Here is a 144179-nt window from a genome sequence, read left to right as displayed (position 1 = left end):
ACTGCGGAAATTTGGAGTGTTGACGGATTAACTTACTTTATCAACGTGAACTGCCTTTGCAAAACAAGTGAATAGCATTATTTTTATTTGTTTATTCAATGTGAAAAGGATGCCAATTTATGGCTTTCTTAGCCTGTTTCCACAGAAACATTATTTCACTATCATTAGGCTACATCATTATTGAAATAAATTTGCGCTATTTATTGTATGACCTTGTTTTGTGGGTTCATGCTGTAGCCTGTTTTAGGTGTTCCACTTCATTTTTTCCGTGTGTCTAGTCTAGACCATATACTGCGGCTAGACTAGACTTACCTATAAACCTAGCTATACCTATTACCTATGATATGACCAAGGCTGTTGAGAGGTTAATTTGGACTATGTACCAACAAGATCCTTGAGCCCCAACTCAAGACATCTCCAGTGGTGTAACCAAGTTTCTCCAATTGTACCCATTTCTCCAATTGTAACACTTTTTACAATATACAGGTATATCGCCTGTCTGAATACTAACAAAAATGCCAGGAAGTTCCTTGGAATTAAATGAAGTATCTAGTAAGTAAAACAAATTAATTGTTGCTTAATGCATGGCTTATGTTGTTTAATGCAATGTAATTCAGGCAAGACGGACTATATAGTCCGTCTTGAATTCAGGTATATAATTGCTGTGTTCACAGTTCTCGACTCTCGGGCAGTGACGTTCGGTGGCTTAAACCGTTGGGAAAGCAACTTGTAAATATGCTGCAGCAAGGTAGTAGGCCTAGGCACGAAGGGCGTAACCGTCGGGCGAAGCCCGAAGGCGTGTTGCCGAAGGCAAAACTTCCAGCGGGGGGTCTGGGGGGCCTCCCCCAGAAATTTTTGAAAAACATTTCCAATTTGGTGCGCTCTGAGAGCATTTTCAAAACAAATCAAACATAAAAATCTGTCAAATTGTGCTTCGCCTATGTCGTGATCATACATCCATTTAATGTTTAGAAGTCATGAACAATCTTAATTTTAACGTTGCAGGACCAAAATCCAGTGTTAAACATGGAATAATAGTTGTCTAAATATTTAATTCGTCATGAATTCATTCTCAGATATTCAGTTAGGCCTACACTACAAAAACTAACACTTAGGTCTAAACATTACAACCGCAAGCAATTTGTACAAAAAGCTGGATAAGTTTGCCTCCTGAGTATAGAAGCTTAACAAACTAAATATTGCAGCCGCACCTGAACGTTCATTGGCGAAGTAACGTTATATCAACGCTGTAAAAAGGGCAAAGGCATGACTATGAAAGTTAGTAGGCTAAAGTACAGTACATGGCGAGGAGACATCAAAAAACAGCAACAATTATTTCGGCATTATGATGCTTGTGCTGTGTACCGTGACGAGCACCATTCTGACGAGTTAGTCTAGCCGCTCTAGCGAATGTATGCATTGACGTCACTGGGAAAGCAAGACTCACCTGGTCTCACCATAACACATCTGATTGGCTAAGCAGCTGGTGACGTTTTGCAAAACGAGTGATGATTGGATAAAACGAAGGCGTTTTTTGACATTTTTGAATCTGGGTAAGCAAGTTTGATAGTTGCTTACCTAGAGCCTCAGTGATTGTTTCTGACAGAAGCGTTTGCGTTAATTGGCATTTATAGGCAAGACATGCGGTTTGGTGAGGATTTAGACTACTCACAAGCGTTACGAGTAATTCTAGTCACGAATACAGTAATTTTCAAGTTAAAATAGACATGATAAAAATAATAAGAAGTTAAACCTAGAATTCAGTCATTATAACCTACTTTGCATAGTTTTCGCTCAGGTAAGCACTGCTTTCCTTGCTTTCCCTCACCGATCGTCACTGCTCTCGGGGTGTGCACTTGAGCAACGCACGTTAAGGATTGTAGGCCATGGCCTGGGTGAATGGTAATTTTATTTTTGTTTGGATGCGAAACGTACATAAAACAAAAACGTACAGTGTGCATCCAATGAGAAAGTGTGAAAGACCGTAGCCCTGAAGGCGTTGGAGGTCGTCGAGTCTGCACTCTCTCATTCAAACAGTTATACGAAAGAAAGCATTGCGTTTTTAAATTGCTAATTGACACAAAAAAGAAGGAAGAAAGAACAGAAAAAAAACTTAAACAAGTATAGACGCAAGAAATACAAAAAATAATAATAATAACAATGGGCATAAAGTCATGTAGTGGATGTCGCTTCTATAGCTGTTGATCGTGACTGCTCTCCATTCAGCGGCATCTGATGGATGGAATAATTTCCCAGCAACAAGACTTCAACAATCAAAAACTTCACTCTGTCAATCTCGGTGACCGGGCCTGAGTCAGTGATTCAAAGCATCTACAAATATGCGAAACTGCCACGATTAAGCTCTGCAAGAAGCTTTCCCAGTCTGAGGATAAAGATTCAATCAATTAAAAAAGGCGTTGCGAGCGAATTCAGCAAGACATGAGGCGGAACAGTGACGATCGGTGAGGGAAAGCAAGGAAAGCAGTGCTTACCTGAGCGAAAACTATGCAAAGTATAATGATTGAATTCTAGGTTTAACTTCTTATTATTTTTATCATGTCTATTTTAACTTGAAAATTACTGTATTCGTGACTAGAATTACTCGTAACGCTAGTGAGTAGTCTAAATCCTCACCAAACCGCATGTCTTGCCTATAAATGCCAATTAACGCAAACGCTTCTGTCAGAAACAATCACTGAGGCTCCAAGGTAAGCAACTATCAAACTTGCTTACCCAAATTCAAAAATGTCAAAAAACGCCTTCGTTTTATCCAATCATCACTCGTTTTGCAAAACGTCACCAGCTGCTTAGCCAATCAGATGTGTTATGGTGAGACCAGGTGAGTCTTGCTTTCCCAGTGACGTCAATGCATACATTTGCTAGAGCGGCTAGACTAACTCGTCAGAATGGTGCTCGTCACGGTACACCGCACAAGCATCATAATGCCGAAATAATTGTTGCTGTTTTTTGATGTCTCCTCGCCATGTACTGTACTTTAGCCTACTAGCTTTCATAGTCATGCCTTTGCCCTTTTTACAGCGTTGATGTAACGTTACTTCGCCAATGAACGTTCAGGTGCGGGTGCAATATTTAGTTTGTTAAGCTTCTATACGCAGGAGGCAAACTTATCCAGCTTTTTGTACAAATTGCTTGCGGTTGTAATGTTTAGACCTAAGTGTTAGTTTTTGTAGTGTAGGCCTAACTGAATATCTCAGAATGAATATTCATGACGAATTAAATATTTAGACAACTATTATTCCATGTCTAACACTGGATTTTGGTCCTGCAACGTTAAAATTAAGATTGTTCATGACTTCTAAACATTAAATGGATGTATGATCACGACAAAGGCGAAGCACAATTTGACAGATTTTTATGTTTGATTTGTTTTGAAAATGCTCTCAGAGCGCACCAAATTGGAAGTGTTTTTCAAAAATTTCTGGGGGAGGCCCCCCAGACCCCCCTCTGGAAGTGTTGCCTTCGGCAACACGCCTTCGGGCTTCGCCCGACGGTTACGCCCTTCGTGCCTAGGCCTACTACCTTGCTGCAGCATATTTACAAGTTGCTTTCCCAACGGTTTAAGCCACCGAACGTCACTGAGGCGGAAATAATGGTTATTATTAAATGGGGCTGTTACAGTGTTGTCAGTAAATACAGAATGGGACTGTTCACCAGACATTGTAATTATAGATTAATTGGGCAATGGAATAGATAGTCGCAAATGACTAACGAAACGTCGGAAATAAAATTCTGGTTATCATTTCAACGTCTTGTGATAGTCTCGTCTGCATTCACCGGAAGAACGCAAGAAATTAGTCTATAATGCTGTCAGTGTTGTCACATACAGTATGCCGACAACACCTCGGGTGACCGGGCCTGTGTCAGTAATTCAAAGCCTTTACATTTATGCGAAACTACCAAGATTAAGCTTTCAAAGAAGCTTCTTTAGTCCAAGGATAAACATTTCTACAATGAATGAGAAATAGTTTTCTTGTACATTATTGGATATTTGGTTTGATATTGCGCTGTGCATACATTGCATGAAGTGTGGAAGAACCATCTGTTTTAGTGGAATAAATTATTTGACTCAGTGTTGTAAAATGAGCACGTTATATTTCTCAGGTTTGGATGCGGTTTGCAAAAGTTTCATCATTAAACTTGTGAGAGGGTAAACATACGAAAGTTGACTGATTATGAAATGTTTTTGCTCTTGTTTGAAACAACCATTTGTTATTGATGTTGCGGTTTGGATTGGAACATGTTTGACTGACTAAAAAACATTTACTTCAACAATAAAAAGCATTTGTTTGTTTAATAAGAATAACCAAATATCATTGCATTGTTAAATCTTAAATTATTTTTAAGCTGTAAGTTCATGTTTTTCAAAAATCAACGGAAAAGGTTTTCAAGTGACTGTGGCTGTAGCAGTCTGGTCACGTGATTGAACAAACACTAACAGTTGACTTCTGGTATACTTCCCATTCCGCAATTTGCTTGATTTGTGGTCCTTACAATACACTAGCAAAATAGTAATTGTTGCATCTTTTATTTCTGATTTCTGAATAGCATTTGAGGATTACGATTTAATTGGTCACTGTTCGCAGTTTTCATGTTGAAGTGATCTTTTTACCACCGCACATTCAGGTGTATTATGCAGTAGGGTACTCGTACGCTTGTTTCAAACGTTTAAATTTAATTTTCAGGCCAGTTGAGTGTGTACATACTTCCTGGTGATACAGCGAAGGAATCCTACAGATTGAGCACGTATGTGAAGTTTCCAAGTAAAGCGCCTGTTGATCCGTGTACACTGGCAAACCATGGCTTCTCATACACAGGCTACAAGGACCGCGTGAAGTGCTTCAGGTAGGTTACATATGAAATGATGGTTGATGTGGTAGCACGACAACAAGGTTTTTCATCTGTGAAAATTCCAACACAATATTGTTTCGTATTTGGTGCAATAACCGCTGGTGAAGACCTGAATTGTAAATAATGTCTGTCGGCAAGTTCATTACGTTGTTTCGTCATGCACCGTGTACTGTGCGGTGTGCGACTGTGCGTGTACTATACAATATGCATATTATGATATTAGGCTATGAGTCAGTGGTGCCGAAGTTAGTTTAGGATTGGGGGGGATAATTCAACAATTTATCAAATTTTAGACGATTTTTGAACATTGGGGGGGATGCAAATTTTTGTACACAATTTTAGTGGTACAGGTATTAAATTTATTAAACAATCACCGGACCTGGGTAAATTAGCTGCTAACAGCATAATATACGGTACAGATAAGAAATCATGGAGATAAAAGTGTTACCAGTGCGCTTGTGAATGCTTGTTTCTTATTCTTGCAGCAGTCAAAGAAAAATTGGTAACTCCAGCAGGATTCGAACTTATGACCTTCCAATAAATACTTAGTTTTTCAAAAAAAACACAGAAGTTATACTTTTCTTCTTGTCCTCTCCTTCACTAGAATCACTACACTTAGTGCACTATAAGACAAAGTCACTAGTCAGGACACTGAAAACAATCGAAACTACAGAAGAACATCTGCAAATTTATGACAAAAATAATAACTTTCAAACACTTAACAAGAACTTGTTACAACCGAACATGTTGTGTCTTACGGTAGTGCACATTGAAAACTCATTAGAAATGTCATTTATGCTGATGTCATTAAGAATATTTTGGTGAATGCTGCAAATAATATTAGCATTCAACCTCTCTTGTCCCAAAGTATTTCTCAGAAAGGTTTTCAATCTATGCAGATTGGAAAATGACCTCTTGCAGCAGCAGAGCTTACCAGGCAAACTAAGAGGATCTTAATCAGCTGGAGTATTTGAGAATGGAGAGGTTTTTCCAACTCGGACAATGCCTGCTAAGCTCTTTTAGATTAGAACAGCAGACACTATAGTTAGGAGCTACGATTAAACGCAGGAGATTAATCCATTGCATACCAACGACACAAGGCCTGCACAGGATATTAAAACAATGAGTCTCCTCATAAGCATTACTGCAGTGCCGTGGCCGGTGGCCTGGTCCAACTCGTCCTTAATACCTTCAATGAAGGTCCTTCATTAGCTAGCGTTAAATCTAAGACAATTTAGACCTGTGATCAAACATCAATAAAAGAAAAACAACAACAATGCAAGATGATTGCACACAACTAAATCGAAGTAGGCTACAACTTTATAGCAAATATTTTTTTCTTAATTATTGGGGGGGATGCTGCCAAAATATTGGAGGGGATATATCCCCCCCATCCCCCCCTACTTCGGCACCACTGCTATGAGTAAAAGTAATGGACGAACTACGGACTGTAGTTTGTAAAAGTAAGTCTACTCTATCCTTTTAAAGAGTGCATGTTTGGCTCTTTATTTCAGTGGATAAACACCCTGCTTGGCGAAAAAAAGGACAAACAACTATGTTAAACTCTTGAGGTATGCGCTTTAGCAAAGCGCTTGAGGGATAACTTAGAGACACATATATTTTTTGATAAATAGTTTACAATTAATCAACAATTCTTCCACTGGTGGAGTGGTGGTAACTTCAAAACTGAGTTTGAGAACAAAAGTTCCCACGCCCATCTAAACGTGGCTTGACATTTTGGTATTTGATTGATTTCAGCTGCGGAGCAGGTAAGCAAGAGTGGTCCACTCTGGACGATCCATGTTCAAGAAAATGGCATTTGCGTTGTTGTGAGCTGGTGCTAGGAACCGACACGAGAAACAAGCGCATTATCGTCAGCCATTCCATAGAATTTGTGGGAACTTTCGGATCATCATCTGAACCAGCCTCTACGTCAACTAGTTTTGTTGCAATCAGCCGAGCTTATCCGACTGCAGGGAGTGACAATGCTCGTTCCAGAACAGTAAGTCATGTTTATTTCCTGCTCGAGTAATGTGAAATGCAAACAGACACATTTTGTCGCATGATTTGACCACGTCATTGGGCAAAAACAATTAGCAAAGATTGCTGATTTTATATTGTTTTGACATTATCAAACGTTGTTCTGCACGTGTGGTGAAATAAAGAATGTATGCCTCTATTAAAATTTGAAAACATAATAAGGCTGTTTGAAGTTATGTCAATTTAACTTATTGTGGAAAAATCTTTAAGCTCAAGAATGAACTTTGAGACGAAGTGAGAAACCCAAAAAAATGTGAAAATTTATATCATAGAGAAATAAAACAAAGTAACTTCAGCGGGTTTAACATGATGTATTACATACACAAATATAACATAATTAAAATTAAACTCAAACGTTTTCAACACGTACATGTGTCCTCATCAGGAATTACATATCTGCAATATACACAAAATGAAAATTGTAAGGTAAATTTGACTTTGATGAAAGGAAAATAACTTTGGTTTTACTTCTTTTCATTGAAGGGGGCGATTGATACTCTGTTTGTTGTCCAGGGGGGCACTATTAAAAAAAAGTTTGGGAAACACTGCGTTACATCATCAAAGGAACTTTTAAAACATGCCCTTTGTGTTACTGCACCACTCAAAAAAAAAGTGTTTCCTGATTGTGCCTTTGGGTTTGAAGATACGAGCATATTAGTACTCATTTTAGCTCTTTACTGCCATTAGTGGCGAAAATACAGTTTGCGTTTTCTTGACATCTACTCAACAAATTTGAACAGCATTTGGCATAGCCCGATGGTAGGGTGTGAGGGTTTTGTTTCCGGCACTGCTTATTGTAATACTGCCTCTAGAGGGCAGTAAAGTATCAATTTAAGTGATTTGATTGTATCATTTTTCCGTAACATAACTAAACTTTCATCAGTTCAAACAACCAACAAAAGATATACAAACACGCTAAACGCTTTTCTCAATCAGACCTTTTGGGACGTTTTTGCATGTTAGGAATCTTCCTTCTTTATTTTTCTACAACCTGGACACAATTTTGAAGATTTTCTTCAGTTTTGGAAGAATGTATGTAAAACAATGGTCACAAGCTTCACCTTTCTCTCAGTCATTGCAAACTTTCAAAGAGTTTATAATCGCTATGCAAACGGCCTTTTTTTTGTTTTCTTCCACTGTAGGCTACTGCAGACTTCATAAAAAAAGCATTGAGGAAATTGCAAAATTTGAAAAAAAAAAAATTATTTGCTATCAAACGTGACAAACAGTGTCAAAGAAAGCCCTTGCATACTTTTGATGTCTAGTAGTTTTGGCTTGCCAAATCCATCACCAAACCTCCTCGTAATTGATTAGTTTTTCAACGGCTAAGTCTAGAGGCAAAACCCTCACCATAACTGGGGGCTATGTCAAATTATGCTCGAATCCGTTGAGTAGTGGTCAAGAAAACGCAAACTACATTTTCGCCACCAATGGCAGTAAAGAGCTAAAATAAGTAATAATATGCCCATATCTGCAGACCCTGAAGCGCAATCTGGACAAACTTTTTTCAAACTGTTTAGAGAACCAAGGAGCATGTTTTTTTAAAAGTTCATTTAATGATATGACGTTAACACAGCGCCCGCTAGTGGCAAAAGAGTTGATTTTTTTACAAAATGTGTCACAAAACTGCCCCTGTGGGGTGGAGCAGACGTTAATGAGATTTTTTCAAACTTCGGATTTATGATCAATATTTTTTAACGCAAAACCCAAAAAGTCAAGGTGTTTTTTTTGAAAAGGTCGGGGCGAGTGCATTGTGCAACACCCTATGGTGGTCGTATTGCTCTTTTATATTTACCGTACATACCAACAACTAGTTGATATATCTCACTGTTTCTGATAGGTCCGAAGTAATACTACAATTCCTAGAAAATTAATCGTATTGTAAAGAAAATCTTTGCATAGGCTTTAAATCTTCTTTTTTTTGGATTATTTTAAGTCATGATATGGACCTCGAACCTAAATTGTCTTAAAACATCTCACAGTGTTCCTCATCATCCGATGAACTAGGAGAACTCATGAACGGTGTATCTTCACCTCGCTCGCTTCCAGGTATGCCCGTTCATGAGAAATGGAGTAAACCTAATTCTCTTCAAGAAATTGTAGTGTGTATGTATAGGCGGTTGACTTATGTCTTTCAAAAGGCGAAGTTTCGTGTATGGGCAAAGTATGCTGCGATTGACCGCGGTACACTTTGACCTACCACCATCGCCTATACCCTTCCAGCTTTTCTTTTTCAAAGACAAAGGTTAATTTTTGACCTTGTAAGATTGGACCAAAAGTGTATGAAACGCTTCTGATCACTTACTTAAAAGACGAAGTAAAAAGGTTTTTGCAAAATGGAGATAAGTCAACAGCAACGGTTGTGCATATTTTTTTGTTGGCCACCATTGACGTCATTAACTTGTTGAGCGACACTTTACGGTGACTTTCATAACGTTCCATTAAGTGTCCGTTGCTGACCTTGTAACGTTTTGATAGCTTATGAGGCAGTCTAACCCAATTCTTCTCTACGTATACATTTGATAACCTCATATTGCTTTTACTATTAATAAAAACAATTAGGATTCAAGTGTTAGAAAAAACCTACATGTTCACTTTGTGAGTGTAAAGCACAGCAGCTCGATTTCTCCTAGTGTTGCCATTTTGCCAGCTTGGATGAAACCGTTCAAGTGTCATTTTGTCCTCAGCTGTCACCAATGCGCCAGATGAAGCGAGACCTCAACAAACTGGTCCTCGGTCGATGATTGATGTTCCTTCGGGCCAACCAAATCATCGATTGGTCAAAGTCAACCCAACCAGGACAAGGAGAGCTCAGGTATTTCTTGTTAATATATTATTACAATACTGTAAAAGTGTTTTTGTAGTTTTATCTGATGCTTTTTTGTGTTTTTCTGCTTTATGTAAATCCGTAAACCATCAAAATCAATTTTGCGTCATTCTTGCTCTGAGGGTTTGAAGACTATGGTTTGCCATATTGTTTCTAGCTAATGTTTTGATAATTGTCGCAGAATTGAATGTGCTAAGTTTTTCGTTGAAAAAAAAAACGAGGTAAAAGAAGAATCTTGGGAGTAAGAATATTTAAGGAAAGACAAGGAAGTGGAGATGATGCGGACATGTAAAGAGGAACGATCGAAACTGCATCATTGAAATTTTGTCCATTAGTTTTGAGAGGAGAAGCCCAAGTCCAGACGATACCGAATAATCGCAAAGTGAATGCGTCAATACGTTTTATGCGTTTGATCGATATTTGCGATTGTTCGAATCAGATTATCTTGTGGATTAGACTAGGAATCTTATGCGATTAACCGGTTTTGTCTCTATAATGACTCAATCAAACAAGATTAATGATATGAGAGTAATTAAAAAGCAAATTGCAGGAGAAAACACTCGTCTGGGGCAATTTTTATGAGGAAAATTAAATGAACATGTCGTTCCTGTCTAGTATTTTGTGTTGTCTGCTGGCATATTTCTGTTTTCCTTTTTCTCTTTTCCTTCACCGTTTCTTCGAGTTAATGCGCTGTAGTAGTTGTAATAAGCCACCAGATCCGCTACTTTATGTAATTCGGAATATTTTTATGTTTCTCTGCATCACACAGGAGCCACCTTTCTATCTTTATTCTCTTCATCACTTTCCTGCCTTCATTTTTTGTATGAGACTTGATTGTTTAGATTTCAAGGCTAATGGAAAGCCAGGTTAGTGTAGCATCGTCCAGTGCTGCTATACCATGCTTTCCATTTGGTGCCTTCTAAATAAGTATTTTTCTGTTATTCCTATCATTTGGCTCCTCAAATATTCCATCGTTTTGAAGTACTGTATAGTATTTCTAAATCGAGGTATGTTTCGGTATTTGCTGGATTGCAATGTTTCATTTACACAATAATTTAACATCGACTCTTCATAAGTTTCAATCAATTTGATTGCAAGTTCATACCTTTTCGAATTCTTCGTTTGCTTAAAATTTGGTTTCACAGATGTTGTATTGTTTACAGCCACCTCCATCAAATGCTTCTCCACTTCCACGGTCAGAGGACACGCTAGGGACGGCACTAGCGGTGCCTTGTTTGAATCCAGCGCATTTGGAGATGAGTGAGTTCTTTCGACGAAGAATGACGTTTAAAAAGGGTACATTTCCAGAATTGGCGGCCTCATTCGACGACATGGCCGAAGCTGGGTTCTTCTATTGCGGTGAGAGAGGCAGCATTGTAACGCAAAAAAAATATGACGAGAAATTTCTAGTTGCTTTTTGCTATATATTTATTTTCTTCTGCAGCTATCAAATACAATTTCAATATGGTTGGTTTTGAATCTTTATCCTCGCACTGACAAAACCTTCATAGGTTATTACTGGTAGTTTCGCATACTTGTAGAGGATCTTGACGCAGGTCGGTTACCGAGATTGGCAGAGTGAAGTTTTCTGATTGTTGAAGTGTTGTTGTGGGGAATTATGCCATTCACTCGGTGCCGCTGAATGAAGAGCAGTCCTGAAATGCGTTGCTCAACCCGTCAACCGTACACCACATGGTGTGTTAGTTTCTATAAGACGGCCCTACATTATGTTTATTTAATTATTGTTACCGCTTATCTTGCCACCCTGACAAGATTTTGACTTGTGCATATTATTTTCTGTAGCAAGAAAGGTTCCATAGTCCATAGGCAAATCCAAGTTTTGCCACACAGGCTGCAGGAGCTTTGTACAGAAAAATTGCTGATAACAGACGAATATCGAATAATATATTATTGTTTAATATTAAAATTTAAATTCATTGGACTAGTGGAGGTAGAGCGGATTATTACTGTTTATGATTCGATTGCTGCAGTGAGTGTTGAAACCACATGAACAAGCGAAACAAACCATATCAATCATATCATATCAAACGCAGTCGCACTGTATTGACTTTGCCAAGCATTTTTTCAATGTTGCATCAAAGGGTCAATAGGAACACTGACGTCAGCTGTTCATAATATAAAACAAAATTATGATTTATCCTTTACAAAATAATTCATTCCGTATCTTTTACCTTTTCTTTGCTTCACACTGTAAAGTTCAAAATGTAATTTGAGAATTACGAAGCCTCCTTGGCGACTTAGGTTTTGAATTACTAACGCAGGCTCTTAACAATGCAAAGGGACTAACTTCTTTATGAAGTTTTTTTGTTGCTTGTCAGCTTTTTCAGTGCTTGGGCTGCAGAAGAGCACCTCATGTGCTAGCCATTGTGTTTTGGCGTAATGTTTACCCATAGTGTGTCAATATTAGTTGCGAGATCGTTTGATTTTTCCCTGCCAGTAGTATTCAAACAGTTGTAAAATTTAGAAATGAATTTTCTAGTTCTTTCTGACAACTATAAAGATTCATTGTTTGCCTATTTATTGTTTGGATTTCGAAAGACTTATCTTCCTGATTAAATTCACAAAGTTACAAGTCAATAAATTAAAAATACAACAAGATTTTCCCAGGACAGGGTTTATACCAATGGACAGGGTTTTTCCACCTACGCATTGAAGTCTTGAGTCTGAGATTTGGCACACCTTTTTGAGCTTTATTGTTATGCAGAAAATTTAGTCTGTTTTAAAAAACGGTATTGTCAGTTTTGCAGTTAGGCTACAAGTTGTTTACAAGTTACAAGCAATGCAGCCTACTAATTTCACTGTCTTGTCTTGCAGAGGAGTAAGCAAATCTCTTTCCCTTTACAGTAATAGTAATACATCGTTATTGTGCAAGTTTAAATTTTAGAATGACGTTATCATGACTTTTATGACGTCACCTTAACGTCATGATTAGAAATAAATTTGAGGTTTCTTTCTGCCTGACTAGATTCATTGAGAAGTTTTAAAATATTTACACTCCTATTCATGCTTATATAATATGTTCATTGATATGATAAAAGGAATTTATTACTTTGAAACCGATTATTAAAAGAACAATTGTGTGTAACAATTTAATGTGAATGTTGATGTTGTTTGCATTTTTTTGCCAAATTGCCAAAGTCAGTTTTGATATTGAAACAAGAAATTTGTAAAACATCATTAACATGTTCATCAGATAAACGTGATCGAAGTGTATTTTTTGCAAAGTTCATCTTGGAAAATAATTGTTCACAAAGATAAGTGTTCCCAAACATGGATGCAATTTTTTTCGCATTATCTCGTAATTTCGGAAATAGGATTGCAGGATGTTCTTTGTAAAACACTTCCGGAGAAGTAACGTGAAACTTCGACTTTAACGTTGTATTATTCTGAAGTTCAATCAGTTCCATCTGCACGCTATTGTCCGCATCGGCTGGATCCACATCAAAAGGTGTTGTCAGTAACGCGAATTCGTGTTTGTGCCTTCGCGTGTCCTGGAACCGGGAAGCAAACTGCTGTTTGATGTCCACAATAACCTCCACATATTTCAACGTACTTGACGGACTGTTGTTACCGTACCAAGATTGGAAAAATGTGCAAAATTAGAATTACGAAGTTGGTGTTCCTAAAGTCGCAGCTTACATTCAAATGCAGCAATAGAATCATAAAGAGAACTTATCACGTGTCCGCGACCTTGTAATCTTAAGTGCTTTTGCTTGGAACTGCTCGCGGGCCGGAACGAAGCGCCTGGCGGGCCGGACCTGGTCCGCGGGCCGTAGGTTGCCGACCCCTGGCTTAACAGGTCAAAAATGGGTGATTTTGGCAAAAATGGAAATGCTTAGGCTTCTTGAGGCATGGTATCCAATTATCTGAGAGAAAAATGTTTTTCATTTTTCGAATTTCTCATGGTCAAAATCATGAGATACAATGCAAGAAGCTAGAAAATTTGAAACTTTTTAACTTGTGAGCAGGTCTACCCCTCCTGGCTATATGCGATGTTAAACTTTACCTTCTTTTACTCATAAAGTTTTGTTTGACTCACAGGTGAAAGTGACCGTGTGAAATGTTGGTATTGTGATGGAGGGCTTCACAAGTGGAAGAAAGATGACGATCCATTTGAGGAACATGCAAAGTGGTATCCTAAGTGAGTATTTATTGAACAAGCAAGAACCTCGTGTTTTCTGTTTTACCAGCTTTGCACTTGTTTAATTTTACATGGCGTTTTTTAACTTATCGTACCAATCAATCATTTCAATCATTTTATTTTTCGTCATTAACGCGTCCGGGACGAAAAATATACTAACTACAAAAATCGATATAAACCTACCAGCACGTTAACGAACGGGAAAAGGTGGCAAAATCTTGAAAGGTGTATAACGTGCCTGAATGAAAAATTATGTAGTAGGCTATATCAGTAGTTAACACGGCCACAAAACCCAAAAAACAAATAGCAAAAAATAAAACAAAAACAAAGAGAAGCACACATGTAGTAATGAATGACAGCCTAATGAAAAGTGTTGTGGATTGAATCTGCCAGTTCCAATATTGATGTGGATGAGCAGTCATAATAACAATAGGATGGAGAAAGAAAACCGGACATAAAAAACATCCTCAGGCAAAAGCCCGTTTCGATGTGGCCTACATCCTATGAACGACAAAGACCTTTGAGTTTGCTGCCTTTAATTGCTGCTTTTAAAGTTTCTTGAAGCAATCCAATTGCGTTTGTGACAATCCTAATTAGTCTTGTTTGTTGTAGAAGATTAACTTTTTTCATGTTTGCAAATTCAAGCACGAAGTCCCATGTACTTTCTGGATGTATAGTGTCACTACAGAATCAAAGTGTTCTGTGCCACTCTTTGCGTTCCTTTTTTAATTTCTTTCCTAAATTTTTACATCTATTGGTTTCGCTTCGGTATATGTAGCTTTGGATTAAGACTACATTCTGATTGAAAGTGAAACTTTTAAATTTTTTGGCTTTAATTATATTCTTAAAGTCTGCAGCGCTTGTGCATTTGATGTCAATTCCTGGATGCTCTTATTGAATTTGCATTTCCAGATGTCCGTACCTGCGTGAGTGCAAGGGAGCCGACTACATCCGGGACGTCCTTGCAAAGTTTCCCCGCTTGAAACGGCCAAACAACGCAAGCTTTACAAACGTTCGCAACCAGCAAAGGATGGATATTGCTCCTTCCGGACATCCGAAGAGGACTGTTCCTGCACCTTCTGAACATCCGAGGATCACTGATGCTGCACCTTCCGAATTTCCGTGGAGGACTGATGCTGCACTTTTCGAACCGAGGACTGATACTGCACCTTTCAGACATCCAAGGAGGACTGACTTTGAAGCTCACTTAAGTTTGGAAACTCAGCGTGCTACCGATGCTGCAACGTCCGGATTTCAAACTTCTTCTTCCTGGAGTGATTCTTCTCACGCTCGAAGAAGAATTAATTCTAGGCAGCGGTAAGATTGTGAATGGAATATTTCTGTTGCATATTTTGGGGTAAACGGAAGAATATTCGTGCTTTAGCCTTATCCAAAGGTTATAATTATATTCTTTGCACCATCTTGTTTATAATGACAGGTGAACCAGCTTATGTATCTCGTTGTCCATCCTCTTACATGACGTTTGGTTAGGTTTTGTTGACCTATTTTAAGTTGCAGACAAAAGTGGAGCTTTACCATAATTTCAAAATTTAAGCTTTTCGCCACTGCATTCTTGCAATGCTTAAAAATGTGTTTTGACAGACGTACAAAGCAGAAGAGCTCATTACCTCCTGCTGCGAATATGAATAATGTGCCGAGCAGCGGAACGGATGATTCGTCATGTTACACTGGAGCCAGTACGTCTACGGGAAGTTCGCAATTTTCTCAAGTTTCAGGTACAAAACTTTCTTGTATTATAAGTGTAAAATACTAAGTATGACCGCATGGTAGCGCCAACGTGCACTGCAAACCGATCATTGAAAGCTGTTGGTCAAAATTTATCCCAATGGTCTCACACCACACACACAGTATTATACACTTCTTAAACAACATCTACGTTAACATTGATTATGTATATCAAAAAAGCTTTAGTTATGTAAGCCGGAGCCTATGTAAGCCAATGGCCCCGTTAGCTCAGTGGTTACGCGCCTGGCTCAAGATCACGCGGTGCTGGTTCGGCTCTCTGGGTGTGCGCTTGAGCAACGCATTTCAGGACTGCTCTCAATTCAGCGGCACCTAGTAAATGGAATAATTCCCCGGCAACAACACTTGAGCAATCGTAAAACTTCACTTTGTCAATTTCGGTAACCGGCCCTGCGTCAAGAGCCTCTACAAGTATGCGAAACTACCAGGAATGAATGACCAATCAAGGCTTTGTCAGTCCGAGGATAAAGATTCAAAATCAACTAATCATGTAGAGTCTTGTAGACCCTATGTAAGTCTAAGCCTACTGTTGGAAATTTTATACAGCATCAAAATTCTTATTTTTAAATTTACGCTTGATACTTTTAAATGGAAACACTTCTGTTGCCTTTCAGTCTTGTGAGTAGCAGAAAAACAGTATTTAATTTTGTTTTTCTAGAGTTTAACTAAACTTTGCTTAGCCTACTTTAAACCGTGATTTAGACAATGGTAGCACAAATTTGATAATAGCTGATTAACTGAGAGAAGTTGCATTTAATAAATAATTCTGTTCACGTCCGGTGAAAAAAATTGCTCGAAAATGCGACTCTACTGTAGTGGGCAGTCTACTCACTTAACTAAAGTTATGGGCCAAACTTTTCTGAAATTGCAGGTTTTCCAATTGTTGTTAACGTGTGTTAAGCTATTTGCAAGGGCGTGTCAACTGCACAATACTGGCGCTGTATCACAAAATTCTAAGGTGGGTCCTAGACTGACTGGCTAATTCGAAAGGGTTTTGATCATGTTGTTGTATTATGTATGTAGTAGCGTGTCTTCATTTTCAAACAGTGCAATGATGTAGCATCTCAGCTGGGTTCCATTGCTTGTAAACACGATCTTATACTTAATAAGTTGCCACTCCCAGAAGTTTTTGTTAAAATAACACTTGCAAGCGTCGTTTGAATGCTTTCCACCACCTGTAGGATGAATTTGTTGAAAAAAAGCGGCTTTAAAATTGTCTGTTTTGTTTATTTTCAGATACCGAAAGTGCTTCGAGTGTTGGGACTTTGAACAACTCACCAAGTGTTATCGAGAAGGGAAGCGAACGCCGCACTCAAGACCCTCCCACTGTGTATCAACTTGAAAATATGGGATTTGACAGAGCCAAGATAGAAGAATCCATCAGGTGATCAGACTATTTCACAATTCTTGATTTCGATCGGCCTAGTAGATGGAATTGCTCACAAACAATAACATTTCAAACAACTTTAAGAAACTTCATTCAGCCAATATCGGTAACCCGCCCTGCGTTATTGGTTCAAAGCCTCTACAAATATGCGAAATTGCCAGGAATAACGTATCTTAGCCTTTGTCAGTCCGTAGATAAAGATTCAACACTACACTAATCAACACAATGGTGTCAGTTAAAAAGTACAACTATGTAACCTTGGCTCTGTTCACCGCGGTGATTACACAGTAATAAGTATATACACACAAAAGTAAATCCCACAAAGTGGGAATTTCAACTCTACCTTTTGCAGTGTATTCGTTTTTCTCAACACATAGCCTACTGTTCACCGAGGAATAAGGGGATTCATATGGCCAAGACCGATTCAAAGGCCAAGACCGTAACTCCTCTTTTGTTAAATACTCAAAGTGATGAAGTTCTGATGGCGCCAGATTTGATTATTCAATTACTCAGAGTGGCTTATAATTGTCCAAATAAAAGAACTGTTGACTTTACGAGTCTGAAGCTGGTGTGAGACTTTGTGTTGATATGTTGGAGCAATTCCAGACATTTTCAGGATCTTGCTCCAACTGTGTTGTGTTTTTCACTGCAATAAACATAGTTAGAAGAGGCGTAGACTTATAATTGTTTGACCGACCTTCGTTTTAACAAGTTTAGTTAAAACATACGGATACAATCGCGTTGTAATCGATTAATTTTTATTCCAGGAAAAAAGGTCGCCAAGCTTCTTTCGAAGAATTGCTAGATTTCTTGCTATTGCAAGATAAAGAAAGGGAAGATGACTCTTTCACTACCCCCCCTGTGAGGTCGGAGAGTACTCCCCCTGCAGATCCCCCACCAGCTTACTCAAACTTTATTCCGATCAGTTATCCCAACCCCACGCAGCCAGAACCAGCCACCATGGGTCTGAGCCAATTACGATCCCAACATCTCACTCTTCCTCAGTACAGTGGACAGCCTCTGGTTGTGCTTTACGACTCTTCTCCATCACGCAAAGATGAAGAACCGAAATGCGACTTCCTTGCGATGAGGAACGCATCGGAAACAACAGCACGCGACGCCATCAATGAATTTTTCCAGGTTAGTTTTTGGGATCACTGCTAAGTATATTTGTTTAAATTCTACCTAGTTTGGTTCCTACTTGTTTGTCTTTATTTCTTGGTAATGCAAGGAAGTTAAATTTAATAATTGAGAAGGTTTTTTACACTTGACGACGGTTTCCTGCTGACCCTGGCTAGCCACCCCCCGCTCTAAGTCAGTCGCCTCTATCAAAGATGATCTTCCACATCGCATCTGTCCCATCGAAGTTTCTGCACTTCTTTCAGCGGTTTATAAGCTCTAAGATATGCACTGCAAATCCTGTGTAAATGCTTTGGTATTTCATGGTCTCCTGCGAAATGAAGGAATTTCGATGAGGCGTGCAGTTCAATGCATGAATACAGTGTCGAAGGATAAATTAATGATTTAACACTTGCTGCCTGGCCAACTGAAATTCGCCGGCCTCGATCCCAGTTTAATAGCTACTGTTTTTCAGCACTGTAACTTGTAGTATGACCTAAGCCAAGTATTCTAAGCTGCATCCTCTTAGCGGTTAAAGAATAAAACGATTTCTTTGTATAATTAACTCTTTAAAGAAACTCCCTACTTATCAATAGGAGAAATATTTGAATAATAAATATTACCAACATTACAAAAAGAGTGCTCAATGCCAAGCATGGCAAACTACAGCAACAATAGTCATACTCATAGGTAGCCATAGGAAATGGGGGTGCAGGGGTGGGCGGTCGCACTCTCGCTACAATTAAAACGTCGCAAATTGGGGGGGGGAATGTCAGTTATTTGGGAAAATTATAAATTGTTGCGTTTTTAAAAGTATATTTGCAAAGACAAAAATTGGCAAAATTTTGTTTGCATCCCCAAAATGTTTTATGCTCCTACAGCTATTGGTATAGTTGCTACTCTCCTAAATAATGTGACAGCCCGTTTCGCTCATGGTGGGTTCCCAAGAAAATTCTGAAAAACATGCTTAAAAAAGTCAGCAATACTTAAAAAACTTGAATAAATGTACATTAGGTCATTTTCTTCATCGTTTTCAAATTCTGCCGATTAATTTTTGCACGTTTTTTTAACTTTCTGAGCCTCTCACCAGGAGTGAAACAGATTAAGGTTTTTGAAAGAGTAGCAGGTATGTTTGCTGAAAACTTTTTCAATTGTTTTTTAGCTTGGTTCCTCCCAAAAGAAGAGTTAGCTGATGACTCAGATCCTCGCTGGACTTTCAATGAACGCCGCATCCCACCGCACAGCACTTGGCAATAAATGACCGTACGAGTTAGCTGGCTAAAGCACTACTGTTATCTAGCTAGCACAAATCGTCATTTTGAAATTAATTTACGTCTGCAGACATTAAATTTATTCAAAAAGATGAGTTTTACTAGATGGTCATTTTTGCATCAGTGTGATGTCATAATGGATTGCATTTGTTCATTGTTCATACTCATTGTTCATACCGATGTGTCCAGTTGGGAGATCTAAGTTGATTACAATGATATGTGCCATTTTACTATACATGTCCATTGTCCATATAACAAAGTCGTAATGTTATTCTTTTATGACATTGAGGAAATTTTTCAAAGGCTTTTACCACATGTTGTGTGTTCATGCAATAGTGAATGCCGTTTTTGGGTCTTCCAGGGTAAAGAAAATACATTTGATTACCTTTGTACAACATGGGTAGACAATGTCAACCGTGTTAATGCTTTTCTGTGTAGTTTTTCCTACGCTTAGCCAAAAGTTGTGAAACCATTAGGCGACATCGTTTGCTTAGGTAGATTTAGTTTCATGAGAATAAATACAAAAAAAGTATATAATTTAAAAAATGTTTAAAAAAAATTATATAAAAATAGTTAAAAATTGTTAAAAAAAAGTAGTATTAAAAACTAAAATAATAAAAAAAAAATATTGAAAAAAATACAAAAAAATCATGTAGCTTTTGCCATTGTGCTGTTATTGCTTTTCTTGCTATTAATCAGGCGTCCAATCAAAACATCCAAGTCAACTCGTCACTATCTCTTAAATGAAAAGTTCAAAACTGCAGTAAAATTCTTCACCACTTAATTGTAAATCCTTTTGTCAACCAATGGTGCCTTGTAAGCTTTTAAAACTATTTCATAACTTTTCTTTGGTAAGAATATAAACATAAAAATATTTTCTACAAGGTAGCTCTTGTGTTGGACAAGGTTTCTCTGAGGAGGTGTCGAAGTGTTTTAAGATTTTAAAAGTTTTAAAACTAGGCTATGCGCTATAAGCTTTTGCTGAAGACATGAAATGGTAACTAATTAAGCAGTCTTGTACATATTGCATTGCTTTCATGAAACGGTTTTACTCGTGCAAAGTTGGGTCTTTTAAAGATTTGAACGAAAAAGGCCTTTGTTTTGAACAAAGCATTTGTTTTTTATTGTTTTTGCCTCTTCATTCAAACAACATATCATTTTGGTATCGTGCTAATTTCATAATGCTAGAACAAATATGCGGCCGGAATGAAATTATTTGCTAACGCATTTTTGTGCTCCGGATGCAATTGAAGCTATTGAAGCTGCTGCAATAGAAGCAATTAATTGTTGATGAGTTACTTTCTGAGGTCTTACAAAAAATGATTCAGCTGCATTACGCAATGGTTGCAGATTGTTTTGATAACTTTTGAACGTTATTCTGGCTGAATGGATTAAGTGTCTATCTCTGAAGAGGTACAGTAGATGTGCGATCGATGCTAGGTAGTGATGGTTATACTAATTACTCTATAAAAATGCCATTGAACCCTCTCTCTGGTTGACACTCAGCACGATGGAATAGGGTTTATGGTGACAAAGTGCTTGGCTGAATTTCTATGCGACTTTGCTGAATGTCTCCAATCGTAAGCGCTGAAAGCAACACATAGCTTGCACCTTCACTATAAGCCACATCATGACCATTGACCATACTAGCAACGTCTGGCAAAAGAGTTATGATCAACGATTAGGTTTTATTTCTTTCAAACAAAAATGAAAATTCGAAATGATGATAGTTTTTGACCAAACGTTTTACTGTAGTTCCCATTTATTGTTCATTAATCAGCATGTTTGACTTTTGATGCTTAGTTTGCTGAACTGCTGTATATGCTCGCTTTTTTACAAAACTTTAATTAGAATTAACAAGAGCTGATTTAAAAATAATTTGCTTGACCGATGCAACCGTATCGCACCGGCTAACTCTGTAGGTTTATAGGTTGATGAAAAAAAAAACAAAAAAAAAACGTAGTTTTATGTTGTAAAGTGTCAAAATATTTGTCTATGTCTGATTGTAAATGGTGTATGTTTTGTATAACTTGTACAACGCTGGGAAGGTGTCGGTAATTTTCACACCGCTTACCATAAATTCAAAATTTCTTTTACACTGGTGTAACTTATTACTAAATTTTCAATACCTAACGTTCTGGAAACCAAGCAGAAACTCCATGTTTGTCGCGTCAAATAATGTCAAAGCCAAATCTTTTATTTCAACTTTTTTCCAGAACTTTAAGTATTGTTTATTCAGACATCAAAATCCGTAATTTTTACATTGATTCAATGTCTGCAGACGTTGAATCAATGTAAAACGATACTAAATATTGATATCATCCAGCTCCAACTTGCAAATCAGTTTTGTTATTTGTATATCGATTCAACGTTTATAGACATTTTTGCAAAAAAAATGACTAATTTGCAGGCTGGATTGTGTATTTACGCTGTTCTCAGTTGATCGGTTATTTTAAAGTGAACACCTCTGCTGGTACTCATGTCTTGACTAAAGCTAATCCTAGACAGCACAATCCGTTAGCTTTACATTGATTAAACGTCTGCAGACGTTAAATGATGGTAAAATCAACGGATTCTTTGTCTGAAAAAACAACCGGGCTTGCAATGAACTGCGGTTTTAATGCCGATATTACTTAATCTTTGTAGGCTAAACGCACAACGAAGCTGCGTATTTTGTAAAATTTGCACCGATTCACACAAGAGCAATGGCAACTTCAAATTTGTGTCAATTTTTTATATTGACGCACGAGAAAAAAGTACCAAGTATTTGTATGCCTACCTGACGGAGGGGAGGCGTGGGTTTGATCAGTTTATTTGCCATCTCCCACCCAGCAAAAAGCAGTTATTTTTTACACTGATTTAATATCTACAGACGTTAAATCAACGACAAAAAGAACTGATTTGTTGATTGATCTTTTGGTTGCAATGTGCATTAATTTGTACATGAAATTACGTAACGAATTCTGACACCACAAAAACATCCCATATTTAGTTTTGAACTTGTTTACGTGCCTTGCACATTTTGATCGCCTTCTCAAAGAAATTATCTTCCACGCCAAATATTTCACCATTTCCACGTTAATGCAACATCCGTTGATGTTTATGAGATGCAAGGTTGTGATTCTGTGCACTAGCATTCAATCCGTTCCAGATTGTCGTTCAGCCGTCAATCCTCTGAACTTTTTAGCCCGTTAGCAAAACTGGTCATTTCTACATTGATTCAACGTCCAGTGACGTTGAAACGACGTAAAAACGGCAGCGTTTGCTGGATCAACAAAGTTATGCATGTTTGTGTTTTAAAATTGCTTGCAAAATAATCAAAATTTGAAAGCATCTGATAGCCGGCCTGATAGCCATCTGATAGCAAATGAAATGACTTATTGTCATCTGACGCAGGCCTACGTTGATTCAATGTAGAGCAGTGGTGTTCAAACTTTTCTGAAGTGCGGCACACCAAAGAATTTTGGCATCCACGGCAGATTGGTTAAATATTAATTTCAATGTTGTTTTTTTTGAAATAGCGCTTTTCACAAAACTTTTGACCGAACTTCTACATTAAACAAACTGTAAATGATAGAAATCAGAATTGAACTAATTACACAGTTTTCAGTTCAATTAAATTACAAATTACACCATCAAAATTTTTGGTTACACATCACTTAGATTGTTGTAAAGTTTTCAAATAATAATTACTTAAAAATTTAATAAATTACGCGTTTCAAGTACAAAATTAACTGTTTCAATAATTATATTCATCGATTGTTTTGGAGTTTGATTTTAACAAAAACAAGTAGAGTTGCGTTTGATAAAGATTAGGTTGCGTTGTAAAATTTTCCTTTTGAACCGCTGCGTGCAGAATACCAAATGTAATTGTAATTTGGATCAAAATTATTCAAAATTACAATTTCACGACTACAAAAAGTCTTAATTACACGAAAACGTGTAATTAATTATATTCAATTACAATTGATCCTACTCTGGTAGAACTTGAATGAGACTATGTGATAGAAGTTACTTAATCTTAGCTTTGTTTTAATCACTGTTGCTAATAAAATAATTTACTTTTACTGCAATGTAAAAAGTGTGCCTGCTTTTGTGCACAAACAGACTTGAATCGGGGGTTGACATCATTTCGGAGGGGTTTGATGATCAAGCGATTTACGCAGTTAATTGTAGGTAACTGTAACACGAAAGCAAACCCTCCTCATCAAACTAATTTGACACTTCGCAACTTTGCGCCATGGTTGCAATATTCCAATCACCAAAGCTTTCGCGACACACTTGTGACCCTCTCGTGTCACACTTGTGACCCTCTCGCGGCACACTTGTGACTCCCTCGCGGCACACTTGTGACTCTCTCGCGGCAAACTTGCGACCATCTCGCGGCACACTTGTAACTCTCTCGTGGCACATATGTGAGTCTCTCGCGACACACTTGTGACTCTCTCGTGTCACACTTGTGACTCTCTCGCGGCACATATGTGACCCTCTCACGGCACACTTGTGACTCTCTCGCGACACACTTGTGACTCTCTCGTGTCACACTTGTGACTCTCTCGCGGCACACTTGCGACGCTCTCACGGCACAGCTTGAAAACACTGACGAAGAAGGCTGATGTGCTGACAGGGGTATTGGAACTAGTCAATTTTACCCAAATCATTACATTAATTCTGAGTGCCGTATATCGCTCAATAACAACATATCAATGTGGAAATTATTTTGCTAAGAGTGGGTAGGATATAGGGTATCCAATGTGTTTTCAAGTGCATTCCACAATAAAACTGTAAAGGTCTAGTTAGCATTCCATAACTGACCAATCTGGAAATTTGCTGAGAGTTGAAAAAAGTGTAACTTTTGCGAAAGCAGTCAGCTTTAAAAAAATGTATATTCCCAGACAGAAAAGTCCGTCATTTTTACATTGATTCAACGTCTGCAGAAAATGACAGATTTTACTGACCGGGTTGGGACACTGTCTGTGCAAACTCTGTGCATTGTGTAGAATTTGAAGTAAGCAACTTTTATAAATACGCTTACTGAACTGTGTGGCGCTGTGCTTGTAGTTTGTAAATATGCTGCCGCTTATTTTTGTACTCTTCAAATGAAATTATGTTGTTTTGTTGTGTTCACCGAATGTTGTGCGTACTGCATATAGAATACCTACTTTATGAGAGATGCTTCCTTGTAACTTAAAAGAAATGCAAAAGGACAAACCAGCAGATCCACAAGTTATGCTGCTTGTTTCGTCCTCAAAGAAAAACGTGATAGACAAACTTTCAAACTGAAAAAAACTATTATGATAAAGAATAAATTTTTATTTTTAATTTTTTTTTCTGTGACGTTGGATATGAGACAACTTACACTTCTTCAACACTTTGCGCAGTTTTTATTTGTTTTCTACATACATCACTATGATTGGCGAAAAGTTGTTTATTTTTACTTTTTATGAAGCATTAGCATGTAGTAGCATTTGTTTTGTAATTGATCTCTCATAAAGTAATATGGATTGCCACAAATAATGGCCTGCGGATTTTGATCTTGTTTGCAGTTTTTCTTACGTTTGTTTGTGTGCCAGTTGCAAGCTATAAGAAGCCCAGTCGGTTCACACCAGTTAACGTTTTAAATGATTTTGGTTATTAGTGTTTTGTATTTTTGTCGAAAATCTGACAGCACAAACGTGGAAGCATAAGAACTCAGCTATCAGATCGTCTGCAGACGTTGAATAAAAGAAAAAAACGACCGGTTTGCTGGCTAGCAAGAAGCTTGCCACTGGCACCGCAAGTTCCCAGACAGAAAAATCCGTCGTTTTTCTGTCTGGATTTATGACATGGCTTACCCATGGACTTCTAAATAGTAGCATCTGGACTGGAAACTAACTGGACAACATGAGGCCAAACAGTTGGTACAACAGTTGGCCAACAGTGGGCCAACAGCCAAGTAACTAACCCTGTTGGCCCACTGTTGGCCAACTGTTGTACCAACTGTTTGGCCTCATGTTGTCCAGTTAGTTTCCAGTCCAGGTGCTACTATTTAGAAGTCCATGGCTTACCTTTAACCTGTACAAAAAATAATACAAATTTGTTTCACCATGTCATTTGCCTCTGCTTGACACAAGTACAATTCTTGCTCGTTTAATTTAAAGGTACAGTAGGTGCAGCTGCCCAGCTTGCAAAAGCTGCTTTTTACATCGTTTCGTCGTCATCAGACGCTGAATTGATGTAAGACAACTTTTCCAGATGGGTATTCTATTAATTAGTTTGTAGTACAAGTGTCCCAGACAGCAAACCAGTCAAATTGTCTGCAGACGTTGAATCAATGCAAAAATGACTGATTTGGTGTTTGGGATAATACTTTTGGAGTAACTTCAACTTTGGTGTCTACTGTAAATATATGAAATTGATGTCGTAGACAATATTTTGCTGCGACTTCTTAATTCTTTGTAAGTAGCTTAATGAAATGTTGTGTTGATTTTGAATACTGGAACACACATTGAATGGTAACATGCACTGACTGAAGAATATGAACCATGAAGAACATTCAAACAAATTTGCAACAATGGTTTCCTTGATCAATGGTTTGCATGATCTATATACCGTAAAAAAATTAATAGCACTAGTTGATTTTAGATGTTAGATATTTCAAGATAATATATTTAGTCATTTTCCTTCTTTTCACACGTTGATTGCCAAAGGTTTTATTATTTTCCCTTGAAGCCAAATTTAAAAAAAAAACGAACATGAACAAATAGTTTTAACCTGATACCTATGTTTCGTTTTATATTTGAGAATTAGAAAAATACGCTCATGGTTGACAATTGTGAACGAAGTCATTTTCTAACAATTGAAAGCATAAGGCGGCTTTTTGTGACATTTCAAATCATTCACCAGATGTCGTTCTGGACAGTAGCACCTGGTCAACATTATGTCAATTTGGCATCGTAAACTAAAGTTTTGTTTTACACACAAATACAGAAACTCAACTGATGGTTGCAGCTTCTGTAGCATGACCTCACACACGACAAGGCCAGACAGCAAGTGAACTATTTTTACATTGATTTAACGTCTACAGACGTTAAAAAAATGGTTAATTTGCTGTCAGGATGGTTTGTGTTACGTACTTTGAGAAGACAACCTGTCAACCTTGAGCTAAAAAATTGGCAGTCAACGTTTGAAATATTGTTTTCGATTGACCTTTACCCTGACCTTTAATCTTTATTGAACTTTACCCTCTAACATTTGTGATTATTTAATGTTTATTTTCTTCACAAGTACGCTAATGATATGGACTTCATACTGTAAGCCTATATGTGCTACCAACTTAAAGGACTTGGTATATCTGGCCTAATTTGCAAATTCTGTCAGTGTGAACTTGAATTTGGGGAAATTTTAATCAAATTTGCGGCCCTTGGTCGTAAGAGTAAATCATGTGTACAATAAAACAATTGAAGCGCTGAATTGAATCAATGCTTGTGGAATGAGCTAGGGTAGGCCCCTTCGGTGGCACGGTTCCGAGTGAGGTATAAAATATGTAAAGTCTGATATCGGTGGCACATTGTGCTGCCTTCCAAATGTCTTTCATTTGGTGTACTGCGTTGGTGATATGACCACTGGATGATTGTATCAGTTCAAGCGCAGCTGGTACGAAGAGTATTTCTACTTCAGTCGACGGATGATCTTTTTTAATACTGTATGCCAAAGAGATTTTCAGCCTGTTGTCCAAAAGAAACGATGATGACTCGCTGAGTATTACAGTTTTTTCAAAAACACTTAGGCAACTCAGCATTCAATTGAATTCACTCAGGATCGAAATCATGGAAGGAATTTCAACAGGCAAGATCCGTATATAGTCAGTTTTTGTCCACAAATTAAAACAACATCTTAGTAAAAACGGATTTGCAGTAGAAAATCTATGTGAGGTTGTTTTGCATAGCCTACTTGCACATTAATCACATGATTTTAGTTTATTTAGCCTACCAGTTCATACATTTCACCATCAATATATCTTATCCATCAGTTCAAGAAATATCAATTTAAATTGGAACCAGCAACTTCGAATAACAATCGTGTTAGGCTACTGTGTGGTGTGCATTCAGACCATAGAAAGAGCTCGCCACCATGTTCTTTTGGGCTACATCGAAACAGACTTCTGCATAAGGATAGATTTCAGTTATCTTTCTCCATCCTTTTATCGTTTTATGACGACTGCGCATAGCCTACATGTAGGCTACACAAACACTTATTTCGATCATGGCCACCTGGAGATGCGGCCTGATTTGTCACATTTTGCAGATTTTGATTACAGCCACTGCTAGTGCTTGACTGACATTTTTTGATATGTTTTTACTTTTTGCGGTTTCCTAATGACATAAAACTTAATTGTTGCCTTGGGGAAGCAGTGGCAAATGAGAAAAAGTAAGTTGAAAAACGCAAAATCAGACTGTTATTGAAAAATTAACAGTCTGACTAAAATTTACAAAATCAAATTTTCTTTGTTTTTCAACATGTGAGGATGTTAAAACCTATTGTGTCATCTGGGAAATAGAATAAAGAAAGCGTAAATATCTAATTTTTAGAAAAATTTATTTAAACTTTTGCCCAAAGTTAGAAAAACCTGGAAATTTCTGCAAAATGTGACAAATCAGGCCGTATCTTGAGGTGGCCATGTTTCGATATGTTTTAAACTATAGCCTGCAAGGTTTTGTAAATTCATCCACGGTGTCCCAGACTTGTTTGGCCTAATAGCAAAAATGTTACGGAATTTATGTGATATTTAAAGATATTGAGAATTTTGTTTGAAGCAAGTAATCAGAATGTTCTATAATTATAATATTGATTATAGTCAATCAGCGACTTTAACATATTATTTATCAATATTGGCCGGCATGCAAAAACAAGAGGCCACATTTGGTTTACTTCGCCTGACGAAACATCATGATAGCCTACCTGCTTGTGCTTCTAACAAAGTTTTTTATAGGGTTGGCCTTATAATTGCCATTGGTGAGGCTGTCAATAAGAGCGTTATGGACAGCAGGTAGGTGTGTAGCATTTTCTTGTCTCATGTCTTGGAGTCGTAATGGTAATAATTTTCTCACCTGCATAAATGTTTCAGATAAAATTACAATATATTTGCTCTAAGCATAGGCCACGTAAAATTGTTAGTGTTTTCATTGACTGGAATATAATTATGAATGTTTAAAAGCATTCTTGGCTAACATAAATTAAGATCAAACCGTTCTGGTCTTGACGTTTGGGTTTGAGCAATCCGCTTTGAGGACTGCTTTCTCTTCAGCGACATTTAGTGGATAAAATACTTTTTTTCAGACAGCATCAAGTGGAAAGTTCACTCTGTCAATCTCGGTGATCGGGCGTGCGTCAACAGTTTAAACTTTAAAGCCTCTATCCATAGTCTACAAGTGGTATGCGAAACTGTCGGGATTAAGTTCTCAAAGACTGTTGTTTAATCCGAGGAAAAAGATTTTTACAGTCAATAAATTCACACCGTAAATGTGTAAAATTATGATAACGCTGGTTCGTAAAGAAGAAATATACATGGCATGTGGACGACCAGAAAAAACACAAATTTTTAATGCCATCACGGGCCGGATACGTCATACATGGAGCATTTTTGAATGTTGTCGCGAGCTGCACAAAAGCTGTCCGCGGGTCGTAGCTTGCCCACCCCTGGTTTACACTGTTATTTCAAAGTCGTTATAGAAAACACTTTCTAGATGAAATTTATAGTTACGCATCTTCCAAAAACAGGAGCCTTTCAAAATGCGAGTCGCTGAGTCCAATAGGCCTACCCAGTGGTGGATTTCCAGAAGATTAGCTTCCGGAGCGCTAGGTGCCGTAGAAGAAATTCAGAAATATGTCTTTATAAGACTTTGAAACAGCACACTTGATGTACCTAAAACGTTGCTAAAGTAAGTATCATGGTCTATAGATGGTATAGCGTTATTCAATGCAAATATTCATATTTTAGTGAAACAATAATACAAAAAAATACAAGTTATAGCCTAGAAAAAAAAAAAGAAAAAAAATTGTTTTTAGTTTTTTCCACTTTTGATTTTTGATTTTTCAAGTTATAGCCTACAAATTTTAAGACACTTATCGTATTCAAAACCATAAAACCTCTGGCGACTTCGGGTCTCAATTGCCAGGTTACGTCCATGGCGTAATCAGAATCCAACATACTTCGCTGGTTAAAAATTTCTCAGTGGAAGACGGATCATTCTTATAAAGAGTAAACTTGAAACAGTTACAGTGTGTAGAGAAGCACGGTCAGATGTCAGTATGAGGTTCATTTGTGAAAATCTGCGCTCACACTCGCTCGATGAAATTGGAAGGGATTATAGTGACGTTATCAAATTTTGAAGACTCTGGGATCTTCTTTTCGTAGTTATATATTCACGAAGTCCTCTCACAGCAGCTTCACGTTCATGTAAGCGCAATCTCTTTGCCACTTCAATGATTTCGTTTTCTCCGCGTGTCATTACTGTGTCCTCTGGCCAAATAGTTGAATCAAGTATTTTTCAGCTGTTAATAAATGACAAGTCTGTTGAATTCAACAAGCGATCTTGGATGGAATTTCCTAAGTGATTATACACCCTTCGCTGTTGGGTGGAAAATACCACCCTTTGGTAGGGTGGAAATGACCATCTTTCCCAATAGGCTATAAGGTGGGAATAAAAAAGTAGAAGCGGAATTTTTGGACACCCCTAGAAGTGGTTAAAACTACACTTTTTGATTTACAGTGTAGAAGATGCGGGGATTGATTAGCGGGCTATTTCTGCAATTGTTTACATGTAATTCTACACCTTTGAACTCTAAGCTTCCTTCAGCATCCTTAGCAATGCCATAATGTCGTCCGGGTTCGTTCCTTCGTGTTTTAAATAAGTTTGCAAGATTATTAATTTTGTTATCTGCATCTCAAATAGTAGCCTACATGCTCTGTTTTACAGTTCAAGGCTTAGGCTATTTTGGATAGTTCTTGCGAGTATTCGTACATCAAAGCCAAGTCCAACAAGAAATCCGTGGATATTTCGCACGTTCCCGAGAACCTCTTGTGTCGCTAATAGCCCCCTTTTTGAAAAATTCGACAAGTGCTGGGGATTCATTCCAGACGGCACTAACTGTGCGGAAACTCGAGGCTACCCAACGTGTGTCCAGTAGGCTTACCCTTTCGATTTTCAACAACTGCACTTCAACAGCCGCTGCACATTCATCCAATTCCCTGCTATTGTTAGGAGAAGCGTGGTAAAGGCTATAGCGTTTGTCCATAAAAGATCGAAATCGATTCAAATTACTGACTAATTTTACAGCATGACGAACCGATAGTTCCAATCTATGGTTGCACAAATGCACAATACCACACCACAATGTCTGGAAATTAATCACGAAGCCATTTTGCTACACCGATTTTGCGACCTATCATCACAGCCGCGCCATCACATACAACACCAATCAAACAAGAAGATAAAAATGTTGTAGACATGCCATATGATTTTAGGCAGCTCTTCAGGGAATCATAGATGCCATTCGCCGTAAGAATAGCGAGCTCAACAAAACAAATACATCTACAGGTTCGCTTCCGTCAAGACTGGTACGAAGATATATTATCAGAGTGAATACCCGATTTGACGTGTTCGACTCATCAAGAATTATGGATATACTTTTACTGAACAGGGCAAAGCATAATAAGAGTATAAAATATTTGAGCTTCCTGAACGCCGTTCCGGAGAAGTCAATTTTTTGATCGAGCTTCCGGAGCGGCGCTCCGGACCGCTCCGGCTGAAATCTAGCCCTGGGCCTACCCGCTTTGGATTCTGCACATCTTTTCCAACGAAGAAAAATCTCTCTACAGCAGCACTGGAAGCAATAGGTGTGTTATAACATTCAATAAAGATTGATTGATTGATTGAATCTTTATCCTCGGACTGGGGAAGCTTCTTGCAGAGCTTAGCCTAATCCTGGCAGTTTCGCATACTTGTAGAAGCTTTGAATCACTGACGCAGGCCCGGTCGCCGAGATTGACAGAGTGAAGTTTCCGATTGTTGAAGTCTTGTTGGCGGGGAATTATTCCATTCATTAGGTGCCGTTGAATGGAGAGCAGTCCTTAACGTGCGTTGCTCAAGCGCACACCCCGAGAGTCGAACAGTCGAACGAGAGTCGAACAGCAAGGCCTATGAGAGTGGGGTACGGAGGGTACGGCGTACCCTTGAGGGCCCAGGACTGTGATTGTTGGGGGGCCCAAAATTGTGATTTTGTAGTTTACGCACAAAACTGTTTAGTTAAAACCATTCTTAACGTGTAAATTCAAACATAAAAGTTGTTATTCTTTAGTCCTGGGGGGGGGGGGGGCGTAATGTAGAAAAAGGCCCTGGAAAGGTAATTGAAGGCATTGCGCGCAAATTAGGGGCCCAAAGTGGTGATTGAATGCTTTACGTGCAAAGATATGTTTTGTTGAAAGCATCCTATGAATTAAATCATTAAAATTGGTTATTTTCCTTTTCATGGGGGGGGGGGAAGGGGGAGGCATAGTGTAGCAAAAGCAGGTTTGAGAAAAACCTAGTTTAAAAAAAAAAAAAAAAAAAAACTATTTGAAAAAGGTAGTTTCACGCTTATTTCACTTCAAAATGAATTTCGGAGCAAAAGCCGGAGTGAATACTTTCGGAGCAGGATCCAGCTAACATACCCTAATCGGGCCGGTATAGGGCCAATGCGGTGTTATTTCGGGTCCCTTTATTGGCACGATACAGTAATCTATACAGGCCCGGTAAGAAAGTGCAAACAAGTTCTATAGTGGGCCGATACAATATTACTACAGTCAGTGGCGTACGCAGGATTTTCTCAAGGGGGGGGCCATTAACGGTAGCGCAGCCAGGAAATTTGGAAGGGTGGGTTTGACGACCGGCGGGCGAAGCCCGACGGCGTTTTCGCCAAAGACGACACCCAGCGGCGGGGGGTCTCCCCCAGAAAATTTTGAAAAATTACTTTGAATTTGGTGCATTCTGAGAGCATTTTCAACAAAAATGTGGGTATGAATATTCTTGTAAAATGGTGGTGTCAGGTGGCATAGCAAAAGGATAAGATCATGTTTTCTTCGGCATTTTTCGGAAATAAAGCTAAGTCTCTACGTTTTCTTGTTGCTAATTCCTGGCTGAGATGTTTGAATGTTTGGTATTGGCAAAACTCGCTTTTTTAATTCAGTTTTGTTTACAATTAGGCAAGTTTTTTTTATACTGAAAGCATCATTTCCAAGCATAAAGAGACTGAAAGCATCATTCTCAATATCGTGACGTCACACAACATCTTAAGGGGGGGGGGGCCATGGCCCAATGGCCCCCCCCCTGCGTACGCTAGTGACTACAGTTGCCGGCACGATGCCATTACCCAACCGGTATTTATACCTTACACCCTCGTTCTGGCCTGTACAATGCCATTACTCAGCGAATATCACTATACGATGCCAATACTGGGCCAGGACAATGCCATTTATCTGCCTGTACCTGTAAAACAAGGATCTCAAACACGCGGCCCGCGGGCCGCATGCGGCCCTCGAGGACGTTTGGTGCGGCCCGCGATGCACTTTTAATCTTTGAAATAACTAACTATTACAGTACGGTACATATTTTTTCTACAGAAGTAAACAAAATGCACTCTGAAGTTGCTCAAAGAATCTGAAAATGCCCATCAAACTTCACATGACTTTTTAGCACTACTGCGGCTCGCTATTTTATTGCTGCGAGAAACTTGTATTGTTACATCACAATCACATTGCCTATATTGTGTTGTCATTGCAACAGTAACCTTGGTATTTGCTGATAAAAAGTTCTTCAAGGGTTAGTTTTTTCCGCTTTTTTTGAAAGTAGATTACAAGATTTTTGCTTTCCAGGTCCGTCGTTTTGTTTGCGCTCTTTTTTGTTTTTTCTTTTGCGTTTCCATTCTTGTGTTCGCACAGTGTTTTTCCATTTCTTTATTTTTTACTACTTTTTCTTGCGATCTCAAGTTCTTGGAGCATTCTTACTCTTGTTTTTATTGCGTTTTAACTGTGTTATGTTGCTTATTGACTTCTCTTAGTATATTGCGGCCCTCGGGTAATTTACAAGTGTCTTTTTGGCCCTCAAAGCAATTTGAGTTTGAGACCCTTGCTGTAAAAGATACCATGTCTGCGCCTACACCATGCCAATACCTACAAATATACAGGCATATACAATGCCATCACCAAGCCTGCATCAGTAACCCTAATCCCTACTTTCAAACAGAAACAAGAAAATTCTTATATGAAAATTTATTGAACATATGAGCAACCGATGGTTCGTCTTTTCCGTCCCCCTTCGCGGTCATTAAAATTTTGCATCCAAGTACTGATACATTTTTCTACGGCACTTTCAGTGGCACCATCCAAGTTCGGTGTTCGCATAACAGCACCTGTAAAAGCAGATATTTTATTGTCTCAGAATAAGTAATGTTTACAGAATCATGCATCAAAACCATTATTATTCAGTCCAGCCGTGATGGCGTGAGAAGTGCGACATGGAACTTGTCGTAGAAAGGCGCACTTTGCTACTGCTGACGACGCCCACTCATCTTAAAAGCAAGGTGTTTAGAAGGCATGACAGTGTCACAATTGGCTTACAGTTGGGTGATAAATGTTGAAACAATCTTGGACAAATATCCGTTTTCACGCATTTTAGTGCCCCCAGATACAAGGGAGCTTCGCTACCTCCAAAGGATAGCTCAATTGGTTAGCGCGTCACTTTTAGAACGAAGAAGCTTCAAGATCAAGCGGCGCTGGTTCGACTCTCGGGGTGTGCGCTTGAGCAACGCACGTTAAGGACTGCTCTCCATCCAGCAGCATCTAATGGATGGAATAATTCCCCGGCAACAAGACTTCAACAATCGGAAACTTCACTCTGCCAATCTCGGTGACCGGGCCTGCGTCAGTGATTCAAAGCCTCTACAAGTATGCGAAACTGCCAGGATTAAGCTCTGCTAAAAGCTTTCCCTGTCCGAGGATAAAGATTCAATCAATCAATCAATCAATCAAAGTTAATTTTTACGTGCTTATGCTGAGCCAAGAAGTCTTGCCCCAAAATAACGTCCGTTAGAAAATTATCAAGCACAATAAGTTTCACTTTGTCGTATTCACGTCTTTGAAAGCAAACTTTAACAGTAGAAAATCCATCGCTTTGTGAAGTTTTTTATTCACGGCCAAACCAATTTCATTAAATACCGGTTCGATAGGAATTGCATTGTTTAGAGCAAAATGTTTGCTCACATGACTTAGGGTAGAACCCGTGTCCACAAGTGCTCTTGCAGTAACACCATTAATACGCACAGCACAGTGTAGTTTACTTACTTTATTTGGAGCAGAATGTAAGGAGAATAAAGAAGCACGAGACGGATTTTGTGAAATTCGTTTTCTACGAGAACGACACTCTCTTGCATAGTGACCAAGATAACCACACTTACAGCACTTACTGTTCTTCGCAGGGCATCTTTCTCTTGCATGATTGTCAGGACAGCCACAGTGGGAGCATTTTTTCTTCAAGTCAGCTGCAGCACAACTTTCATTTAACGGAAGTCTTTCACGCAAAGAAATCTCTTGTTCAGCCGATTCTTTCTGAGAACACTGTATCGTGTTGGCAAATGTTGATGTGTTTTCTTGGCAGTAGGTTTGCTGTTGATTTGAAACTAGAAAGGCATCAGAATTTTTCTGAGCAATATCCCTGATATAAAAGCGTCACGAATCGCTTCATTGCGGCAAACTTCCGCGGTTACGGCTTTATAATTGCAATCTCGAGATAGCCGCTTCAAGTTTAATACGTAATCATCTAATGACTGTACTGCCTGTTGTTTGCACGTCATTAGAAAATGTCTGGCAAATATGAGATTATTTGGTTTCACGTATAATCTTTCTAAAGTTCTTATTGCAAGGTCATAAGCAGTGGCGCGGGAACTATTTTTCTCTAGGGGGGGCTGAAGATGCCGTAATGTTGTCAGCTTCTGGGGGGCTTCGCCCCCCAGACCCCCCTTATATGGGTCATCATTTAAAAGTGGTAGTAGCCTATAAGCATTCGGTCCCCTCCGGTGTAAGAGACGACGCCAAAACACATACATTGTAAATTATGACAAATGAAAAACGGCAACAACAAAGCAACTGTTCAGAAAATTCAAATGAAAACGTATAAATTAGAAAGTGATTTGAAAACGATAGTTTGTGGAAGTGAGTTCTCACACGCTTCCGAAGATTGCTTTTCGCTCAGGTGTTTTCTCTATGAACTGTGTCATGAGTTCTTTGACATCGACAGTGTCCAAAATGTTTTGGTGGACATGCATCAACGCAAGATGAGTAGCCTAAGTCTTTTTTGTGTGATTGAGCTTCTCAACCACGTTTTCAAGCGTCTTAGAGCAGAAAAAGAACGTTCTGATGATGCAGCTGAAGCAGGGAGGCGAAGGCAGAGCTCCACGAATTTTCGCAATTCTTTGAAAAGATCTAGTGTTTGAGGATTTAGTCAGGCCCGGATTTTGGGGGGGGGCAGAGGATGCAGGTGCCCCGGGCCCCCCTTTTGAAGGAGGCCCTCCGACGTGGAAAAAATGTGATTTTGTGTTATTTTTTTCTTTTAGCCTTTGATGTTTCTACAGAATTCTGTGCAGTGCAGGATTAATGCTACTGTAGACGTAGTAGTTTTTCGCCGGGGGCCCCCCGATGTAAAAGTGCTCTGGGCCACCCATCATCTAAATCCGGCCCTGGATTTAGTTGTGATAGTATCTCAGCAACCTTTTGAACGGAGTTTGCGGTTTTTCCACTTACAACTTCGCTGTTTTTTTTCTTTGTTTTATTATCTTTATCGACAATGTCCAGTAGATGTCCTGCATTGCAGCAAAGCGGACTTGAGCGTTATGCATCGGTGTACGCCTTCCGACGTACACCTGACCCACGCTGCAGCCGACTGCAATGTCTGTTTTCGGTTGTCTACTCTACTTATGACTGAAATTTGGTACTACCCATTACTCGAAATCGATCACTGGGTAGAGGCAATTATCGTAAAGTTTCTTGCCCAGAGAAACAACAGCAAGTGCGGGTGGCTGGAGTCGAACATGCAGGCTCTCGACTGCGAGCCCAACGCGCTAACCACTCGGCCACTGCGCTGAACAAGGAAAGTTCCGTTTTTAGGCGATCTTTTCTGATGGCATCGGATAAGCTGTTCTCAGTAGCCTATCAGATCTTTCCTCACCATTTGCACAGCTCAGAAGGGCCTTCTATCTGTTGGCTGCTGTAAGCAGATCCGCCTGGTCGAATCTTCGATCAAGCTCAGCTTGAACCAAATCAAGGGCTTCAATGTAGCCTATTACCGTTTCCACGCTCTTTCTCCCGCAGACGACAAACCATCGGATTCTTGTGTGTTTCTAAGCCTTGCTGGAGTTTTGCCCACTCGGGGATCCTTTGGCGTTTTTAGGTTATCGGCAAACGCAAAGACGTTCGCTGCATCCATAAGTTTGGAAATCGATTCATCTTTTCTGAAATTTTTGATCCGTTCGCGGAGAATGGTGATGGATTCCAAAACTGAAGAAGCAGAAATTATCTTCTTGTTTTGGAGCTGTCTTGCGACGGCTTCTGCAGGCTGATAAACTTCACCACTGCAGGTAATCGCAATATAAAGCCGCATCGTGCGACTTGTTTTACAAAGCCGAATATTTTTGCACGTGCGTCTCCTCGCATTGCACTATCTTCTGTCATGTCGGTCAGTCATTGCGACAGGGTAGGGTAGCACTTAACAACACGAGCGAAGCAAAAGCACGAAAGCACCAACGAGTAGGACGAAAACCCAGCAAATTGCAGGCAACTTCATCGGAACCAAAAAGCGACATGAATGAAGATTTACGCATAGACGATTCACGAATTACAACTGTAACACTTTGAACGAAGTTTAAGGCATCGGCAATAAGCCTCGCTTCCTTTACAACGTCTTGCAAAATCAAATCGGGAGCATGATTACTGCAGTGAATGTATACCGATCCAGGGCATAATGCTTTAAGTTTGGCCCGCACTCACTTCTAGCAACCAGACATACTGTATTTGCTGCACCGTCAAGACAGTAGCCTTGAAGGCGTTCAATCGGCAAATTCAGCAGGGAAAACAAATCGGTAATACACGAAAACAACGTTTCCGATTTCGAATCAGGAGCATTATAAAACCCAAGAAAAACGTTTTGCAACACGATTACTGAAAATATGTTATGTAACTGAAATTGTCAGAATTTTCTAGGGGGGGCTGAAGCAATTATCAAAATTTCCAGGGGGGGCTGAAATAGCTCTAGGGGGGGCTGCAGCCCCTTGAGCACCCCTACTTCCCGCGCCCTTGGTCATAAGTATTACATTCACTGATGTAATCATAAACATCCTTATCAACGTGGGCGATCAAACATCGCAGTTTATCGTCATCACTGATCTCTGGTTCAGCTGGAAAGGCTGCAAGAAAATTCGCGAATGTTCGATGCCAATGTTTCCACTCTTTACTAGCTTGACTAGAGTTATAATAATAATAATAATGTTATGGTTTTATTTATTGTCGCTCTACAACAGCTAAGGTCTTTTAGCGACAGGGCTCATTTTTAATTTGTATCAGGTTTACGATGTTATCACATTATTACCCGACTCATTCTCACTGCGCTATGTAGGATAGAACACAATCGGTATCGTTTAAAGTCTTCGGTTTGACCCGACCTGGAATCGATCTCAGATCTACCAGCACCAGAGCCGAAGACGAAACCACTCGGTCACTGAGCTGGTTTGACTAGAGTTGGGATCAGCGCTGAACAAACTGGGCTTTATAAACTTGTTATCCATCTTCAATTGGTTTGTTAAATTGTCGTGAACTAATACATACTTTATTACGCAAGCTTATATTAGCTTTAACAAACTAAATGGAACATTTAAATAAATATAAACAAATGAATTAAGCTTAGTACTTCAGACAATAAGATTATCAACCTGAACCGCACCTCAACGTAACAAGCAAGTAAACAGAGTGGGAGCGCCAACTGAACAGTTGCGTTGGCCAAAGGCATTATGCGTGGAACGCGGCAGGAGTTTCTACTGTAGCATGCAACGCAAATTACACGACAAACGGCTAAACTCGACTGCAAGCTTTCTCAAAAGTTTTCTTAAAACGTTTTAAGTTAACTGAAAACCAGTGATGCCAGGTTGGTTTGTGAAAACAAGCAAGTGAATCTAAAAAACAAGCCCAAAACAGCCAAATCAACACAAAAACAAGCCCAATAATTTGCAACCAAACTGTAGCTACAGTGTACAGTGTTGCCTTTACCAAACTGTAGGCTACTGTGCCAATATCGGCTGTACTGTGCCAACACCTTACCAAACTGTACTGTACCATTGCAACACCGGATTGCCAGTATAAACTGTAGGCCTACAGGTTTGCCTTTACCACACAGTACTACGCCAACACCGGATTATCCTTACACAAACTGTACACTTTTGCCGTTACACAAACTGTACTGTGCCAGTAGCCCAGCTAGAAACTTCACGTGTATTACACGTAGATTCTACGTACCTTGGGTCGTGCATTATACGTTAATTTTCACGTATAATACACGCATATGTGTAGACACTATTTCACGTGCATTACACGTATATTTGGTGGTGGATTTTACGTGTTTTACGCCCGCATTACACCTAATTTCCTCGTATCTGACAACACTAATACACGTGTTTTCCACGTATATTTGGTGGTGGATTTTACGTGTTTTACACCCGCATTACACCTAATTTCCTCGTATCTGACACGTAGATTCTACGTACCTTGGGTCGTGTATTATACGTTAATTTTCACGTATAATACACGCATATGTGTAGACACTATTTCACGTGCATTACACGTATATCTGGTGGTGGATTTTACGTGTTTTACACCCGCATTACACCTAATTTCCTCGTATCCGACACGTAGATTCTAAGTTCGTGTATTATACGTTAATTTTCACGTATAATACACGTATAAGTGTCGACACTATTTCACGTGTATTACACGTATATTTGGTGGTGGATTTTACGTGTTTTTACACCCACATTCTACCTAATTTCCGCGTACCGTATCTGAAATCAACAATTTAACACATTTGTATTTATTTAACACATTTGTATAACACATATTGTTATAAGAGGCTACTGTCCAATTGTGACCCTTCTAGCACTCATCCGGAGAGTTAACGCTTGTTTTGAACTTTATTTGGAATTAGAGAAGAAAAAGAGCAATAGCAGTGGTGGGAATCGAACCCGCGTCAATGAAAGCCTACCAGCTGACAAAACCCCTAAGCCAACCAGCTGACAAAAAACCCATCACTTAATTTGCTTTCTATCATCTTCTTTTCGCCATTTTTACGTCACTTAAACCGGAGCTTATGATTGGTTGGCGGTTTCATTCTAGTCATTTTTAGTGGCAGAATTTCGACTTGTTAAAGTGGCTACCGTACCAAACCTTAGTAAGTAATTGTTTAATATCAGTAAGCGAGACCACTTAAATTTACACTAAGAACTATCGTTAAAAGATCACATTAATTTGCGACTAAAAAATGTCATGAAGTTTCCTTTTTACATAACGTAATAAAAACGTGTAAAGACACCTACAAAAACACATAATCTAACTTATATCCTAAAAAATGCGGAGGAGCGTGGTTGACACCAATCCACTTGAGTGGAGAATTCTTTCTGTTTATACCGTCCTTGGGAGGTAGTTTTACCTAACACAGATTAAAAATTGCCCAAATGAACGAAAGAACTTCAACACGTTTAATATACGTGGAAAACACGTGTTACTTTTCAACAGATGGAAACGTGCAATACACGTGGAAACAACATATAATCAAAATACAAAAAATTCCGATAAAACATCCTTCTGCTCGGGTAAACATTTTTTCTCTTTTGTATGCCCTCTTCTGGGTGTGATTTTACCTTATATACCTTAAAAATTAGTCAAATAATCATAGGATTTTGAACACGTGTAATATACGTGGAAAACACGTGTTATTTTTGCAAGAGTTATATTCAAAAAATAATCCCTGATAAAACTTCTAGAATCATATTTACACACTAGTCATACTAAATGATAGCTAAGACATGTCTCTAAAAAAATGTTTTTTAAACAAGTGAATTTGTGTTGGTGTACACAAACTCCTTAATAACACCTGAATTCTACTTAAGATACCATACTACCTAAAATCAACCAAAAATCAACGTGTAATATACGTAGCTTTCTAGCTGGGAGGCTACCGGATTGCCCTTACACAAACTGTACAGTTTTGCCATTACCAAACTGTAGCCTACTGTGCCAATACCGAATTGCCCTTACACAAACTGTACAGTTTTGCCTTTACCACACAGTACTGTGCCAGTACTGGATTGCCCTTACACAAACTGTACAGTTTTGCCATTACCAAACTGTACTGTGCCAGTAGGCTACCGGATTGCCCTTACATAAACTGTACAGTTTTGCCATTACCAAACTGTACTGTGCCAGTACTGGATTGCCCTTACACAAACTGTACAGTTTTGCCGTTACCAAACTGTACTGTGCCAATACCGCATTGCCCTTACACAAACTGTACAGTTTTGCCCTTACAACATTGTATCGGCCCGATACAGGCTTTGTATCAGACAAACTGTACAATTTTGCCGATACAATACTGTACGTTGCCGGTATTGGCCCGATACAGTGCAAACGTTACCGATACACCCGATACACGCCGACACAAATACAGTATTGGCCTAATACTGTGATGTTTGCTGGGGAGCGCAGCCGGAGTAAAAAAAATGAAAATGATTTCGTTCACTTGTGCTAGGCATTTGGTGAATGCAAAAGTTAATGAAGAAAGGCTATTGATCAGATGATTACAGTAATTTGATTATGTTTTAACAAAATGTTATGTTTGAGCCTCGGTAGAGAGCTTGACTTGTTGTTCCAGATACATAGCCTATAACACTCAGTAACGTTAATGAATTTAACATTTTTTACAAGATTACACAAGATGGAAGATGCACCAATGATGTAAAAAGAAGAATCGGGCAAGCAAAAGCGTCATTTTGGAAATGCAAGAGTTTTTAAGAGGAGATATAGATTTAAAATTAAAACTGAGGCTTCTATCTTGTTACGTCGAACCAGTCATGTTATATGGAAGTGAAAGTTGGACCTACAGCAAAGAAATTCACAAAAAAATTAATGCTTTTCAACTCTGGTGCTACAGAAGAATATTAAAAATATCATATGAAAAAACACATGACAAACGAAGCAATTAGGAAAAGAGTTGGAGTACGAGATAGATGGGTGTTCCAGACAATTGTTCACCTAATCAAACGTCATATAAAAACCGTTCAGGTCTACTGAATCTTAGCGTATTACGTCATGGAATTTTTCCTAAAAATGAGCCAAAATTGCACCATCGTTCGTAAGACTTGTGTCAAACCTGTTTAAACATGAAATATTGCATCATCACCTTTGAACCCCTGTTTGAATTGCGTGACAATGTCTTTCACTATTACGTCACAGTACTGCGTACGTAAGTTTGAGATATTGATATCTATTCTGGTCATTCATTTAAAATTGTTGCTTGAAGAGGTTGGTCGCATGTTTAACTGGTTTGCTTTGTGCTTGTCAGCTGGACGAAAATTTCCGTCTTTTATCCAAGTAATCTGTTCTGTAGTGACAAGTTTTTAGTGGTGTATCGCGTTGCACCCCATTTTCGACAGCTTTGAGGCTATTTTTACAGAAATACAATTGTCGAATAGACGTTTCCTGAAGAGTGTTTCTTTTCGGTCATACGGATCTGGGAATCTTATGTTACAATTTTCCCACGAAGAGATTATGGTTTACCGCTGTGACCAATGGGCAAACGACTTAGCAAAACAAAAGATGAAATTCGCGGGACATGTTTTGAGAGGATCGGAAGGACAGCTACATCAATTGGTTATTGAAGGTATGGTGGAAGGAAAGAGGTGCAGAGGAAGAAGGAGACGAACATGGGGAAATGACGTAATACAGTGGAATGATTTGTCAAGCATCGGAGAAACAAAAAGAATAGCGGAAGAACGTGACTTGTGGAAGAAAATGACAGCCAACCTTCGGATCGGAGACGGCACCTGATGATGATGATAGAGTCCTCATCAGGAATAATTATAGGCTACATCTAAGAGAAATAAATAAATGAATTTGAAAATTTTATATTAAAGCTGTAGCCTACAAGCGATAGCCTACCTCTTAACAGCACCATCAACAACCGACACAAGAATTCAATGCAGGATACACAAATTAGCGAGGAACAGATCACATGATATGGACATTGCACAACACCAAACACTAAATAATAATTTTATTGCAGCCTGATACTATTATTGTGCACAGATGTCTAATTATGGAGTAAAATGTTGTATGGTGTGCAATATGCCTAAGCAAGCATCACGCGTTTTGCCAAAGACAAAGGGGGCCCGGAGTGAGAAGGGGCCGGGAATGACTCTTCGTACCCCTAGTGAAATTTTCTCTCAGAGACCCTGTCGAACAGTCGCACACCCCGAGAGAAGTCGAACAGTCGAGAGTCAAAGAGAAGTTATAATTCATTTTCAAAGTTATGGCTGGTGTCGGTGTCACAGTTAGTGCTGTTGTTGTTGGAGGTAGTGTCTCAGTAGGGTCCAGGTAGGGACAGGGTGGTCCAGTGAGTACCTTTGGACCCAGGCCCGAAATAATTTTAAAAGCCCGGAAACATGAAGGAACCACAGCTTACTTTTTGTATACAATGCGTTTTTTAATATGCATGTCTTGATTTGGAGGCCAAGGATCTCATTGGTACCGGGCCCAAAACAACCTCTTAACGGCCCTGGTCTCTCCTGGGTTGGGTTAAAGTGAAATTTCCGATTGTTGAAGTCTTGTTGCCGGGAAATTATTCCATCCATTAGATTCCGCTGAATGGACAGCCGTCGTAAGAATACGTTGCTACCCCGAGAGTCGAGCCAGCGCTGCTTGATTTTGAAGCTCTTTCGTTCACGAAGTCACGCGCTAACCAAGTGAGCTATTGGGGAGGACTTCACTGCTACAAAGCAGCGCACTACTGCCCATCTCTGCAGACTATGTTGTGTTTTTCAAATAAACTTCATAACACTTTAAAAATTCTGCAACAAAAAAATGAATGGAGGAATTCTGACAGTATTACCAGCTTTGTAATTTGAACATATGAGGCGTAGAGCAAATAATGCAAAATGTTTTATTTGTGGTCCAGCACTTCATTGATATCACCGGAAATTAAACGTTTGCAACAAAAAATGTCCGAGTGACTTGCTAGTCATCGGACATAGCATATAAAATCAGGCCAATTTATCGTTTCCCCCCCCCCCAGTTTTAGGCCACCTAACAACTTTGATTGTGACCACGCATCACAAATATAATTGACTAGATTTCGGTAATTCAGTTGAAAACCTAAAAAGCGCCTGTCAAGTGGCAACACTGGTAAAAGAAGGATTTGTCATTTTTTAACTGAAGTCTGAAATCTGAATTTATGAGCAGCGGCAGCCCATGAAAGCACTGCAGTGATTTCGGTTGCTATTCAGTGATCATACTTTACCTATTTGATTTCTCAAAACTATCGTTTTGAAGGGATATGAACATGAAGTAAATTTAACTTAGAGTTCAAATTAAAAATTTCCTTGGCCTCCAGATTGCACGTAGCCAAGGTTTGTGTGAATATAAATCGCTACTGTCTAAAATATACAGCAGGTCAAGTTCACAGATTTTATTCTCAGATGAAAAAAGACAAAAAGTAGCTTTCATCTGGTGCTACTGATTGTCTGTAAGTTTGGTAAGGCAATTTCTTTTATTTTTTGCGTGATATTGGAATAAAATGATGTAAACTAGTCTGTATTAGTGTCACTTCTAGAGTGAACACTAGAGATTTTACTGATGACAGCATTTATAGGCTACACGAAAAGATATTTTATAAATGTGTAAGAGAAAATTTACATATCTTGAATGATGACACCAGAATTGATTACGGAAGTTGTTCATCCTTGGACTGAGAAAGTTTTTTTCAAGCTTAACCCTATCATGGTTGAAGCAGTTGAGAGATGTTGCCTGAATTGCTACCCCTCATAAGCAAGAAGAAACTTAATCCTGGCAGTTTTGTATACTCATAGAGAAGTTAAACCATTGACACAGGCTTGTTCAACGAGATTTATATTCGTATGTAGCCTATGTGTACCTCAAAGAAAAAAAAGAGTACATTAACAAAATCATCGTGGAAGAGGGTTACTTTTTCTTCAAAAATAGTTGAGGTTTCTACTCTCTAAATTAAGCTAGAAAAATAATTGCTTAGGTCAGGGTTGTCCAAAGCCTGGCCCGCGAGCCGCATGCGACCCGCGACCTCCTTCAATGCGGCCCGCCGCCTCTTCTAGAAAACTTTTAAAAATTACCGTATATCCTCGCATATAAGCCGACCCTAGAAAAACAACCTTAAAATGGTAAATTTATAAAAATCCGCATATAAGTTTTATGTTTAATTTGTAATGAAATGATATCTGTTATGAAAGAGTACAATGTACAACGACACTACAGCACTCTTCATGTCACTGGCTATGATAAATACACTGGTGAGGCACGGCGAGCCCGGGTGCAACCTAGTTCGTACCCTGAACAGTTCGGACCCTCAGTTCGTACCCTAAAAAGATCGAGAGAAAAAATTAAAAAAAGCCGAAGTCGCTGATCGGAGTTTCCGCAAACAAACTCGAGGGTTAGGGTTAGCGGAAACCGCGGAACTGCGGAAAAATATTTGCGGAAACTGCGATCAGCGAGGGTTAGAGCAGAGCATAGATTACTCGATGATTAGAGTTAGGGTTAGCCGAAACTGCAATTAGCAAAACTGCTGAAAAATGTTTGCGGAAACTGCGATCAGCGAGGGTTAGGGTTAGAGCATAGATTGCTCTATAGTTAGGGTTAGGGTAAAAGTTAGCGGAAACTGCGGAAAAATGTTTTCGGAAACTGCGATCAGCGAGGGTTAGGGTTAGAGCATAGATTAATCTATGGTTAGAGTTAGGGTAAAGGTTAGCGGAAACTGCGGTTAGCGGAATCTACGGAAAATGTTTGCGGAAACTGCAATCAGCGAGGGTTAGGGTTAGAGCATAGATTAGCCTATGCTGGTTAAGGTTAGCGGAAACTGCGATCAGCGACTTCGGCTTTGTGCTATCTTTCTCTCGATCTTTTCAGGGGGAAAATTTTAAAATGTTTGCGGAAACTGCGATCAGCGACTTCCGCTTTTTTTAATTTTTTCTTTCGATCTTTTTAGGGTACGAACTGAGGGTCCGAACTGTTCAGGGTACGAACTAGGTTGCATCCGGCGAGCCCTACTCAATGATCTCAAATCAAACCTGCGTAAGCGTCAAGAAAACATGTTTCAATTAGTGAAGCCTTCGTCTTCTACAACCATTGCTTCTTATGATGTATCACTTTTGATGGCTAAATCCAAAAAACTTCAATGTATTCAATGCTCCGCTGACTATAACTATATCAGAAGCCGATGACGATTTGCAGCTTGAATTGTGTGACTTGCAAAGTGACCAGTTTTTATTAAGCAAAGCTACACTGCCAATCACTCAATTTTGGCCTCTTCTTTCTGAAGAGCATTATCCTAATTTACGCCGTTTTGGATTGCACTTGCTGTCAATGTTTGGCAGTACCTACCTTTGTGAAGCAGCATTTTCCGCAATGAAGTCGATTAAATCCAAAGAGAGGAATCTACTTAAACAAACATCTCTCGAAGCCTGCCTTCGTTTAGCCTTAACCTCAGTTGACATTGACACAAAGGAGCTGGCTTCCAAAATGCAGGCACACCCATCTCACTGAATTTTAAGTAAACTGTACCGTTTTACGTACTTCCTTAAATATTTTTTACGAATAAATTTATGGTTTATTCTTATTCATACTTGTCAGTTATTTATAAGGTTTCCTGGTCTACTGACGTTGCTTAAAATTTCCAAAACTCTCTTATTCGTAGTATTCACATCTTAGCTTCTTTAATCTATTCCCCAATATGTTTTTATGATAAATGTAAAGATTCATTTACACATGTACGTGTTTTACTTAGAGCTCGACCGATATATCGGTCAGCCGATATGTATCGGCCGATATCAGGTGTAGCCGATATATTGTATCGGCTTTTTTTCGCCGATAAACATCGGCCAGCAAAAGCACTCAAAACCAGCCATACATGTCTTTAGAAGAAACACAAGTTGCTCAAACGTGCTTGCATAGCACGAACAATTATTGCGCAAATATAATTTCCCGCCCATTCTAGTGCGCGCATCTAGAAAATGTTAATACTGTATCCCTTAGCTTCCATTCAAGCAGGAAAACTTTCGAGTTTTACGTTGCTTCAACGATTGATGACATTGAACCAGTGTAACAAAGGTGAATTTTTCGCTAAGAATGGATGGGAGTACCGGTGTACTTCTACACTAACCACGCGCAACTTATTTCAAGTCTTATGTCACAATGTCTGACTTTGATCTCCGAGTGATATTGATAAAGCAAGATTCGTCACAAAATTAGATCATACGAGTAGGTTATCACAGCAAGATGCTGCAAAATTTGTCATGTTTTGGTATTACAGTAAGAAAGAAAAGGCCCAGGGAAAATTAACTTTCGCTCACATGACATGCAAAAATAAACCCAAGGAAAAAAGCCTAGTAAACTTTGCACAGAATAAAATAGTAGCGTCATTGTAAAAGTTGCAAAAATAAACCCCAAAAAAAGCCTAGTGAAACTTTGCACACAAGAAAATAGTAGCGTCATTGTAGAAGTTTTCCGACCCGTGCCCAGAGCATTGTGACGCAAGAAGCCACACGACCTCGTTCGGTGGAAGTTAATCAGTTATGCCGCGTATTGCAGCTACACGGCGCTTTGATTCTCCAAGCGCACCTCGTTGGTCTGATGAAAGCTTTCGCTGAAATTTTAAAAAGCCTTCCAAATTGTAGCCATAGCTCTTAAATGGCGAAGAATTCACACCGGACACGTTTGTCCGCCGTCAACAAAAACGAATTTCGAGGCCTGGGTTGTTTCTTTTTTGTTTGGTGTTTTTTTGTGATTAGTGTTAAGAATGATTTTTCCATTACAGCAACTAATGCATAAAATTTCTTGGATTGGTTTGTTGCTTAATAACTTTGTTGGTAACAAATTTTTTGTAGCTGAAATATATCGGCCGATATATATCGGTATCGCCCTAAAATTTGTATAATATCGGTATCGGCCTGAAAAAGTGATATCGGTCGAGCTCCAGTTTTACTTTACATCTGGTACGGTGAGACAGTGTATAAGAGGAAAAATGTCAACTGCGGCCCGCGATCTAATTTCCTTGCCGAATGCGTCCCGCGTCCCATAAAGTTTGGACAACCCTGGCTTAGGTCATTCTTTTCTTCTTGTTTTTGAGCTCCCTGTAAAGCTTCTGTTTCCAAGGTCTGGCTCCAAAAGTACCCATTGGACTTCTTTGTCAATACTACTGCTTATTATGTATAAATTTCTCAGTGTAAATGTATATGCTGAGTATCAAACCATTCTAACTTGATGTTGCTGTTTCCTTGCTTATAAAACTAGGTATTTAATATTGCAGCTGGGGTAGGCTATCGGTGCAGACAAATTGAATAAGTTGGTCTTGCTTATTAAAAATACTGCATTTGCACATGTCTTGCCAACTAGAAGGTCAATCAAATCAATACAAGTCAGTTGGCTTAGGAAGTTAAGAAAGGAACTAACTCAGTGTTGGTCAATTCACCATACAAATACTGGAGCTGGTGTACAAGTCTCCGCCTTGGTCATAAATGCTATAGCTTGTATAGGTCAATGGTTGGAATTACCGTATTTTACGGACCATAAGGCGCACTGTCAATAAATTGCTTTGATTAGTTTTTTGTTCATACATAAGGCGCACCGGACTATAAGGCGCACCGGACCATAAGGCTCACCGGACCATATATAATAGCATATCGGTACTGGTTTTGAGTGTAGGCAATAAAGCACTACCGCACTTGATCCATACATAAGGCACATCGGACCATAAGGCGCACGATCAATTTATGAGGAAAAAAAAGAATTTAAAGTGCGCCTTATGGTCCGTAAAATACGGTAAGCAACATATATACTAATATATATATAGGGTGAAATCTATGAACAGTAATGCAAAGATGAAATAGTTTCTTCCTATATTTTTGGTCGATACCAATGTATGACGTCGTGGTATTTTTGACCAGGGAGGAGACTTGTATACCAGCTCCAAAATGTTTGGTTGAGAAAAATATTTGTTTTGCAAATAAAAACATTGTTTGATCAAAATATTGTGTATTTTAGACTACCGTATTTCACGTAGCTGTAAGTTATTAAATTATTATACAATAATCATGCACCAGGCTGAACATTTCAATTTTGTTTAATGAAAGACACATTGCAAAAGAACTGTTTCACCACATCTCTCTATGCCACTCTCTTGATCTTGTGGGATATTTGTCATAGAAAACATGAACATATCTGAGCTGTGGATTTTTGCCATTATTGTTTTATATTTTTCTTCATTTGGTCATTGTGCTTCTCAAGTGCAAGGTAAGTTACTTACCGGTAGATTGAAATTTGGGTTTGTAATATGTGATAATTGTGCTTACACATTATACCATTGTAATGTCTATGCAACACTGGTCTACACGATTTTTGCTCTATGAATTTTGAAAACTGATTTAGAGTATAATATTGGAGTGCTGAATCCGAATCTGACCTCAGATTTTGCCTGTCACGTCAGGTTTGTGAGATATGATAACAACAAATTGTTACTTTTGTCAAAAGTGGTAAATTTGACGTTGTGTTTATCACACATACACATTGTGCTATATCCAGAAATCCAGGCCATGTGGACGTGGTGCATAAGTAGCTGAAATACACCCACAAACTACAATTTTGATACCAATTTATTTTCTAAGCAACATTATTAACCATGCAGTAACAACAAGCTAAAAGGGAAGCTAAAAGTATAGCTGACCCCCTCCCCCGTCAATGTTTTATAGTAAAAATCTGAGTTCCGATTCGAATTCAGCACCCCAAAATTACCTGAAATCAGTTGTCAAAGTCCAAACTGCAGAAAAAAAATCTTTTTTTGTTGACCATTGTTAGTTATTACATAATGTTTGAATACATTATTATTGGCAGAATGGTGAGAACGTCTGCACAATGTTAGAAGGACGTGAGTCCGACACCAGTCCACAGCACGTATGTGTGTCTCTGCAAAGACACTTAATGGCATGCCAAAATAAGGGGAGCAGCTGACTCAAAGACTAACTCCCATAATGACCTATGACCAGGTTTATTGAGTTCATAGTGAACACTTTTGATCAGTAGTAGGGGTTGATCAGTTTGTTATTTCAGCAGCAATATGGTGAAGATTTCTTCTATGCGTGTGATGTAGGTACATTAGTCTTTTAGAATTGGAGTCTGTAACTATTATTTTTTATTTTGGTGCTTCTTGATTTCTCTCATATTAATGTATGGTAATTTTTGTGAAAAATTTGTTCATATTCCAGGCCTGTAAACTCCTTCATTTTTCTGGATGCCAAGCATGGCTTACCAGAGCTCCTACCTGGCAGCCAGATTCTTGCGCTCGGCAGCCAAAATAAACCATCCGTTAAAAATCCGTTAATTAATAAATTGTGCTTTTGCATTTATTTAGGTACGGTATCAATGCAAATAAGGCTTTGGAACATATTTGCAGTGGTATTTAATTGCGCTGCTTCCCAAGTAGGTGTAGAGCTAACCATCAAGTTTTTATAGGTCAACGCTTAGCCTTTTTGCGAAACCTTTATCAGCAATATTTTTCGTCGCCCTGTGAAAGACTTTGCCTTGTTTATGAAAAGATTGCGAATGTACGTGAAGAGAAAAAATGTTTCACGAACAAACGCAAGTGGAGAAAAAATTCAAATATATACTAACTGAGTGGAAAAATGTTGGCATGTGCAAACCGTGACTAAATATGGCCTACCGACGTGGCTGTTTCGTAGGCCATTTAACGATTTCTTGGCGGATATGGCCGCCGTGGCCCGGGAGCTTAGAGGCCTGATATTCTTCAGCTGTTTTATTGATTGAAGCTCTTGTCACACTAGCCATTCTGTTTAAACCTGACTGAGCAAGGTATTTTATCCTAAATTTCAATACATTCTTCAAAAATTCTCTTAAATAAAGCAAGAAATTTATTTTTAATTGCCTCTTTAAATAGAACATCCCATGACAGAATACGGATTAATGAACTTGAATTAAAAAGTCACTCACATACCGCAGTATTTTCATTGCAAAGATTTAATCCAACCCCTTTGTGTTGGAATCTATAAATTTGACGTTAGATTTTCTTAAAGGCTTTGCTTTCATTTGATGAACTCATTTAAAGGTTATGAAAGCATGTCTTCCAACGCAAAGGAAAAATGCCATTGGCTTGTAGATATATTCTTGCTTCCCACTGATTGTTTGATTTTAGGTTTAAATCCATTGAAAAGTCAAACTAAAAAAAGCTTTCAAAATTTTTCAATCATACTCTTCAATAAAAGTTTTATCTTACAATTAAAAAAGTTTAGTTTTTATCATTGATTTGTGTTCTGTTTTACATAAAAATGATTTCATAATGTCTGTAACTTACTTGTTCCAGGATGGTTTTCACCAACAACTGAATTTAGTAAATAGAAAAATATTGTTTGTATTGTCATAATTGTGTCCTTTTGCTAACTGTATCATAGAAGTATTACTACCATTTTTAAATTACCTTTTATGATACACATTTGCATATTTTACTTTCTTTGGTGGGCCATTTTTGCCAGTTCAAGGTTTCAAGGCTCTATACCTTTTGAGATAGTTGTGATGGTTTGGCCAGATATCAGCACCAAAAAAAATGGTTTTACAAGTATGGTAAATAATATGTTTTAGTGTACACATTGTAGAATATTTAAGCAGGGCCAATCATTAATTTGAGAACTGTTCATGTATTGTCAGTAAATACAGGATGCAGAGAACTGAACATAACTTCCTTATTGATACTTTTATGGAAGATGGTTCAAATTTGAAGTTTGTGTTGTTTCAACATCTAGTTGACATAAAAAATGTGAAAGACCACATTGGTCTGTATGGTAAAACAGCATATTACAAACAATATTAGATTGTGGAAAGCTCAGCATAATCATGTATATATATAATAATTCTGTGTAACTTCAAGAAATTTGAAAGTTTGTTATTTATAATATTTTCATCTCAGTGACAATGTCCAGGTTTAAATTTTGTTTCATTTTGATTTTTGCTGTTTTCAGCAAGCAGTAATTGCAATAAACAAACTATTCTCAATATTTACTCTTGTTTATAAGCGGAAATTTATGAAGGAGTGCAACAGAAGATATGAATTGCTTTGGTGATATCTATATTATAGTAAAACAGTGCCTTTTAAAAACTTGTTTTTTAGTAAAAAATTATAAACAAACAACTTTTAAAAATTTGTGTAAAGTGGCCTTTTCAAAAACCTTTTCAATCTTGTAGCCCATCAATTTTTCAAATCAAGAGTTTCTTACTTATGCTGATTGTTTTTTGGGATGTTATGCTAGTTTTGAAATTAGTGACCTCTGAAAGCATTGCATTGTCTATGGTCGTAAAAGGGTTCGTTTTTATTACAATGTCTGTTGTATTGCTTCAATAATGACACTTCTATTAGGATAGGGCGTTGCAAAAGTCTTATAAACTTATTACTGTTGAATGCCCTATGGCTATCTCAGCAAATGAAACTCATAATTTTACCATCATGCATCATGTAACGTGAAGGAGTGTTGAATTAACGTTTGTATAACCTCTTGTACATATAATATATGTCTTTAAAGAAAAGCACTCAAGCAAGCGAAAATAATGTATGGTAATGGCACTTTTGTTTTCATTTCAAGTATTGCTGTGGTTGTATCATAGTTTTTCTCTTAAGAAGCCAATCTAGTTAATGTACTGTATATAACATGTAAAGCCAGATGTTGCTACTCAAACTAAAATCAGGCGTACGTTTTCATATTTTCATTAATTCCCATTGCTGAGGGTCCTTTTTAATACCATCAGAAATATGTTTGTTTTTGCGCTGGAGTTCCGTAACAGCGGTACAAAAGTAATGGACGCACTTTCCATATTACACTGAGCATAAGGTCATAGCCCAGCTGATAAAATCTGCTTTTTTTCATTTATTCAATGTGGACAGACGGAGAAATTGACAGTGTTACTTAATGTGCTGCAATAAACAAAGTTAACCACTCAACTGCATTTACTGGCAGCAGATTATAAAATCAATGTAAGACAGCTATCTTTGCTCGCTATGAAAGTAAATTCTAACATTCCACCACCTCATATCGATCCATTTCGACACTTAATAATCGTAAATGGAATTTCTTGATGTTCTATGCGAGTTTGTTCGCAGACAATCTGTTCTCTTAAGTGTAAGCTTTGTTTATTCAGGCATCTCTTGACTTGCCAGTGTCTAATGTGGAGAAATGTATCGGCAACGTTTGTCGATATTGAATTAACGTTTCAAGTAGAATTCTTCAACTGGTTGTCTTCATTGATTTTTACCGCTTGTACTTGATTTTTGAACGCATTTCGTCTAATTGCGCAGACTTTGCATACGTGCAATATAATAATATGCACGTATCTTCTCCATTTTGGTATATCCACTAGCATTATTCTGATACTACATGATTTTATTGTTTGGTTTCCTATATTGAACCACAAAATAGACTGAGAGAAAGAAATCTTGTGTTTTCAATTTTTATTTTGCATTGACTGTTGTACTGTGAAGTTTTTCACCATCATATTTTCAATGACAGGTTATTTTTTTGCTCAGAAGAAGTTTGTAGACTTTTCTTCATAGAATAATATAGTTTTGTTGTATACACTTATTCCATTTGGTTAAAGGCCATTTCTTTAGGTATCTAGCTAAGACACGGCCGCCTGCCTTCGATAGGTGTCGAACCGACACCCCAGCTTCCTACAAATGCTGTCACCTCTCCAGACGGCTACAACGTAATTGAACCATGCGAATCTTGTTGTTTCACTTTAGCCTCTTTTGTTCTGCGTTTAAATTCTCGGCGTATTGACGATCAGAAATTCTTCCAACCAGGTTCTTGCACGTTTGAGGGGACTGACTGGCTGTGCGGCTACCAGCAAGAACAAGTGCGCGATGACTTCGACTGGTCTCGTTCAAACGATACCAACGGGAATCATTACATGAAGATTGATACTTTCAACCATCTATTTGGTTCCAACGCGAGACTGACAACACCCGAGATAAAATTGCAGGTGACTTTATTAAATAGAAGTTGGCAATAACAGCGTAGACCACTAAATAGCCAGTCGGCTGGTTGAAAGTTAGATTACTATGTCCCGAGCGCAAAGTGACTTCAACCATTATTATCAAATACAATGAGTTTCTTGGCAGTCAATTATAGCAAGATTTGACAACCATAACATGTATTTTACCCATAATGTAATTAATTGTTGCCGGATGTGAGATTTAATTTGCAATGAAACATATATCACCATGTGCATTTTTTCATAACGTACATCAAAGTTTTGTCCAGTGATTAACTTGAAAAAGTTTAATGGGGCTTCCCTTTGCTACCTCATTAGTCATTTCGTATTTTTGTAGTTTAACTTTAAGGCAACCAGCCATGTGCATACAACCTGAATAAAATAGCCTTATCCTGCGTAAATAATAACTAGCACAACTGGTAGGACGCCGCACGCTGACGTATAACTTCGACTTCATATCACGTCAAGCATCCAATGCACCGTGACAAGTCTGTTTGTTTAGGATACGCATTGCTTTACGTTCCAAGCGTTCATTTACGATGAGTTGTCACCTGCACTTTCAAACACAACAACAACAACAACCGCCTCCCAAGCATCAGGAGAGGCCAGTCGACTAAATGTTTACTTACTTGATAAAGAAAACGATGCGATAATGCAGCCGGTTTGGCAAAGCGATGGATTCCACAGAAACACATGGTCAAAGATACAGTTGGCTCTCAACCCAAGAGCATACCAGGTGCCAAGTGGCTTATTTATTATTCATTACCAACAACATAAGTACGTAAGATAAAGGATTGAACATGAAACTCTAATTACCTCTGACTTAATTTGTCGTTTTTTGTCGGCTTTTTAATCATGCAAATTTTGATTACGGTCTGAAAAATGTTTTATTCAGCTTTCTTAAAGTGTTTCAAAACTTTGCTTCGGGAGATAACATGTGCAGACGTTGAATCAATGTAAGAAAGATCTGGTTTTCTGGTTGGGATCGCCTCTTCAGTGTGCTAGCTGCAAAGGGTTCTTTTACCAAAGTCACAGTCTCGTTTTCTGTAATGTGTGAATGAACTTTCATTATTGCGCTTAACTACTCTAACAATTAGGTGTATGGTGTTTTTGTAGTCCAAGTTAGATATTTTGCACCATCTTCCTAGTCCTTGTAAGAACTGACTCGCTACAATATGAGTTTTTACTGGAATAAAATTACGCAAGAGCAGAGAAAAAAGTATGCCATTCAAGTCAAATTGGACTGGTATTTTCTGTGTTTCCTCAGATCGTGTTTGAAGCCATCGTCGTTGACCCCAGTCCAGGAATGATAGCTATCGATGACGTCACCGTGAGTTCTTCGGCTTGCCGTAAGTTGACGTCTTCAAAACTGTAAATTAACCTTTTTACGATATTTCAACAATTTGGCTTTGTCACTGGTTACGCCTCAGACAGAAAATTCATCTGCAGACGTTGAATCAATGTAAAAACAGCTAATTTTTTTGCCTGGGATGCACTGAAGGTTCAACGAATCAAATCTGGCAAAGTCTTCTTAATTTAAACCTAATTTCTCAAGCAAAATAACAGATTTTGTAAGTTACTGCAATGAGTAAGTTACTGCACAAAATGATATAAGAAAAATTTGAAAATTAATGTCTTTTTAGACATCAGTAAAAGCCAAAAGTTGCTGCCGACTTGCCGCATATTCCAACTTTTTATGAGTATTGAAATGTCTGAATACAGTAAATATAACCGGTAACCACTTAAATTTTTTTTTTGGATTTTAAACTGCATACTTACAGCTAGGGGTGTTCAATTTCGATTATTTCAATATTCGAAATTCAATTTATTTTCGATTTCCGAATTTCGATTTCGAATATCACAACTATTCACCAAACTGCAAAATGTGATTTTATTGAAAGAAACGACATGAAAATTCGCTAGAAAACGCTAAAAAAAGCCATGAAAATTTGCAAAAAAAAGAACACAAAATAACGTCTACAGCTCCAGGCCCAAGTTGGTGTTGATGAACACAAGCTGATCGACATGATCACCCGTCAGTCGGGATCTCAGCTTTGTGACGGTCAGGCCAGCTTTTGAAAGCGATCGCTCCGCTGGAGCCGAGGTCGCTGGGATCCCAAACACTTCAAGTTCATTTTCACAGAGAGCGATTCACTGCCGCGACATTTCACTGCAGAGTGCAGAGGTTTTGACTCGAAAGCAACATCGAGTATGTTTGCAAGCGCATAAAGCTAAACGCACGCTCCGTCTACGTAAGCAAATTATGTTGTTTTTGGGTGCATTCAACATCTGATGACATTGAATCGACACAAAATGGTAGATTTTTGCTATGTCCCAGGAAGCAAAATCAGTCATTTTTACATTGATTCAACGTCTGCAGACATTAAATCAATGTAAAAATGACAGATTTTGTTGTCTGGTGTTGGATTGTAGCATCGCAACTCGTTCTAGTGATTATATTTATCGCGAAGCTGTTGCGGTTTGCCTTCAAAAAGTGTTTTCCTGCTGCCGATCGCTAGTTCATTTATTGTTTTATGTATCAATACAGCATAAAAATTTGCCCCAACACAGAAATATGCGCAGGCCGAAGTAGCCAGCCAGGGGTCAAGGGGGGCCTCCCCCCCTGAAAAAAATTTTGCCCCCCCTTGGAAAAATCTCAACATTCTCGGGCAACAGCTACAATGATAATGATTTTGCCAATTTAAATTTTTTCGGCCCCCCCCTAAAAAAAGTTGCCCCCCTTGCTCTGCGGTTTGGCTACCCCTTGCTCTGCGGTCTGGCTACGGCCCTGCCCCCACGGCTTAGGCGCCTATGGATTCGGTAAAAATGGATAAAACTGCGACAAAGCTCAGCCTACACTTTCTGCTATTGCACAACCTAGCTATCTTCATTCTTAAGAGAAATTTGGCATTAAAAATGCCAACCTGGCATCCCTGGTGCAGGACTGGCCGTTGGACCCGCGAGAGCGTGTGATAGTCACGTGATCGACGATGCGCATGCGTCGAAGTCTTTTTTCGCTTGCAAAATGCGACAAGACAGAGTTCGCGCCACTCGCGTTACTTTCAACCGCGTTCAGCCGAAAGGGCGGCTATAATTTCGAATATGTCCGATACGAAAAACGAATTTCGAATATCACCTTAATCGAAATCGAATCGAAAATCGAAATTGAACACCCCTACTTACAGCATATGTACCGGTATCGCATATCTTGTTTGTCGATGCAAAATTGCAAGTAGCCTATGCCTAAACAAATTTGACAGTTTCCTAGTTTGCCCAACCAAGTGCGGTGCAATTGCTTGAAGTTGTAGAAATTGAATGGCAGTGCGAAGTGAAAACGTTGGCGGTTCAAAGACTTTTTCCTGTACACTGTTGTTGAAAAGATTATCCGTTTGATGTTTTTGGTACATCGCCAACGTAGAAGAAATGTACAAACGACAGTTATGTTGCTTGTCTATCAAAATTTCAGCGTAATTTTTAAAGTATTTGCAACGGTAAACTCTTCAGTACAGCCACTTCCTCTGCTCTCATTGCAGTCAGCTGTTTTCCTTCACAACCCAGCTACGAAAAATTGTCCGTATTACGTTGATTCGAACATTGTACGTCGAATCAATGCAAAATATGGATTTTGCTAGCTGGAAAGCTAATGCAAACATAGTTGTGGTCACACCAAGTTGTTAATTGCTTAGAATTCAGTGCCCAAGCCTTTTCACAAATTAGCAAAGAATGTGTGACGCGTCCTTGCAAACGAAGTTACCAACGATCTCGAGCTTGTACTTTTGAAATTGACAAACATATTTTCCAGCATCAACACCGCACTTTTTAAGACTGGGCGATAAAGAAGTCAACGCTGGCAGGAACGAGTCTCTTCAATGTTTACTATGGGGTCACAGCGGTCTAGCGACTATTATCACGCTACAGAAGTCGACCGGAGAGATTTTATTGCCCTCAACAACGAAAATACATGCTGACCATATGAGTGCCGTCTTTCTGTAAGTCTTTGTCTTTCAAATACGGTCACAAATTACGAGTTACGACGCACATCATGCTTTAAACTACCCCTATAGAAAGTAATGATATTTTGACACGAAAATATATGCAACACAATTTATCTGAGTGGTTAAAAGGTAAACCGTAAGTAAACGATGCCATATATACATTTTATATTCTCTAATTTGTTGCTAGTTTTTTGAAAGTTGCTCGGAAAAATTCGTCAGTGTTAGCAACCCAATACGATAAACTCTGTATTTTTAGGTTGCTCAGTTATTTCCCAAACAGGAAAATCCGTCATTTTTACATTGATTCAATGTCTGCAGACGTTGAATCAATCTTATATTGACGGATTTTGCTCTCTGGGTTGTACTGTAGACGTTAAGTCAACGTCAAACTTGGGATTTGTCAGGATGGGAATATTTTACTTATTTCTCTTTATTTTTTCTCGATGCCTGAAATAAACACTTTTCAGGCAGTCATAACGCAAGTAAATTGTTCGACGAGACGTTGAATCAATGTGAGAATGACTGATTTTGTTGGCTGGCATATTGTTCAAACAGGTCAAATGAAAAAGTTTTGTGACTGATAAAATATCGGTTTTGCAGAGGAAGCTTCATCGATAAAATCTCTGTCGTTTTGAAATGTGACAACCGACTTTGTTTCAAGTAATAATATTGTTGATGAAGCATCCTCTCTCTCAGCTTTTCATCTCACAAGTGATCGAAACGGCGACTTCACTTACACAACATTTTATTGCATTGACTTTTGTAAAGAAGAATGTGTACAATATACAGTTCAAACTGACGACTTCTCTTTGGATGGTTTCGTAATTTAAATAAAATGTTTTATTATTTCCAATGCAGCGGATAGCTACGACTTAGGTGACGAGCAGCTAGTACTAATATCCCAGGTTATATCATGAACTTCTTTTAAACGTTTCGTTTTTTGACATATAAAAATAATCCTAAAACTCAATTTGGTCGACTTTGAAAGATTGGCACGAAAACACAAAAGTGTTTGACGAATTAAAATGTATTGCGGTACTTTGCGATTTTGAAATGGCGACACTACCGGTTTTTTAAGTAAAATTATATCAGTGTAAAAACAATGTTTGATATTCTGCAACTGTCCAAAAACTTATAAATTGTGATTATATAATGATCAATGTGATATTTGATAATTTGGATAACTTACATTACACTGTATTGGAAATTTGGAATTATCTTGTCTCAGTACTCTTCTCTGTTGTTATGAAAAGAACAAACGGCTATCGAAACCATATACCTTCGCCGAGATGTGATCTCTTGTTGTTTACATTTATTAACTTTTTTTAATCATTTTCATAACTTTCAATGACGATTATTATTTGACAGATTTACGAATGTTGCTGTGACCCAGAGAGGAACGTATCGGTGTTTGTCAGGGAATTCAACCCGTATCGGGGTGTCTAATTATGCTCATTTCTTTGTGAGAGGTACGGTGATTAGTGCGCCTTTCTTTGTTCCTCCTGTGTTGTGTGGCCAGATCAAATAACGCGATTTTTTACTTGTCTTTCAAACAATTGATTTCAACACACCAGTGTGTATTTTCTACATTGCAGCGCTTGTTGGTATGATTTCAACTTATAAAACAATCTGATTTTTCAGACAGCGAAATCCGTCGTTTTTAGATTGATTCACCGTCTGGAGACGTTGAATCAGTGTAAAGATGACGGACTTTGTTGTCTGGGTTGTGAATTAAGTTTTTACAGCTAATCAAGTTACAATTGTTTACTGTTGACTTCAATTACATTCACCATGAATGGAAGACTGTTAGAAACTATTGTTTGGTTGTTGAAAGGACTTCCTGGTCTTGTAAAATCGGTTAGCGAGGAAGGCCAGGGCGCATTTCTATCATAAACAGATACAGAATCAATTTTGTTGCAAAGCATCTCCACCAGTTTCACGAATTTTTACTCTTCCTTGCTCTATTTATTATTGAAATTAAGTGTGTAGTCAATGTACTATTGAATGCTTGAAATATTTCAAGTTAGATAGTTACGGTAGTGCACGGTTTTATGGAAATGATAGGAAATATTTGCATCAACTAAATAGAACCATGTGCATCGTCAATTATTTGATTCAAATAGAATCGTTAAGATTAAATCATGAGAAACCCAAAAATGTCTCAGAAAATTTTGTATAACACATTTTGTTCAATCGACTCAAGTTGTATCTTCAATTTTCCTTTCTTTTTCCTATTCTTACTGAACATTTGGCTTGCGTAGTATGCAGTTAAGATACCACAACCTCTTTTTTGTGTGATATTTTGACAACTGTTTTAATTTCATCTTGTCATACGCTTTCTCATATGATCATATCTATTATGCCTGAAAGTTGTGATTGCTTCAGACACAGTTCAAAAAGTTTAACTGGCCAATGTTTTTGTAGTTCCCCCCAGACCAAAACGTGGTCCCAAAGTAGTGACCCCGGGGGCAACCCACTTCGTCATCCAGCTACGGTCCGAAGCATTCAACGGAGATGGACCAGTCGTGCAAACCATTCTCTTCTATAGGCCAGTGGATGGCAGTTGGACAGGTAATTACTATATGCCAATGTGTCTATATTGTCAACTAAAATTAGCAGCAAATATCCTACATTTTCTTGCATTAATCGACTTTTACTAATGAATTGTTTTTTGTTTTTTTTGTCTACCCTATTTATCATGGTTTTCACACGTTTCAGCGAAATCTGTTGGCATGCACACGATGTAAAATTCGCTCTTTTTTCCATTTTTTTACATCGCTTATCGTTGCCAGAAGTTGATCTGATGTACAAATGGCAGCTTCGTTAACTGGGTACAGTACCACTGTAATACTGTACCACTGCAAAACAAAGCAGTTTTGCATTCATATTTCATCTCCAAGCAGATGATGGATGAAGCAGAGAAAGTCAAAATACGCTGAGTCAACAAACTTAATCCTTTTTTTACACCGATTGAACGTCTGCAGACGTCAAATTAATGCAAAAAAACTGCGAATCTTGCAAAATTCATTCCCTATCACATCTGCAGACTTTGAATCCATGCAAAAGCATGATTTTTGCAGCTGGCTGATTTGTTGGCTTGGTCTGAAACCACAATGTAAAACCAACCCGTGCAGGCGTGCAAATGCTTTTCGCCAGTTATAGAGAATGCAATTTGCAGTTAAAAAATTTTACTGCCGAAACTGTTGCTTGGCTAGTGCAGCAGCCAAGCAAACACACAACGAATTTGACTTCGTAATAATTCATTTTGTTGTGGAGCGATTTATGATTTGAGAGTTTTTGACTACTTCCAATAGAGATTAGACAAGCAACACAAAGTAACCTTAGCGGGTTAAACATAACGTATTAGACACAAAACAAAATATATAACATAATAACTCAAACGTTTTCGACACGTACGTGTGTCCTCATCAGGAATTAAAGCTGCAAAGTCGAAAACGTTTGAGTTATTATGTTATATGTTTTGTTTTGTGTGTAATACATTATGTTAAACCCGCTAAGGTTACTTTGTGTTGCTTGTCTAATGTCTATGGTTCAAAACGGCAAACTCTTGACCAAAGCTTTATCAATAGAGATTAATTTGTGAAGAACGGTATAACTTGGAAAGTAAAATGGCGTAGCTTACATTATGTTTCTTCTGTCAGCCCCTTCGTAGTTTGGTTGATGTTTCAACTGCAAATTTATTAACAATTTAATTTGGAGTAAATTTTCTCAACGGTTTCATGCTGTTTGAGCTCAACAAACTCTTCTGTTTCACACTGAAGAAATTTTATTAATTTTACCTCAATAAAACGTCAACTGACGACGAATTGATGATATCTGCCTCGATTTGATGCCGCATGTTTGAGTGTAATTTCAATCTTTTTTCCGAAGTTTGTTGCCGGGCAATGGTATCTCGCCCTCGTTGAAAATTGCTTCAGTTGTTTTTCCTTATCAAATTTTGTGGTCTGTTGTGCATTGATAACTTCAGTGTTGGACATGATTCTTGAGTTATTTTATCAATTGTCATAACCAACTAGAACTCGATACTCCTTGGAGTATGTGAATTATTGTGCTTATTATTCACATATATGCAACGTAAAGCTAATGTAAGGAAATAAATCTTATCTTGTTCGGTTTCTCCGCATTTGTGTAGGGTAAAGCAAAGTCCAACAGCGTTCAGATCACAGAAACATATGCATTTTATAAGTTGAGGTCGCAGCCAGCAGTGGTGTTATTATTTCTCATGTTAACTGAAAATAAAACATCAAAATCTTAGCCCCGTGCACTCCACACGTCAGTCTTCATTGCAGATCATTGGTATTTCAGACGTCCACCATATCACTGGCTCAAGATACAACTTGTGGAATCTCCAGCCGGACACGGAGTACGAGTTGTCTGTGACCCTGGTCCGGCCAGGACGAGGAGGTGCGGGTCCTCCCGGTCCGACGCTGAGGAAGAAAACAAAGTGTGGTCTTCCGAAAAGTCCAGTCCGTAACATAAACTTTGTTTCAGACGATCCTGAGTCTATGACGGTGAAATGGGACGTAAGTACATGTCCCCAGACACAAAAGTCCGTCATTTTTACATTGATTCAACGTCTTCAGACATAGAATCAATGTAATAACGACGGATTTTGCTGTCTGGGACGGAGCTCAGATTTGAAAGTTGATATCATTATAACGTTATTGTACGACCGAACAACGCAAATTTAAAGCGTGAACTTTTCCCAAAAGTTTACCAGAAAGCGCTCAACAATGGAACTAGATCCCATAAAGCCATTCAATTTTAAATGTTGACGTAACTTGTCAGGCTAAAATTCAAGGAAATACTATTCCGATTTAAAACTATACATTAAAAATCAGCTGAATAAAACATGATTATCTGCACGATCAGACTTTATCGTTGCTTGACAATGTCAATCATCCATTCTGTCAGTCTCTCGTGCTTTCACAGAGCAAGGTAGATTCCATCTAATTCTGGCTATCATGGTGTCAGTGACTTGAATTATTCATTCCAATATACTTAAAGGATTTACTCATCGATACATGGTTGTCAAAGGAACATCATTGAATTCATCAGTTCGAAGTTATTCTTTTCGCTTTTTCAGATGTGATCATCAAGAGAGTGTCACTTGACTCTTTAAGTGAAATTACTTTAGGAATTCAATCACAAACGCCTTTCAGTTTTATGTCATTTTTCAGAGACCGGATTTCAGCATCACCCAATGTCATAATTACGCATTTGTTGTCAAGTATAGAAGTTACGTTGAAAAGGAAGTCGAAAACCTTCCCATTGCTTATCAAAGTAAAAGAGTCAAGGTATGGTGACAAAAACCAACTTTTCACGTACATGTAATGTTTTACAACCTTCCCAGCCAACAAATAAGTTCTTTTAAACATTGACGTTGAATCAATGTCAAATGACTTATTTGTTGCGGGTGTCTTGCTATTGTTGCTGCCATAAAAGTTTCCTGATTTGAACCACGCAACATAAACATCTTGTTGATGTTCAGGACAACAACATGGCGGTCATTCGTGGTCTTGACGCTTTCACTAAATATTGGTTCAAAGTTGAAACCACCAACTCTGCGGGGTCCAAAGAAACAGAAGAGTTTATTGCTGAAACTGCGGAAGGAGGTAGGCGATCTATATAGTCTTACTATGCGTTACTATTACTGCATGTAGATATGCGGTAGCTAACTTCGCAAGCTGTGAAGTTATTCCGTCGTCTTGTCTTTGAGGTTATGTCTGAGTGACGTGATAAATGTTTAAAGGCTTGATTGCAATGCAAAAAAGTATCCGGTTGAATATAATCACAAAATAAAGATCTCAGAATATAGATACCAAACTCATGTATTAAATGTTTGTATTATCTAGTTGAACCTTAAAAGCGACCGCGTGTTAGACCGCAAAATGTTGGTCGTCTTGATAACATAGCCACAAGCTAATTGCGTTGAAGCAATCGTTGACTTCACCTTTTGACGATATATTGTCCTATCTTTGTGGTGTTGTCTAAACGGTTATGTGTGTCATACTTCAAGATTTCCGATTGCACTTAGTACTAATTTTCAAAAAATCATGTATTGTACTGTTTCTCACCACTGATTGTAGCAAGAATTGAGAACGATAGACACGTGCTTCGCCTATCAGTTAAGTTTATCAAAAGTAGACTCCAAGTGCTTCCAGTACTTTTCACTGTCACCACCGTTGAGGGTTATTGTTCTGATGAAGTTTTGCGATTTAATTTGAACACACGCAGTGCCTGATCCTGTTCCTACTGGATCATTCGTCACCACGGCAATCAACGAAACCGCAGTTGGCCTGAAGTGGGATGAACCATTAGTAAAGAATGGGGTGCTTCGAGGATACGAGGTAACTAATATTGTTGTTTCATTTTATAGTTAAAATTTGAGGTTTAAAATTTACTCCTTTAGGTTTGGTGAAGTTTTTATAGTGTATCGTAGATTCGTAGTGTGTACCAAAATATAAGCAAGGTATAATGCTACGAAATAACATTTGCTTTTATGAAGGATTTGGAGTGATAAACGTGAATAAATTCAAAACAGCGTGCATGACTATTGACTAATTGACTATACTTTGCCTTGTCAGTACTATCATCTCCGTCTTGTGCTTTCCAATGATGCTCGAAACACACCACATGTCAGCTACCTCTTGTGTGTATTTATTATTTATGGGTCTGCTACTATTCGGTGAGTCCGATTCGGTGAGTTCCTAATCTCTAACCCCTAACCCTAACCCCAAACCCCTAACCCTAAAACGGCAATGATAATTAGGCTACGGTACCCGATAATTTAAAAAAAAAAATTGAAAAAATCCCCCGTTAAGGGATCGGACTCACCGAAACGGGCCATTCCGATTATTTATAGTCCCGTTGAAGCGATGTGAAAAATGACGAGGTTGCACAGAGTACGAGACCGTTTACTACACACAGAGACTGTTTTCAGTGTGAATGGCTCGTGCAGTTTCAACCTCTAATATGTTTTTTCAGGTATCTTATCTCGGGGAGAGTTCCTTTGACCCTAATTTCGTTTTTCAAAATGATCAAGGCTACCTCGAACTTGCTCCCAACGAGAGGAAGCTGGTGCTGTCGTCTCTTCACCCAGGAACCAACTATCAAATGTCCATCAGAGCCAAGACAAAAGCTGGCCTGGGTGCAGAGACAAATCTCGTAGCTAGGACAAAAATTGCAGGTGTGCTGTTGTTAATAATAAAAATGTAGTAGTTTATTTATTCTCGTCTTATACTTGCTAAGTTTTTTTTAGCCAATATTTTTTTTTCAACTTGCATCATATTTTACGATATAACCTCATTATTACCGACTTATCCTCACTGCGCTATGCGAGAACGAACATAATCGGTGCCGTTTCAAAGTAGGCTAGGCCCGCGATTGAATCCAGACCTACCAGGGGCAAAGATACTATGTGGTACGTCACTGACGTGGTTGTTTTGACGAACCACTCAGAGCTGAAGCGTGTTTGATGAATAAGATTGGGTGGCGTACATAGCATTTACGATCACATGTCACAGAGTAATCAAAAAGTTCCCCGCATGGTTTTTATCCAGTAAATAAAAGCAGCCAGGTTGAAAACTGCTATTATTTACGCATTAAAGCTTTCGCAATCGTAAAGGCGGCTTCTTCAGTGTCCGTATTCAAATAGAAATGATTGGATTTTCGCTTGATTTTAGTTAGAATAAGAATGCTGATGAAGCCCTGCCTTTACCACGGCGAAAGCTTCATGAGTAAATTGTACTGATCAAAAAATAAAAGCCCAAAATGTACGTGTAGTTGCAAAACTTATGCTCAGCAAACGTTTCGAAAGTTGTACTGTCTCCATTTTCAGTGCTATAGTTTTTTTTTATAGCACTGAAGATGCAGACAGTACAGTTGTCGAAACGTTTGTTTGCTGAACATGAGTTTAGTATCTACATTTTAGACTCTTTATTTTGCGATAAGATTAACCAAGCGTTCCAACCATTTTGCTTTTAAAATTATACTACTTTCCAAACCTGGTTGTTTTTACTTTCTGGGTATGTTCAATTATTCATTCATTTGGTTACATTCTATGGTTAATGTATCCTGGTGTAATTTATAACTTATAGTTCTCCGAACATCGAAAAGGCAGAGCAGAGGTTAAGAGATCAGGATCGCTTTATAACTATTATGGGTTTTATGTGTGGTTTGATATAATTTTCAGTTTTGTACAGGGTGACCCAAAAAAAATGCCACCCATGAAAACATCAATAAAATGCACACTCTTTTTTGTATTTCATCCATATTTGGTACACATAAAGTTCATGCTTTGCCTGACATGTCTACCCAGTTTCAATGATTTCTGACAAACCACCTTCGTTTTAGTGCCGTTCAAGGATGTGCTCTAAATGTCCACCTTTGCGTTGCAAGCACACCTGGATGCGACGTGCAAAATTGTCAATTACTCTGGCACATTCCTCTCTAGAAATTGTCCTAATTTTGGCACTGATGGCTGTCTTCAGTTCAGGGATAGTCTGGGGATTGTCCTTGTAGACATTGTCTTTGAGATAACCCCACAGATAAAAATCTGGGGGAGGGGTGAGGTCCGGCGAGTGTGAGGCCCATTCAGGATCACACCTCCTACTGATGAGACGATCACCAAAGCGTTCCCGCAGCCATTGCAATGAGTCATTTGAAGTATGGGGAGTTGCTCCATCTTGTTGTAACCATTGTTCATCCCTCACAACACCTCTACGTCTACTCAAGGCTGTTCAAAACTTCCTAAGAACCCCTAGATAACGCTCCGTATTGATTGTGACTGAATGTTGGTTCTCGTCTTCAAACCAAAACGGCCCTCTGGTCTTCAATTGATGGAATGAAGTGGCCTTTGCAGACAGTCCTCTGGAAGTGTTGTTCCCCAGAAGATGTTGTTTTTTGAGTTCACATATCCAGACAATCGAAAGTGAGCCTCATCAGAGAACCAAACATCGTCCGGATAGTGTGGGTCCTCGTCGATCTTGTCACAGAATCATCGACACATCACTACACGCCTGGTTTTTTTTTTCGCTGAGACTTTTCGGTCATTTGTCCGAAATTACTTGAAAAAATTCGGTCATTTTTTATTTATTTCGGTCATTTTTTCTGATGAATATACTTCCTTTCAAGTAGCTGATACAAAAATTGCACTTCCTGACTAGCTACAACATTAAGTTTCGCTGAGAAACGTTGTCGTGTTTTATCTGAGAAAAGTTAGAACAGACAAACGTTTCTTCAACGTTCATTAGCGAAACTCAACCTTGCAACAACCGGCCGCAGACATCTTTTATTGCACACTAACACACGTTCAAAAATAACGCAAAACAAAAATACAGTACCGTACAACGGAAAGGAATAAAAACAAGTAAGAATAACCAAATAAAAAAACACGTTACGCTTTAATGATTCGCAATTACAAAGTGAATTAACTCAACAATTTCACAGCTCACGTTGTAGCGTGCTAGCTTCGCGTTACTGTGCCAGTGCGCGTATGCCACGTCATAATTGAATGTTTTGTATGATGCAGCATTTAACCTCAAACGCATAAGTTTACTGGTATCTGCAGTTGAATAACGCAAGCGATTTCTTCTTGGAGTTCGCAACCGAGAAAGCAAACTGAATCCACGCTGTACGGTTGCGTTCTCTGCATTAAAAGTCAGCAAAGCATTAGCAATAGCTGCCAAACTTGGCCAATCTATGCCACGCTTCGTAGCTATTGTTAAAACTTTCCGCCAATTGTCACCTGGTTCGCAATCAATAATGTTAACAATTCAAACATAGACAGTGTGTATTGTGATTTATAGGGTGCTTTGACTGCTTTCTAATCCTTTGTGGTTATAAGTGGCAAAGTACTTTATTCACAAGACCGCTTGCGTAAAATTTTCTCGGAACTTCATGGCGGACAAATGCGGCCGACGGAAGTGCGAGACCTAGCGGACAAATGTCGGTTTTTGTACGTTAATCGCGGCCATGTTCGCCATGGCCGGCTTCAGTGTCAAGGCCTGAGTTGGAAGCTGTTTTGCCTCTTTGCTTAAGCTTCTTTGCAATCACTGAAATCGATTTGCGTGCGTACATATTTTTTCTGACATTTTGACCGAATTGACTATATTTTTTTTCGGACATTTTGCTAAAAAATCGGTCAATGACCGATAAATGACCGAAAAAAAAAACCCAGCTACACGCATCTCCTTATCCCTTTGAGTAAGTTTATGCTTAATCTGTATTCTATAGGGATACAATTGCAGATCCTGCACTAAGATCCTTCTAATTGACTCCCGAGGAATTGCGAGTTCTTGGCTGCGGCGCCGTATTGACTTGCTTGGACTGTGATCAACCGATTCCCTGACAGCATCAATATTGATCTGGGATCGAGAACTCTTAGGCCGACCAAAATGGGCAGCTCTGTTACTCTTTGCATTTAAGTTTAAGATTGTTCCGTGGGCTCGGAACTTGTGGATCCAGGTGTACATGAGTTTTTTGTCCGGACAATCACAACATCGAAACTTTTTTTTTGAATCGGGCTTGCACTGCCACCATCGATTGCGTCTCAAAATACGATTCTACACAAAAAGTCTTTTCTTCAACTGTCCAAGGCATTTCTAAAATACTTTATTTTTACAGGCAATGATTCTTCTACATAAATCTGAAATATAAAAGCATTTGGTTAATCATTATTGATTTTATTGACATTTTCATGGGTGGCATTTTTTTGGGTCACCCTGTACAATAAAAAAAATGTCATTTTTTGTTGCAAACCTCTGCTTTTTCTCATAATCGAATGTTTTAATCGAGACATTATCAAGCGAAATTTTTGGAATTTTTTTTATCAATCCACGATTTTCATTATTTGTTGCATCAGCTTCTAGAAAGTGATTAAGTCAGTAAAACCACAGTAATTCGAACTCAGACCACAAAATCTGTCATTTTTACATTGATTCAACGTCTGCAGATGCTGAATCAATGTAAAAATGACAGATTTTTCTACCTGGAAAGTTTCTGTTTCATTGTTGAGGCATTACTCCGTATTGGCAATTATTCCACTTTGCGTCATTTAAACGGCTTTAAACAGAAAGCAAATTGAGCTCTGACGTTGGAAATTGTATTAATTTTCTCAGGCTTCACATTGGCCTACGGCTATTACACATCGTTAAAAACTTCGTAATCCCTTTGTATGGTAAATAGTATCGTCTGTAACCACAAACTTTTCCGTGCTAGTGTCGGAAGTACGAGTTAGATTGATCCCAGGTTTAAAATTGAAATTGCAAGCGACCCAGGCAGTAAAATCCGTCATTTTTACATTGACTCAACGTCTGCAATGTATGTCGTTACTACATTGATTCAACGTAAAATATACCAATTTTACAAGCTGAGATTATTTGTGTCGGCTTCTACAACTTGTGTTTGTAAACGCTTCAAAGGTTTTCTTACATCGTTTCAACATTACCAGACGTCAAAACAACACACAAAAAAGTGACTTTGCGAGCTTATCATCATTATGTTTCTTCCTCGTTTGAGAGTTGGATACAATGCGCTCATTGTTTTCGATCATATCCTTATCGAACCGCATTTTCATAATTTTATTTTGTCCATTTACAGATGTTTGTTGTCCAAATCATTCTTGGTCTGTCTTTGTTTCTTTTATCATTTATCTTCTCTTCTGTTTCCTTATTTTGTGTCCGAAATATTTCAGTTTTATTCTTTTGACTATTTGTGAGATAATTTGGTTTGAATTGAACTGGAATATTACGAGCGAACCAGATTTATTTACCGTACCTGTCGGTTACATGCTTAGCTTTTCAAGCTGACGTGTGGTAACTTGTAGACTTGTTAAGTTTTAGCACCTTTTGGCTATTGACATTCTGATGTACCGCGTATTTGAATAGAATGAGTAAATGTTTGCAGTATGATGTTATGTATATTGATGGTATGTGCACTCCTCGTGAGAAAATCGCTTTGATAAATTCAGTAAAAGTTTTGAGCAATTGCTTTGAGAATTTTTTTTTTGTTAAAAGCACTTAAGAAACATCTCAATAAGATCTTGATTCTTGATTTTACCTCTTATTTTTTTTGTAATATTTTTGCATGTAATATATACACAAAAAGTATACAACAGAGAATGTGCACCTTTCTTGAACATCCATTGCTATCTACTTGTCGAATGAGAGCAATGGACGACGATCGAAAGAGCCCCGGTTCGATACCAGGAGCACACGAGTGCCTTTGGCAGAACTCTTAACAGCAATTTTTTGTTCAAGCTACTGGGGGCGAGGGTCTATCTTTTTACCATCCCAAGTTCACTATCACTATGTTCTCGAACGACGGTGGGAGGCTACCAGAGAGCAGCCAGTCTTTATTTTCATTATACAAGACACGTAGACCTTCCGCTTGGTTGGGTGGGTTGAAGATCGGGCAATCGTATGTTTGACGATGAACACGAAGGTTGCTTTTTGCCTTCCCGTCCTTTTAATTTGAACCTGTAATCATTGGGTATAACTCCCGGTGCGATAAGAAAGTGTAGATGCGATTAAAAAAATCCAACGTTAAAATGCAAACGTTTTTTTCCAGCTCCCACCATGCCACGATATCCTCCTCCATCGGAAGCTAATGACACTGTCACCACTCCCACCAGCATCGAGATCACCATCATCCCAGCTCAGACCAATGGAGCTCCTATCACCAGCTATTACGTCATAGTTGATGACGTGACGTCTAAGGTACGTATTTGAAAGAGTTATATGCGTTTTGACCTCTATAAATGGTATGACAAAACAGACGGGTAAATTTCGAAAACTTTTCAACTTTTAATGGCATTAAAAACTAAAATCATTAGGAATTTGTTACATCTCGTATCTATCAGCGCGTGTCCTTCTCATCTCACAAGATAGCTAATTCAGTTATCGGCTCAGTTGTGAGTGAACTTTCCAACTGTCTGTGCATTGTTTGTGTGCATCTCTCACTTAATCTCGTGCACTAAAGGTCAACTGATGACAAAGCATTGTTGAGCGATGACGAGTATCTCTGCTGAGTAACGCCATATCAATCTGACCATCGCTGAATCAACAAACGTCATTTTGGTCGCAGTCTGTCATCAAGTTATTTATCCCGAATTAGACAATACTTTGTTTTATACAATTAATTGCTAAGTGGTTACCAAGGCCAAGGCTGGTCTGACTATCTCCGGCTGGAAGTAGGATGCGTTACTATCAAACGTAGATGGTATCTCTGCTTCTATTTGAATAAGATATTGAAGAAGCCGGTTTAACGGTGACGAAAGCTTATCAAAGAAAGTGACCTCAAAGAAAGTGACCTCTTTACCAAAATTGTATTTATCAAAGATGGTACACGTTTTTGGACCTGGTTAATTTCATTTACTTGTTATGTTTAAACGTCCGGTTGCATTCTAAATGAAGGGTTCTTGTGTAACGTTTCATCCTCAATAGCATCGAGGAGACGGAACAGAGAGTGATGACGTCTACTTCTCTCTGTTTCGTGGTTTTCTGGCAAAATAACCACTCACTGAGCTAGTATCTGTATCGGTACAAGATTTTGTGACGTTTGCTAGTTGTGGCTCACCAGGAAGTGGACTTGGCGTCGTAGCCTATTCTACCAAGCTAGTACCGTATGGAAATGCCACCATGCGAAGCTTTGTATTGCTATCCTAACCCAGGGCACAATGACAATTTCTTTTAAAGCCTTCACCAACAATTCCGATTTGTGTAATTCCTCACTTGTCCTGCCAGTAGCTTGGTTTACGTTGTGCGCTTTGCTACTTGTTTGTGTAGAACGTATTTTTTTGAAAATTGTTATTTTTGTTTTTCTTTTACGTTTGCAGACGTTGAATCAATGTCAAAATGGCGGATTTTGCTGTCTGGGTGGATTGTTTCATAACCAGCATAATTTTTGTTTTGAGAGGCCGAAAGTAACTTTGAAAAAGCGACACTGAAGATAAAGTCTTCGTTCATTGATATTTCATGACTATTTCAACCTGAACTGTTTGTTACTTTGTTTTCTTGAAAAACAACCACAACCAGCTTTCCTAATGTTCTCTTTATTGTAGAGTTTCCTGAAGCGAATAATGTTTGTTTCCCCTTTAGCCCAACCATGACGTCACTTCGTCGCCAGTAACTTCACGAACGAAGAAAAAGAAAGGCTCATCCCGAAAAGGTGAGGTTGACGATTGCGGTGTCTTCGCATTAGTAACGTTCTGCGATGTTGAATCAACGTCTAGTTTGGATTGAAATTTCTGACAATTTCCCAAAACTAAGAGATTTTGCAGATTCTCACTGCTTCCTTTTACAACTAACACGCCTTTTGAAGGTTCAAATTCATATCTACTGTACTGAAGAATCACAGTAACTTAATTACTGTGAGCTTACGCCCACCTTGTACCGAGATTAAACGGAAAATTTAAAATATACGTAGTTTGAGTTTGCCTGCCTTGCTCTTAGTTGCTCTGAGCTAAGCGCATCAAGTAGTGTACCCCTCACTACCATCAGCACTCTTGTTAACGCACCATGGCCGATCTTCATAGCAAGTGTCTATTTAGCATTTATACAAATTTCGAAAATATCAGCTTAAAGCTATTTGGGCTAATAAAGCTATAGCGTGGATATATATTATTGTTTTTAAATCAAATATAGTTATTAGTCTCTTAACCCTTGACAGCCTGTTTCATCTAAAAGGAGGATCATCAGAAGGTCCTTATTCAAATAGAATCTATTTAGAATCTATTTAGGGTGAAACAGGCTGTCAAGGGTTTAGGCAGTGGTTCTCAACGGGGCGGTACCCCCCCGTGGGAGTTTTGCTTTTGCAGGGGGGCGGTATGATTGCCTCGGCTTGAGGGGGGTGTTTTGATTATTAGGGGCTTTGTGGTTTAACCCATCTACCGCCCAGCGTAACGATTTCGTTGCATCATTGTCTGGATAATCTACAATGCTCGCACGATAGCCAAACAATTTCTCTTACACCATCGTTGTATTTGATTGACCAACCGTTTTGTTTACAAACGCTATCTATTTAAAATTTAAATTCAGTAGTTTATCAGCATATTACAAAATCTGGTGAGTTCCATTATGCCGTAACCACTACTTAGGCTAGCAGTATACTGTTTTCATGTTTGCAAATATATATTTGCTTTTCGTAATTAATCGTTTTTGTTGGGGGGCAGTGAAATTTTGCCAGTTTTGTAAAGGGAGCGTTGGGCAAAAAAGGTTGAGAAACACTGGTTTAGAGACTAATAACTATATTTGATTTAATTCGCCCTGCTTTGCTTTTTGCTTGGCATTGAGCACTTTTTGTAGTATTAATAGTTTTTATTGTTTATTATTGTTTTTATTTGTAAATTTTTATTTTTATTTCCTTTTTTATCTTAAATTTTCTGAAGATGTTGCGACTGTGTCAATGTTTTAACTTAATTACTTATTTCGGTTTCAAGCACGTTTTAACGTTCGCGTTTTGTCGCTTCTACCTTTTTCTAGACCTTTGCTATGTTGACGTGTATTGACGTTCGATACAGTTGATCATGGCATACTTTTAAAAAAACTTCATCATTATGGCTTTCGTGGCAAGTTTTTAAACGTTTTAACATCTTATCTAACAAATAGAATGCAAAGTACAAAGATTAACGGTAAGAATTCTAATTTCAATGTTGTTAAATGTGGTGTCCCACAGGGGTCAATCCTTGGTCCCTTGCTTTTTCTTCTTTATGTGAATGATCTTCCAAATGCATCTTCTTTTTCAACTACACTTTTTGCTGATGACTCAAACTTTCATATGTCAGATAAATGCCTGTCATCTCTCCAAAAAAATGTTAATAGAGAAATAGAAAAAATTGATGTGTGGATGAAATCCAATAAACTTTCATTAAATTATAGTAAAACTACTTATATGATCCTCTGCAACAGAAAAAGTGCAGCAGAAAATTTTAGTCTGTCCATTAGTGGCCGATCCATCGAAAGGAAGAAATGTATAAACTATCTAGGTGTAACTTTGGATGAGCGATTGACATGGGATAGTCATATTATTAATCTTAGAAAGCAGCTTGCAAAGGTCTGCGGCATAGCATTTAAGCTGAGATACATTGCCCCTTTAACAGTATTACGGGCTTTATATTATGCTTTGTTTCAATCCAAGATCCAATACTCGATTATAAATTGGGGACGAGCTAACTCTACATTGCTTGCTCCACTACAAGTGTTACAAAACAAGTTCATTCGATCCTGCTTATTTTTGCCGAGGTCAACAAATACACCTGTTCTTTATCACCAACTTAATGTGCTCAGAATTGACGATATTATTAAATTAGAAACTGCAAAATTTATGTACAAATATGTCCACAAAATGCTGCCCCGGGCCTTTGCTGGCTGCTTTATTTTTGTAAATGAAATTCACCATCATAAAACCCGTCAGAACCAAAAAAATGATTTATATTTGCCTTCTACAATGTCAAACTCTGGTAAGAAGATGCTATGTTTTAATGGAGTGAAACTATGGAATCAAGTACCAAAAGAAATAAAAGAAAAGTCTTACAATGTTTTTAAATTTAAATATAAATGTTTATTAAAGAATTTGTACAATGATCACTCCTGAAACGTATCATCCGCTTATTTCTCTTCACAATATTTTCTTTATGTTGCCCTGTGTTATTCCATTGTTAATGTATTGTTAATTCCATTGTTAATTTTTACAAATTAAAGTGCTGGTATTTTGCTATTTATTATATACCGTATGTGTTAATGTTCTTAATTTTGGGTCTTTTGTTTAAATGTTTGGGTGGCAGCTGACTTTGGTGACCTTTTGGTCTTTCGCTGCCATCCTTGTTGCGCGAATTATTTGTGTTTATTGTGTTTTTGCTTTTTGTGTCTTTCTTTTTCGCCAACAAAACAAAAAAAAAATAAACTGAAATAAACTAAACTGTATTGTTTCTCGCTGTGATGGTCAGAAATAAAAAATAACTGAACTGAAGTAAAATTTTATTTTAATTTTTTTAATGCATTTCACTTTTCAATCTCTGACGTCATCTCTACAGGAAGAGGAAGAAAGAAAAAGAAAAACAGAAAGCAACGAAGTGTGACCTTCCCTTTCTTGTCACGTGACAAACGACAAGCAGTCGTCAACATTAAGGAGAACGAGACCAGTGTATGCGCCACGACCCCGCTGTCGTACGAAGAAGCACAGAGAAGCAACAAAACCGCCTACACTCCCGCTCGGTTTAGTCCAGATGAAATAGCGCGGGTAGATTGCTTGTTTTTTTGATTTATTCTTTAAAGATTTATTTAAGTGCTAATTCTAACTAAATTTAATATAACTATATTTTGGTTGCTTGTACTGTTGTGACAAAAATTTCTAGTTTGGCTCTAATTTAGTTTTATCAGAAGTACACCCTACCCAGATTCTGTTCACCTTACAGATGCTGTCCATGTAACCCAGGGAAAAGTTTGTCAAGATTTCGAACAGCCAGCTACAGCCTATATTTAGTTTCAGTGTGGCCCAGATCATTGTTGTGGCGTTGTGTGCTTCCAATATCTTGCTAAATTTGAACCACGAAACATCACTTTGATTTTTGAAGTAATAACCGGATTTCTAGATCTTAGGTCCGAGTTTGAAATTGCCCTGCATGTTCATGATAAATTTTATGCGTGAATCACATTAACAAAGGTTATTTCATTTTTGTAAGGATATAAGTATCCAGGTTTGATTCTGGCTCATTTTTCAACCGCAAGCTCGAATCCCAGACGAAAGTCCCATCTCGGCTTGCAGCTCTGTGTTATGAAATCGAACAACGGGCATTCTTATCTCGTAAAACTCTTGTGTTAATTGATTATTCTTGTTTAAATTAAAGTTTTTTTTCTAAGCCTGTGCCTTAGAAATGTTGCTTTTATGCAGCTTATGACAACGACTACATGGATATTAAATCTAGGAATGATAAAATAGTTATGAACATTGTATCTTGTTCTTCACAGCAAATCAAATTTGTGGTTGGAGATGGATCGTCACCGACAGATGATTATTCCAACCCAGCTCTTGACCCGAATAAAGATTACAATATCTACGTCAGAGTGGAGAGTGTTGCCGATGAAAAATTGACGTTTAACTGTGCACTGGTGGCGAAGAAAAGTAAGACGTTAACCTTGCTTTCTGACTTGCGTAGTAAACCTATGAATATAAAGCGAGACGGATAGCATTTCAAGTAAAGTTATTGATTTGTTTTAGCTTTTTTATTACAAATCATCTTAGATGTCGTGGAGTTTGTAAGCTGGCTCAATATGTATCAAGAGAGCTAAGCTTAAAATACAGCAATTAAACTTATGACTGAGCAAATATTCACCTTGAATTTAAGGTTTGCATTTTGATGTCTATTTTTTCGACTCGGATACTGCGCTCTTTTGTACTTTTAATGCAGCAAGCTTGGGTCAAATGCCTTGTTGTTGTTACGTTTGAAACCAGTACATTATTATCCCAGTAAAACCGCGTCTTCTTTCTCAGGTCGCGTCGTCACGACATCGGCGCCGATCCCAGCGACAACATCCACAAATGGTTCGATCACTATCTCAGGTAACATGGTGGTGGTTATTTCGGTTTAAACTGTTGTGTAAAATTGAACAATTTAATTGGTGATGTGAAAGACACTCCTTCCATGGAGAAAAGGTTTAGAAAACAAGGTTTTCAAACGTTCTGTGGTCACAGATCGTCTAAGAGCGACTTTAAGCATAGGTTTTCTTAAAATTTCTCATCAATACAGAAATTGAGCGCTTAAATTTTAGTACAGTATGATACTTCCTAAACTAGGTGCATTTGGAGACAGGAGACCTCCTAAGTTACTGCATAAAATTTGAGTTTTCGTCTTCGCAGGAGGCAAGGATGGAGATGTATCTGGGAATCTTCCAGGAGATGTAGAGAAGTCTGAAACCGACCAAACGATGCTGTATGCTGGCATAGGAGGAGCAGTGGTGGGAATTTTATTTATCACTATCATCATCATTCTGCTTGTGCTGAGAGCTAAAAGGTAAACAGATTAGAGAAAACATTTCAACAGAGAGTAAATAGTGTGCTTACATCGCAAGTTCATTCCTGAGCACTGAGTACCACATTAAAATAATTTCTTTCTGGTGAATTGTTTTCCTGCAGTAATTACTTTCATTGAAATTCACAATGTGCAATCTTCCTCTACATCCCGATTAACAAGATGGGCTCCTTTGAAATTGTCTGTATGATGGATTTCGGTGTGGTCGAATGCTTAGCTTATAATCACATGAGCCTGATGTAAAGCCCAACTTAGCTTGATGCTGAAAAACACTACCACCTATATTAGGATGTTTCATTTTTTCACGATTTTTGAAATTGAAAATGCTTGGGGTCTAATCAGATCGGATTTTGGCCACATACAGCCGATCCAAAATATTTTTTCGATCGGACGACTTTTAGAGGGTGTGCGACCCCCCCCCCCAAAGTTTGTAAATTTGAAGCGTGGGAAAATTTGCAGGAAATATGCGATATCTCGGTAACGGAAGGAGATAGGAAGACGGGCAAGGTGTCAACTTGTTCGGAATGGCCAACCCCCTATCTGCGCTTAATACATTTTACTACCCTATCTGCAACGGAAAAAAAGTTAATTGCGAAAAACTGTTTTTTTCATATTTTCGATGTTTTCCCAGTTCTACAGAAGCAAAACCCTTCCAGTAACTGCAGTGATGACAAATGACAGTTTTTACGAACAAAAGGTTTTGTTAAATGCACTTTGATCTAACAATGCAGGTGGACGACTTGTAGAATATTATACTGTGCTTTTTAAGTTTTCAGAACTACATTCTTGTTCGAGTTTGTAGTAAGAAGATTTGTTAGTTATAATGTATAGGGTTGTTTTGAGAAGCTCCCGTTGCAGATTGAGTCGATGTCATTCGCCATCTGCTGGTATAATTTACTATGGATTGTCATTGCAGGTGTTAAGATTTAAGTATTGGCTATTTGTACCCAGAAGTAGTTAGTTCAATTGCTATTATGCCAGAAACAAGACTTGACGCCAGTGAGACATTGCAGAAATTTGAAAAGCTGCCAGGGAATGTACTACCCACAAACATAAGCGTTCTTCACCACTACATTTTTTTATGCAAGCAATGCAGTGAAACGAATCCCAAGTTCTTTAAGAAGCCTCCATGTTTTGCTGATGTCAAGGGACAGTTGATAAATGATATAGTTCATGTTTGGGTTAGTGCCAGCCTTCCGGTGATAAGCATCATTCGAGTTGAGACCAGGTTAAAACTGCTCATAAACAAATTTAAGGCAATCAAGAAAAGAAAACAGCCACAGACGGGAGCGACAGAAGGTATATTCCATGAGCTGTTTGATATCTGCAAGTGTAAATGTGCCATTCCATCACAGGTGAAGTTTTACAACGGCAGACTTTCTTGTAGCTGTCAATGGATGCACCGTATCCCAGAAGAGGAGGTTGAGTTTTTGCAAGATCAAAGTTCTGCTAGAAAGATGTTTATTACTGCATCTCGCGACAGATCTTTTACTTTAAGGATAAAAAAATAGATTGAGTCATCAGAGTTCTTACCAGCAAAAGTTACCAAGTGAAGATGAACCATCTTGCTCTTATTCAACCAGCTCAGAAACTTCCCGCCTGGTAGCACAGGAGAGGCTAAGGCGAAGACCTGCAGATATGACTACACCTGATATAACTGTTTCCAGCAGTGAGTCTTCGGAAGATGAGACACGAGGCTTAATTCTTGATCCTGATTTCGCCAAGACAGCAGTAACAGGTGGCAAGATGTACACAAAAAAACGAAAAATTGCCGTAAGTTCTTTAAGCTGTATGTTAGCTGACCGGCGAAACACTTCTACTCGCCAACAATCTGACCAGTTGCTTGCATGTGCTCGTGACGATATTGCTGCCTCACCGACTACCATGTATAGATGTAGGGAGAAAACAAGAAAGCTGTGTTTAGAAAAATGTGATGATGACATCTCTGCTTCCGATTTCCTGCAGCTTCATTATGATGATCGAAATGTGAATGGTATGGATCGTTATGTGTTTTTGGTTTAAACGCATGATCGAGCAAAGAACAAAACTATGGAAAGAGTTATCGGAGTAAAGTCTTTTCTCAAGGAAATTTCTGTTAATAGTGAAGCTGTCTTTAATGCGATTATTGGTGTATGTGGTGCATTTAAGCAATGCTGAAGAATAATCATTAAGTATTACATGCCGGCAGTAATTTTTATTCTTGGGTAACATGCCCGAATTTTCGTTCTACATGATGTTGCTTATTTGTTTTGCTTTCACTGGTCATGACTGGGGGATCCCTGTTCCTGCGTTTGAGTACCTCTAGTCCGCAAGTATTGTACTTACTGTTGAATTTATGATTTTCTTCGCGTTCACATGGTGTATGACTCTTGATTTGCACAGCCACGTCAATGTCAACTGTTTTGTTTAATTACTCTGTGTTGGTAGCTTATGCTGAAACGTTTACATGTGAGAGACACTGTGCGATAGGAGATGACGGTATTCTAAGCCAATCGTGAAAGGAAGTCCATTGTTGTGTAACATTCGATGCACACTTGTACCCTATGCCATAGCACATGTTTGTTGCTCTCTATAACTTGTAATCACTGTAGTTACTGGTTCCAAGGGTTTTGCTTCTGTAGAACGAAACATCGAAAATATGAAAAAAACAGTTTTTTGCAATTAACTTTTTTTTCGTTGCAGATAGGGTAGCAAAATGTATTAAACGCAGATAGGAAGTTGGCCATTCCGCACAAGTTGACACCTTACACGTCTTCCTATCACTTTCCGTTACCGAGATATCGCATATTTCCTGCAAATTTTCCCACGCTTCAAATTTTCAAACTTTGGGGGGGCCGCGCACCCTCTAAAAGTCGTCCGATCGAAAAAATATTTTGGATCGGTTGTTTGTGGCCAAAATCCGATCTGATTAGACCCCAAGCATTTTTGATTTCAAAAATCGTGAAAAAATGAAACATCCTAACCTATATAGACAGGGCGTGATAAATTGTGTGGGCGTTGATGCCTAAAGAAAGCCATCAGAAGTAGGCACTCGCCTCACTAGTGACGTAAGGCTTAGTTCAACATGAACAATTGGACATTTCGGCATGTTTTCAGTATAATTTTAAAATAGTTTATATTACATCTGTTCCTCTAAAAATGATTGTTCAGTTGGCGTAAGACAATGCTGTGTAAATGTTATTAAAAACTACCCTGAATTATTTCTTTAAGACGTAAAAAGAGGAGCCCAAAAGATAAGGTGGTCAACCCTTTTGAAGTTCGGATGAACATGTCTGACGTCAATAGCCCCGCCCATACTTTGCTACCAAGCAACCAATCAGGGAGCGCAGAACGTCAATCACTGATGCCTGACGTGGTTGGGTATGAGCACCAAGGTGAGACAAGTAACGTTATGAATGTTTCATAATTTTTTTGTGAAAGCAGATTCCCATCTTTAAATCACTATGGACTGAAGAATCACGGCTTGATTTGTCACATTTTTTTGTGAAATTTCAAATCTAAACGCCATGAGCTCATACATCAGCCAAGTCATCAACCCGAACGGCTTTCTCCATCCACTTCAGGTGGATAATAAAACAACATAACTCTTGTGTCCGGACACTTACTCAGACAGCAAAACCAATGTAAAAATGACGGATTTCGTTGTAAGGCCACGAACAGGGGAAGAGAAAGTAAATTCGCCACTTTTAAGACCTAACTTTTTGTACTGCTATTTTGCATTCATTAAATGCAGGCATTTGCACAACAGTCTAACCTCTTAGTGGAATTTATTAAGAATCGATTTCACTATAGTAATGACATCTTCAGCTAGCACATCTTGACTTTTGTGACATTATATCGGTCGCTTTGCAAAAGTGTTCAGTCATTTTTTTCGTGATGCTGTTATTAGTTTTTTTTAAAGATTACACAAAGTGGCCAACTTGCGCTTAGCGTTCGCCCTGTAGTTGCGATGCTACGTCATGGGAAAGAAGTTATGGGGGTTTTTGTTTTTAGATAAGTTTAAAATTAAACAAGCATAACGATGTTAACTATACTTACATGATGACCTTTGTGAAACCAAAAAACAATTAGTGAAACTTTTATTCACAAGCATTCTGTGGGCGACGTGAGTGCGGATGTTTCTTTATTGAATGTCTGAATCCTGCTTTGGTGTTGCATTCGATGTCGTCATGTGTATTCCTAGACACCAAATCCATCAGTTTTACATTGATTCAACGTCTGAAGACGTTGAATCAATGTAAAAATGACAGATTTTGCTGTATGGGTTATCTGTTGCTTGTCACTGAAAGCTTGTCGTAGTTGCCTTGTCATGTTGATCGCTCACCAATATCGATTGAGGATATACCTTGCCATAGCTGTCGGTACTATTTGCTGTGATAGTTACAATGCTAATGATGCATACCAGTGGAAGTTATGAATAGAATGAGCATTTGTAAAGTTAAATCTTTTCACTTCGCAGTCATTAGTTTCACCTTGTCTTATAGCAAACTGTGATGCAACTTTGAGTGGATGAGTTCCACTTTATTTTGAATCTGTTGCGTTTGGTTGAACTTTTCAAGTGTTCAATTGTATAGTCTAGATTTCTAGAATATCTTGTATTTTCCATACGTCTGTAGCCACAAATTTCCACGCATGTTTGCATGACATTGTACCAACTTGATACAATGTTAGTATATGTACACGTATCTGGGGAAACTAAATCAAAAATAATTTATCTGTAATGTGTAACCTTATTGTGGTTGGCCGGGCACTTTAACCTGAGGTCTAAATTTACATAAAATATTGGTATTTCGTGCAAATGCATTTTAGAAACTTTTTTTGGTATATTTTCAGACTTGTTGGAGAAAGCGTCCGACAATGACGCGGCCGGGTACGGAACATCCAATGATGAGAGGTTTGCTGTCCGTGTGGATGACTTCCACGTTCATGTGGCGCAGATGAAATCCTCTGGAGGATACGGATTCCGGGAGGAATTTTCTTCCCTCCCTGATGGAAAGACTGCTCCCTGGATCGTAGCAGACAGCCCTCAAAACCGAGTATGTTCAAATTAGTTTTGTGCTTTGTAAGTTTTTAAGTTTTGTGTCTTTGCTACTTCGTAATCTTTGAGTTATGTAAGTGGTATGCCTGGTAGTAAACATTCATTCATTATGGGTAAAGTTTTCAAGAATAACTTTTCAGAACTGACGATGCACTAGCAAGTGCGAAATATATTTTTTGTTACATCTACTGACTACTGATTCCTGTTACCTTAGCAATTGAGGTTTTAGCATTATGGGTAAAGGTTGCATTTGTTCTAGTACTGCTATGATTGTTACAATAGACTGGAATTAAACCCACTTTGTGGTCCTTAGCAACATGACAGAAAGGAAGATCTACCTGCAATATATTGCAGGCCAGAGCATTGGGTGCCAGCACTGTACTGCTGGGATTCTGGTTGTGTGTATATTTGTATACAGCACCTGTTTGAACGATGTTCAACGTTGACGTAAAGCATCAATAAACAAACCACAAACACTTTATTTTTTGCGGCATTGACTCATGCTACAATTTGAATAAACTCCAAATGCGATATGCTGATGCCCTCCACAGCGTGGTGACCCCTCATAGTGAACAAATTTTAGTGGCCGGCTATCTCTGCATTCCCATTCTTCGTTAACATTTGTTCACTTGTTACATCACAGAGCAAGAACAGATACGGCAACATCATGGCTTACGATCATAGCCGGGTTGTCTTGGAACCTCCAGTTGGTCACGAGGAAGCTTTCGAGACCGACTACATCAACGCTTCGTACGTGAACGTAAGTGGAAGCAGCTGATATGATAAGTCAGACTTTGTGCAAATGAGGCTTGCATCGACGACAAAGAGGTGTACGTAGGGTGATCTGACTTTTTGCTTAGTCATCCCGTTTTATCTGCTCATCTATAGTTTGAGCTTTTTACTGCCGGATACCCTTTCTTTCGATGGCCCTCTCCATTTATGCGAGGGTGTGACCAACTACTTTCCCTATCTGAGACTGGGGTAGCCCAAAATCAACCTAAATTTTGTTACTCATCGAATAGAATTATAATTTTAATAACTCCCGAATAAATCCCGCATTTTGACCAAACGAGAAGAACGCATCATTTAAACAAGTTTAGACTAAAACATTTATGCTGGTTACTTGAGCTTTGCATTAGCTACTAAAATAACCCTGTCCCTTTTAGGGTTACAAGAACCCAAGTATGTACATTGCTGCCCAAGCCCCCACAGCAGAAACCAGCAACGACTTCTGGTGGATGGTGTGGCAGGAAAAGACCAATGTCATTGTCATGGTTACCAATTTAGTGGAGCTCGGGAAGCGGAAATGCCACAAATATTGGCCGGAAGACAGGGATACTTACGGCACAGTCAGTGTGTCACTCAGCAACGTCGAACAAACGTCAGATTACGTTGTTCGATCTTTCGTATTACAACAGGTGGGTGGGTGTTATGAAGTTATTCCTCATACATTGTTAAAACTTGGTTGAAACAAATGCTTTTTGACTTCATTTGAACGAACATAGAAGTTAGCTTTAAGAATTCACTTTGCTATTGTATGGCTGATCACTGATCAGTGATCAATGATCATGCAAGATCCGTAGCTTCAAAAACCACATCACGTGATTCATAATACACAAAGTTTTTCTCCGCCCTGGCCGTTCATGGTGGTGCAAGCATCGCGAATTTTGTGGCTAGCGACTTTTATCCAGGACAGGTTAAGGGCAAACATAACTGAAGTAAGACTTCTTTCACTCAAATGGAACATTTATTTATGTAGATTCTGAATAGGTGTGCGAAGAGTTTGAATTTTGTAGTATACGTTTTGTTGGTTCAAATTTTTCACCACTGCAAGACTAACGTTGTTTTATGCGTTATAGACGGAAGGATTCGACGTGCGGGAAGTGAAGCAGTTCCACTTCATAGCGTGGCCGGACCATGGCGTCCCTGATCGCCCAACTAACCTGCTCACCTTCATCAGGAGGATAAAGTGCTATGAACCACAAGGTAGCGTCCCCAGACAGCAAAATCCCTCATTTTTACATTAATTCAACGTCTGAACGTATTTTTTAAACGTATTTGTGTTTCTTGGTATTCATTGACGTTAGGTATTCGTTTTTAAACATAACTTTACTGCATGCTCAGTAAAATAGATCAAAATTAAGCGAAACAATGCGAGAAGGAAAGAGTGGGTAAGACAAGACATCAGTGTAAGGAATCTGGTAGAACCAACCCCAGCAACCCGGAGATATGGCGAAAGGGCTACAAACACCAGCGGACCCCTGCTTGCCGGGGCAAACGCCACGTCTCATCTACTAAAGAAGGGACAGGTGGATGATAATTATGAAAAACAAGCAATCTTGTAAATCAATTCCTCCAATGATGCGAAGAGCATTAGACGCAGGATTTTGTGAAGACGTACGACTTTACATGATTTTTACCATACTGACAACTTCCCTTCAGGCCAGGGCCCGACCGTGGTCCACTGCAGCGCTGGGTCTGGACGCACTGGCTGCTTCATCACCATCGACATGATGCTCGATATGGCGCGAGATGAAGATATTGTCGACATTAACAACACAGTGAGAGATCTTCGGCTGAAGCGAGTTAACATGGTTCAGAACGAGGTGGGAGAGCGATAAGAAAAAATCTTATTGTAATTTTTGTATTTTTACGAGGCATTCTCTCATCATAGCGATTTCGTTCTTAAATTTAACATTGTGAAATCATATCTCTATCGCATTGATATAATATCCCAGGTTGACACAGCTTCGTATTTAACATCACACTTTGAAGAGATTTAGTCGCCTTTGAGGTATAAACCCCACCGTTAAAAGCGCTTACCGTAAACACGCGAAAGCATATCACCAACTTAGCTCGGCATTATTTGGCTGTTTCTTGTTCATTCAAACTTTCTGATTTTACTGTGTGTTGAAAGTTTGATTGAAATGGAATCAATCATAATCGATTCGAATAGCTTTTAAGCCACTCACCATCAATATAATCGATACCTGTTCCACAGGAGCAGTACGTGTTCATCCATGAAGCTGTACTGGAAGCGTTGCTCTGTGGAGAGACGTTGGTCCCGGCTGAAGATCTCGCACAGCATTACGATGATCTCATATCTGTAGACCCCCAGACGCACTTCGCACCAATTCAAGAAGAATTTGAGGTATAATTAAGGGTTGTTGTAGTTGTGTGTCAATTCTAAGTTGTTGGCTGTTATTTTTTGTGCAAAGCCACTCATAAAACATATTTTTGGTTATTTTCCCTGCTTTATATTCCCTAGATTTTTTGTCTAACAAATATACATTTTATCAAAGCGTTCATTTCTTGAAATTCAACCAGGTTTTCGTGTTTGCATGAAGGATGTGGCTCTTTGTTCATTTTAATTTTTTTCTTGAGTTTGGATAAAATAAACGAAGTATTTACGCTCTTTCTGCGCAACAATTTCACATGTTTTTCTAGCAAACGCAACAGATTTGTTGCCATTCAAGTTTCTTTTGTTAATGTGGTTCTAATCTTCAGACTTTGAACGTGATCACACCAAAGTTGACCGATGAGGAATGTTCTGTGGCGCGCCTTCCACGTAACCGTGACAACAATCGCTTTATGGATGTCCTTCCAGCCGATCGCCATCTTGCTTATTTAATGACGCCTGATCCAGCAGATCGGGAAAATAATTATATCAACGCCTTGTATGTCGATGTAAGTTCCCGCAGAACTTGTATCTGAGCCGATTAAGCAAGTTATTTTTGTTGTGTGAATTTTATGACTTTTTGTTGTTTAATTCTTTGTATCGGTGTGTTATCGATGACAAATAAATCAATTGAACTATATTTTTTATCCTATATTTGAATTGACAGATTGAAAAAAGATGTATTGTATACGCAAACCCCTGACAAAAATGTCTTATATTTTCACCGAAAATTGCTATCACTATCGCTGTATAGCCGAGTTTTGTGAGCCCTGGCTCGACACCGCTCATGAGCATGCGGTTGCGTCTTTGGCAGGACACTTAAAGGCATGCCTGAAGGTGGACACGAAGATTGGCTTCTTTGGCTTTCCGTCCACTTAATCTAAATTTTTAACTATCGGGTGTAAGCCTGGATGCTACAAAAATACTCAAGTTCTGTATGTGACCTAAACAACACTTGTCCATTGGCAGAGCTATTCCACAAAGAACACTTTTCTTGTGACGCAAATGCCGCTCCCGAACACTGTGATAGACATATGGAGGTTAATCTACGACCACAACTGCAGCGCTGTGGTCATGATGAATGACATCTCCGAGCATGACAAGGTATGTTATTGTCTTTGCTGATGTTATTGTCTTTTCTTTTGTCGAAGAAAGTATTTATTATAGGAGGGGATTCGAACTTGGTATCTGGAATTGACAATTTCCTCCGTTTTCCTTTCGACTTCACTCTACTTTAGAAGAACATACCTCTTGGCTATGTCTTAAAGTTAGATAGAAACCAGATTTGTTGAACTACTTTTATGAGTTGCTTAGAACCAGTATAACAGATTCAACTAATGGAACCAACTGTTCTATAAAATATGAATATTATCTATTGACGTGAGTAATGCGTCTTTTGTTAGCGCCTAAAAAATGTGTCAAATTTTAGTCAAAAAATTTGAAAATACCTTCAGTATGATACCGGTGTATAACGTCTGCAAAAACAAAAAAATTATCATTACTTCTACTACTAATCAACCCTTCGCACAGTCGTGTGCGCAGTACTGGCCGGACAAAAGTTCAGCCCTGTTCGGATCTTTCAACGTGGAGTTGCTGACGCAAGATGACGAGGATGACGTCACCACCCGACTGTTTAAACTGCAGAATGTTAGCAATGTAAGAATACTGTGTCATAATGTACCTTTGCGCAGTGCATTAAATCAATTATTTTTGTTGTTTAACATAATTGTTGATACTTACCTTTTTTATTTTGTTAAACTTGTTTATAAAGTTTACACTTTACAAGTGGACCTAACTTGCGTTAAGCTGTTATACTTTGAACTGACAATAAACGCATTAGGGGTAGTCAGCATTAGCAGATATGCTATGTCTGGTGTACATCGCAAATTAGCTTACAAACTAACTCGACAGTGATGGCGTGTCAAGGAACAGCTTATTTAAGCAGGCTTTCATGATAGCAAAAGCTAACAAGAAGCAAAGACCTATCCATGTTTTGTAATTGAATGATTTTTATTAAACAGCCATTGTGTCTCTCCAACGAATTTAATACGTCGATATCATGATGTAATGTGTCTGTGACGCACATTCAGTAATTTTCTTGAAATATGCATTCCAAGTTTTTGTAGTTTTGAAGAATAAGCCCGACAAACCTGAACATACTGTGAAGAAGGGTTAGAGTACCAGGGACGCGAGCATTTGTAGGAAATATTTCCTCATTGAATTAGTTTTATTGTCCTTTCAGCCTGGCGAGTACCGGCTCATCCAGCAGTTCCAGCTGACAAACTGGCCCGCATCGCAGTCAGTTCCTTACTCACGCAACTCGATTCTTAGGATCATTCAACTGATCACCAAGTGGCAAGTCGACAGTGCAAGAAATGCCGGCAGAGGGCGCATACTGGTGCACTGCGTGTGAGTTGTGTTTTTCGCTTCCATTTCTCTGGGGTTGAGGATTTATCAGTTCACTACTACGAAGATACTTATACCGCATATAGTGTTTGCAACTACTGACAACGTTGAATAGACGTCTTATATAACAAAGTTTGAATGCCGCTTTGTAGCTGTAATTTTTTTGGCAACTTTTCACCCGAACAACTCGTTGTTTGCTCATTGTGCTAAGAACTGTTCTGATGAGTAGCTATATCGCCGGAATCGAACCAGCAGCCTCTGTATTGTCACCTTCCGTGCACTGTCGCCCGCCCGACACAGCCATCAATATTTGCAATATTTATTACATTACATTCACGTGTTAGCAACATTTCTTGCATGTTTAGAGCTGGTGCTGGTAGGAGTGGCACCTTCATCTCTTGCTACAACATGTGCGAGCAGTTACGTCACGAATACGCGGTTGACGTTTTCAACATAGTTCAAAGGTTACGTAACGTCAGGCCTCAGCTGGTTGAGACTCTGGTAAGTGTCTGCGTTTAACAGAAAACAGTCCATGCAAAGTATTGGTCTTTAAAATTTTGGCAAATATTTGGTTACGTGGCCACTGGTTTTATATTTTTTTCCTTTTTCCGTCTTGGATAAAATCAATAAGTAGACCAAACCCAACCATTTCATGATGATGCCAACGCTATCTTTATATCAACATCAATCGATAACCCTTTTTGCTTGGCAAGCAAAGTGTGTCATTGTGATAATTTAGACAATAAAATAATTATTTTAGATAAATAAATACAAATAAATAAAATAATAAAAATCATAAAATAATTTATTTGGACAGATCGAAGTGTGTTATTGAAATAATGATGTTATAGTGGTTTCTAGGTTCTTACATTAATCATTTCTGCCCAAAGTGTAAGTTATCAACTGTCAACCTTATGACGCTGTTTACCACTTTCCAGGAGCAATATCGCTTCTGCTATGAGGTTGGCATTGACTTTACGGAGCGGTGATTTGAGCATGGCTGCAGGTCCACGTCACTGCGTCCTTCCAAATGCCCCAGCAGCTTTTCCAGGGAACACAGAATCTATCCATGGCTGAAGTATCCACAGATCACAACAGAACAGGATAAGACGTTACTGGCAGAGGACAAACGATGAAGCTTTGGCTGGTAGCCTCCCAACGTATGGAGACGTTGAATCAATGTAAAAAAGACTGATTTCCTGTCTTGACTAGTTGTTGGAAATGAAGCTTATTATCACTGACTTCCCTTCTCAAGGTGTCTCAGTTTTGTTTATCGAATATCAACGATGAAATACTTGCCTCTGTTTGGACTTCTGAGATGTGTTGTTACAAATATCAGCTATCATAGCTTTACACAATTTATTAGCCCACATAAAAACATGGTAGTTGCAAGAAGCTACGAAGAGGATTACCCTACCATTTAGCAAAATACGTTGTTTTATCAAATTAATTGACGTTAAACCAACGATGTGCGTACTTGTGAATTTTTCTTATTTTTATGAAGTTTCTATTATGAAGAAGATTATCTTTGAAGTATTATTTTGTATTTTACATGATTTTGAAATTATTCATGCATGGCCATTATTTTGCATTGTGATCTTATCTAACCCATGCTGTTGCTAAGCAACCAAACATTTAACAACCAATCAAATCGTGCCAAAACTACTCAAAAATCGTGAAATAATTGTGATCTACTTTGCCCACCGAACTGCCATTGCCTTTTGTCTCTACATTGTGACGTCATTATTTATGACTTTAGTTGAGATTGCAACAAATCGCTTATTTCAATCTTAGTTAGTAAGCAAATGTCCCGTTTTTACATTAATTCAACGTCTGCAGACATAACAATGTAAAAAAGGGGCTATTTGGTGGCTAGGAAAAGTCTGGTGAATGTGCAAACGTTCTATTGCAAATTTTGAAAAAGATGCTAAAAGAATGTCAGGGTATCGCTTCGTGAGTCTCCATTAAAGCTTTTTAAGAAACTTTGTTTTGAATTTTAGTAGAGTTTCTACTCAGGTTCGATCCATGTTGGTGCTATCTTGGCAACGTGGTGCTCAATACAACTTTTACAGTCTTTGAATCAATGCAAAAAAGGAACGGGGTATATCTCCTTTTACTGGGCTTAGATATTGCTATCACATAACTCTCACCATGAACACTTGTAGGTGTATATTTCAATTCATCAAGCGCAAGACATCATTGTATCAACGATAATGTTGGTTTTGGTATGCTTGCGTTCAGTATATTATTATTATTTAAAGTCGAATACAGCAGTATAAATAGACATATTTTGCATGGCCTTATCTCTACTGTGGGGTGCTGCTGTTGTATTTGTTGACAATATCACTATTGTTACAACTAGTATTAGCTAATTTTATTGTTTTGTTGCATTATTGTTAGGTATCTTTACGTTATTTCTACCGAATTTGTTTATTATTTATGGTACACGTTGAAAGAACTATGAGATGGTGTTGCGTTTTGTAATCATGAAGATTTTAGGTTTATTTCGCGAACAATTTTATGTGTGGGCCAGCCTGTGTTTTTCAACTTTAAATTTTTACATGTCTGGAGCATATTTATTGGTCCGTTAACAGTGACATAGCGTTGGTTTTGGGTGTCTGGTGCAAATGTAAGAATGATGCCCCATTTGAGATGAAGCGAATTATCAATTTTGAACCAGACAATGAATTTACATATAACTTATCTTGAGAAGAAAGCCACATTTTTGTACTTTATTTTTTTTGCAAGGTACAGTAGCTACAAAACTTAAAATACAATGTCAAAACTCTAACGATGTATCATTGCAAGAATTGTCGCCTTTTTGGGCCGCATCTTGTTGAGTCACTGCACCTTGGTATGGCATGTTCGGTTTATCAGAAGCAATCAGTTTTGTGGAGTGGTTTCAATATTGTGCTTACGTCATAAGATGGCGGTCGATGAGCATGTTTTATCGGTTTTATTTTATTGGATCTTATTTCCAGCTGTTATTCGTCATCGCGTTCACGAATAAAACCGGTTGTGTCTTGTAGATGCTTGGCAAAACTTGGACTGAATTTAACCAAACATTAAAGAACTTGCATATGACCTCCAGGCCTTAAAACTCGTGTTTTTTCCGGCAGCCATCGTGGCCTACCGAGAGCTCCTTCTCGGCGGCCAAACCTGCGCGCTTGGAGGCCAAAATACAAATAACGACAGAGCAAGTAAATAAAATTATACTTGCAACAATGCTAAAATGATCACTTAGCGTTGTTGAAGTCTGGGCGACGTCCCGCAATAGAATCGTTGTACCACGCAATAACTGCTTTATCGGGATTGTAATCCGGTATTGCGGACTTTTTTACAACACTAAACTGTTTCAACTGCTCGCAGCTCAGTTAATTCTTTCAACTGCATACCACTTTTCATAAAACCTGACCATTTATTCCGTTATGATGTCACCGTTGAGGGTGTGAAGTTACTAACCCACAGCGGAAACATTTCTCAACTCTGAAGACACGTGTTTTCCCCTCGGATGTCAGCTAACCTAGTTCTCCTTTTTAACAACGATTCAATGTCCGACAACATTGAATCGACATAAAAACGACAATATTGCCAGCCGATGTAAATTAACACTTCGGATTAACACTTTGTTAAAATAAACGTCGGGAATTACAAACAAGACTTACAGCGCTGGTGATCGCAGCTGGATATATTCCATACAATAACAATTGTTCCCGCACAATATAACAGTGGTGATTGTGACTCGCTGACCTAATTCTGCGTCACTCTTTGATACTACATATTTTCGACAGTTAATCCACAATCATTCTATGGCGAAATTAAATAGTTGGCTAGAAGAAACCGGCGGCCAAACTTGGCCGACTGAGGAGGTAGCACCGGCGGTCATTCAAGCACCACTTGCGGCTTGACCTCTTTTAAACAACACTATAAAAACTGTTTACCTGACTCTTATGAATAGCCCCCTCTTTTCCAAATGGAGGAATGTGTGTGTAACATTTGTTATAATGCTTGGTTTTGCTCCACATCTTTAAAAGGAGTGGGTTGTGCGTCGTAGCCTATTAATCAATCGCCACCTTCGCTTGAAGCATTATTTCGCATTAACATGGGTTATCTGTTTCGATGAGTCACGGTTTTTCTTTATCCGGGGCCCAAATATCTCATTGGTACCGGGCCTCAATTATCGTCTCGGCGTGCCTGGGCCTAATAGATGTCTTATCAGTTGTAAGAGTAATGAAAAAAAATACAATTGGTAAGTTTCGTTATGAGAATGGTTTCTTTACTGTTATTAAACTGAACTTTCGCTACCCAAAAATGCCACTTCCAGGCCGAATTTTTATTGATCATCTTTTAATAGTGATTTAGCTTCCTTTTACATATCTTGGTCAGAATAACCGACTTTTCCTAATTCGATAATCACATTTTTCCAAAATATCTTTTCAAAGTATTTTACTTCGAGTTATATTCCTGCGCAAATACTTTTGTTTCGACTAAAAAATTTTGGTTTGAATAGCCTGAGCAGTAGCTAACCAAAACAATGTGTTTCTGAAAAAGTCAAAATCAACGACACAACACTAATAAGACATTTTGTACACAATTTATTCCCCAATATACAGTAGGCTTATGCAGAAGTTGAACTCTATCATCGAAGGTTACAAAACTTTACTGATCAACCGACAGTTGTTGGGTTAGGTCAGTCGCTCCGACTGGAAAGTCAACGTCCTGGAAGACATATATTTTCTGGAGGTGATCAAAGACTGCCAGAATATTTAATTTCTTCCATTCTGCCTAAAAATTGTGCACTGAGCATTGTAATATAGCCTAATCAACAACACTTTTTCCCATTGAAACGTCAATACAAACATACATACTGTAGCCTAAACATATGCACAGGAAAAAAAATATATAAGCAATTACTATAGCCTACAGTGCATTACATCAATTCTAAAACTGGGATCTCGTGAGAAAGTTTTAAAAGGGTCCGGGCAACCTATATAGTGAATTTTTTTTTTACTAATAAATTATGTTGGCCAATTTGCCTTCAAATACCCAGACGGGACACGTACACACGTGCGACCGGTCAAATTAGGTATACGGATAATCGAGGAAGCACTGCAGGCTACTCTATTATACGGTCATTTTGTAAAAAAAATATTCTTTTAAAAATTAATGGAGTTCTTTATTCTTTCAAAGAAGCAAAAAGGGGTTGGAAAGATAACAAGGTTTGACAATCACTGCATTACATTTAAGATACATTGCCATGCATACACAAGCAATTATTATTAACGTTTAGCTTTGTTGAAAGTGATCAAACCCAAATCGGTTTCAAGCTCACATTTGATTTAGTCGATTCAAATGGAAATGAACTGGCATAGGCAATGTTTTGCAATCCATGTAGCCAAGTCGTTTGCATTGAGCAATATTTTCGCCTTGACACCGGTCAGGAGATATAGCCTAGCCTACACAGTCTATAGTTTTTTCGTAGCTAGCCTATATTATAAAGATAACAATTTTTATTTGTTTTAGTGTTGTTACAAGTTGTAACTGCAGTAAATATGAATGTAGGAAAACATCCCCCTAGAAAAAAACACTCCAAAAAAATTCCCCTCAGATTCTTTTGATAGGTATTACCAGCGTGGATTTTTATGAGGGATATTTTCCGAGGGGATTTTTATCGATTACACATAGAGGAGTCACAACTTCACATAGAGTCGCATAGGTGGAAAGTAGGTTAGTCAATGTTAAAAAGGTTGGAAACCATTGATATAGACGTGAAATAGTGATAAAACTGTGCGCAGTATCTCCAAGTTTAAAACGCATTGACAATTTTTGTAATAGCTGCAATCACATACAATAGTAGGCTGTATCTTCTTGGAAATATTACCAGTACAATTTTGTGAAAATCCCACAAGTTTTAAAAGAAGTTTAGAGATAAGTAGGCTATTGCCGTAGCTGTGATGACTACAGTAGGCTATTCTATTTAACGCTTCACAATATTACTGCTAAATGCTCCAGAGGTTTCCTAACCGTGGCCATTTTTATGGATGTTCACTTTTTTCGGCAAGCTTTAAACACATAGCCTACTAGGTTTGCAGTTTGTTTAATAGCTGGATTGGTATGATATAAAGAGTCACTGTGAAAATCAAACATGTGTTCGAAACTTTCTATAAAACGTGAACACCCAAAAAAATGGTCACCGTACGCCACTTTTTCTAAGATATTGCTCCTAATCGTTTTAACATTAAACCATAAAAAAACTGCACAAACATCAACATTTTCAATCCTCCAACAAGTTGCAGAATCGACATTTCTCTGCTTGGAGTTAAAAAGAAGATAGCTCTTAGACCTACAAATTAAATGCTGCACAAAGTGGGTGTAATTCATAAACGTTCCAGGACTATGACAACAGAAGCCTAGCCACCAGCCAGGCATATTCAACTTGATCTGCTGTCGTTAAAATGATCGCATTTTTGCTTTGCATCAACAAAAAACTGCTGAAAGCAAACAAAAACGTATTCAAAGAACGTAACAGCGCGAAAAAGCGTCAATGTTTCAAGTCCACCTGCGTTTTTCGATTATGCAGGGTGTTCATAAAGTCCTGTTACAATTTCAGTTCTCAACATTTTGAAATTTTAACAAGACTTTATGAACACCCTATATGCTATGTACAGAAAGTATGCTAACAGTTAGACATAGGCTTATGTAGCCTGCGTAGATTGTACGCAGGCGAAACAGTAGCCTGATATGTTGTGTACAGTAATCATGTGAATAAAACTTACACCAACTTAAATCGACCACAACACACTAACACAATATACAAAGTTTTAAGAATCTATCCTTTTGATGTTTCTTTATTGTCTTTATATATTTTCTTTGATGTGTCAATAAAGGACAAAGTTGACAAGACCTTGTTAGGATTAAACTGTGAAGGAATAGTACAGTCATGACAAAACACTGTTTAACTTCCCAGTCAGTAAATCAGCCCATTTTCACATTAATTAAACGTCTTCAGATGTTGTCTTCAATATGTTTAACGTCTTCATTAGCCTATCACAAAAGGGCTGTTTTGCTGGCTGGTTTAAGGCAAACCATTCATCTCAAGCGAAGTGGAACCAGATGTATCTTCAGGCGCAGAAAGACCGAACTCAGATTCCGTTAGACCTGAGTCGCATGACGACAATTGCAACATGGAAATGGTGCAACTCATAGAACTCTCGGCAGTTATGGGTATGCTGTTAGACATAGAAACTACAAAATCGAACAAATTTTCATCTGTGTTTTCTTCATGTTGAACCAAGTTTTCTTCCAATTCTTCGTCAATGATTTCACCCTCCGTCTTTCTTCTTTTTCTGAAAAAGTAAAAAGATTGGAAAACAATGTTTCTAGACGAACATCATTCTTGTAGAAACTCCATCAAATGCTTGTGTTGTGAAAATAAAACTAAAATCTTTTCACGTTATTATAAATGACAAATTAAACTTTTCTGCTTTTTAGTACCAACCCAGCAAACTGTCCACTTGAGGCGGTTGACTGTCTCTTATCATTAAATCAGTCCTGTTACTCAAAGCAACAAGCAGTTTACCAGCCTCATTTTTGATCATGATCATACTGAGGTTGCTATATTAATTAGTGAAATCGATTTGTGATTACAAAAATGAGGCTGGTAAAGCAGGGATATCTAAAGAAGAGGATACGAAGGCTTTTATTATGTCTGACAATAGAAGGGCTTTTGTTTATCGTAAATAATCTGTGTTTATCGTAAAATGACAATTGGCCACCGATAGTAGTTTAATAAATCTTGTTAAGATAACTTGCATTGCGCTATTAGCATCAGGCCTGGATATTCACAGCATGCTCATGATTGCTTGTTAATTCAACTACCCATATACTTGCTTTAGCCTACATCTAGCCTACTGCAAAGGCTTTGTTAAAAAAAAAACAGCTTACTGGTAACTTTTCAACTGTCTTTTCAAACAAGTATTTTTTAAATATGCTCTACGTAACATTTGCTAACTGTCCTCTGTAGCTCGATCCATTGTACCAGCTGCACTACAAAACTTTCCAAGATTTTATATAGAACCACATGTTTAAAGCACTACAAACTACCGCCCTGGTAGTGTCATGAGAATAAGGCAATCGCTGCGAGCCTTCATATCCCCTTCTCTAGATATCCCTGTGGTAAAGGTAAACTGTTTGTTGCGTTGAGTAACAGGACTGATTTATAAATGACAACATCGTTTTCAAGCTAGCCACTATTCCACACAGATTGTTGCATAGGAGCCAATATGGGGTCAGTGATTTTCATAGACACATAAACAAATAAAAAATTCCTCTTTTTTATTACGTTTTTTGATACAATTGTTTATAGTCAACAGCTTTTAGAGGGTTAAAATAACTCAGAGTAGCCTGCACCACCGTGGAGTTGAAAGCATGATTACTCTAACACTTATGGAAAGGTAGGCTTTTTTGTATACGTTTTCAACAATCATTTTCGAGTTTTTAGATGACTGATATACTTATTTTCAAAGTTAACTTTTTCAAACCTTTTTTGTTGCGTATCCTGGAAATCGGAAAGTGGCAAATCATCGAGTTTACCTTCTGGCATGGAAATGCTACGTTTCAAGAACGGTGCTTGTGTTCCAGACGTTGATAGAATAATATCCCTTTGATGTGGAATTTCAAGATCCATTGGAGCGATTTCATGGGTGTTGGCTGGTTGAACATCAATCAACTGACCAGTGTGTACGTCAAATCTTGAATGTTTTATGGATGGTCGTTCCACATCTGGAAATCTTGCTACAACCTCTCTGACATACGCAATCCCTTTGCACCGAAGCATGTATTCACATCTGAAACATCAATTTTAATTATTGATACATAAATTCCTAATGAAGTGTTCCCTTTTTGTTTTTTAATAGATCAATTTTCTCATTTCAATTTTACTTTTTTATTGCTTTGACAACATCTTGGAATCAATTGGAGGTTTTGTGCCACCTGGAAGCGGACCGAAAATTGTAAGGCTTTCTTTTATTGCTCGGGTGACGTCTCGTAGATGTTCAAGACTGGAAATAAGTGAATAGTAAGGCTTAAAGCTAACAAGCCATTGTTGGTATATGCCTTCAAGCATGCAAAAGCACAGTTACATAGTCTAATGTCGCAGCCTACGGGTGTTGAAACGATTTATTTTCGAGCATGGGATACACGCTCTCACACTTGTCTATGACCAATGTTCGAATAATTCGTGGTCTTTGTAGAGTCCCAGCTTTTACGGGACAGTTTATTTAAGTACCGGTAATTACAATTAATCAACCCAAAATTTGCATTATATAGAAAGGAGGGTTCTTCCTGCCAGTCTGCACAAGTCCTGCCAGTCTGCACAATTGTTATGTAGACCTGCGTTGCAAACGCCAGTTAGCCTAGCGTTTAGTTTTATTTTTAAAATTGTATTATAAAGTCAGCAACAGAAGAGAAAAACCAGTTAAGGATTTTCGTAATATGGAATGGCTAGGAAGAAAACTTGTCAAATTAAAACTTGATGTCAAGTATTTGAAAACGTGTAGGCTATCGATTTAAACATTTGTCCAATTTTTTTTTAATTTAAAACACCAAATCTTATCATATGGAAGAACCCTCAAGAAAGATTTCAAGTTTTATAAAAAATAAAGTTGAACGAAACGCGAAGAGAGCTACGCATCGCAGAGCGAAAGTATCAAGAAAGAAAACAAATCCGGATATTCTTCACGTAATTATTCGTCATGTGATGTGTTTTTTTCTTGGCAATTAAGCGTCATGTGATTTTGCCTCTCCTCTGCCTTGCCGTTTCATTCTTATAGGTTTCTTTTATCGTTTTTGTGTGTTTAGATAAGTTTTGTAATTTCAATTTATGTAGAACATCAGTAAGTTGTTACTTGATAAAGGCTAACATGAGTATCATGGTAACAAAAACGTATGGAAATTTATGTAGAACATCAGTCAGTTGTTACTTGATAAAGGGCTAACACGAGTATGGTAACGAACACGTTTGTAACTTTTAGTTTATATTCATGTTATTATATTAAATGCCGTGTTGTTGTTAGGTTTTATTTGCTTATGGTTCAAGAACATCACCTCTTCACCAAAATTGTATTCTTAAAGCAGTCTGCTAATGCAAACTGCTAATACACACTCAAAAGTTAAAGCAAGAAAGCTTAATTTCGTTTTGTCTTACTTTTCAGAAGATTCCAGTTGTTTATCCTGATAAATATCGCGGTCTGCTGATGAAACAGCAGCCAAGTGCTGGGGTTCCTATGAAAAACAAACGAGCTTGCATCAGTTCAGGTTGCTCAGTGGTTAAACGCCCGACTCAATATCAAGCAGCGTTGGTTCAACGCTCGGTGTGTGCGCTTGAGCAACGCATCTTAGGACCGCTCTCCATTTAGCGGCACTTAGTGGATGGAATAATTTTCTAGCAACAACTATGAAAACTTCACTCTGTCAATCTCGGTGATAGCTCTGCATCAGTGGTTCAAAGCCTCCACAAGTATATGAAACTGCCAGGATTAAGCTCTCAAAGAAGCTTTGCCAGTCCGAAGATAAAATTCGTAACCAAGCAACCAAGGTTTACAAAAACATATCTGCAGCTAGCAACGTCGTTCAGAAAAGGACAGACTAAAATCAAACGATGTTAAACAAAGAGCAAGGGCATCATTATTTAACTGTTAATTGTAAAATTATATTTCACTTTATGTCAGACCAAGAATATCTAAACACTCAGAGTAAATAGATCCGTGTGTCGGATTTAGAACAGCTCGAAACAACTGCAATGGAGTAGGCCTAGGTCACAAAATGATGGCAGATGAAAGATGGACATCACAGCAGGGTACCGTATGTTAAAATTTTCACACCATTTGTTGTTTTACTTAAATCTTAAAGATTTACGTGACGAAAAGAAAAACTTGCAAGATGCTGCATTATAATTATAAACATTCTTTTCATTCAATGGCATTCTTAGCAGTTCTTCCAACAAGTTGGACTTTTACTGTGCGGTTTTTATCATGCTACATGTAAGCTATGAAGCCAAACATGAGCTTACAAATTTTTCAACGGAATCCAAAAATGCAGACAAACATATCGCTTCACTATTGCGCCAATATAGAAAATATCAACTACTCATAAGCTTACAACCCACATGAGGCTTATAAAATATGGAGACATTGAAATTCAAAACTCACGGCAAACGAGTTTGAAATTGATGGCGCTACCTGGTTGCTCGCACTAGAAATTTGTGACTCATCAGGATCCACAAAAAGGACCGGGACATCTATAATTAGTTTGTTCCGGTTGTCGGTTCCAAGTACCAGTTCGCAATCTCTGGAATGCCATTTCCTTGACCTTGGCTCGTCCAAAGCTGACCAGTCTAGTTTTGTTGCTCCACAGCTGAAAATAATTTGCGTTTCTGTTACAATTGTTTGGTAGATCCACACCTTGAAGAAACATATCAGTTTCAGTGCAAAGTCATAAAAATGTATGTTCTTTGACACATTTTTAGTTTTGCATAGACCTATTGCATATTCTTTTGTTAAGCTTATTATTAGTAACAGGGGTAGGCCTAGTTGTCTTTTTTATGCAAAGGCGTAATGTTGTGCTTTTTCTAACTATGCTCAAATAGCCTTCAAGGATAGTGTAGCTAAATTCGAAAAAAGGAAAGAATCATGCATTTGCAGAGTAAATTAAATGCAGCGGTTTTACTTAAAACAAATAATCGACTGACGCGTGGCACCAACTAGTAGCATTGATTCTTTGAAACTTTTTTGCCAACAATCCATTTGAAGCACATCACTTGTGTATAAATGTTATCTATCGAGAGTAGGCTACGACATTTTCATAACACTACCAATCTCTCATTTCCTAATATACTTTTTAAGCTTTATTTATAGAGTAGGCTATACAATACACAAGTCGTGTCACAAATAGCCTAACAACATAAGCTATGTCACAGTAGAATAATTTGCCAAAGTGACACTTTTAGGCGATTGTAGACTTGTTAACGTAACAAATTACCTAAAGCATTTTGTGCCGTCTTTGTTTCCAAGATATAACCATCCATGTCTGGCTAAATGACATGGATCAGCCCAGGAGTCCAGTGGGAAGTTACGAAATGAAAGCAACCGATAAGATTCTCTATCTTCGTCTCTGGGCAATGGAACGTTGCTGCTCCCGTCTAAAAATAAACTGGTGTTAGTAATTTGATTCTTTTTTTTTTTCAATAATGATCTAGCCTACATCACAGGTCGACACTGCACAAATGCCTGCAGTTAGCATGCTTCCTTGATTACTTCTGCACTCCTTTTGTCACGTGTACTCCGCGAGGCAGTACTCTGTTTTATTCGTATCATTTCATTCTGGCAGGCTAGCGAACAACAGCTTCTTTTGTTCTAGTTCTAGTGTTGAGTTTAACAATCTTACGTTGTGTATTTTGTTGCAGAAATTGCGATTCGATCATTTTTCTTTTGTTAATACATTTAAGAAAAATAACCGTCTTTGTTCATGATCGATCAGTGAGATTCGTCGCGAAATGATGGGAATGGACAAAGTATTGTCGATTCCCATCAACGATATCATCGCCCTTGTCGAGATTAAAGAAATGGCTCGCAATGCGGTACCATCTCATGACGTTTCGGCAGTGTCGACGTTCAAGCGCAAGAAAAGCCAAAGCCCTATTCCAAGAGACCGTGGACACATCCAGGCAGCACCTTCCTCTATTTGTATTTGAAAACAATGACAAGATGGCAAACTGGCTACTCCAGAGGTACGCCGCATCCACTTTCAACACTTGCCCGCACCGCGCGCTACATTGTATGGCTGGTCCTCCCATAGAAATACATGTTGACCCCAACGCGAAACCAGTGGCCGTTCATACACCAGCGTCTATCCCCTTGCATTGGCAAGAAAAAGTACACGCTGATCTCCTCCGCGACGAGGCTCTGGGAATCCTTGAAAAAGTCCCCCACGGCGAACCCACCACATGGTGTCATCGCATGGTTATCACACGCAAAAATGATGGCTCACCACGCCGTACTGTCGACCTGTCCCCCTTAAACAAATTCTGCCAGAGAGAAACCTTCGCCTCCGAAGCTCCATTCCAGCTGTCCCGTCGTGTCCCCGGAAACACTTGGAAATCGGTGACTGACGCATGGAACGGCTATCACAGTGTTCCACTGCGTCCTTCTGATCGGCATCTCACAACTTTCATCACTCCCTTTGGAAGATGGCGCTACACTAGGGCACCGCAAGGATTCCTATCCTCTGGGGATGGCTACAATCGCCGTTTCAATACCATATTAACCGATTTTGTGCGCAAAGAACGCTGTGTCGACGACACAGTGTTCTATGATAGCCAACTGGAGGAACATTGGTGGCGAACCATAAAATTCCTCACTTTAGTGGGACGGGCGGGCATTGTCCTTAACCCGGACAAGTTTCAATTTGCCCAACGCACCGTAGATTTCGCTGGATTCCGTATCTCAGAAGCAATGGTCGAGCCCCTCCCTAAATACTTGCTCGCCATCCAAGAATTTCCAGTCCCGAATAATATCACAGACATACGCAGCTGGTTCGGATTAATCAACCAAGTAGGAAACTATGCTCAACTGCGTGACCTAATGGCACCGTTCAAGCCGTTCCTTAGCCCAAAGCATAAGTTCGAATGGTCTCAGGAGCTGGATTCCGCATTTGCCGCCTCCAAATCGGCAATCGTTGATGCTATTCGCCATGGGGTAGAAATCTTTGACCCCTGCCGTCGAACATGTTTGCGCCCTGACTGGTCCAACAAAGGCATCGGATATTTCCTTCTCCAAAAACATTGCGTATGTGCTTCCACTATACCGGACTGCTGCTCATCAGGTTGGAAAGTGACTCTTGCAGGATCCCGATTCCTCTCATCGGCCGAACGACGTTATGCTCCCATAGAAGGCGAAGCCCTAGCAGTTGCGTGGGGCCTAGAACAGACAAAGTATTTTACGCAAGGCTGTGATAATTTGGTTATTGTAACGGATCATAAGCCATTGGTAAAAATATTCGGTGACCGTACGTTGGACGAAATCACTAACACTCGCCTGTTTCGTTTAAAACAGCGTACACTAATGTGGCGCTTTGATATCGCACACTTACCTGGCACAACCAACTGCGCAGCCGATGCTGCCTCACGTCACCCAGTATCATGCGATCTCATTGCTGTAGCGTCGTGTGCAGAAAATAATGTAGCAGAAATGGCGCTGGTTACTGCCATACAGGCAGATGCCGCCCATGCCTTTTGCTTGCAATGGCCTGAAATCGTTCGGGAAACAGCCGCCGATCCAAACCTTAGCAAGTTAATGGTAGCTATTGAAACGGGATTCACCTTTCCCAACACCGGCGACATTCGCCCATATCTCCCCTATCGTGACGGGTTCTTTGTTGAAGACGACGTTATTCTATATCATGATCGTATTGTTGTACCACCATCGCTTAGGCCTAGAGTACTCTCAACGTTGCATGCTGGTCATCAAGGTGTGTCTGCCATGGAACGCCGGGCACGTGCTATAGTATTTTGGCCCGGTATGACTAATGATATCCATGCTATTCGTGACTCGTGTACTTCATGTAATCGTAATGCTCCATCTCAAGCAGCTCCTCCCCCGACGCCATGTGATCCCCCAGCTACACCATTTGAGAAAATTTTTGCAGATTATTTTGACTATGGGGGCCGTCACTTTTTGGTCATTGGGGACAGATTCTCTGGGTGGTCGGATGTATTTGCCACGCCATCAGGATCGAGTGCCGCAGGAGCAGCTGCTTTGACTCAACTCTTGCGCTCGTACTTTGCCACGTTTGGTGTTCCTGAGGAAATATCTACAGATGGGGGTCCCGAATTTACGGCTGCCGTCACTGAACTCTTTCTTAAAAATTGGGGTGTGCAGCACCGCATATCGTCATCTTACTTCCCTCAATCTAATGGTCGAGCTGAGGTGGCTGTCAAAACTGTAAAACGCTTGCTCATGACTAATGTGAGCCCAAACGGAGACCTGAACAACGATTCCTTCTTACGTGCATTGTTACAGTTGCGAAACACACCTGATCCTGACTGTGACATCTCTCCAGCAGAGATCGTGTTCGGTCACCCTCTGCGCGACGCATTCGGTTTTGTAAACCGCCTAGTCAAGTTCTCCAATCGTCACATTCGTCGTACATGGCGGGATACATGGAAGGCAAAGGAAGACGCCCTTCGCCTGCGAGCTGGTCGAACCGATAAGGCGCTGTCTCAGCATACTCGTCCTTTACGTACCTTACAATGTGGAAAACGCGTATTTATCCAAAACCAAAACGGCAACTATCCTCGAAAATGGGACAAAGTGGGAATGGTTGTCGAAACGTTGCCGCATGACAAATATGTAGTGAAAGTTGACGGGTCGGGCAGAATCACAAAACGGAATCGACGTTTCTTGCGAGTAATTCCACATACTAAAGCATGTGCCGATCCAGCTCCCCCAACCAAGCTTCTTTTGCCCAGCCTCCTGAAACGGACTACTGCCCTCCCCACCCTCCGCATCACGAAATAGGCCCTAGCCCAGAAATTGGAGAATCTCCGATGTTGCTTCTCGATGCAGATCACAGTCCGCCCGCACTCACCTGCCCGACACCAGCCTCAAGCCCGAAGCTTTGTGAGCCACAGCACTCACCTGAACCTCCAAAGCAGCCGCTACCTTTCGATTCAGTGGAACCAACCGAACCTACAAGTGGAGTCCCTCACATTGAAAAATCGCCTGTTTTGCGCCGTTCCACGCGGTCCCGACGGCCGGCATTGGATTTAGACGCATCCTCTGGTCAATGGGTAATCAAGGGGTCGAGCTCGTAAGTCTACAGTTTCGCCTTACGAGCTGGGGGGGATGCACAAATGCCTGCAGTTAGCATGCTTCCTTGATTACTTCTGCACTCCTTTTGTCACGTGTACTCCGCGAGGCAGTACTCTGTTTTATTCGTATCATTTCATTCTGGCAGGCTAGCGAACAACAGCTTCTTTTGTTCTAGTTCTAGTGTTGAGTTTAACAATCTTACGTTGTGTATTTTGTTGCAGAAATTGCGATTCGATCATTTTTCTTTTGTTAATACATTTAAGAAAAATAACCGTCTTTGTTCAGACACGTTTACATCAATCAGGTTAAAAAAATTGCAAAACCCAATCTATTTGCATTTGTGTTACAGCAAATCGCTATATCAAGTATAAAAAAATAAGGAACTCTTAAAGGGCCTTTTCCATCGTTGCTTTATGCCTAACCCCAACACCAGCCCCATCGGCCTGTTGTTACTAGGGCAGGGGCAGTCTCCCTACCAATGGCGGCTCGTCCATCACGACTACAAAGGCTGTAGCCCTCCAATTGCTTTAGTAGAAAGAGGCAATTTAAGTATATTATTATTCTAGTTGAATTACTTAATTGGCTTAATCTAACAATATTTTGTTCTTTTATTCAGTATTTTGCCCCAACAGTATTCCTGTCTTTTTGTATTAAAATCATGAGCAGCATTGGATTTCATTTCAGACATTAGTTTTATTGTGACGTAACTTGAAAGGAAGTAAAAGCAAGATATAGCTTATCAATTGAACAAACCGTTGAACCGTTTTTGATCGCACTTTTTTATGTGCCTAAAGTTCAGATGCTCCAGCACGCGCGTTGTCAAACTCAAATGTCTGGTATAGGTGTCTGTGACTGTATATGTAAAAAAATATAAGTAGGCTATGTGATAATAATATATGATAATATAATTATAGATGCAATGCATTAGAATTTTGTATTTGATAAGATGCATTTTGAATTGCCACTTCTCTGTTTACCGTAGAAGGAAGGAAGACAATCGCATTATCTGTTGTTGAACAATAAACACTTTGGCCTATAATGTATTGAATCAAAATTGCAGCCCTTGAATTACAAATGATTGCCACCACTGATTTCAACAAATTGTTTTGGGCTTAAATAAGTTAAGCTATGCGTCGTTTTATCATTCATTTGTTCGAATTTTGCAAAATGAAGCATTAACGGTAGCGGCACGAAGGAAGGTTAACGCAGCCTTGGCAAAAACACTCGCATATCTTTGTATTTTGAGTCATTATAAGCGCCGTGTTGCGATTTGGTGTCTTCTGCTTATTGTTAAACAAAGCAACCTCTAATTTAAATTAAGACATCTGATGATGGCAACTGTAGTTTATACCAGCTCAGTGGCTCAGTTGCGACTGATTTAGGTGTGATCATTGGATCGTATGAACGTGAAGTGACTGATAAATCTTGACTTTACGTTATCAAAACTTCCCACGGTATTATATTTCTTCTTTTGACAAAAAAATCAACTTTATGCCAAACGAACCAACAGCTGTCATGAAAATTAGTGGCTAACTCAGCCTTTATGTTCGAGCACATGCTTTCTCGAGAGTTAATTAAAAGCAAAAACTCTGATTGCCTAAACAAGGGTTAGCTAAGAAAGGTATTTTTTGACTTGTCATATTGTGTCATGCAAAATTGTTTTGCTCTCTTCATTCTTTTCTATTGCGCAATTGAAGCAACGTGAATTTCCTGACTAAACGCAAGTATACAAATGTTATCGGACGAATATTTGGTACATTCTCTCTTTTTGTTAAAGTATAAATGTTGGTCTGGATTCTGGAATCTCAGTAGCCTCCATAATCACTATCACATTTGCATTGTCATTAACGACGCTTTGAGGATTGTGACGATGTTTACCAATAGCATCATTGCGCAACGTTTTTCTTTCTGGTAAGCATTTGCCATCAAGGGGCCACACCATCTCTTCCCCACAGGGCCATCGATCTATTTAGAATCAGGGCCATTCCAATCCACCCCAATCTGTAGGAGTCTGATGTAAGCAAACCCGGCTGCAAAATTGAGACTCTTATTTGTTTCGGCTTCATAGCGTCCAATGAAGCGCTCTGAAGCTCTATCAGCTGATTCAGTTCGACTAAACGAGTGGGTTAACAATGGAGTTGAGGAACACTCTATAAAAATCGAACGTTTCATTTTCATCGTTTCTCCCATCCAGGTGTAGGCTAAAGTTACAAAGGAGATTGTAGGTGCAACTTAATCACTCAGCACTAGCGTCGGTTTGTTCCAAATAAATGCATATGAAATGGTAGCCTACATCTGCGATTTATGAGTGTGGCAAGAACGATTTAACCCCATCAGATGCACAATTTACTAAGCTGAGTATGAGTTCATGGTGTGTATTGATTTTGATGCCCAAACAACCAAACAACGCGGAGTTAATTAAAGTCAGAGAACTTTGGACTGGCAAAGAATATTCATACCAAAAAATACATGATACAATTGGATAGGTTCCGCTACTGATGTTGTCACATGATGCTATTGTTAAGACACAAGTGTCTAGTGTCATTAAAAATTAATAAGGTGGACATCTTTTCAATTGTTACATGCTGTAGGCTGTTACAAAAGAATATCATGTTTCGTCAAGTTTTAATGAGTGTAAAAAGCAATAAAAAACAACTTCATGTCTCATTCAAGACTTACCGTAATCGGATCTCAATTCACGGTTTCCAATTCGTAGGCTAAGTCAAATCTTTGGTTTTAAATCCAAAAGTTTAATTGATAAGTCAATAAGATAAGTGAAAAGTTTAATCGATGGTGATAGTTTGACACGATTTGTGAATTTTTCGACACTCTTAAGCTCATGGTAGCGAGTTAGTTTCGCTTGGATAAAAAATATTGGGCTTAGCCTCATTGTGGATACTGTATTGTTAAAACGTGGTCGTGGTAGTTCGGCAACGTGCCAGGAACTTAGAGTCTAACTTTTAGATTAACATAGCTTTTACAAATTTAGCATCAGTCTCTTACCTGATACGTTGTCATGCTCCAGAGTGTTTGTATCCACAAAACTGATCGGGTCCTGTATAATTGGTTGGTTTCTTATGTCGGTTCCAAGCACCAGCTCACAGTCAATGAAATGCCATTTTTCTGACCTTGGATCGTCCTGAGCTGACCAGTCATGTTTCGTTGCTCCACAGCTGAACATATCAACGTTTAGCCTATGTTACAATTGTTTGGTAGATCGACTGCTTGAGGAAGCGTAGTAGCTTCAATAAAAAGTCACATGTAGAAAAGTCAACGTTTTCTGAAATATCTTCATTGAAATGGACAAAAAAGAAAACCAGGAATTGCAGCATCAAGTGTTCAAATGCAACATGTCGCTGACTTCTATGCCGCAAGACTAGATCCGGTGTTCCGCTCGATCCCCCGATACATGGCGAGTCTAGAATTTTGGATTCTAGAAGACAAACCAAAGTATATACTTACAAGAGAGCTTATACAGACCTTTGTTATATCTACCAGAACAAGATTTAAATAACCAATGGAAAAGAATTTTGTAAACATTAAAGTTTCCAACAGCCTATGATCAAAATACATGAACTGTGGCGTAGTTCCGAAGCTAACACGAAATGATACAGTAGTGGCTTACGTGAAAGAAAATATCAATTTGATTTAAGACCGAAAGTGCCACTCTTGCTTGTGGCTCAATCCAGTAGTGTCAATTTTTATACAACCATGAAGTCCAATTGAAACGTCAACGGTAAGAATGCTATTTAACTGGCGTAGGATATTTACACAATATTTGTTTTTTGAACGCTTTATTCATGTTAACTTAAGCCGTCTTACAAATTGGCCCGACAACACAAGCTATATGCTACAGTTGAATGATTTACTTTAAAGTGACATTTTGTTCATGTCTTTTAGCAGCGAACTGCTGAAAGAGTTAGCCTAAGCTTTTAACAAAGTCATTTCGACCTCTGGGGTTAAAGCCAGCAGTGCGCTGATTCTGGGCAGGTTTTTGTCACCACTGTTTCTGCAGCAGACCGTCTTCACTCTGTGAGTTGCTGTACAGTAGACAAAGTCAAAATCTAAAGCCAAAATCGTAATGGTTTAGTTCATTCTGTAAACTCAGTATAACTTTGGGGAAGAAGTAATTTAACAATACCACACACAGATACTATTTAATAGGCAACAAACTAGCGAGACGAAATCATTCAAACAATTCATAACTAACAGGTTAGTTTGTTGTATTGTTTGAATAGTGTTATCAACTCCATAAATTTATTGTTATCAGTTCTGTAGACTTGTTACTGCAACGACTTACCTAAAGCATTTTGTGCCGTCTTTGTTTCCAAGATATAACCAGCCATGCTTGGCTAGCAGACACGGATCAGCCATGGCGTTCGTTGGAAAGTTAAGGAATGAACTCAACCGATATGATTCCCTTTCTTGGTCTCCAGCCAATGGATGATGGCTCATGCTTTCGTCTAAAAATATACTGGTGATGGTGATTCAACTCGTTACCTGCTTTCTCAATAATAATAATAATGTAGTTTAAGTGTGCTATTTCACGTCAAACAGGTAAAATATGTTGCAACACGCAGTGTAGTCGTGTTTGTGGCGCAACACGTCTTGGACACAAACATCATGATGGGAACAAGAAGGAAACTTAGAAACTGGATGTTCCATGGAAAACTGCACAGATAGTGCGATGGGTTTAACGATGTACTTCTAAAATGCTACAAAGACTGCTCACACGAGCTATAGTATTTGTATCAGCCCCGAGTGATTGGAAACGAAATTTGCAAGTTATCATACAATACGTTTTTAAGTGTGATAATGTTCTGTGAGAGTTTCAAAACTTGAGTTTTATTGACACTCAACATAACAAAGCCGAATAGTCTGCAAATCTAATAACTTTTGTATGAAGAACTTCAACATTTTGTCATCATTGTCTAGATTAGCTTAAATGAAGTTTAACACTGAAGTTGTACCAGTTTATGAAGAGTTTATTATTTGCAAGTCCTCCACTTATACGATTAATATTTAACTATTGGCAAATTTCAATAAAACTGTGTCCAACAAAGATAAATTCGCCAAATTTTTAAAACATATTAAAGACCTTTGAATAGCTTGTCAATAAATGTCTTACTTCGGTTCAGTTTGTTTTATTTCTGACTAACACAACGAAAAAAAAAGCAATATATGCCAAATATAGCAGAGATTTAAAAAAAGGAGAAGCGACAAAACGCAAGCGTTATAGCTTGAATTCCTTTCTTTGCTGCGTGTTAAGCAGAAATAAGATTCAGTGTTGATTTTATAAAGTCTATTGTTATTACCCGACAGGGCATCGAACTCATGCGTATCGATTTGGTGGCGGACGCCCTAATTCTAACTAGCTTGTATCGTAAAAAACGTCAGAATAACGTTTTATAATGGCAAATGGCGTGTTGTAGCTTTGTTTAGTCTGTTTATATGATTCAACAAAGCAACTTGTGATCTTCTGGATCGAAATCATCTAATTCTAACTATGCTAGTTTGTGGCGCAACTGTTCACTGTTGAATTGCCATGATTTTCTCTGTAATTTTCCATTTTTTTTCTGTATTTTTCCATGTTTTTTTCTGTAATTTTCCATTGCCTTCATGACAAACGAATAAGCAGCTGTTAACATATGATGCAATTTTTAATCTTACCTTTTGTTAGATTACATAGAGTTCTCTTGTTTTCAACAGTCATTTAAGTCATTTAGAGTTAGGCCTATTTAAAGAGCGACAAATTCTCGATTACTGAAACCACCTCTTGAATTATTTTCAAGCTGTTTTAATAGCCTACTTGTTTCCACTATAAATATTTATTTTGTGTAAGTTGCCAGCAGTGAAGACAAAGCCTATGTTGGGTTCTTTACAAATTTGTAAGGCTTGGGATTGCAACCTCTAAAACTGTTTTCCAGATTCTTTGGATCTCGAGGTGGTGTAAGGAAGAAGAAACGAATCTATGGGCAAGGCCACTAGAAGGATAATAGTAAATTCCTTTGAAATGAAGTCTCCAGAAATTCTTTAGTCTTGTGTTTCCACTCGCCACAAAACAGATAGTCTATCAGACTATTTCTACTACTTGTACATCTTTTTGTGCATTACCAGAGAAGCAATATATATATATTATTTTTTTTGAGAAAGTACGGTAATAGTTTTTTAGTTTTTTATTTAGCATTTGTGCATTTATGAAAGCAATAGCATTTGTGAAAACGGGGTACGGATGAGGAGAACGTTCTAAACACCCAATAAGGTTATGATCTCTGCTTTGTGGAAACTATGGAGTGGAAACTATGTGGTTCCATTGTGTTGTTTAGGAGGGTTGAAGTGGTTTACAACAGTTCTACGTCGCTGCATGTGTCATTGCAGTCTCAGTCAGTACACTGGCAGATGAACTTGCAAGCGGAAAAACTGGAAAAGTAGAAAACATTGGAATAGGTGATTACATTATTTGCGAGTGGGTGCTTGTACAAGTAGTCTTAAACACGTATGCACATCCACTCAAATCTCATGCACAAACTTGGCAATGCCGTGCTGCTTGCTGAAGATAGACTCGGCCAAAGTGTATAATTAGAAACAAGTATAGCTTGTCTGAAGAAGTACAGTGAATCTGTATCTGATTCTTATGGAAGAAGATGTATGGAAAGAAGATGTCCGATTCATATACAAGGAAGATGTAGTGCCCGATCCATATCGAAGTGCTGCACAGCAGCTTAGAACTTAACCTGCTTGTTGTTTAACCTTTTATGTTGAGTAGCAGGTTGCTGGGCGTCTGAATTTGTCAGAGCTTCTGCTTTTTGTTGCTCTCTGCAGCTGTGTCGTCCGGATGAAGGTTAAATATTGACGAGTTTAGTTTTGGTATTCGTTACAGTAGGTTATGCAAAGAATAAAGTCACTTGTCATCAACTCCAATCCTCTGACTGAAAAAGCTCTTTAAAAGCTTAATCCTGGCGTTTCGTGTACTGTAGGCTGCTTGCAAAAGCTTTGAATCACTGACGCAGGCCCAGTCACCGAGTTTGACAGAGTAAAGTTTCAGCTTGCTAAATTGTTGTTGTCTGCAAACCACCACTGAATGCCGCTGAATAGAAAGCTGTTATTGAAGCACATGCTGTGGGATTGTTTGAACAACATGGAACGGCCTTTTGACTTGTTTACTTAAGGTGTATCATTCTGGTTTAGAGTTACCAGTTCTGTGACCCGAGTCTCTGTTTATAAAACCGGATGTGCGATTTCTGGGTCTGGTACTTGTCACTCGTGCTGTGATTGCTCAGACCATGTAAAGCCAATGCCCTTTTGACAAGACACTATAGTCTGGATCAGGAAGTTAGCCAAAAGATTTAGAAATCAAGCATTGATTGCTCACATACTATTTTCGCAACAGACGAAATAAAAGTTTTTTTCATCTCTCTAACCTGGTGCATCATCTGTTTCCAGCATAGTCGTCGATCGATAATAATAATTTTCAGTTGAATTTCCAAAGTCGTCAGGAAATTGCAAATGGTGGTTGTCCTTTGCGCTCTTTACTAGAACTGACATGAATGGTCGGCATGGCACGAGTTGAATCAAATGTGTTCAACTTTCATTAGCAACATTCAAAAACTAAACCTTGAAAATATTTAAATTATGTTATTGAGCGAGAGTTTAATAGTAGTTACTTAGCTCTTCAAATTTTTTCTATGTAGGTATAGGATAACTGACAGACAGGGAATGGGATGGGATGGAATGGAAGACAGATTTTGAGATGGAAGATGGAAAATGTCAAGCATGGAAAGGAATGGAAGATCTTGATGATGGGATGGAAGACAATCTTCCATCCCAATTCCATCATTAACTTTCTAACGCTTTATCAAGACATGCAAAATATTACGTTGCTTGCTGAAATAATTCGAACGGTAGCCTACGTTCAAACAATAATTCAAACGGTACGTAACCCTTAGGAAAATACTGCTGTTAAATTTTTAGCTTAAATTTAGCCTCTGGTTTTTAGGTTTTTTTGTGGCATATTCAACGCGGAGATCACAGAATGTGAAGATGGAATGGAAGATGGAAGAGATTTCTGAGATTGAATGGAAGAAAATCTCAGGATGGAAGATGAAAAAAACGTCTTCCATTCCATGCTGACAAAATAAAACAAGAACGTATTAGCAACCCTAAAAATTCTTTAGCACAGTTTCCAAAAACAAAATCTGATAAAAGTTAGATACAAAAAAGACAGCCGACGTAAGTTGAAGTTCAAAGGTGTAACACAATTATTTCTCGGAACACTAGTTAAAACTTACAGGCCAAAAACAAAAAGTCGATTATCGACTACTTTCATCTACAATGTTGACTGATAATAGACGAGAGGAATTCTCGGTAACTTTAACTGTAAAACTGGCTCCATTTTATTTGCTTGAGTAAGCCATTTATTTAACTCCATAGGTATTGCATTCATGTCACTTCCATACTTTAACTTTGCTATCTTGCCTTAGTTATCCGAGTGGATACGGCACTAAGTAAAACACTGCTTCCATTCAACTGCATGTTTTTTTTATTACTGATAAGTAGGCTAAGCATAAGTTGTTTTTGTTCTGGAAATTGTCAACAAGGCTTGTTTACAAGTCAACTAGCTATGACTTGTAATAAGGCAGACTACACCAAATCCACCACTAATTAGTCTACGTTGCTTTGGCTATAACAGCATGCTCTGGAAAATCTCTATGCAATGCACGCCCAACTCTAACTTGCTGCAAACCTTTTATCTTGAACAACCACATTTACCATAAAAGGTAACTTGCTTGTCTAGCCCCATCCTCGATTTCAAGAGCGACTAATTTGTGTTTTTTTAACACCTTGAGATTAATAATACTTTAACCACGCAGTAGCCTACAATCGTAGTCTACATAGACTAGGTTAATAATTAGCCCACCTTGCAAGAAAGAGAAACATACAGAAAGCCTGTTGTTATTACGCTACAATAAGTGTAAATGCCACACCTAGTTCTCAGTTTTTGCCAAATAAGGTTAGGCCTATAAACCTTTGTTAGTTTGAGCAAAGCCTTGTGTTTCCCCCTTCTGGTCGACTACAATTTACAAGTTTAACTTTAAAGCAAGGAAAGGAAAATTGTGAGACGGTTTTAAAGTGACCTGTAGGTGTACGAATTGGTCTGTAGCTTCTTTCCTGTCTTACCTACAGATTGACTTATCGTCACAATCACTACCTCACAATGTTTTATATTCTGATGGTTAAACCCATTAAGTATCAGGATGTTGACAATTGCTTTCCAAGGCCATACTCTTATGCAATTGTAGTCTACACATGTTAGAGAACTTTTGGGACTTTGACTGACTCAAAGTAGCCTCATCCGGAGATAGCATCTGTATACTAACCATACTTTTGTAAAAGCAATAGCCTACATTACATAGCCTGTGTTAACCATTAACAAACTAGGCTACGTTTGTTCCTCGGCAGTCAAGTCCAAAGAATCAAGAATTGACTGAAATAGACACGTATTGTGCTCGAGATTTTCTTCCATTCCATCTACCAAGTACCGAAAAAATTGGAAGAAAATAAGTAATTTTTTTCCAGTTTTTGCAATTTTTCTTCACTTGCTAAATCCCATTTCAATAACTTAACCGCCGGTGTTGGGAATGTAGGCTATGTTCTCACAAGTGGATATAATCATATAACTGTGCAATTTTTTATGTGCCTCTAAAAAGCTACAATAATAATGCGCATCGCGAAGCAAACACTCAACTAGTGAAACATTCAATTAGTCTATTTGAATGCATGAGATGAAATATGCCTTGATTGCATAACGCATAGCCTACTATAGGGGAAGATGAAGACACCTTAGCAGGATTTACAATTTTTTGTCCTACCCGGGTTTTATGACCGGTAGTAGAAGGTTTAGATTCCGTGCACGGAAAAGCAAGAAAGCCAAGTTTGAGTACACTTTTAGACAGACGGTACCATCAAGTATCCAGTCAAAGACACAGCAACATGATCTTGAGCTGCGTCGATCCGGCGCCCTTTCGAAGGTCGTAGGCTACCATGGCTCTCGCGCCACTCAGCTATACTACGGTAATAAATTACTAAAACCTCGTATGATCGCAAAAACACAATTGAAACTCAGCTCCAATTTTAAATAAAATCTTGTAACTCAAACTTTTCCAGAAATTAAGTTTTAATAATTATGACAAATTAAGTGAAACACAAAGTACAGGCTAGGTCATGTCAAACAAAACAATATTATGGGTCTCAAAACACACAAAAAGCGACTAAAGCAAATTTTTGAGCAACGGCTTGGCCTAAACTTTTTTATTGGGGGCAGAACCCCAGACTACCGTCCAAACCATTTGCTTCTTTTGACTTCAACATTTATATTTTTCCTGGAATTTTTTCTCTTTTAAAACTCAGGTGTTCCTCAATTTATTCTAGGATGCACTGCTGGCGTAATTTAGTCTAATCTTAGACAAGTAGCCTATAAGGTGTAAAAACAGCTTTAAGTTAGAAAAATTTGCATCAATATTGACACAAACTCTAGAATGCAAAATATCATGTTGTAAAAAAAACACTCTCGCACATCTTTTGATAAAACGAAAGGCAACTTACGTAAGTCTTAAAGGTAGCCTATCACACAGTTTTCCACATCGGCTGAGCAACAGCAATAAAGCAACAATATACCCAAAAGCAACATACGTGAACATATTACCATTTAAACTGCACTCAGTTCTTACTCAGTGGAATCATTTTTTCCGGTGTTAGGAAGAGAAGAGCGCGATGTTGATGTTTGTTCGATGGTAACCTTCAATGACTTCACAGAAGGCTGTTTGTTCATCGAGGGGTTGCTGCTGTAAGGAGGGGGAACGCTGGAGTCGGCAAGTTCAATGTACGGGGGAGCAATAAACGCTTGAGCGGGGGGCTCACTTACATCAATAGTTTGTGGCGAAGGGCTAAACGGTGGTGGAGCAATAGTGTTCTGTGCGTAAGCGTCGAGAGCAGCGGGCTTCTCTAAAGAGAAAGTCCTTTTTAGATCAGGTGCGCCATCTTGATTGGTGGAATTAGCGTCTTGTTGTCTCAGAAATTTCTTCTTGCACGAAATAGCCATCAAAGTGGCCGCAATAGCAAGAAATAGAGCGGGTATTGCGATGGCTGTGATTGTGATGCCTTTATTAGAGCGGCTGTGCAGAAAAACCTAGAAAGAATTCTTCAATTCTTAATGCAAACAATGCAGCGCATATTTGGAAGTAAAGCTGCAACCAAATGCTATATTTTTTTCAAAGCAAATTATATCATCATGAGAACGCCATGATTTAGCATCTATACAATACGTTCAATGAGGTCACATTCAAACAACCTTACAAGTTATTCAGACAACAATTTGCCTAAATCGACGCATCTGACACATCGACTGCACTGAGCAGTCATTATCCTGAAAAGCGGGCTTTTTTACTGTTAATTCTAAAAGCAACACAGGAACAGTCTCATGTCTCAATGAAACAAGACTAGTGCAGCATGCCATCTCAAGTTGACTAATGTAACCTGCTCGGTAACTAAGTGATTGAAGTATCCGCCTACAAATCGGTAGATATAGATTCCACTCCATTACGGTTTCTTTAAAATTGGCACTGAATCTTATTCCCGCTTGGTACAGTTAGCAAATTAATGGATTGAGGGTAACAATGTACTCGGCTGTGCAGACACTGTCTGCTTCGGAAAGCGCTGGAAGCAACGCATGCCTGCGACGGATATTGAATACAGCGTCTATCAAAACATACATTATTATTTACTTTCCTAAAATATTCTTAAAGTTAAACAAATTTTAATGGCCGAGAAAAGGAACGGTTTCCAGGGTTCTTGCAAATTGTATAAACTGGGCTTTCGAATAAAAAAAAACTTGGGTAGCAAACGTGACTTCACAAAATGAATAATATTCTACAAGGAAAAACTGCGAGGAGGCCTACATTTGGTCTCCCCCAACAATCTCTTCCTCCAGTGAATTACCCCACGATACCCAGGAAATATCTACAGCACTCCTCATAGTAGTTCTTGTACCTGCTTCCTGTTTTTATAGTTGTAGTGACACTTGTACTGTTTGCTTCGTTTTCCATAATCGTCCAGGAATTTTGCAAAAGTTCTATTATTTGATTCTGCGCTCTCAGAGCAACTGGGCTTCATGAAACACTGAATACGAAACTTTCAGTCAATTCAACACATTAAACCAGAAAAAAAACAACGATTTTTACCCAACTAGGCTATGTACGTGTCAAACTCATCCCACCTAACACTTTAAAGGACAATTTTAACCAAACATGCAAGAAGGCTACAATACACTACCATTTAATTATTTTAGTCAGGTTTCTATTTCAATAATACAATTTTGGTAAAGAGGTCACTTTCTTCAACCACAGACATATACAACCAAGCAACCACACGGCATTTAACATGTTATATGGCACGTTAACACGGCATGTTAACATTATTAACATGTTAACACGGCATTTAACATGTTAAATGCCGTGTGGTTGCTTGGTTGTATATGTTTATTTCAATCAAGTAAATAATATGCAGGCTACTTGTAATAAACACACAATATATTTATAATGTAAGTTACTATAACTATAGATTTAAAATTAAAAATATTTTTAATGGCGCCCGCATTTAGCTCACTAAGATTTCCTCCCAAAAACTAAAACTTCTCGAGTATATTCATAACTTAAACTGCATGAAATGTTAACATTATCAATCACTAATCAGTTCTCAGTCTATATAGCAGCGTTTCTTAACTGAGGGTACTGGAATGTAGGGGTCTTGACATGGCCACCTAAAGATACGGCCTGATTTGTCACATTTTGCATAAGTTTCTAGGTTTTTCTAACTTTGGGCGAACGTTTAAATAAAAATTTTTTTAAATTTGATTTTTACGCTTTCTTTATTCTTTTCCCCAGATGACACAATAGGTTTTAACATCCTCAGATGTTGAAAAACAAAGTAAATTTGATTTCGAAGATTTTAGTCAGACTGTTAATTTTCAACAACAGTCTGATTTTGCATTTTTCAACTTACTTTTTCTCATTTGCTACTGCTTCCCCAAGGCAACAAAAAGTTTTATGTCATTAGGAAACCGCAAAAAGTAAAAACATCTCAAAATATGTCAGTCAAGCACTAGCAGTAGCTGTAATCAAAATCTGCAAAATGTGACAAATCAGGCCGCATCCCCAGGTGGCCATGGTGTTGAGAAGTGCAAAACAGACCCATGTCCACCATAAACACTAAACAATATTCAGTGTAGTACTTGAGTTTTTTTAACGATTATCGCTTGGTTGTCCTACCTGTTTAGAGAGATGCTAGTTGCTATAGAGTCATAACGAATTGAGGACCTGAGTTGTAGAACTACGATACTTAAGTCACATTTTTTGGAAATTGAATTATCACCAAAATATATTGCATGATGGTCAATGCCTGTCCTCGGGCAAAATTTAAAAAGCGGCTGAGACAGCTTAACTCAGGTCTTGTGGAGAGAAACGCTGCAGTGTATAAAAATAACAAGTGAGTGTCACAGAAACTGACAGCATCACGACATCACAAAGTGGCAACGTTTATTATAGATTCCTTTAACATAGCTGAATAAAACTTTTTTTGTAACCAGTTTTCGTGCGAATTTTTCTTTTCTTTTTCAAATAAAAATTGTTTTAAACTCTGAGAACAACATCCTTACGTCTGAACTGTTGTCTGATGAATCTTCTTCTTCATAAAGTGTTGAATTTTCAAAACTCTAAACAGAAGAAACACCAAGTAAAATAAAATTTGGACCAAGATCTAACCAGTTTTATGGTATTTAACAACGGTAGAAGCAAAATTAAGACAACCACTTTCTTTTTCAAATCGTACCAGAGAACCTGAGTTTCCAAAAAAACGAGGCAGCGAAGCCAGCCGTGCAGGTCTATGGTAAAAGCTCTTTAGCTCTCCAAAGGGTGTAAGAGCCCTCACTCTACCATGAAAAGGTTTTAAAAAAGAGAATGATACAAATTTTGCTAGTTGAGACATAGCATCATATTTCTTTAGCATAAACACCATTGAAATTAAATATCAAAGACTATTCCAATCAAGATGAGTCGAAATAAATTTCCTGAGGTTGAAAATAAATAGCATTCTTCACTAACACAGTTTTAAACGTGGTGAATTAAGATAACAAACTTTAAGACAAAACGAAACGAAACAAGCAATTTTCGAAATATTTCTCCGCAGAAATTGCATTCCCTTCGTGAGGAAACAAAACCAAGTTAAAGAAATTAGGGAGAAGTAAAAAAAGTTTAACTTTCCAAACATTTTCACTTCAAACATGCTTAATTGCTTTGTCACCCCAGTCATACAATTACTGTAATAGTGTTATAAAAGTGTGAGTGAGAAACCAAATGATAGGAAATCTTACATCGACTTCATCGACATAATACTGTACATCGACTTTGTAACAAGGATAAGTATCATTATCACTGTCTCTGCCCATTGGTTTTTCAAAGTCCTCGCAGTTTAGCTTACGCGCCCCAACCTTTCTGCTTCCAAGCCCTTTGCAGGTAGTTTCCTGGTGGAACAAATCAAAATTGAAACATGACAAGAATTCCATTTATACCTGAATTACTTGTCAGTTGAAACGGTTTTCAAATGTCAAATTTATCAAAACACCACGAACATTGATGATCTCGATCAAGGGAATTACCCAATCTAAAACAGACTTCATTGTTTATACTTTTAGGCGGAAGCTTCAGGATCAAGGGGCGGTGGTTCGACTCTCGGGGTGTGCGCTTGAGCAACGCACGTTAAGGACTGCTCTCTATTCAGCGGCACCCAGTAGATGGAATAATTTCTCGGCAACAACACTTCAACAATCGAAACTTCACTCTGCCAATCTCGATGACAGGCCTTGCATCAAAAGCCTTTGCAAGTAGGGTATTTGAAACTGCCAGGACTAAGCTCTCAAAGAAGCTTTCCCAGTCCGAGGACAAAGATTCAATCAATCGTTATATTTACTGATAACCTACGATTCTTCTTCTTCTCTCGTGTTGTCGCTATATGTCAGGACATCCATTGGTTAGCCACTGCCTGGTGTCGTCATCGATGGAAATTAGGCCTTCCATACCATGGGGTGGTCTGTATAGCCGGCAATCCTTGATAATGTGGGCTGCCGTCTGCATTTCGCCACACTCACAAGCAGCACTCTCTGCCAAGCCCCAGCGCAACATGTCTGCACCATAGCGTCCAACACCAGTGAGCAAACGGTTACGCCTTGATGAGGCAAGTCTAGAGAGGCCATGTCCCAGCTGGTTTTCGGACGGGGATCTGAATACTTGGCGAAGTGGGGACGTGCTGCTTGACCATTGTTCACACCATGCCGCGTGGCACCACTGTTTGCTAGGGCTTCCACCAGAGGCTGCCAGAAGGTCTTGTGCAGCGCGTACAAATGGCTTTCTTGATTTTAGCCGCTGCTTTGGTGGATATCTCAGCGTGGTTGTGTGTAGCGGATGGCCAGGGTTTAGGGCTTTACGGCTCAGGGAAAGAACAGCACGTTGGCGCTGTAGTGCAGCTGGCTCAATGCTTGCAAGGACAGGCAAACAGTCAGTTGGAGTTGGGCGGAGGCAACCTGTGACAGTTCGCAGGCAGTTGTTGATTGGTACATCGACAAGGTCAGTAAGTAGTAACCTACGATTAAAGATGTTCAACAACGTTTTTGTAGTAGCCTACTATTGTTTGCTTGTTGCGATAATTCGAGTTCTATTTAATAAGAAAAATGTGCTAACGCAGCCACACATCTGTGGCAAAAGCTGTACAATAAATCTAAATTTAATTTAAGGTGATATTCTCTGTATCAGATAAGTACCTATTTGAAGAAAGATATTTTATCAAAAAATTTAATAACAAACTTTAGCTTGGATTTATGTAAATCAGCTTGTATTCTTGAAAGATCCTTCTCTTGTATGACAAGAAAATTCAATTGATAGTTGTGGGCACAAGCCTTATGTTGCTTACAAATTATCTACAGATGTCTTGTTAATGTTTATTTCAGACTAATAGCAAAACAATAGAATAGCAAAAGTAAAACCTCTGCTTCAAGTTTTTCAATATTAAACATTAAAAAAAAAAATTATATAAAAAAAACTTGTTTTTTAAAGTCCTGTTTTCCAGTTAGATTGCTAAAGTTTATCGCAAAGTGTTTTAATGCTACCACTCTAGCTGCTATTATACGAAAATAAAGTTTTATTTTAATGTCGAAACGATGCCAAGTTTGTAGCCTACTGATTTAAAACAATAGCTTTTGCTGTCATACAGATCCAATCAATAGCCTATAAGCAAATAACAAAAGTATGTAACAGCGTTGCCACACTTACCCGAGCATAAGAGCTTCGACTACCTGGTTGCTTAACAACCATAGCAATAAGAACAGTACCACTGACCACTGATAGAAAAACGGTAAAATGAACAGCGTACGACTGAAATTGAACCATCGCTGATACTTGATGAAGTGAACTTACAAACGAAAATTTAGCAACTGGAAGCTTACCTTCAAGGCATATATCTGTAAAGCCAGAAAAAAGTTACCTGGCGAGGTATATCATCTGCATAATTACACAATATACACATGTACTATGAATATGAAAGAGCATCTTCTGAAAAGTAGCAAGAAGTCTTGCTGCTGGATTGCATCGAGTATTCGACGATTCAACACGCTTGCAATGTTCTACAGCGACTCAACAGGTGGATCGTACTTCGCCGCTGAATTTTGAATAACAAAATCTCCGGCAAGCCTCGGACGACTGTATTCTTCAACACTTCTCGTGGTCGTTTCCATTAAAATTATACTTTCTTTCTGTTGTCTAATTTCAAATTTGAAGCAGATTGCTTTTGTGATAAAACCGTTTGACGATCAGTCGTAGCCTTTAAGAAGGATGTTTTCTAGTGCTAGCATTTTTATTATAATTCTGATACTCAAAAGTGAGGGCTACGTGACATAAGTTACTTATTGCGTGATGTTATGTCCTAAAAAGTGCAGCTTTAGGAAATCGAAATTAAATTGTGCTGTTGTACTTCTTGACCCATTGATGCACTCTATGCTTCAAGTAGCTTACATATGCTATCTGTGAAAGGATACATCTATATCGTATCTGAAGAAGCAGAGTTTACTATGCTCAAAAGCTTTAATTGATTGTTTTGAACAGCCAAAACGGAAACTTTTTCAACATTTAATTAATTAAACTACCATTCAACGTTTTATAAGCAGAGAAAACTTTTTCTCAAACCGTAGAAAATTTCATTATCAGATCACCGCTTCAATGCGTGATGGAAATCTACAGATAAATCTGCATCAAGCATTGCAGAGTGCAAAAAACAGTGTTGCAGAACGCGTTTTCGAATATTAAATTCTCATCAGTGCAACTACGTTTATGAAAATAAGAATTGAGAATTAAGAATAAGAATTGAGAATATGAGATGAGAATTTAATATTCGAAAACGCGTTCTGCAACACTGTTTTTTGCACTCTGCAATGCTTGATGCAGATTTATCTGTAGATTTCCATCACGTATAATATTGAAGCGGTGATCTGAAAATGAAATTTTCTACGGTTTGAGAAAAAGTTTTCTCTGCTTATAAAACGTTGAATGGTAGTTTAATTAATTATTTCTGAAAGTTCCTTGGTTTCATATTATCTGAATTTTTAACATTTTATTAAGGTTTTTCCGACGCCTTCGGCCAAAGTGGATGTTCGGTCGGCAATAGATACAATTAGGCTAAGTTAAACGATTGAATAAAATGTCCAACTTAATGTTGATTTACAGAAGAAAGCTTAAAATATTATGGAAGGATAAAATCACAAATGTACATGTAGGCTACTAACTTACTGTATTTTGAATGTAAATTCTACAAACAATTAAAATAAAAAAAATTAAAATATTTAGCCATATAATTCGCAATAATTCTATTCAAAGACAACTATTAAAAGGAAAAATGAACAGCAAACGAAATAGGGGCAAACCGCTAAAATTTTGGATATTCATATTAAAAGACTGGTCAGGACTTGATTACAAAACTGCAATAAAAAAATTTCACAATAGAAAAACTTGGCGCTTCATTGCCTCCAACCCTCGAAGAGAGGAAGGAACTTAATGATAATGAATTTACAACTAAATTAAGTCTAGCTGTGAAGAATCTCATGTCTCGTGGTGTGTGTTTTTATATAGCGCTGTATTTATTGTAGATTTACATTGCTGTCAGCGTTTCACAAACCAATGTTCAGCGCAGCAGGATAAGGGTACAGCCAAAACGTTCCTGGTCCCCAAAATCATCCCAGCCCCTGGTCCAAAAGTACCCTTTGTCTACTCCACTGCCCTTCGGAGTCCTTTCATTAGAATGAAACGGCAAGGCAGAGCAATTATTTCCCAGGCAAATGATTTTTCCTCTCCTCTGCCTTGCCGTTTCATTCTTATGCGTTTCTTTTTTCTATTTTTGTGCATGTAGATCAGATCTGTAATTTCAATTTATGAAGAACATCAACCAGTTGGTTACTTGAAAAGACCTACCATGAGTATGGTCGAAAACGTTTGTAATTTTTAGTTTATTTTGATGTTATTATATTATATTAAATGCCTTCTAGTTGTTAGGTTTTATTTGTCTATGATTAAAAAAAAATCACCTCTTTACCAAAATTGTATTTTTAGGAAGTCATCAAATTTCAATTAATTTAAGCCAGCTCTTTTTTGTATAACCGATAAAATTTTGGAGTGTGGATATTGGGCAGCTTCCGTGTACCCGTTAGTCCGAATAAAGGTAGCTGAATGATGTGTCAGCTCTTAAAATAACTTTATTCACTTAACGTGGCTCTGCTAATAGCTCAAAGGTGTTCGAGGTGAAATTGTTTGTAAAGTAATTGGTAAAAATAAATTTTGTTTAGACACAATTTAATTATGTGTTGGTATATAAAAAAAAAAGAAAAAGAACGTGGGATACTAATAATTACTAGTTACAGTATAATTGGAAATTATGGAATTACACCGACGTAAAATTTCCTGTGTGTGAAGAGTGAAGTGCAATAGCCCACCTATTTGACCGGAATGGCCCGTTTCGGTGAGTTCGATTCGGTGAGTCCGATTCGGTGAGTCCGATCCCTATTCGGTGATTTTTTCAATTTTTTTTTTAAATTATTGGGTACCGTAGCTTACTTATCATTGCCGTTTTAGGGTTAGGGGTTAGACTTAGAGGTTACGAACTCACCGAATCGGACTCACCGAATAGTAGCAGACCCCTATTTGACACCATTAGTCCTATAGGCTATCACTGACCATTCGCAAAACTGTAGGCTACGTTTCAAATGGCCATACCCTTTTGCAAAAGATAAGAAGTACGTCATAAGAGTCTCATTAAAAACCTTACTACTGAATTTTGCTACGAACAGTATTTTGACAAATCTTTGTTTTACGCTTGACATTGCAAAACGCCACAGAAACTTTACCAGCTTGCTTGAGTTTTTGGCTGGAAGTAGAAATTATTAGGACTATTACCTTTTAAAGTAAACAGTGAACGATCAAAGACATACAAAATTAAAGATTTAAAAACAAAGACTTGTGACTTCGCAGTTCTTTATTCTTACCCACAAAGGCTTTTTAATCCGGCAACCGCTTAGTTTCAATTCTCTTGTTTTCGTATACCACATTTATGTTTACTTTACAGCTTTTGTCTTTCTTGAAAAGTTAGCTGCGTTGAGATAACAAAAAAGCTGGATAGAAAAAATTGTTCTCGATTTGGTGAGATGTGGTTGAGGAAATTTTAAGGCCGTTGGGAGTACCTCTAAATACCCACTGTCAGTGTTGCAGAATGTTTTTAATTAAAAATAGTATTTATTCTATTGAAGTCGATTGGAAATAATAGGAAATCAAAGGATTCAACAATATAAGAACCTGCAACTGCTAAAAATTTCTCACACCTTGAAAACGAAACTAGCCTCAGTTTGGAAGGCAAAACTCTAAGATTTGGCAACCCTTGAGAACTAACAGGCATTTTCAGGAATTGGCAGATATTTTGAATGGTTAAATCGTGGTTAAATGTCAGACCATAATGTTAACCCTCACCCCCAACCGCAACTTAAACTGTAATCTGCTAAGCTAGTTCGATTTGAACTGGCAACCTTGACAATGCACGACAAAAGGCAACAATACCTGACAATGGGCTTTTAGACTTTGGAGATGGGCTACGGATCGTTGGGAACAAACGTTGGAAACAAAAGAAATTTACTCCAGAAAACTAAAACGGACTTCAAGATCTACGAAACTTCCAAAATAGGTAAAGACTTTTTTTAGAAATCACGTCAAAGTCGGCGGAAAAACTGCTCAAAAGCAGGTGAAAACCTTTGGGATAATCGGCGATCGAGGGAAATTCATTTGGCGGCATCTGGCAACAGTGGCTATCAACATTTGAGCTATTCGAAACAATTGTGTTACGGCAAAACGGGAAGTTTGATTGTATGAACATATTGAACAACAGTACGAAAAAAAATTTAAATTCTTTTATTGAAACTTTAGCGAGAGAAATTCCTTTTTTTTGAAAACTGTGCAATTATAAGCTAGAGGCCATCCCAACTTGTACTGTAGCTTAAATCCTAGGCTATTAATGACTGGAGGCTCAAGCAGTTTTCATTTGATACTTTAGTAATCCAAGTATGCTTTATGAAACTAAAGTGTGCCCACTGAAAACTGCAGGCTTCACTTTCACAAAAAGACAAAAACAAAACCGCACCGACCTACCGTTAAGCCTTTGGGTAGGAGATAAGCTGCATTGGCCTTGACAACTCGTCAACCTATTGAACACTGAAAGTTGATGTAGTTGTCTGTACAAACGGTATAGCTTCAATGTATTTTATACCTCTTGGAAACAATGGTTACCAAAACCCAAAATGCCAAAACATGGTCTTTCAACTCACTGCAAAATTCTTGGTTTTGTTTGTCTGAAAATAGCAAAACTTGCAAAGTTACCAGTGTTGCCAGGTATGCTTTGGATTTTTGCACAATTGACTAAATCTAGATCAATCTTCACTTTCTGTAACCACCTTCTGGACAAATGTTCTGAACTGGTGGGTAAATGTCGTCATCGCAACAAATTTAAACTCAAATACTTCAAAATAAAATAAATTTAATTTGATATCCACAGGTTACCTTAATTTTATTGCATTTGCTTCTTTGTGACGTCACAGGTGTTGGTATCAATCTGCTTGATTTCCATTTGGAATTGGACATTTTAATTGAGACATTTGTGGTAACCGATGGAGGTAGCCCTTTGTATTATTTTCGTAGCTATTGAGCATTACTACGTGATCAAAAATAATACATAGCAGCAATATTCATTTCAATCTTTTGAGCAATATCACATCACATATCCGCATTCTAGATTCACGCGGTCACGAAGAGGTGCTTCCGCTTCAAGCGTGATGTTTAAGCTTTGTAAATGCTTGAGTTTGATCAAACAATTTTAGAAACGAGTAAAGCATGCTATTGTTCAGTGGGCTACAAGTCGAAAAAGTTTACAAACTTATGCACCGTTCGACTATTTTGTTTTTTTGAAGTCAGAAACATGAAAGCTCAGGCGTATGTGTGAAAACTGACAACAACCGCCCGAAAATTTGTAGCATTGAAAATTTAACAATTGATAAGTTGGAATTTGTATTTTATCAATGTAATGGTGATTGAAGTAATATCATCTAAAGCTAAATAAGAATCAAAAGGTTCCCAGTTCAGTTCAATTTGTTTTTATTTCTGACCATCACAACAAAAAAAACACAATATTTGACAAACATAGCAGAGGTCTAGTAAAAGATAGAAGCAACAAAACGCGGACGTTATAACGTGCATGATACCAAAGCAAGACAATCAGTTTAAAATATGGCACGGTCTCAACACCTTAATCAAATTTTTATAAATGTAGAAAGAGAAAAAAAATAGGCTAGTGAATTTTTTTGTAACAATTTATATGAGTAAAAAAAAACAAGACAAAAAGACAATTGCTATGTTGATCGACCTGAGTGGGTTAGCAAAAGTGTTGATGGTCTTGAGGGGAACGCTCTTGATGCGTTAGCTCATCGCCCAAAGGCGTAGCAGTCAAAATTAATCAAACTTCTGGGGGGCTTCGCCTCACACGCAACAACACCCACATGTGCTGCCCATCAACAGATGGGCTCAACAGAAAAGTTTGAAGATTAGATTTCATCATTCACAGGCTAACAAAAATTTTTTTTTTAAAGGCACGGCATGTGAGAGTCATTTTAGGGTATTTCGAGGCCCTTGATTCGAAAATGCACTTGTTTTTTTTCGAATTGGCTCTAGATTTTGTGATAGCCTACAGCAAAAACTTTTTTTTTGCAATTTTGAGCCCCTATAGATTTAACGTCGTGTCGTTTATTACATAGACAAAACTGAAAGTAATCCCAGGCACATTTCTGAGTTTTCTAAACGCTATTTGGAACCAGTCACGTTGATTACAACCCAAACAAACGGCTATTTAACGTTTACTGGCCTAGTAACAATCAAAATACGACGTGAAGCAAGCCTTAGAATACAATATTAAGATGTAGAATACGGTATATAACTTGTGCTTTGCGTTAATATATGTGTTGACTTCAACAGTATCAGACTAATTAACTAAGCTACTAAGTACAAACAACTAAATACATACATTGCTTTGCTTAACAAACTAGACGAATAAGCAAAACAAAGCCATCGATGAACAAAAGCAAGTCTTTATTATGGTAGGCCTACTGTACTGAGCAACACCCATCAAGGTACGAAGGCCATTTATATAATTACAGAATACAAAGTTGTGTTCTTCAATAAAGTAGCTGCTTAAAATTTTATCCTTGTTATGGAAGAACGTAATCTTGGTTTGAAATTCAATGCCTGGTAGTTTCGAAAATTCGAAAAAACTAAGTGCATTTTTGGAATCAGGGGCCCTGAAAAGGCTGAAATACTCTAAATTGACTCTCACCTTTTGTGCCAATTTTTTTTTTCGGCCTGTGTAATCAAACTAGTGTGTATCAAATGAGTGAAGAGCTTTTTTTGGAACTCCTTCTCTAATTTGCCGTTTTCGCTACCTTTTCAAAACAATTTGGCTTTCAAAAGTGGGTGGGCCAGGCCCACCCAGAAGATAAAGTAGGTGGGCCCAGGCCCACGAGGCCCACGTGGTTCCTCCATCCCTGAACGCAACGCACCAGGTCTTGCAAGACTAACAAAAAACGATACAGCAGATATTATTAAAACAGCATAGTATTGTAATATAAACAATTTGTTCAAGACTTTTTTCTTTTTAAGTCACGTAGATCAGGGGTGACGAACCTTTTTGCGGTCGCGGACCACTTTGTCAATTACACATGAGATATCGGGCCACACAACTTTTTAATCGTAACCTACTATGAAATGTTTTAGAAGCGACTCAAGATATTATTCATGAAAAGTAACAAACGGCAAATGAAAGTAATAAAACCCACACAGTTGAAATTATCTTACGTAGAATCGAAACATACAACAGTAAAAATAACAACAAAATGTCGAAACATTTCTTCAATTTGAGCAAAAAGGAAGAAGCAAGTACAGTACTTGCACTGAAGACAGTTTAATTTTCTAAGTTTAATTTTCCAGTTTAAGCTTTTTCTTTCATATGAGTATGATTTCTTCTTTTTTTTGGCTCTATCCTTTTTGCTCAAGTTGACGAAATGTTTCGACCATTATGCTCCTAAACAGCAAATCAGTTAATGAAATTTATTTTTCAAACAACAAACAAAAGCCCATGCAAATCATGAAATCATACAGCTGAAGCTATCTAATGCAGCATTGAAGCATAAAATATTAAAAAATAACATTGAAGCATTGAATTTTTTTGCTTAGTGGGATTTATGGAAAGTTTTTGCCTGACTAAGTGGCACGATGTGGCAACTCTCAACTGCACACTAAGATTTTCATCTGTCAGCCTCGACCTGTAGCAAAGGAAAGGTGCACTAGTGAAGGCATAAATCAGCTTTGAGATATCTTTTGTCTTTAATGCATGAGCGATTGTCAAATTGTTTTGCGGACTGCACAAAATTATTTGACGGGCCGCAGGTTCGTCACCTCTGACGTAGATGATACTGGTAGTCAGTTAATTGCGTCCCGATTAGTCGTAATCGTAGACGTATATGCAACCCGTAGGCCGCCGCAGGAGATGGAGTGCTACATGCATGCAATATTGTAAGTAAGCGCTCTTGAAACATCAGACTTTCATGCAAACATCAGACAGGGGTCGCAGAAAGTATACCAATTTGCACAAGGTAGGCTACTGCGTATTAACACTTCTGTGCGAAACTACAGTAAGAGAACGTTTAGTAGTCGTCAGTGCAGCCCAGCGGTAGGCTACAGGGTTAGGGAGACAGCAACCTCGACGACGTGCTGGGCTCCATTTACCCCCGTCACCACTTTTTTTCTTTTTTAACTATTAAAGATCAAAGCAAAAATCAACTCTCTGGCCGAGCGCCAGAAGGGTCACAACAACCTGCAGCTAACTGGTTTACAATAAAAAAAAAAACGCAATCCATAAAGAATTAACCAGGTAATTTATGTACGCAAGTGATATGCAGCATGTTAAACGAAACAATGACATGGTGATCCGCCAATCGTCGAATGAAAGCACTGATTGATTAGGTAAGTGGTGTCAGCTTCGAGAGTGTTGTAGCAATTTGTCATGCTTGGATAAAAAGATTCCTGCAAAAGAATATAAGAACCAGCAAGCCAGTAGATCTGTATATTTTTATTAACCTATGTTTTGGAAGTCATTATATTATTAATCGGGCTATTTTTATTTTGACTTAAATAAAAAAAAATTGACTTTATTTTTATCAAATTTTGACTTTATTTTGACCTAACGAAATTGCTAATTTGTAAAAGCCACAGTTCTTCTTTGAAGTGATACCAATTACCCAAACATAACCTTTGTCGATTTCAGAAACAAACGTAATATTTTGTCGAAAAGTCAAGGTGCTTTAATGGAATATAAAAAAGTGCGTAGTGTTTTTGGCGATGGATTTACGCAGCCTGTGTTATGTTGTCCTTGTGGAAAGGACACTTTGCCTCGATTTTCTGCGCATGGTAAATTAAATTCATCAGCAAAATCTCGACAAAGGTCTAAATCTGAAGACAATTTAGCTTGCTTAGGCAGTTTTGTATTACAGAATGTCAGTAGGCTATTCCTAAAATCCAAACTGTTGATCTTCGAAAAGACCACGTTTGTGAAGAGGAAGTGTTTTACAAAACTTATTTAAATACGTTAACAATGAATAAACAATGGACAATTTGCGATAAAAGTTACTGCTGATCCATGTGGGCATTGTGACATATCTCCTGCTTTTATGGGTTAATACAGTTTGATTGTGTCGCAGTTCCTGATTTACAATGCTTCCACGAGGATTTTGACAAAAATTGCTCTCAAGAAACACAAAAAAGTTTGTCAAAAGCCATAATTTGACAAATTTTGTTTATATTGAAAACTTTGACTTTATTGTCAATTTTGACTTTATTTTGACCAATAAACTTCTCAGAAACACTCCCCTAGGTGCTGAAAACAACTTTATTCTTTGATTCGTGGACAGACGAGGTCCTTAAAAATTTTTGACTTTATTGACTTTTGCGGCCCTAATTATCAATAGATAGTGTGTTACCGTAACAAATACAATAAATGAACATAGCCTACTGTTAAGAAAAAAAAGAAAAGAATAGTAACAATGGGTGACTTGTTACCAAGAGTACTTTTAGAATTAAATTTTCTAGCTGTGTGTATTGGAATTATTGGATAGGAAGCTAGCTTGGAGATAGATTAAGATTTTAAATATTTTTCTTGAAGCTTTTTAGAGACACACTCTCGTTTCTGATAGAGGGTGGGATTTTGTTCCACATGACTGGTCCATTATACCTTGTCGATTGTTAGAAAACGTTATGTCTACAGTAGATTGGGATTAATGACGAGTTGTTTCTCGTTGTTTGGCTGTTTAAATTTTTACACATAAAGCCGTTGTGAAAAGTTGATGGAAGCAACTTTTTGACACACTTGAACATAAAAATAGATATTTTTATTCCCATGGCACCAAGTAGAGATGCAGTAACTTACAATATTTGACTTTTATTCAAAGAATGGTAAATGGCTAGAAGCGCATGTTTGTCTAAATATAGCAGCACTTTGAGGACCTCTGGGTCATATGTGTCCCATGCACTTAGCCGATTACCCAGCAGTTAACTTTAAAAAATTTGCCGCTGGTGATACCCTAACGTAGTATTGGATGTCTATCCTTCTAATTAAATGAAACAATGTTTTTTTTATTTTTTTTGCGTAGTTGTGTTTTGTATGACATATGAAGTGTAAACTACAAATTTTACCTAACAATTTTTTTGGAAAAATTAATGGTCCTCAAAGGGTTTAATCTTTTTTGTTACACAAAGGCATGATCTTATCTTTCTTAGCAAGAATTCCATGTGAGGTTTCCACGATAAGTGCTTTTTTACAATGATTCCTAAAACTTTAATTGAAGTTACTTTTTCTATGGCATTGGTTTGAAAGTTTAAGATTAAATTTAAGAAAGGAGGTTTGGCTCTTGGGGTTGAAAATAATATGTGTTTTGTTTTAGAAACATTTAACGACAACCGATTAGTTGATATAACCATTGGGCAACATTTTTCATTGCAGTGTTTGCAACGCCCTATAAATTAGATATGCTTTCATTTTTATACAGTATAGTTCCCACTGGTTCCTATATATAGTTCCCATTAGAGTTCCCACATATAGTTCCCACTAGAGCTTATCGCGGTGAATTTGTAGAGGAATAGTTATTTTACAATGGCAGTACGGTAACTCAAAACTTGCTCGTAAAAAATTATTCTAAAATTAATTTAAAGCGATTTTGTCAATCACTCACTAAATTATCGCAGTGCCAGCAAGTTTAACCTGCGCTGCACACAAAACTTAGGACACGAAAAAAATTACAAGCTTCAGGACTTGAAACACGAAGCTTTATATTCTTGCAGTGCACGAAACATTTTCCTAAGATGTAATGTTCTCAAATGCCTATCGCCTAATATCGTAATTTATTTTTGGTCTTTGTGCTGGAAGTAAATTGACATAAATAAATTGTAAACATTTGGTTAGCTATGACCAGACCGAGAATCTAACCTAGAAATACAGAGCAGTGGATGATACAGTACAAGGTCACCGCATCGTGCACGCACGAGATCTGACTGACGGCCTATATGCTTTGTGTAAAAAAAACACGATTTTGTCACTTTCCTGGAACGTTATTGATAATTAGGTGATGTTTCGAAAAAATTTATTAATTATTGTAATTAATATACAAACAATATCACATGGATATAAGTTGATCGTCATATGTTTTACTGTATTACAAATAGCATTTAGTGATGACAGCAGTTTTTGTAGTTTAGGTAAGCAAATGACAGTGGAATCGCTGCATAATGTTGATAGACCACAATTTCTACGAATCAGTTTTCTGCATTTCCCTTATTGACTTTAAACAGTACGTACTGTAATTCAAAAAATTCAAGTACTGGATGCATAAAATATAAAACCATTAACAGTATAAAAGCACAGAAAAATTTAAACATGGTAGAAATAAAGTACTGAGCATCATACATATCTGCAACTAATTTCCATGCAACATTAATAGCAATTTAAACAAAATCGTGCTGATCAATAGTTGAGCACTAGTTGAGCACTGAATTGGTTTCTAGAGCAAGTTTTTCAACAGTAGGCTACTGTTGACTACTCTTGAACCGGGCCTAAGTTTATTTTAGGGGTCTGAAAACTTTCTACAACAAAAAAGAAGAAGAAAACATAGCATATTTTTGATCTTGTTGCTTTCTTTAAAAAAAATTGTTGTGATAATCCGGGCCTTCCATTAATGGATAATTATTATCTTTTCAATGGCCCTGCTTTTTCAGTACAAGGATCTCCTGAAAAGCAAGTATCCGAATACTTCAAAAAGGTTTCTGTCAAAAGCAGCAGCATCACAATCGTGTTGGGTAAATATCGACAAGCCTGTTTGAACATTTATCATTGGTTGGATTTGAATCTTTATCCTCTGACTGACAAAGCCTTGATAGGGAATTCCTGGTAGTTCCGCAATCCGCATACTTGCAGAGGCTCTTAACGCAGGGTCGGTTACCGAGATTAACAGAGTGAAGTTACCGATTGTTGAAGTCTTGTTTATCATTATTCACTTGTGTATTACAACGAAGAATATTTGATTATTTCACAGAAAAAAAAAAACATTGTGAAGGCGTAAAATAACTTACATAAGCTATAGTCCATAATTCTAAAGACTTGGCATGTGAAATACTTTCGTGACATGTCATGTCTACTTTCTAGAAGTCATCAGACAGAGTGTAAGCTTGTTTAGGACAGAGTTTACTTTCTTTTAAAACTGGAAAAAAAAACTTGATGGGTGACAGTGGAAGCTATTTTGGAGTGTTTCTTTTAATAGTTATTTGTCCAATAGTTCTCATTGTGACGGGAGTTGTTGTTGCAAAGCCTGGATTGATCGCATTGCAATTTCTGGTAAGTTATCCAAGCCTGAAAATAAAATGAGATGCTGTACGCTTTTGTCTTGCAATGTGACAAAAACATGAACCAGTTTGATCTAAATCTCTAATGTCTAAACTAACATGCATTTGATAGGTGTAGGTTTACTAATCTTCCGTTAAGACTAAGATGAACAATTCGTGTTATTCCTTTCATTGTTTAACTTGATACGTCCTTCAGTATCAACTGAAATTGTAGCCAAGACCAAAATCTCGACTATGTCCTTATTTTACAAGGTTACTTTTTTGACCAAAGACCAGACGATAAAATTGAACCTTTTGGATGATGATTTGTTAGCTTTTTCCAATTTGTTCAGTATTAATGGTACAGAAAAAAATAATATTTCGTCTCATATTCGTACATACAATAAATGATGAGCAGTTACTGGAATGTTGACATTTGTTCTGCAGGACACCCGATGTGAATCGCTGAGGTTTCTACAATCTGGCAGTGAGAGTTGCAGCTGCGGATGGAGATGCCATTCAGTATATCCTTGCTTTTTAGTTAACGTTTCCTACAGTGTGACACTCAACAACGTAAGTTTTCAAAGCGGTTTTCACGAGTTTCACGAGATTATATGTTTCTGATGGACTTGTACTTTTTGACAACAAACACAGCTTAGTAGCCTAACTATACACGGTAACTTTTTTTCCGAAAAAACTAGACTACTTTTTCGAACTAGCAGGGGTAGGAGGAATGTGGGACAACTGTTCTCGACTGCTTGATTTCCGTCTCATCTTTTTATAAATACTGGAGTTGACAAGTTGTTGTCATGCTAGTGGATGTCATGACCCTACTTATTTCAAAACAAATTTAAAGTCTCATGACATGCTCAGCTATATCAAATGTTGTTGAAGATAAGAAAATAAGACTTTTATCATACCAGTCTTAACCACTGTTGCAACTTCAAGCATGTGTTGGAGAGGGGCGTAGTTGATGGAGCATCACCGGTCTTGTTTAATGATGGTTTTAGAACAAACCATTAGCAAAAGGGGGAAAATATTTCAATGTACTTATTTTTGTAAATCTTTTTTTCACAGGATACTTTTTCTGTTGAATCAACTATCCGGCAAACCGACTCAACATCAGCTGATGATATAACGGTAAGATACTGTGGACCTATTTTGTAACTTGTCAAGTTAAAGTATGCATTGAACATTGAAGAATATGTAGCATACAACATTTTGTTTTTCAAGTTGTATCAGTGACCTATTTCCATAGGTCTACACAGTGCTGTACAGTAGCGTACCTAGGGTGTGGCAGGCATGGCTCGAGCCATGGGCGCCACATTGATAGGGGCGCAAAAATCGGTTGGTAAAAAACAAAATTTGTGACTTACACTTTCTTCAAAATCTAATTTGCTCCCAATACAATGATCAAAAAGGAGTCTCTCTTTTACTGTAAAAGGTGAGTCCATACTTGAATCCAAGCATCGGGGGATGAGAAGATAAGGTTCTCATTATTCTAAGCCTTCGGCACTAACGAGAGTAGGGATGTGGCCAGTTTCTTTTTCTCGGCCGCCTTTCCTTCAGCAACTACGCCCATCCAATTTATTACCATGGGTAGAGGTAAGCGGTGTTTTTCAACAACCAGCTTAAGCCGGAGGTCGAACCAGGATTGCATGATTGGAAAGCGAGCGCCTTCTCCGCTGCGCCATCCCACCACCGCTGCGCCATCCCAGTCAACAACAATTGGAAGTTTAGTAAAGTCGCTAAGCAGCGATTAGTTGAAGCTTAGAAGTAGCAACAGAACCTACTTATTCATTTTTATAACAATTTATAAATCTAATCTGTTTGACTTCAATTTGGCCTGACCAAAGCACTCGGTCTGTTCTAGGAAGAAATTAGCAGTAAAGTATTATTGAGCCTATTAGCATGATTATATGAAATTCTGAGGCCAAGAATTAGGCTAGGTATGACTAATTTTTACTTGCTATGCTGGTGCTGCCTAGCACTTATAAGTCTGAAGTTTTGAGATTCATTCGTTCATTCACAACTTCAAAAGCTGTGCTTTATGAATATACGCCGGTACCGTACTTTTACCTAACTTCCTTTCAATGGAATAGTGTCTTTCGAGCGTCAAGGTTACTATCGTAATATACTACATGCAACAAATAACTTAATGTAACATAGCCTACCCTCCACACTAAATGTGTTTCATTTAAAAAGAAATTGCAATTTTAATAATTATGTTGTATGTAATTTTTTTGTTATGGTCCTTACTCCTTATGAATATTTCATACAATGATTTTATTTGCTGAGAAGGTTTGCTTATTTTGTTGTTTAGGCAGAATACATTTTATTGCGGCCACAGTCAATCGAGGGTTGGTTTAACCACAATAGGCTTCGACCCTTCGTTAGGGACAAGTAGATTGACGCACTAGTTGGTCTGTAGCGGTAAGGCCTAATCTGTATTCAAAACAAGACCAGCATGAGACACTAGCAAACAATTGACATTAACGATACATACGACAAACCAACGATATTAGCAAACAGTAGTAACTAGAAGGTCATAACAAACTTATGTCCAATAATTCACTTGGTAGTAGGCTACACTACAGTATACACAGCGTCAGATTAAAAAGAAAGGTGAAGTCGCGTTAGCTAGTTTTTATGTGGGAAATAACTTGGAAAGAAGGCACAAAGCGCAGCATTCTATCAAACTGATTGGTTCCAGAGAGAACAAAACTTGCACGACGAAACAATCTCACGCGATTGCCTTTGAACATAATAAAACGGCAATAATACATTTATTTTCTTTGTGATTTGTTCATAAAATACTTGTATGCAATATTTAACTTCAATTGTTAAAAAACCCAAATCTAACAACCAAAAGTGCAATTAAAGAGCACATCGCCTCATGTGAAACTTGCACTGACAATGTCTCGATCGACCAATTTAAAATCATTTCTCGAGGCAGATCTGATTTTCAGACTAAGATCATGGAAGCCTTAAGAATCAAACGTAACAACCCATCTCTTAACCGGCAGTTATTCGCCTGTGGCTCTCCGTTCCTTTTGTGTGTGTTCTGATTGTTTGTCCAATGCCTGTAGTTTACACCTCATGTGATCTGTTTCCCACCGTATAATTTATTCGTAATCATTCTTGTATCATTTGTTCAGTTTGTGCTTTTCAGTCGAGAGTTTTGTTACAGTTATAGTGCAAAGTCAAATTTATCTTACAATTTTTTATTTTATGCAGTGTTGTACGCGTCAATGAAATAAATTGACGGCGTCAGCGCGAATTGCCTAAAACCTTTCGGGAGTAAAGTACTGCGTCAGCTCTCAAAGAAATTGACGGCGTCAGCGTCAGCGCTATTTTAGCCAGGGTCTCACAAAACGGAAGTATTTTAACCAAGTTTAGGCTAACAATAGCTGTAAATAAAGAGTTGGTTTTATGTTTTGAGACTGTATTGTAACTAGCTGCTTTAGCTTACTAGTTATTTCCTTGTAGAAACACAAGCATTTCAACATGTTTGTCTGACAATCTGCTGCGTTTGGGACGCATATTGTCCTTTCCAAGTGAAAACATGCGTTGCACAGCAGTGCTGAATGATATTGGTGTGTTGTATTTCAGAAACAAGTCTTGAAAACGTTTACTCGGAAAGGTATCACTGTTCCAAGAGTGCTGTGATGGCTTAGCATAAAACGAGATCCACTGCACCAACATCGCTCTTTTCAGGGGCATAGAGCTCTTGAAATAAAGTATCTTCAACTTCTGCGATGACATTCATTGATTTTTCGCTTTCTGTCTCTGATCCCTCGTTCTCGATACTGCTCACAATATGAGTGATGACCATTTGGCGAACTTCTTCCGCTTGTATTCCAGGTAGCCATTCCATTGGACCGATCCATCGCCTAGCAACGTTCAGCCAATCAGAGCGCATGAGAGCAAGCTATCTTCGCTGGCCAATTATGTAGCATTGATTTTGTGCAGTTTCTGTCACGTTTATGCTGTTTTCGTGGTGGTAAATAAGAGATTTAGTTATGGCACTTGCAATTTTGACGACAAATGTCCAGACAAATGCAAAGATATCACTTTCATTTGCTTTCCTAAACCAAAAACAAGATTGGAAGACTGTTTACGTTGGATCAAAGCATATGGTCGGCTTCATGTACAGCTAAACGTGTCAAGAATTAACCTTTGAACATTCATACGTTTGTTCAAAGGTAGGTGGTAACTATACTATCTAGAATCTGAAATTGTTTGCGATCTTATCAAAACAGAAACCGTCTTACAATGCTGCATCAATTGCCTAAACAAGCTACTAGCTCTGCTGGGGGGTAGGCTATATAGCCTACTGATAGACTGATTTTAATGTTTATTTGTGGTGGTGGTTTTGCAATGTATTAAAATACATGAAGTGTTACCATTTTTAGCATTTTGTGGATGGAAAACCTTCTGACATACATCCAGACCCAATTCCAGCTGATGGAATGAAAGTACGAACAACTCGAAAGAGCCGAAAAAGAGTTCTGCCAGATATGTCTCATATCATGACAATGAACAGTAAACAAGATGACCATGACCATGTACAAAAGAAGCAAAAAAGTATTTCAGAAGCACAAAACAATGATAGGTTATGATTATGCATGACATCTCAATTAGTCATTTTGCAATGGGTTAGGCTAATTGGTTTATTTCTTGATTTGTATGAATTAATTACTGGTAGCTTACGGTACTAGGCTATTGGTATTATAGGCTATGTTTCGGTTCCTTTTTTTTATCTTATGCAACCATTAAATTTAAACAACCATAGTTTACAGGCTATATGCTATTCATTGCAGAATCATGCAAGCTGGTAACTGAAAATCAAGCTTTGAAAGAAGAACTTTGTGCTCTAAAATTGCAATATGAATCGCAATCTCTTCTTTTGCTACAATTGCAAGAAGGGTCATTTTTTAGTGCAAGTTCCATTTTAAATTCTCCTGTTAATGAATTGTTTGCATATTGTACTGGTTTAAGTCACGCTGTCAGGTGCAATTTAAAACCCTGTTTGATTTTTTGACGCAAAATGCCACAAGTGCCATTAAATACAAAGAATGCAAAGAAAAATGTTTGAAATTGTCTTTGTAAAATCAGCCACTTTTGACTCTTTGCAGGCTAAGAAATGGGTTTCATTTAAAAGATTTGGCTTATTATACATTTAATTTTTCACTCCAGTGAATTGTAACAAATCAAACAAACAAGGTAGCAGTTGCAGCACAGCACACCATCCAGGCTATGTAACTTCTTCTATAAAAATATGATCAGCTATTCAAAACATTGATAACACTGCATGGCTGTGGCTCTAACAACCCAGTTAAATTGTGTCTTAGAAAGCACTATTTGCACCAAGTTTCCGATTTTAAGTTTTTTAAGACATCTCAAATAGGTATTTGCTGTCAAACCTGCAAGTACAGCAAAAGAAAATTCTACTTCTAAAAAATCACAGCATAAATGTGACAGAAACTGCATAAAATCAATGCTACATAATTGGCCAGCGAAGATAGCTTGCTCTCATGCGCTCTGATTGGCTGAACGTTGCTAGGCGATGGATCGGTCTATTCCAAGACGGACTATATAGAGGCCATGACAACGTACAATGGGATTGTTAAAACTGGGGGCAGATAGTGACGTCATAGTGCCATTGTCTTCAATTAAAATTCTCTACAGATGCTTCCATTTTGCAGTACGTTTAGTTCAGGATAGTCAGGAATTATTTTAGTTTAATGAGTACCGGTACAGTAGCCTACTTAAGTTACAACTCTAAACTTGGTAGGAATGTGATTTATCGGTGTCCTATATCAGCATAAGGATGAGATAGATCGATATTTGAAATAGAAATAGCCTACTTTGATTTGTTTTGGTATTTCAAAATATGTTTTTTTAATCGTTTCAAAATCCAAGCAATTTCATTTGGTTGTGCGTTTGAAACGATAGTGAAACACAGGAGAATCTCAGAACGTAGGCCTAATAAGTGTAATAAATAAAGCTGCCGGACTAAATTTGACCCAACACGTCTGACGCCTATATGAATGAGAGAGTCTCCTACAAGTCAGCAGTTCTTGAGGTCACCAGCTGAGTGTATGAAACTACCATACAAAACTACTAGACTAGGCTACTAGTTTGAGAATCTCAAATAGGCCTGTCAGTTTCTGTAAGGCAGAAAACGAATAATTTACTTTTGTCTTTTCCGGAGTTTTTTTTTTATCGTTTCATTTTGATTTAAAGCAAATTACATTTTCTTGGCTTCCCCTTAATCCACATTTCGGAACTTTTTGCAATAAACAGATTGAAATCATCAGTCAAAAAGTTTTCCGACCCCAGTGCTATTGCATGATAAGCTGCTTTTCCGATAGTAATACAATGATTGTTTTTACGTTCATGGATGATTTGATTCGAAACAGCATAGCCTAATTGAATTGCTGGTCGTCATTTCAGCTATTAGGGCGGAGGGTCTACCCTTGAGCAACCCAGTTATCTTACTAGTAATGAGTCAGGATGCACCGTAAGTACCCGTATTTAGAAATATGTTTGTTTCGAACAGCCTTGGTGGATAGGCTATTTAACGTCCTTATACGTCTATATTTGATTCAATCTTATATTTGATTTGTTTTAGGTTGTGAAGCATTGTTTGTGATATATTAGTACTCTTGTAAATATGGTTAAGAAGTGCTGTATCTTTAACTACAATGGAAATTATAGTGAAGAAAATAAAGTTGCAGTGTTTAAACTGCCTAAATGCCAACCGGAACGTGATAGATGGCTTGCCAGTATCCCAAGGGATAATATTCCCGATTCAAAGGACACCTTCGTTTGTGAACGCCATTGGCCAGAAAACTATCCTACCACTATCAAGTATGGGAAAGTAAGACCTTTGTATCCACCATCTGTGTTTACCAGTGTCCCTTTGAATTTTGTTCCTTTACCACCATTTCTTCCTAGAAGTACCGTACTCAAAGGGCGTTTAGTAGAACTCGTAATCAGCCTGTTGATGAATTACCAAGTTTTGACAAAAGTGACATTATAGTGAGCTTTGAAAATCTCCTGGCTAATGCTTTTACTGTAGTGTCCAATTTACTTTTTTAGCAGGTGATGATGTTGTATTTCGGGCTCACCAGACGGTTGTATTTCGGGCTCACCAGACGCTTGTTTTTCAATGCAAGGAATTTATGCAAGATTCCGGCATACCCAAGTTTGTGTTAAGAATTGATGGCAATCTGACCTTTGAAGCATTTCATTCTGGAGTAAAATGCTCTATAACGTCTCTATCAGCAAGTAAATGTTCCAGATGGTTACAAATTCAAGAAGCTGTGAGATTCTTGCATTAAATGGAATTATCTCATCAACAAAGTATTCTTTTGCAACAGATGAAATCTATGAATTTTATGCCGGCTGTAGAAAAGAAATACACCGTGTAAACAATCGTTAGGTCCTTCGAATATTTGTCTTTGTCCAGAAGCTCATACAACCGACTGAGACGGGATTTCAAGTTGCACAGTACTAGAACACTTACAATTCTCAAGCTTGGGAATTAATTATCATAGACTATGTTAACGTTAGTTTATGAGCTTTTCTGGATATTTATTAATTTTTTTTCTTGAGTGTTCTCGTTAATACTACTATAAGTCGGGTTAGCATACTAGTCAAATTATATACTAAAGATGATGCGTATCAGCCTTGTCTCGATATCGACTTATTTATAAGGCTTAGTGAATGATGCCTTACTTTTTGCACGTTAACAATTAATCTTTTAACTAAGCGAGTTGTTTTTTTAGATACTTTTTGCTAGTGAAGTTACCACTTTTTTAAATATCTCAGTGTTATCATGGCTGATCCATCGCAATTTTCAAGGTTGGTGTGGTACAATGTCAAACGAACGATTTAATTGTATTTTCCTTTTACAAGTTTGTGGTGGGCCCGTTTCATACGAGATTAAAAATATATATAAATTGTTTACAAGACGAGTAGCGTACTTGGTGATTTATTTCAACTTTCAGTAGGCTACCGTTCTGTAACAACATATTAATTTTTTAAAGCTGCCACAGCTTTCGTTTCAGTGTTATAAATATTAGCCTAACGTACGGTTCAATGTCGGTTCAATTGAAGACAATGGCACTATGACGTCACTATCTGCCCCCAGTTTTAACAATCCCATTGTACGTTGTCATGGCCTCTATATAGTCCGTCTTGGTCTATTCGGATGAGTCGCGCTGGCCAGAATACATTGTGAAACTCTCATTATGAAACGAGATTTTCCATGAAAACAAAAAATGACGCATAGCGCGTGGCAAAATAATTGACGGCGTTATCACTTCCGTCAACTAAAAAATAAACTGACGGCGCTAGCCTTAGCGTCAACAAAGTGTTGACGCCGTCAAATGACGCCGTCAAATTGACGCCGTCAACGTACAACACTGATTTTATGTATATTGCAGATTTAATTCCTGATGAGGACACACGTACGTGTCGAAAACGTTAGAGTCATTATGTTATATATTTTGCTTTGTGTGTAATACATTATATTAAACTCGCTAAGGCTACTTTTTTTTGCTTGTCAATTGTTAAAAAGGACGCAAATTTAAACTTTGCCATGGGCGCCGTTTTGCATAGGTACGCCACTGGTACTGTATTCGTAAAAAAAAACACAGGGTATAGGCTACTGTCAGATTTGCCAAAATGATAAATAATACACAACTTTCAAAATACTAATCTTTATTCTACCATAACATGAATAATCAACATCAAAATTGGACGAGAGTTACAAAATTGTTTTTGTACCTGTTTTTGTACCTCGGTACCGTATTAATTTCACGGTACACCCGTGTACCGTCGGTTCTCAAATGGTTAAGTAGTTAGTTAGCAGTTGTCAAAAATCAGTAAGGGTAGCATAGGCACTCTCTTTGGAAAACCAGAGGGTATACTATAGTTGCTCGAAAAAAGCAGAGAGTATACTGCGTATACCACCGTATACCTTCGAATACAGCACTGGGTCTACAATATGAATGTTAAATTGTCAAGAGTAGGTCTACGTATTATTAGCTAAGTACAAAATTTCCTCATATAAGTTACTGTACAGTACGTGTGATATTCTGTGGAACAATGACAATATATGACAATAGATACTTCCGTTAGGCTATGAGTGTCAATGTTATTGGACGTAATCAGAAAAACACTTCTATCATTGAATCTATGTTTCATTGTGTTACAGTGCTCTCTAGTGCCATCATGTTACCGCAACCCTGATGACAACGAGGTAGAAGTGAAAAGACTACTTGATCTGTACGGTAGACCTGGTCGTAACTACACTTGTTATTATAATCCTGAAGCTTTCACAGAAGTAAGTGAGCCTGTAAGATGAACTATAGGCATGTTAAGTAGCGTTAATGGAGGGGTTAAAAAGTTGCTTTTGGAGCCGGGCTGGATGACGTTAGAAGCCCGTAACCATTCCAACGACCTCGGGAATTTAAAGAAATCGCCTTGTATTCGTTGCATATGGTTCGTTTTTCTTAGGAGTGTCTGAATGTCGTCCCAGAGAGTCTCATTGGTACAGGGCCCAAGCCATCCTTCAACGGCCCTGGATATATTTTTACTTCTTGTTTGTTTATCTTTATCCTGCATTGCGGGAAAGCGGACTTGAGCGCTATGCAGCGGTGTACGCCTTCCGACATACACCTGATCCACGCTGCAGCCGACGGTAATGTCTGTTTCCGGTTGTCTACTCTACTTATGATTTAAATTTGGTGCTATCCATGGATGCATTATTATTGTCTAATTGCATTTGCTAAAAAACAGTTTGGTATTAGAAAATGCAACGAAAAATGCAACAAATATCATATATCAGCTACAAAACAAATGAATTCGAACTAACTCAAACCAATCAAACCAGAACCCTCTTGAAAAATACCATCAAGCGACAAATAAGTTTTTTTGGCCATGTCATGAGGAAGAAAAAGTTAGCATACACTGCTTTTGGTGGAAAGATTAAAGGAAAACGAGCTCGTGGAAAACAGTGCCTCACATTTCTCAATAACCTCAAGGATCATCTTCACGTTACAACCAGAACAATTTTTAACACAGTTAAACGCCAGGATAACTGGAAGGAGCTGTGCATGAACGCCAAGGCCTGGAACAGGCATGGTATCACAAAAAAGAAGTAGCAGTCTTTCACTAAAGTAGTAAATTGCAGTTTTGTTTCAAATTAACGGTATATTTTTACCACGAATAATAAAACCTGAGTGGGGTTCAGCTTAAAAACTTTAAAACAATAACTCTATCGCATAAACCTTTAACACATGCTATTTTGTTTTTGTTTTATATAGAAGTCTATATGTTTCACAGCTTTGACTGTTCATTATGTCAATGGAGAAAGAAACGAATAAAGCAAACTGTGCATCATGATTGTAGAATGTAGACTATATTTTTACTTCTTATTCCTAATCATCGATTCAGTGATACATGCTTATTGGGTTATTTCGTATAATAAAGTAATTTTCTTTCAAAGAACAGTAATAATAAGAATAGCAGAAAGCAGGTTGTACTTTTATTTCTTGTAGAAACAAGCCTACAACATTTTTGAACCGAAATAGAAGCCAGATCTGTCCCTTCAATAGTCTACGATACTCCTGCCACTCAATTATAAATAATAAAGTACTATAGCCTATTTGACAAACGCACAAGGATGAAGTTTTATGTTATCTTCTCAATGCATGCCTATCAAACATATCAGTGGATACTTTGAATAAACAATAAATTAATTTATTTCCCAGGTAATCATCGATCGTCGATTTTCAAGAGGAGCAATCATTGCTGCGTTGGTAGTGCCAGGAATTTTCGTTTTTATTGAACTGGTTATTTTTTGTATTATTGGGTTTTATTGTTGCAGAAAGCACTACAAACGCAATTGCGCAAGCTGATTATTCCGTTAGGTATAGCCTACACAAAAGAAAATCCATTCACATTTTTGTCACGAAAAGCAAAACGTTAATTACACTCATTGGGTGCTGTGAAATGGAAGGTTTCAAACAATTTTTTCTTTTGCATATTTCTCTCAAGTTCAAACTTTTCTTATCTGATAAACTACGAAAAACCTTCAATAAAATCCTGTATGTAGGCTGCAAGTTTTAAATAAACATATTTCACGGTGAATAACCTCTACTGGATAATGTGTTTAAAAGTACGCACCAAACCATTTATATCATGGGGTAAGGCAGTGGTTCCCAACTCGTTTTTAAGGCAACCCATTTTTAAAAAAAATTCAGTTCGGTAAAACCTTGCGACCCAAGCAAATTGTCGTACTATTTTAAAAGCCATACAAGATTGTGTTGCAAACAAACAGCATTACAAAAGCAGTAGCTTTTTCCGAAAATAATATGTTTATCAAATCACTAATGAGATAGCTGTGCTGGCTTGCTGTCAGTGAGTTTTTGAAATCGAGGCGTTATTTTGCTTCGTGACACGACAATTTATCGAAAGACAATTTATCGAACGACAATTCATCGAACGACAGTTTATCGAAAGACAGTTCATCGAACGACAATTCATCGAAACGACAGTTCATCGAAACGACTGTTTATCGAAACGACAGTTCATCGAACGACTGTTTATCGAAACGACAGTTTATCGAACGACGAAGCACATATGCAATGGAATACTTAGGGGTTAGGGGTTAAGGGCTAGGGGCTAGGGGATAATGGTTAAGGGTTGGGGGTTAGGGGTTAGGGTTAGGGGTTAGGAGATAGGGGATAGGGGTTAAGGTTAGGGTTAGTGGTTAGTGGTTAGAGGTTAGTGGTTAGGGTTCGTTTCGATAAACTGTCGTTCGATAAACTGTTGTAGTACCATTTTGCTTAGGCATAGCCGCATATCGGCTTTAACTTCCAGTCGGTTTCGCTGTTCAGTTTTCAATACACACATGGCGCTAAATCCAATCTTACAAAGCCAAGTTGTTGCAAATGGAATCTGTTTTTGAATGCCTAATTGTGATACTGTGGGATACACCTTGTACATGGAAGCCCAAAAGTGGATGTTTGCAGAATCTTTGGGGTATTTGTCTTTGAAGGACGCAAAAGAAATACGGTTTGCTACTTCTGTCATTATGTCCATAAACTGTTCTGCAACATGGATGGAAAGTTGAGGCAGATCTTTTCCAACAAATGGATCAATTATCCAATCATTCTGGTTATTCAGTGTTAGAGATTCTCTAT

The 144179-nt window shown here is 38.2% G+C and overlaps 5 protein-coding genes across 8 annotated transcripts in view; 3 read left to right on the top strand and 2 right to left on the bottom strand.

Annotated features, from left to right (window-relative positions):
* Positions 1-21429, top strand: part of LOC145779064 (uncharacterized) — a 21502-nt gene extending 73 nt beyond the window's left edge. The window contains exons 1-13 of the mRNA XM_082590637.1: positions 1-67; positions 487-552; positions 4704-4863; positions 6628-6871; positions 8892-8958; positions 9597-9724; positions 10900-11095; positions 13799-13898; positions 14811-15215; positions 15501-15634; positions 16899-17046; positions 17817-18189; positions 19331-21429. The exon at positions 1-67 is cut by the window's left edge and continues 73 nt beyond it. Of these exons, the coding sequence (XP_082446763.1) occupies positions 516-552; positions 4704-4863; positions 6628-6871; positions 8892-8958; positions 9597-9724; positions 10900-11095; positions 13799-13898; positions 14811-15215; positions 15501-15634; positions 16899-17046; positions 17817-18189; positions 19331-19357 (2019 nt within the window). The 5' untranslated portion in view covers positions 1-67; positions 487-515 and the 3' untranslated portion in view covers positions 19358-21429. The remainder of the gene's footprint in view (positions 68-486; positions 553-4703; positions 4864-6627; positions 6872-8891; positions 8959-9596; positions 9725-10899; positions 11096-13798; positions 13899-14810; positions 15216-15500; positions 15635-16898; positions 17047-17816; positions 18190-19330) is intronic.
* A 27490-nt stretch (positions 21430-48919) lies between these two features.
* LOC145779151 (receptor-type tyrosine-protein phosphatase kappa-like) lies at positions 48920-90525 on the top strand. The gene is made up of 31 exons (XM_082590727.1): positions 48920-49077; positions 53642-53820; positions 54335-54568; positions 55100-55181; positions 57635-57821; positions 59196-59296; positions 60252-60398; positions 62154-62371; positions 63029-63145; positions 63340-63463; positions 64086-64198; positions 64836-65037; positions 70419-70567; positions 71948-72017; positions 74881-75086; positions 75815-75968; positions 76338-76406; positions 76704-76857; positions 80086-80249; positions 81709-81911; positions 82557-82673; positions 83080-83331; positions 83773-83899; positions 84356-84519; positions 84915-85064; positions 85421-85600; positions 86061-86195; positions 86622-86747; positions 87334-87500; positions 87863-87998; positions 88436-90525. Exons 1-31 carry the CDS (start codon positions 48996-48998, stop codon positions 88484-88486), a joined length of 4560 nt encoding a protein of 1519 aa, XP_082446853.1. The 5' UTR covers positions 48920-48995; the 3' UTR covers positions 88487-90525.
* Positions 90526-92081: 1556 nt separating this feature from the next.
* On the bottom strand, positions 92082-110974 carry LOC145779122 (baculoviral IAP repeat-containing protein 2-like). 3 transcript variants are annotated; one of them, XM_082590695.1, is made up of 8 exons: positions 110785-110974; positions 107664-107826; positions 106367-106536; positions 99534-99693; positions 98705-98909; positions 97702-97778; positions 96038-96343; positions 92082-94843 (listed from the first exon to the last, which is right to left on the bottom strand). In XM_082590695.1, exons 1-8 carry the CDS (start codon positions 110906-110908, stop codon positions 94573-94575), a joined length of 1476 nt encoding a protein of 491 aa, XP_082446821.1. In that variant the 5' UTR covers positions 110909-110974; the 3' UTR covers positions 92082-94572. The 3 variants fall into 3 exon arrangements, with proteins under 3 accessions (XP_082446821.1, XP_082446822.1, XP_082446823.1); XM_082590696.1 differs by having other exon boundaries at positions 98735-98909; XM_082590697.1 differs by having other exon boundaries at positions 94607-94843; positions 96090-96343.
* A 2341-nt stretch (positions 110975-113315) lies between these two features.
* Positions 113316-124495, bottom strand: LOC145779123 (uncharacterized). Its single transcript, XM_082590698.1, has 6 exons — positions 124141-124495; positions 119737-119924; positions 117786-117935; positions 117072-117128; positions 115409-115537; positions 113316-114548 (listed from the first exon to the last, which is right to left on the bottom strand). Exons 2-6 carry the CDS (start codon positions 119851-119853, stop codon positions 114087-114089), a joined length of 915 nt encoding a protein of 304 aa, XP_082446824.1. The 5' UTR covers positions 119854-119924; positions 124141-124495; the 3' UTR covers positions 113316-114086.
* Positions 124496-131790: 7295 nt separating this feature from the next.
* Positions 131791-143165, top strand: LOC145778840 (uncharacterized). Of its 2 annotated transcripts, XR_014290476.1 has the most exons (6): positions 131791-131971; positions 132406-132531; positions 133036-133098; positions 136374-136545; positions 141188-141316; positions 142746-142879. XR_014290476.1 is itself a non-coding variant. In XM_082590421.1 (5 exons), exons 1-5 carry the CDS (start codon positions 131855-131857, stop codon positions 142890-142892), a joined length of 582 nt encoding a protein of 193 aa, XP_082446547.1. In that variant the 5' UTR covers positions 131791-131854; the 3' UTR covers positions 142893-143165. The 2 variants fall into 2 exon arrangements, 1 of the variants encoding a protein (XP_082446547.1); XM_082590421.1 differs by lacking the exon at positions 136374-136545 and having other exon boundaries at positions 142746-143165.
* Positions 143166-144179: the final 1014 nt, after the last annotated feature.

The sequence above is a fragment of the Aplidium turbinatum genome, chromosome 10, assembly GCF_918807975.1.
Source record: "Aplidium turbinatum chromosome 10, kaAplTurb1.1, whole genome shotgun sequence".
NCBI lineage: Eukaryota > Metazoa > Chordata > Ascidiacea > Aplousobranchia > Polyclinidae > Aplidium > Aplidium turbinatum.
The sequence above is the reverse complement of the archived record's forward strand: the minus strand, read 5'-3'. Positions and strand labels throughout refer to the sequence as shown.

Bases quoted from the DNA above. Each gene is read 5' to 3' on its own strand.
- LOC145779151 (XM_082590727.1), top strand. From the start codon at position 48,996: ATGAACATATCTGAGCTGTGGATTTTTGCCATTATTGTTTTATATTTT. The intron at 75,087-75,814 runs GTAGATTGCTTG...TGTTCTTCACAG, and splicing joins GTCCAGATGAAATAGCGCGG to CAAATCAAATTTGTGGTTGG. The intron at 86,196-86,621 runs GTATGTTATTGT...CCCTTCGCACAG, and splicing joins ACATCTCCGAGCATGACAAG to TCGTGTGCGCAGTACTGGCC.
- LOC145779122 (XM_082590695.1), bottom strand. From the start codon at position 110,908: ATGTCAGTTCTAGTAAAGAGCGCAAAGGACAACCACCATTTGCAATTT. The intron at 98,910-99,533 runs GTAATTTGTTAC...AATTATTTTCAG, and splicing joins GACGGCACAAAATGCTTTAG to CTGTGGAGCAACAAAACTAG. The intron at 94,844-96,037 runs GTTTGAAAAAGT...TTACTTTTTCAG, and splicing joins CAGGATACGCAACAAAAAAG to AAAAAGAAGAAAGACGGAGG.
- LOC145779123 (XM_082590698.1), bottom strand. From the start codon at position 119,853: ATGGTTCAATTTCAGTCGTACGCTGTTCATTTTACCGTTTTTCTATCA. The intron at 115,538-117,071 runs GTAAGGATGTTG...TTTCGTATTCAG, and splicing joins CATCAGACAACAGTTCAGAC to TGTTTCATGAAGCCCAGTTG. The intron at 114,549-115,408 runs GTACAAGAACTA...AATTCTTTCTAG, and splicing joins ACTATAAAAACAGGAAGCAG to GTTTTTCTGCACAGCCGCTC.
- LOC145778840 (XM_082590421.1), top strand. From the start codon at position 131,855: ATGGGTGACAGTGGAAGCTATTTTGGAGTGTTTCTTTTAATAGTTATT. The intron at 131,972-132,405 runs GTAAGTTATCCA...TTTGTTCTGCAG, and splicing joins TGATCGCATTGCAATTTCTG to GACACCCGATGTGAATCGCT. The intron at 141,317-142,745 runs GTAAGTGAGCCT...TTTATTTCCCAG, and splicing joins ATCCTGAAGCTTTCACAGAA to GTAATCATCGATCGTCGATT.